This window comes from Mytilus edulis, chromosome 3 (assembly GCF_963676685.1).
Source record: "Mytilus edulis chromosome 3, xbMytEdul2.2, whole genome shotgun sequence".
In the NCBI taxonomy this organism is placed as follows: Eukaryota; Metazoa; Mollusca; class Bivalvia; order Mytilida; family Mytilidae; genus Mytilus; species Mytilus edulis.
Genome location: NC_092346.1, coordinates 84,861,157 through 84,986,916, shown reverse-complemented (window position 1 = coordinate 84,986,916; position 125,760 = coordinate 84,861,157). Strand labels below are relative to the sequence as shown.

Here is a 125,760-nt window from a genome sequence, read left to right as displayed (position 1 = left end):
ATCTGATACACAAATTCAATAATACTTTCAGATATTTGGATGATATTTTGCCTCTCAATAATGACGACCTCAGTATGTATACTAAAGAAATTTATCCTGTTGAACTTACTTTAAATAAAGCTAATACTAACAATGACCACTGCCCTTTCCTCGATCTTGATATCTATATCATTAACGGAAAGCTTAATACTAAAATTTATGATAAAAGAGTTGAATTTTCATTTCCTATCGTTAATTATCCTTTTTTAGATGGTGACGTTTCCTTGTCACCATCTGACGGTGTTTATATATCTCAACTTGTACGATTCGCTCGTGTATGTAACAACGTTTTAGATTTTAACGAGAAAAATTTATCTATTATTGAAAAATTATTACACCAGGGTTTTCGATATCATAAATTAGTCAATACATTTACTAAATTTTATCATCGGTATAAGGACATCATTCGTAAATATAGCTCAACATGCAGACTTCTTATACGTTCAGGTATTTCACATCCAATCTTTTATGGAAATATTCTTTATAAAGCACAACAATGTCAGTATTCACCTCAGAAGGTAACAAAAACTTTAAATAGACTTATTAAGAAGGGATATACTAGTAGTTACGATACTGTTGTCAGGTCATTAAAGATTGCATATTTTGACGTTAATATTGATTCACTTATATATATAGGGTCTTTGCATCGGAACTAAACACATTTATTTAAAAACCAGTTGTTGGCATGACACGGGTTATGTTCTTCTCATATATGTTATGATGGTATGATACTAAACCCCTAACGGGAAGGATTATGCCTGCTATTCATATGATGAAGACAAAATCTTTCAATCGGTTTAATTGAAGTCTGGAGCTGGCATGTCAGTTAACTGCTAGTAGTCTGTTGTTATTTATGTATTATTGTCATTTTATTTATTTTATTTGGTTACATCTTCTGACATCAGACTCGGACTTCTCTTGAACTGAATTTTAATGTGCGTATTGTTATGCGTTTACTTTTCTACATTAGCTAGATGTATAGGGGGAGGGTTGAGATCTCACAAACATGTTTAACTCCGCCACATTTTTGCGCCTGTCCCAAGTCAGGAGCCTCTGGCCTGTGTTAGTCTTGTATTATTTTTAATTTTAGTTTCTTAGTGTACAATTTGGAGTTTAGTATGGTGTTCATTATAACTGAACTAGTATATATATTTGTTTAGGGGCCAGCTGAAGGACACCTCCGGTTGCGGGAATTTCTCGCTGCATTGAAGACCTGTTTGTGACCTTCTGCTGTTGTCTGTTCTATGGTCGGGTTGTTGTCTCTTTGATGCATTCCCCATTTCATTCTCAATTTTATCACACGTTACTAAGATTATAAATAACGTCAGCAACAAGAATCTATACTTAAAACTATTGTGTATTATTCATGAAGCTGAAACGGAATATATATCAACAAGGTCTTGGTACCTTCCGATGAAGAGGACGAGACGGTCTTTGACATACCCCTTGTTCATCAACTTTCTGTTCAGACACTGGTTACGTTTCACAAAGTCTGAGTAGCAGTTGCAAGCTCTTTAATACCGAATAAGTTTTGAAATGTATATCCCGTAAGCAGGTGAAGTTGATATATTGCTACTAAATTGGTGGAAATTAATAAATTGAAAAAACAAATCGTACCGTTTGTCATAGATGCTTGTATTGAGATGACCGTGTATGTCAAATTCGAGGTATAAGTCTAAAGATGGACCAGAGGAAGCCGTGTCTGTTATTTATATGATTTTTAGTTCTGGGGGATACATCAATTGAAACCAATAAGAAAAGTTTGGATTGGTAATGGAAAGAACATCATCATATCATCAATATATCTGAATGTAAATTAAATGACAAGGCTTCTTTGGTCTTCTTGTTTTTGACAAATTTCTGAAGGAATTCCGAATCATATGAAAATAAGAAGAGGTCAGAAGGGAGAGGCACACAGTTCGAACCCATAGGAATGGGGTTTTTTTCAATTTCGCATGATGAATGATGGTATACGGGGTCTGAAGAGCGTTTTGAAAGAACTAATGTCAGCAAAAGATCGAGATTTAAAATTATCCAGAAGTTCTTTAGAGTATTTAAGAATCCATATATGGTTAATACCGCTACGCAAGTAAACATTTTTACTGTATTTCCAAAAACCCTCTTTCACTGCGGACAGAATTTTCGTCAATCAAATGAACAATTCTTTAGTCGAACATGCAGATGAGCCTTGCAATTACCGTTGTTTGTACGAAATTTTGTGAAGCTTAGGTATCCAATATAAAAAACAAGGTTAATTTCGGTGAAGGGGATTACAGGAAAGCACACAATTATATACTGAGCCAAAAAAGTTTTGCAACAAATTTATAATTTTAATAGTTACAAAACGGAATTATGACATGTCAGAAGCAACATGCATGTTTATCACTCACATTCACAAGGAATTTCTTTGTATGGAGCGTAGTAGGGTCAAAATGCGGACTTGAGTATACTGCTATTAAAAATCAATTTCTCGTCCATGCTCCACGTGCATCAATGAAGGATTGTCAAGCACTTCAGTAGCTGTCCTTAGTCAATGCACTACTCTTGTGACCGGACTAAACTTGTCACGTGTTGACGTAAATCGAAGGAAGCGCTCCTTCCTTGGCGTTAGTTTTTTTTGGGGGTCTACCAGATCTCGACCTATCCTGTGCAGTTGCAATTTGTCGACTTCTGTTTGCTAGTCTCTAAACTGTTGACTTTTGAACATTAAATCGAATTCCGAATCATATGAAAATAAGAAGAGGTCAACAGGGAGAGGCACACAGTTCGTACCTATAGGAATGTTTTTTCTCCAATTTCACATAATGAATGATGGTATACAGGGTTGAAGAGCGTTTTGATAAAAATAATTTCAGAAAAAAGTTTAAGATTTAAGATTATCCAGAAGTTCTTTGGTGTATTTGAGAATCCACATATGGTTAATACCACTACGCAAGTAAACATTTTTACAGTATTTCCAAAAACCGTCTTTCACTGCGGACAGAATTTTCGTCAATTAAATGAACAATTCTTTAGTCGAACATGCAGATGAGCCTTGAAATTATCGTTGTTTGTACGAGATTTTGTGAAGCTGGTATCCAATATAAACAAGGTTAGCACTCCGATGTGTTGTTCCAAGTAATGTTCATTGAAGCCATGAAGGACTTAATATGATTCGCTCAAATCACATCTTTGTCAAATGATACTTTTTTGGATGGGGGATTACCTGGGTGCTATTTTTTTCCTAATTATTTTACAAAACATTCGTTGTAGTAAGAATTACATACAAAGCCAATATTATTTGAATCTTTATCCACAGGAACAACAACATACTTATAGTGAAGAGTTGTTAGACATTTAGAGTACAGGGAGACAATAATTCAATGGCAGTACATTTCTGAAGATTTTGTTTGGATTAAGGATTTTGTTTTAAAAAAATCAATATAAACATATTCTATTGTAAAACTTAGTTCATTCAAGTATATAAAACGTATTCAACTTAAAAAAATGAATTCACTAAGAATGACATTAAACGCTTTCACATGACTGTAAGTATATACCGACTGGGTCAAAAAACATATATTGCTGTGGAATAATAGATTTCGGAATTTTTTTTCGGGCGAAAGACTTCGAATAGAAAACTCAGTAGGCTTCTGATTTTTTTCTGTGTGTTATCAATATGCAGCACAACATATAATATAAAAAATAACAAGCTTCTAATGCATATTGAAAAATTATGATTAACAATATGAATATACACGTACACGTATATTTCAAATAACACTATGTATGTCGTAGTTTTAACAGACAGTTAAACAAATGTTTAATTGTGGTTTTGATATAACACGGTGTTGTCACTTTGAAATCTTAAAGAGTTACTTTTCTTTTTGTTCTCGACTAACCGAGTTTTTCACTGCATATTACATCAGTATGTGTATAATTAAACTCATCATAGATTTATTTCCGCCTCATCATAAATCGACAAAGAATCAATAAACACTCGACGTATGACTAATACTCATATGCTGTGTCATAACCATAAAGAAATATAAAAAAACTTCCTTAAACTGCAAGATAAATAGGGATTAAAAGATTAAAGAGTGGATTAGAAATATATTCGTTCAACGGTACGTTTCAATGAGTTTTATAAATGACCGGGGATTTTCAATAATGAACTTTCTATAAATATAATTTTATAATGAATCCTGAGGAAAACGAAACAAAACGTGGCAAATAAATGATTATGTAAGTAACATTTTCAAAATGTCTAATTGTTGTAAATATCTACAAATATGTCAAGATTTTTTATTGTTTACTAATCCTCCTTTCCGTTTTAATCTTTTAATTAGCAGTATGCTGGTTTTTTTATAATGTGAATGAAAAGGCAAATGAAGGATATGTGTGTTAATATATACATAATATAGGAATACACGGGAAAATAACAAGTTAGAGATATTTAAAGAAAAGGGCCGTTTGCTATATTACGGAGTAGGGAGAGGGTAGCAACAATCTATGCCCTCTGGGCATTGTGTTTCAAACTGCCATGTTTGCATATTTTAGATAGGAGTGAGCTGCTCGGATGCAAATTATCGCGTCCCGATCATAGTTACACATTTTAACATCTTTAATTTAAAATTTAAATTAAAAAATATGAAACAGTTAAAACGTTAATTTCGATCCAGGTGGTCTAACAATCAATTCTTGGCTTGAATTTAGGACTGCCAAAAGGGCCAAGTAAGCTTTTCTCATCACTTGGCGTCTGTCGTCGTCGTCGTAATCATTTAACTTATACAACAATCTACTCGACACCTGAAAGTTACTTAAATGAAAAGAATGTCAACATTGAAAGTGAAACAAAAGTGAATCATTTGATTTACTGATTCGATCCACAAAAAGTCATTCTTATACAGATAAAAACGAGGATTAACACATATTTTTAATCTATAATATGAAATTAAACAGACATAGAAAAATCCAATTACACGCTTTCACTTTCTTTGTATATCTATATTTATGTTTTTATCGCTTATATGACCATCGGAGGTATTCAGAGGTCAACTCGATAGATATTTAGATGGCGTCAAGACTAACATACACATGAAACGAAGCTACATATTAACGAGCCTATGCCCTGTTAATAGTTTATTTAAGACTTTATAATTTGGATAAATGTTTTACATGGTTATACATCAAATATGAGAATTTGAGTTAAATCGGTTTTGATAGCTAGTGCTCCTTTAACTGGTCATCATAGTGAATTATATTCTAGTCCACATTGTTAGATAGTGTCCATTGTTGTAAAAGTACGTAGCACTAGGTGACCGACACAGGCTCTTTGGAGCCTCATGTAAGTTTTGTTGAAGGTGATTCCAGGAAAGCACACATTTATCACTGTGTTATTTTCGTTTAAAAAAATAATTCATCAAGTAAATGTTTGACATATTTTTCTTTTCAGAAATGAATGCACCAACCGATACAAAGTTAGACTCCGGGATTAGTGTGTCTTTTGACAGTTTATGCCAGTATGATTCAGAAAGCACAAATTCCATACTTCAAAATACTTGTCTATCAGGTTCACTCGACTATAAAACACAGAACTGCGGAAATGTTTGGAGATCCGACGATTGTGCTTCTGAGGTAGCGGTTCACTTTAAAGACCATATTCCACTGGAACTCCAATTAACAGATAGAAATGAAACTTTACATTTACAAAACCAAAACTACATGAACACATCGAAAGAGTGTACACAAATGAAGACAATTGTTACAAACAAGGTCAATAGCAAATGTATGACGGTCACTCAGGTCAGTGGTGTAAATTCTGATCTTGCACCAGATGTAGTCATATATCAGCGCCATCAAAAAGTTCTTGCATTCGGAAAACGATTTCATGTTAGTATTATCTACAAAGATAATGAAAAAGTGTCCAGTCATGTAAGTAATCTTGTTAATGATCTAGATAGTCTGGGTTTTCTTTGCTATTACAAATGCCGAGATTTTATTCCCGGTCAAAGGTATCCAAAAACAATAGTTCAATCTTTTGAGCAAAGTATGAAGATTCTAATAATTCTAACAGAGGCATTTCTGGAAAGCGATAAATGCCAATATGAATTGGATTTAGCTTTAGAGGAATGCTTCAGTCGAGGCGAGGATGGAGATCGTAACGTAATTATTCCATGTCGATTAGAACAATGTAAAGTTCCAAGAACTTTAAAACCATTTCAAGTTTTAGATATTTTTGGGGATAAGGATTCCTGGTGGAACCATCTTATTAATTCAATTGAGCAAAGTTCAGATTATATCATAAAGAAAAAATCGCAAGATGAAACAGAAATTTCAGAATTAGAAGTAGTTGGTACAAAATTTCTTACCAAACTTAGAAAATCTAAAATGGATGAAGTTGTGTACTTCTTAGCTAAACCAGTTGCATATGACCTATTTCATTTCTTAAACCAATGCAATGATTTTAGATTCTTTTTTTCTGCAATGAGAACATTAGGAATAGAAATTAAAGATAGTACAGTGCTTGTTTCTATGAAAACTTTAAAAGATTTTGTCAGTCGTCCTTATTATATAGCACATATGTTTAAGGAAAATATGCAAAAACAAAAGAAAAAAGTATCAAAAGTTGGCCTGATTGTGTATGCCATGGAAGATTTAATGCTGCGTAAAAATTCTGATGAAGTTAAACAATTTAACGAAATTGTTCGAACAGCGTTAAATGCAAACGAAACTTATGATCACTTCGGAAGAGGTGTTGTTTATTCCATTGAAGGAATTCCAAAATCACGAGCAATTCGAAATGAATGTAGAATGCTAATTCACGACGCGGTGGTTGAACCACCAGTTACAAAACCAAAATATCCACAGTTTGACACTTACGAAGCCAGACTTCAGACATTTAGATATTATCCTTCATCTGCTAAACCTACAAAAGAAGAATTTGCCGACGCTGGATACTTTTGTGCAGACGACGGAGTCGTTTTTCGATGTTTCTATTGCAATGCCGCAGATTGGGATTTTAAACCTGACGAGGAACCATGGGTTCGCCATGCTAAATATTACTATCATTGTCCATTCGTGTTGTCAACAAAGGGACAGGAATTCGTTAATCGCTGTCGTTTTGATGGAACTATCCGCCAAAGTATGTATAATCCAGATTTTGAAAAACTGCACTCGAGAATAAAGTCGTACATTAATTGGGATATTGCTAATTCTCCTAACCCAAAACTACTGGCTGAAGCAGGATTTTACTTTACTCACATTGAAGACAAGGTCGCATGCCACATGTGTGGACATGGACTGCGTAATTGGCAGAAAGCAGACGATCCATGGTATAAACACGCGCTTTGGTCACCTAACTGTAAATTTCTAAAAAATAATAAGACGAAAGATTATATTGAAGCAGCAAAGAAAGACAGAAAACAATTATATTTGGAGAACGATAGATGTTTGCTCACATATACCCTGAGAAAACGAGAAGTTACCAAAATAGGTAATGGTGATTTCTAAAACAGTGTTGTGTATAAAATAAGTTTCAGTAGTCTTTTACCTTCTAATTACAACATTTGTCGCAAAGGTGGATCATTAAATGAGATAATAGAATTAGGTAAACTCATTCCCCTTGGACTCGTAAGCAGAAAATACGGCATGCCTGTTTAATGCTCTACAAAATGACGTCTGATTTGTCTTTTATTTGAAAGATATTCATTTCTTCAAGGTTCATATTGTGTTCATGTTTTTAATGCTAGAAATATTATTCTGTTATCTAAGTGCTGTTTTTTTAAATTCTTGTATTTTATGATTTTATTTTTAAAGAAAACGATACTACTTTGAAGTTCCCTCTGTGTGTTTATTGGGGATTTACTGGGGTACCAATTTTCGTGGATTACAGAAAACTTTCCTTTTCGTGGATATGTGATTTCGTGATTTTGCCAACGTCTGCATGCAACCTAATAGAAAAATATTCATTCGTTGAACATTTAAATTCGTTGTTCACTTCTTCCAATGAAAACAACGAAAATTGGTATCCAACGAATTATAATGAATTCACAGTATTTCTTTAACAATAATTGACGTTATGGAACTTTTCACACAAAAGAAATGAAGCAGAAAAAATGACAAGAAAAAACCTTCAGACGATAAAAGAAACAAATGCAATAAATTTGTCAATATTTTGACTGGTGGGCTTGGAGACATCATTTGAGATGCATATCTGCTATAAAATAACGGTTGGTAAAAGAGGCAAACTTGTTTAGCCTGGAACAGCAAAATGTATTTTAATTGAAACAAACATTTTAATTCTGTCGATAAAAGGCATAGCTTAGGCGCCAAGATACGAAAACAAACATACAATATCCAAATACACTGTATAACAAAGCATTATCTTTGCAAATTAGAAAATGTGTATCGTAATATCAGATTCAAGAAGATAAATGTTATTCTGTTGACTCTTGTTGTTTCGAATAGTAGATAATTTTCGCTAATTATATACATGGTTATTTTGCAAAATCTAGCTCAGTACTATTTTTTTTATTGTTTATTCTTCACCCTTCTAACACAGATTCAAAGTCACTTATTATTTCTCCTGTTTCTGATCGAATTTGATATTGAAGAAGTTTTAGATTTACGTTCATCAGCAATCACAATTTACAAATCGATTTCCAAAACTCTGTAGAAATTTGATCGCCTAAGTGCTGAAGCCTATTTTTATGTTCTTATTGTTATTTTCCTTTCGTTTTACGATTAAGTTTGTCAAAATCGTTTAGTGATTGCATATATCGAATAAGGAGCTTATATTTCCAGTCGATTTAAATCGCTTTCTTTCGTTATAGCACATGTTTTGTTTCATCGTTCTTGCAATTCCTTTGAACAATAAAGTTACAGCAAACACTTGTTCGTTTTTATGGCCTATTAGATAGTTTCGGTTTCTTGACGGGTTGACAAAATATCTATTTGCATTTTTCATATGAATAGACCCTTTGGAGTTACTTAATAACCGTTCCTATTTGATACACCATTAACATTTTCTCTTATATGTATACACTAAACACCTTCCATATGCAGTATGCATCCATTTTGATATATATACATTTTTTTCATTCGGTATTGCGACACTGAATACATATTTTACTTGTGGTAAGTTACATTCACAAAAACATAGAATACCACTTTGAGTTTTGATTTTAACCACATACTATCTGTAATTGATTGTTTAACATTTCAACCATAGCCGGAACATCACATCCAACTCTCTTGGAAGTTACATGAATATTTTTATCTCTGTTTCTCTAAAGCCTTGTACAGTATTTTTCTTTTTCATTGTTTTTGGTATTTCCTTTTTTTACATTGACTTTTTAAAAAAACATAGCGTTCACAGCATGACATCAGAAGTTTCAATTGTTATTTTGACGTATTTAATACCCTTTAATGTTCAAAACACAAAGAGTCAATTCCTAATATCCGCGTCCACTGGTGTTTCATCAGTCTACAATGACTGGTGTCCACTCTTTTTCTCGTTACTTCTAGTATAATTGCACCCCTTCTGATTATTTTCGTTTACAGAAACACGAAAGGGCATTACTCGTCAACACTGTCATGCATAATAACTACCGTTTTCTTTCCGGGATTCACTTGTCAGTTGATCTTTGATATAAAGTTGCTTACAATCTCGAATATAAAAAAGGGAGATGTGGTATGTGTCTTGTACTTTTTCATCAATTTCTGTTTCTAATCTTTTCTTTTTCTAAAGAGATTTTGTAGGAAGATATCACAGTCCCTGGACGGCTTAATTTCGTTTTTTGTAGCTTTAGCAACAATTACATCGTGCATGTCATTCACGAATGCTAGCAGAACCACGATTTTTTTGTCACCCTAAAGACTGTCGTCTTTATTTTGTGTTGATGTCAACTATTCTGACTATATTTTAGATAATTATTTAGCAAATCGTTTTTCTAAATTTTCAATACGTTTAAACAATGTGTCATTGCATGAAGGACTTAAACTCTGGAGATCCGTTACACGTATTATACCTTTTCTAACGGTCATTTGTTTCTGAATCAGCCTCTTTTCAATTTCCACAAGACCAGAATCTCTCAATTTATTTTCAGTATAGGCGCACAGTTTATGAATGTGCTGTCAATGTATTAATGTGTTTAACCTTTTTTCTCTGCACCGATCCACTTTAAATTCCTACAAAGTTGACATATCAACTGGTCTGTGAGTGTCGTTTTCTTCAGTTGAATATATGAACGAGAAATACTCTTAGACTTGCAAGTTAAATAGTTTTTTATTTGCATTAAATTGTGTTTAAACACTAATTTAGTTCTTCGGACTCGTTATACACATCTCATTTGATGTTTTACATACGTGTATGTTCACTATTTATAAGCTTTCGTTGACATTACCTGATTTTAACGATCATCATAACGAGAATTTGATATGATGTGTCTGTGTATTAACTAACAAGATCTTATTCTAATGATATCCAAATGGTCGTCTTATCTGTAAACTTAGTTTGTGTGTTCAGACTCTCCTTATTGTGATACTTGCAATACGTCTTGTTTTGTCTCGCGTATGTTCACACTGTATCGATTTCATTAACTGGGGTTTTGCTTCTTACAAAATATCTTCAATATAGTTTTCAGGAAGGACAACTGTAATTGACACTTAAATTTTACTTTGATCGAAACGATAAGTCTGTGCCTCAACTTACTAGCGACACGTTCTTAGATCTTTGGATGCCTGAACTGTTATTGTACCGAATGTGACATTTTGACCGAGTGTGAATTCGAATGGCAAATGACGCTTGCATAATAGGAGATGTTTATCTCCATGACATATATATGTGGTTTCTTATTTTTAAGTGAAAAACCGATGGATTTGCGGGATTTGAATATCTGTTATGAACTGCTGTTAAATGTGACAAATCTTTTGATTGGCCATGAACACACTTTCAAAATATTGGATAGAGTACGTTCTTTCGACTTTCATTACTGAAATAAAGTGAAGACAAAATACACTTATCAATAAAAGACACCAAGAAATATAACAACATATATGTAAATCCGTTTTAACCTTTTAAATATAATATTACCTTTCTTTCTGAAAATATTTGAGCATAACCTTGTCTTTGAATGGTTCCAAAACGGTCATGACAAAATACAGAACTTTAAGACAAATTCAAAAAGAGGAAGTCCATGACAACTGACTAAGCCAAATTCCACAAATATAGTAAGGAATAGGGAGTTTGTTTTATACTGCTTTATGCTTCCTTAGTTTTAAGTCTGTATTGCTAAATGTTTCGTGTCTGTTATTTTTCTGACACTCAACGTTTCATGATAACAAAACTGAAATTAAACATATATCAAACAATACAACAAATAACATTAACTTTAAAGTAAAATGTTAAATTTAAAGAAAATAGCAGCAAATATGTGTATACAATTGCTAGTATCAATTGTGAAATTCTAGAGATTTGAACAAAAAACAATGGAACATCTGTTAGATCGATGAAAGGATACAATACATCTATATTTGACCAGCAAGAAAAAAACCCAGGTAAGAGTATTAAATCCACGCACGATACATGTATAAATAAAACATTAGTTAAACTCATGTGCTCCGAAAGACCAACAGTTCATCTTCCTTTAAAACACCAGTTGTGTAAACATTTGACAATCTATAGATGAGTGTTACTTTTAATAAATAACGCATCTTTATGTGTTGATTCCAGATCTTTAATTGTTTCTAAAACTCACAATGCATTTGAACTCGGGAAGACTAAGATTTTGACATAACATTGTTAACATAACTGTTGACTGTTGAAAACTTTAACGTTATATCTTTCAGTAATCTTTTGTGTTCGTGTTGCTTCCTAATTGATGTCTTTTATTGTTCATATAAATCTAATAAAAATATGTCTTCATATTTCATAGAACATATCATAGATATGCAATGCTAGTGTTTTGCCTTTGAACATTCAATTGTCATAAGCCGCAATTGGAAACATACAGAAAAAAGCTTCTATGATATATATATAAAATAATTAAATAATGTAAGCAAGCTATCACTGGTGTGTTGTACCAGAATAACAAAGTATTACATAAGTTAGATCGGATTCTTCACGTTGATAACAATTACTCCACTGACACAGCTATCTCAGTGAAGGTCCCTGTTTCATTAGTACCAGAAGTTCAGGGATTTCTTCAGGTAGATAAACTACATATTGTAAGTCATTTAAAACATCAATAGATAAATAATGCAATCATATCATAAACACGTTTTCATTTCATCTGGTGTTATTATTTTCGGATTCTTCTTCACAAATGTGACACATGTACATTGTTACTCTCCAAGAAAAGTATAACAAATAATTTTCAAATACGAAAAAGGTAAATAAAAGCATTTCGCTTTTGTTTTCTGTCACAATGAACTTCAATACATAATTGGTACAAAACAAACCAATCTACAGACTTCGGACATACGAAATGAATAAAGTAATATATGCAAAACAACATCATCAAAATCTTTTAAAACAATCGTAATGTTGTTTTGTAAAGAACTTTATTTGAATATGTTCTTTTTTCCCCAATGCGTAAATGCATTTACATTTGTACCGATAAAAATATTGAACATTGAATCGATAAATCCTGGATGCTTCTTGCAAAAAAGTTTGGTACTAATGAAAAAAGTTGGACACTTCTCGATAAAAATCTGGACTTTTATGAAATAAACCCAGACATGCAAAAACAAAAATATTCACAAATGTACCGACTCAGGTTACTACAAGTATTTGTAAATAGCGTCTGTAAATATAAAGAAACATAGATTCTACGAATGCTTTCTTTGATTTTTGCATTCATTATGTGTTAACTTTTATAAGAGAAAAAAAAATCATATAAAATGTTAATTTTACATTGTTAACATATATTCTTCCTTACGATATATGGGTCATATATACTTATTTGAAGCTCAAGTTTCATGTCTTATCAGGAAAGAAGTTTGTTTGTTAATTTTACATCATATATACGTGAAAAAACCTGGTCACACTAGAAAAAAACTATCAATACCTTAAAACAAACACGAACTAAACAGACACTACACCGCTAGGTTTAAAACCCCCTTTGATTGAATAAAAAATGTAGAGACAATTAACCCAGTGTTTGTTTCACTTCATTATAATTTATTTCAATGTTTTTGATATACTCTAAAAATAACAGTATCTCAAAAATAACAGTATCTCCCCTTAATGTGTGTACTATAACGTTCTGATTTTAGTTATAGATATTCAAACAATAAACGCCTGAAGATAAGACCAAAACTGCAATTTTTACAGATTTTGAACAAGTGAGGAAAAAACTAAATTCTGTTGGAAGTAAAACTTATGTTTTGTCTTTCGGGTATTTTTTTTATTTTATTTTTTATTACACAGCATTCTTGCGCTTTTAAATTTGACAAAAGAAAAACGAAATCATTGTAATTTTTATCAAACTGCCTTCAACAACAATATAAAGATGCAAATAAATGGAAAAGTGAATATTTTTTTTTACTAAACAATGAAATAGACGAGCTTGCGTATTCCCTTTACAGTAGTAGGTTGTGACAACTTTCACCCTATGACTGAAACTTATACTGGGAAATTGGTGTTATCCTTAATATTCATTCAATCAGATGAATAAAGACCAAAGAATAAATAATGAATGAAAGGTGGTGTGTTTAAATGCCAAGCACAAATAACTCCCATACCCACATAGAATACATACAACTGTAAAATGAAAGAAATATGTTTAAACATCGAACAAAAAACATTTCTATTGACTAAACGATTCTTAAAATAAAAACCCTAAATTATCTATCAGACCATTGACTCTAATGAGGCACTTTACTAGACGAGTTTGACCGGACATCGTGTCATATAGTTAATAAAATATGTTCAATTAGTATAAAAATGGAAGAAACTGAGTATAAAGATGAGAGTTGTTAGGAAATGTCGATCATCAAAGGATCATCTCCATTCATCATAGTTGTACTGTCTTTCCTGTAGATAACTAAACGACCTGCATATACCGCACGACATACATTGTGTAACTGTCCATTTAAAAACATCTAGTTCAACATTTTAAGCTATCATAGGTTAAATGATCACAAATATTTTTCTTACTTCAAAAATTTTAAATCGAAGCAATCTTTCAAAAAACGACAAAAAACTATTAATGAAGCCGCATATTGATTTTTTTTAGAAGTATTTAATTGTTAAAAAATTCAACGATTCCTTCTAGTAACTACACCATTTTAAAATGAAACAATGCTAGTTGATGATTATCACCAAAAGACATTTTCTTAAATTATCACAAGGTCATTATTCATTGATTAATTAATTTTTAAAAATATTGCTATCGAAGGAGCTCAATTCGTAAAAGATGAAGCAATCATTTAATTTGTGAAAAGACATTAAGGTATTCCATACATATTGTATCTACATATACATTTACACAATTAGTAGCATAAGATAAAAGATATATTGTCTTGATAATGTACTTGCTTACTACAAATGGATAATTGTTATGTAAGAAGTTACGAGAAGACTATATTTAAAACTTATAATTACCTGCAATTATTAATTTTTATATACTAGAACACTAAAACTGTATAAGGCAGGAATATGACAGTTATTATCTATTCTTCTGATGTGTTTGGGCGTTTGCTTTTGCCATTTGATTGTGGACGTTCCATCCTCGGATTTCGGTATTTTTGTTGCACGTTCTTTACTTTTTACCTCAGACAGTTGAGTTCTTCCTGTTCTAAAGATATGACCATTAACTCAACTCCGTCAGTCATCCTGTCTGACACGGTAAGAAAGGAGGCGGATTGTATGTTTATGCCAACTCAACTTGACTATATATGTGGGAGATGAAAGCCATGGGATAATATCAACACACATTATTATTTACCAGAAGTCCGTTTGGATAAAACTTACAGACTAAATAATACACAACAACGCGCTTCCAAACAAATACTGTTCCTGGTGAGATATAATAAAAATACTCCGAATAATTGAGTCCGTAAGATCTCATTCAATCTTGCCACTAGTAGGTATTTAAAAAACATTGATGTTAGTCCCTAAATATTACATATACCGTTTCATATTTTAATGCTTATATTGCATGCATGTTTTAATCATATTTCACCAGGAATGGTAAATGTTTTCTCTTCAACCAAATAGTACCAAACATACTTTTTTTCCATTTGAGTTATGAGTTGTTTATTTTTTTAAATTAATGCTTACAGCGTATTAGCAGTAAACCGATTCTTCCGAAGCCATTGCTCAGTGTTATATCAAAATCTTCTTGAACAACAGGGGTATATATACCTTGACCATCATTGGTATACATTGACTATCAGAAGTACACCGATATCTCCTCCAGGACCATCAGTGGTATTAAAGAAGCAAATTAACTATCAGTGGTTTACCATAATCTACACCAAAATCTCTTTGAACATTAGTTGTTTACCACTATCTGCAAGACTCTCTGTGGAATACCATAATCTCCGGGACTCCAGGGATAAGACCAAATCTCCTTGACCATTGGTGGGTTAACCTTATTTACATAACCATCATTACTTAACTTGAAACATACCGAAACACATTAGAAGATTACCTTGTTATACTGACACTATATGGTTTAAGAATCCCACTCAGACGAAATTAATTCATATGTCGCTTTCATCGGTGACAAATATTGTTTCCATCCGCTATTTAAACATTTTTCTTTAATTGCTTCCAAAGGGAAGGCATTAAGATGGATTTCTCAATAAAACTGGTTACTTTTACGTCATAAATAATTCTATTTCTAGAAAATCTAAATGTTAATTGTAAGATAAGAATTAAACGGTGAAATGTTACTTTATATCTTGTTTTTTCCTTCCTTATGCGACAATGAAAGCAAATGTCAGTTCGTATTTTATAGCAGTCTTCCTTGACAAAGTGTAGGTTCTTTAAAATCAACAAAAGTATCTCAAAACCCCCAGATCTATAAATATTTCTAGCGTCGTACGGAATTAAGTACACTTTAAATATAATTTAATATAACACAATACTCTGCTAAAAATTAATCGGCCAATTTTCTACAAAAAAATATATGACGCAAACATTTGCACTTTTCGTCATTAATCTTTATGAGGACGCTCAATGACGAATATTTGAAAGCCATGTATATATTAGATCCGAAGCAGCTGAAGAGCTTTTAGACCAAGAATAATTGCCAAAATCCATATAATTTTAACTTTGTCTGAGGGGGTTATTAGTTTCTTAATCATTTTAAAATGTTTAATCGGAATATGTTGGAGAGTTTCATTTTAATAAATGATGTCATTACCGAAGTACTGACTTTTGAGGTGATGAAACCCTAGAAGGCTGATAGTCCACCAGCTATGACATCGAACTAGTACTGTATAAATGAACTAAGCACTTAGTGATTTTTATGCGTCTGGAACACTTCTTTTTATTTACCATTGGGAAGGATTTCAAGGAACCGAAACAACTGAAAAGCTATTTGACCAATGAAAATGAATCTCGAATTCTGGTTGAATAGGGAGATATACCATTGCACCTGTATCCCAAATATATATCTATTCAAATCAGAAAGATGATGTATGATTGCCAATGGAACAACTCAACCAAAATCTAAATAACTCAGACGTGAGCAACCTTTTATCACTTAAATCACAAGAAGACTCGGATGCTAAACAGTTTTCCTTTGGGTTTTTTTTAGTAAAAGACTAAAAGACTAAGGAAGTTTGACCAAATGTTTAATGTTTCAAAGGAAAAGGGTGACCCCTGCTTTTTAACTTTGTACTTGTTGTGGCTTTCAAACTTAGCGTCACTGATTAGTTTTGTGTGAACGTAACGCACGTTAGGCGTATTAAAATTTTAACCTAGTACCTTTTGTTGGCTATAATTCATTTGTTTCTCTGACCTATATTTTCTCCAATTTATTTGTATCGTAGTCCTGTCATGTAATGTTGTCATTTTAATGTTATATTTAACATCGCCATTAAAGCGGGAGATTTTGCATGCCACAAAACCAGGTTCAACCCACCATTTTTATTTTAAAATGCCCGGTACCAGGTCAGGGAAATGGCCATTGTTATATTATAGTTCGTTTCTGTGTGTGTTACATTTTAATGTTGTGTTTCTGTTGTGTCGTAGTACTCTTATATTTGATGCGTTTCCCTCAGTTTTAGTTTGTAACCCGGATTTGTTTTTCTCTATCGATTTATGAATTTCGAACAGCGTTATACTACTGATGCCTTTATTTAATAATTGTATATTTTTTCTAAATCATAGATATCGTCTGATTGTTTTTATTCAGATATTATACCTATGATGTTTATTAAAACAATAGACAATTTACTCCTACCGCCAGATTAGTAAATATTTGGGTTATTCGTTCTAACAAATTATTACATAAAATCTATTGAATAATGAGGTAAACTTTCATCTTTCTTGCATGCAGTTGTATCTTTGTATTTGATATTATATACCTGATAACATTATGTATATGTTGTGTACAGGATGTAAGTTTGTACACATTATAATTTTAACGGTTTTTTTTGTCCAAGTTTTAAATTTTTTGATACACACCTTGTTGCACCAGGTGTTAAAAGTTTATCTTCTAAAATGTATCGGTTTAATGTCTTAATTTCAAATCAATATACTTCAACCTAACATTAAGTGCTAGGCTCCTTGTCCTAAAACAGTAAATAAGGATACCTGAATGATTTAACTTCTTATATTATTTTTCTCCTTATACCAAAATCATATCCATAAAAAAGTCTGTTTGTGTTCATATAATGTGTTTGTATCAATGCTCAGTTTTAGACTGTACCTTGCAGTTGTGAAAATATGAAAGAAATTTGCAAAACAAAAGACCGTATGCTTGCATTATTCATTTGTGTTAAGCGGTAAATAAAACACTGACAACTTGTACAAAATATATGTACAAACTATAATTTGTACAGCATTACAACTTGTACACACCAAATATATAAAAATAAGAAAATTTGGTATAAGACGATTAGACGAAATCCATCAGATTTAGTGGATGAATGCCACTATAGGCAGCCGTACAGTCTACATTAATGTGAAAGATCCATACTGCAGGGTCTGTTATAAAAGGCAAATACACGATATGAGATCACTAACGGCTTAATTTATACCAAGATAATTTACGAAAAACAAATGAGAAAGACACAAACCAACGATAACCACTGATATATATTCTTCTTACTTGGGACAGACACATTCACAATAAAGGGTTTAATGACTGTAAATGAAATCTTTACACTAAATCCATTATTTATGTGTCTGTTCCAAGTGAGGAGCCTGTAGTTCAGTCGTTGTTGTTGGTTGTGTCAAATTTTTTTTTCGAAAATTGTTTTGTTATAAATTAGGCCGTTAGTTTTCTCAATTGAATTCCTTCCTAATGTTAGACCCTTTTATGTGGTTTTTCATTGTTGACGGTCATACGGTTGCCTATAAATGCGTCCGTCAACTTCATATTGACTTTGATTGGTAGATGTCTAAGTGGCAATCGCACTTCCTTATTCTTATATTAAACATGTTTGTGATACTTAAATTTCCCCTTAACATGGGACAGTGGTGTAAAGCCCACCATAAAAAAACAGTAAAAATCAGTAACCATCGGATTTACTCTAAATAACGATACGAGACACTAAAACAGTTAACATAAAACAATAGATAAAAAAGTACTAAAATAAGAATACTCTAAGGTACTGACAGCGAGTTCAAGGCCAAATTCAACTAAAAAATACAAAAATACGTAAGCTAAGTTAAATGAAAGGTAGATCAGAAACAAATCAATTATTTGTTCGGATACTTTCATGCAATTACATGAGATTGAATATGATAACCATTGACAAATACTGCCAAATACTTTGCAAGTTACACCAGTAGTATCATTTTACATGGAAGATGGAGATCAAACAAACACTAATAAAGAAATTGGAACAATAGAAAGATACATGCCTGTATTAATTGACTGCTTCAGAAATAAGTGATGAAGCACATACACTATCATTATTTCTACATTAAGCTGGGTTTGATGTGCAAAACAAATTATGACACTTTAGAAAACAATAGTGCAGATGTTGAAACCGCCACTACAAATCTAGATAAATAGCTCAAATCAAGAAGCATGTCCTGTTTGAAAGACTTATGTCAAAAAGGCAACTCGAGAAGAAGGAGAGCCTAAAGATACACATGTGTCTCGTCGAAAACTATAATACCTAGTGATATCATGGGCAGTAAAAATGTAGGCATACGAGCAGTAAGGTTTAAAAACTCAGCAACAACATAGAAATGGTTAATGCAGTGATTAGCCAACTTTTGACAGAGGGAATATCACTTCGAAGAAGTTGTTAAAATGATGTGACAAAACTGCATATTTTACATCAGATTGTACAATAACAATGATAAATAAAGGCAACAGTAGTATACCGCTGTTCAAAACTCATAAATCCATGGAAAAAAAAACAAAATCGGGGTAACAAACTAAAACTGAGGGAAACGCAATAAATATAAGAGGAGAACAACGACACAACATTAAAATGTAACACACACAGAAACGGACTAATCATTAGACAAAATTCTATGAGAATAACAAATATAACATCAAAACCAAATATATTTGGGATAGATAATTACCGTGACACGTCTTATAGTAATGTGAATTTACACTCAAAAATAAGAGAAATCAAACAAAAAAGATAAGAAATATCACAAATGTCGGAATATTTCAAGAACATGTGAAAACGCAAAATACACAGACCGATTGCAAACCGCAAACGGGTTAATAGAGATTGTTTCATATAAAAACTAAATAAAATAATAATCGGTATTTCATTAAATAAGATTTATGCGAAATTGCTCATTGATTTAGGTGCAGTTTGCAAATTTGTGCATTCAAATGTATAAAAATACATGAGTGTCAAATGTAAAGCCTTGAAGTTAAAACCAAGTGCAAAAAGGACAGATCCATTTACATAAAATAAATAAAGGCGACAGTAGTATACCGATGTTAAAATCTCTAACATCAATTAAAAAGAGAAAATAATACAAACAATAAAAGAACAGAGCTCAATTGTCCTCCCGAGTAGCACATTTATTGATATGTTGAATTGAACGGACACCCGGTGTTTTCATTTCCCTCGCAACGCGTCCGTGTATTCCAAAAGGAAGAGAACACAGATTGTATATGCGTCTCCATATATATATACATGCATCACTTGCCATATCCCGTTAGATATTAAACCTTCGTTTGAGGGAATTATTTGGTAATCAGATCAGAAAGTTTTGGTAGAAATATTGTTGATGAAAGGAGACCGCTACAACATTAAAATATTACATGTTGGTTTAGAGATAAATGTTGTAATTTCATCTGAAATTTGCAAATTGTTTTAAATGGAAAGTTAATGTTAAAAACAGTAACAACATAGAAAAAAGGAAGTTGAATTTAATAAAAAATACTCTCCAGTTGAGAAACGGTTCAGATGCTATGAATTTTCTACGTTTGCCGAATAACTGTGGTTGCCAGCTCCATTTAGGGAAAAGGGGGAAATATTACCCTAGATGTCGATCTGTGAGAACTGAATTACAAATTACAATTAATAGTATTTTACCCAAAACAACAAGAATCGTTGTACCGAATAATTATAATATTAAGAATACGGATCCTACGACGACTGTCGCATGTAGAACATCGAGCGATAGTGAAAACGATGTTAAACTGAGGGTGGAAATATGATGGCCTGAAATGCACAAACTGTTGAGACCTTTTGCAAACAACGTCATTCTCGTCAGTAAGTTCGTGCACCAGAATGCATTATACTATAACTGCATCCCAAGTGGTGGATTTGGAAGACGAAATTGGAAATTGTCGACAGTCATCCGTAATGCTTATAAAGACGGGACGGACTGAAAATAGAATCTGATGTAAATAGGAAAATTTAAAAAGCTTAAATACAGAAGCGAATGTCTTGAAGACCATTAAAGTCGACAAAGAGACACTTTAACCATATAAAAAAAAGCATAATATACAAAAATACCGATATTCGAGGAAAATTCTTAACAAGCAAATTGCAAAATGAATACCTCAAACACATCAAATAAATGAAAAACAACTGTCATATTCCTTACTTGGTACAGACATTTTGTATGTAGAAAATGGTTGATTAAACCTGGTTTTATAGCTAGCTAAACCTCTTACTTATATGACAGTCACATAAAGTTCGATTATATTGACACCGATGTGTGATAAAAACAAACAGACATACTAGGTATAAATGTAAAAAATAGTGGTACAGCAGTCAACATTTGGGTATCAAATTAATTACCATAAAACAAACAAATATGTCAACAAAGAAATCAAAAAGGCATAACGACAAAGCACATTAGCAATACGAAAGACAATAATACAAAATTTTACCACAGTACAATCACACAATGACGGGATGTATAAGTACCGAGCCACGTCAATTGAATATCACCAAACATAGCTTTTAATTTCTGAGTCATTTGGTCTCTTGTGGGGAGTTGACTTATTGCAATCCTACCACATCTTATTTTGTTTATAAACTATTAAAAGTATAAATTACAAAGACAAATAGAAAATACTATAGACCGTTATTAAGATGATAAACAAAGTCAGAACCCAGAATCTACACTTCAAAACTATCGTGTATTATTTGTGAAGTTCTTGGTATCTTCCGATGAAATTTTTTTGGAAAAAGGAGGAGAAGATCTTTGACATACCCCTGGTTCATCAACTTTCTGCTCAGACACTGGTGACATTTGCAAAGTCTGAGTATCAGCTGCAAGCTCTTAAATACAAATTGAATGTATATGCAGATAGTTATTAATATTAATAAACATCATTGATGTAACATACTTACGCCATGTTTTAACCAGAACCGTACGTGATTAAAGGGACGAAAGGAAATGTAGTTAATGCTAGAAACGTAATTAATCACAATGTAACACAGAGTAAATAGCCAAATCCTAGTGAACCGGGCTTTATTCACATCATGAAAGATCAAGAAACTGGTTTATTACATGCGAATTCGAGACCGAAACTAAGTGCAAGTAAACCAAACGATCTGGACGATTATGTTTGCGATTGATAAACAACTTTATCAAGTTCTTTGCATGTTCTCATTAGTTTTAATTCGTTTACAAATTTTTCAAAAAGTGATTCGGTTTTACTTGATAAAATTTCATTAAACGTAAGGAGGGTATGTTGCGTATGTAAATAGGCAAGTAATTCCTAGTGACAGATAATCAAGTATGTAAACTCTACAAAAAATGGAACTGATAAAAATACTGAAATCCAAGGGAAAGTTCCATAACAAAACTGACAAAACCAAATGTAGGAATATAATATCAAATGGAACGAACGGAAACAAATGTCCAAATGAGAAACACATAATGTAAGCAATAGTGTTGGACATGATGCTATTTAATGTATTTGACTGAACGTAGACATTTGTCTTATCTAAAGGGTAGACACCCAGAAGACATTTCAAAAAGTTGTAAAAACTTTGGAGTTATTAAAAAGTTTTGTAAAACTGTATTTCTCTACTTTGTGAATAAAATGAATCAAACTTCGTACCCCAAATTTTTTATGTGTGAGACCTACCTCAGCCTCGAAAAGAGCCCGCAACATATCCAAGCTGGAGATATGGACAGAGTAATTCAAGAAAAATATGAAAAGAAGATGTTGTATGATTGCCGATGAGATATCTCTCCAAAAATGACCCGGAAATTAACAACTACATTTATAGGATACAATAGGCTACCGCCCACCTTTCACAATTGCCCATATTGCTATTGAGTCGAGGTAAAACTATTTTTGTGTCCGCACTTATAAACCCCTAAATTATGTAAAAAATGGGACTCATTTTATATACCGGTTGATTTTATGTTTAGTTTATTAGAATTACAGTTGAAACAAGTCATATTTTATTTCATCAGTGGGAGCTTTACGATTAAGCAACTTTATTCCTTCATTTCTTAGCTGATATATATACCAATCAACATGTTTATCAAATCGATAGATTGAAAAGATCAAGACAATTAACTGACTACCATTAAAGCACGTAGAGAAATCTGGCAGAGATTAATTCACTTCCGGAAACTTAATTTGACTTAATTACTCTTTAACTGTACAATGATGAACAGTTCATTTTTATTCATGCATTGAATATAGACATAATAATTAATTGCATCCATGCACTCATAATCTTATCTTTATGTCGAAGCAGGTAGCAGTAAGAGAAAGTTTCTTGTTACGATACGAGTTATTGAGAGGGACAGTTTTTATTGTATTTATTCGTGTTAAAAGTATTCCGCTAATTTATCTGTCAAAATAAATAAACGTAAATACTAACGTTTTAAATACACCAGTTTTTATCATGGATCATACAACCTGGATTAGTCCTAGCATGTGACTATAATTACAATTTCTCTATAGCAATTGGTTATTTGGAGAAATATAAACGATCTTTAACACGTCACAGAACAATTGCTTTAATGGTTTATTCTGACAATCATATTGCTGCTCTATCTTTGTATTCATGGACTTAATAGAAAAGCTTATACATGTAAAAGGATGTTCTTTGATAAAACAATGTGATCGCACATCTGTCATGTTAATTTCTTTTTTGAAATGTAAAATTTGTTTTCATTTGTGATATTTCAAGACAGCATTTTGAAAATGGGAAATAAAACGCCCGGAAAAACGAAAGTTGGAAAGGAAAACTTGAATATGTATTTGACACCAAGACAGCGTTTACTTGTGCAAGCGAATCTTGATGATTTAAAGGATGATCTGTCTGATCTAGGATTGGTAGTTTTTGTGAGGTTAGTTTCTATCAATTACTTATTAATATGCACTTTCATCTAACAACCTGTTTCTTCTGTTTTTTTAATGAAATGAAACCGCGTAAAAAATAATAACGAAATGATGACCAGAAATCAACTTGTAAAGATTGAAAATGGTAAACAAACAATTTAAACAACTTCTGAAACTAAAATTTAAAAAAAAAAACAGTTTAAGATATTTTTGGATGATATTTTAGCTCTCAATAATATATTCAGTTTGTACATATAAGAGATTTATCTTGTTGAACTTACTTAAAATAAAGCTTATACAAAAAAACTAGAGGCTCTAAAGAGCCTGTGTCGCTCACCTTGGTCTATGTGCATATTAAACAAAGGACACAAATGGTTTCATGACAAAATTGTATTTTGGTGATGGTGATGTGTTTGAAGTTCTTACTTTACTGAACGATTTTGCTTCTTACAATTATATCTATAATGAACTTTGCCCATTAGTAACAGAGAACTATATTTGGTAAAAATTTACATATATTTACCAAATTAATGAAAATTGTTAAAAATTGACTATAAAGGGCAATAACTCCTTAAGGGGTCAATTGACCATTTAGGTCATGTTGACTTATTTGTAGATCTTACTTTGCTGAACATTATTGCTGTTTACAGTTTATCGCTATCTATAATAGTATTCAAGATAACCAAAAACGGCAAAATTTCTTTAAAAATTACCAATTGGAGGGCAGCAACCCAACAACCAGTTGTCCAATTCATCTGAAAAATTCAGGGCAGATAGATATTGACTTGATTAACAATTTAACTTCTTGTCAGATTTGCTCTAGATGCTTTGAATTCATAGTTATAAGCCAAAAACTGCATTTTACCCCTATGTTCTATTTTTAGCCGTGGCGGCCATCTTGGTTGAATGGCCAGGTCATCGGACACATTTTTCAAACTAGATACCCCAAAGATGATTGTGGCCTAGTAGTTTCAGTGGAGATTTTGTAAAAGATTACTTAGATTTATGAAAAATGGTTAAAGATTGACTATAAAGGGCAATAACTCCTAAAGGGGTCAACTGACCATTTTGGTCATGTTGACTTATTTGTAGATCTTACTTTGCTGAACATTATTGCTGTTTACAATTTATCTCTATCTATAATAATATTCAAGATAATAACCAAAAACAGCAAAATTTCCTCAAAATTACCAATTCAGGGGCAGCAACCCAACAACCGATTGACCGATTCATCTGAAAATTTCAGGGCAGATAGATCTTGACCTGATAAACATTTTTATCCCATGTCAGATTTCCTCAAAATGCTTTGGTTTTTGAGTTATAAGCCAAAAACTGCATTTTACCCCTATGTTCTATTTTTAGCGGTGGCGGCCATCTTGGTTGGTTGACCAGGTCACGCCACACATTTTTTAAACTAGATACCCCAAAGATGATTGTGGCCAAGTTTGGATTAATTTGGTCCAGTAGTTTCAGAGGAGAAGATTTTTGTAAAAGATTAATTTAATTTATGAAAAATGGTTAAAATTGACTATAAAGGGCAATAACTCCTAAACGGGTCAACTGACCATTTTGGTCATGTTGACTTATTTGTAGATCTTACTTTGATGAACATTATTGCTGTTTACAGTTTATCTCTATCTATAATAATATTCAAGATAATAACCAAAAACAGCAAAATTTCCTCAAAATTACCAATTCAGGGGCAGCAACCCAACAACCGATTGACTGATTCATCTGAAAATTTCAGGGCAGATAGATCTTGACCTGATAAACATTTTTATCCCGTCAGATTTCCTCAAAATGCTTTGGTTTTTGAGTTATAAGCCAAAAACTGCATTTTACCCCTTTGTTCTATTTTTAGCCGTGGCGGCCATCTTGGTTGGTTGACCAGGTCACGCCACACATTTTTTAAACTAGATACCCCAAAGATGATTGTGGCCAAGTTTGGATTAATTTGGCCCAGTAGTTTCAGAGGAGAAGATTTTTGTAAAAGATTACTTTAATTAACGAAAAATGGTTAAAAATTGACTATAAAGGGCAATAACTCCTAAACGGGTCAACTGACCATTTTGGTATTGTTGACTTATTTGTAGATCTTACTTTGATGAACATTATTGCTGTTTACAGTTTATCTCTATCTATAATAATATTCAAGATAATAACCAAAAACAGCAAAATTTCCTCAAAATTACCAATTCAGGGGCAGCAACCCAACAACCGATTGACCGATTCATCTGAAAATTTCAGGGCAGATAGATCTTGACCTGATAAACATTTTTACCCCATGCCAGATTTGCTCTAAATGCTTTGGTTTTTGAGTTATAAGCCAAAAACTGCATTTTACCCCTATGTTCTATTTTTAGCCGTGGCGGCCATCTTGGTTGGTTGACCGGGTCACGCCACACATTTTTTAAACTAGATACCCCAATGATGATTGTGGCCAAGTTTGGTTTGATTTGGCCCAGTAGTTTCAGAGGAGAAGATTTTTGTAAAAGTTAACGACGACGGACGACGACGACGACGACGGACGACGGACGACGGACGACGACGGACGACGGACGCCAAGTGATGAGAAAAGCTCACTTGGCCCTTCGGGCCAGGTGAGCTAAAAAGGACACAGTCTATTCCTGGGTTGTAGTATATTTATCTTTTACGGGAAGCGTAACACTAAAATGTACGATAAAATAGATGATTTTTTCATTTCTTATTGTAAATTATCCGTTTTTAGATTGTGATGTAACCTTGCCTCCATCGTATGGTGTTTTATAGCTTAATCGAATTACTTGTGTATGTATTCATTCATAGGGTTTTTGCATTGTCTTCAAAAACCAGTCATTGACATAATACGGGTTATGTTCTTCTCGTAAAATGTATGCTGGCATGATACTACTTCACTAACGGGAGGGATTGTGGTTGATTCTTTCAATCAGATTATCTATAGTATGGAGCAAGGAATTGTATATTTAAATATACAATTCCTTGTATGGAGCTAACATGTTAGTAGTTCTTTGACACATTCCTTTCTTCCATTCTGTACTCATAATACTCAAACCATTGACAAATATATCCGGTCGAAACTATTTCAGATAGTTGCATTTGATCTTGTCTCATTAAAATCAGTTTTGCAGATACGCTACAGAAAGGCGTTAGCATTTGTGAAATTTACGTTTTTTGTTAAATCCAAAACTGAAATGACAAAAATACGCTTCGGGCATTTCTATAAAGTAACTTAGATTACCAATTTCTAATTAACAGTTGTATAACAAATGAAAGCTGTGATAGTCAATATAATGTTCCTACTAATGTGTTGATTTATTTAGTTTAGGATAATTAGTTATCGTATTGCATACAACTTTTGACACTGGACATTAAGCAAACATCAATCAATCAATACAAAACAGTTAACATCTAATTATTAATAATTTTGCAGATATTATTGTTGTCGAGAGATCCTATAAATATTCAGTGTTTGCCTGATGAAAAACACATTAGGTTTCAAATGATATATCCAGTGGAAAATATTACCGAGATCGTCAGGATGAACAAAAATCACATGCTTAATTCATTTGTGAAGTTCTGAAAGATATGGAGAATAAAATGGTTAATTGAAATAGTTGGACCTCCTCAAAGCAATTGACACAAAGGATCTTTAAATATACGAATAAGTTGAGGTTACATATATTTAAGGGGTGTTATTTGCTGTTGAGCAGGAAATGATCACTAAGCACCCTTCAAGAGTAAAATGAGTTTAACCCCCTTTTCGTGTTGTTTGTATTGCTCAATTTTTCAGTTGTTTGTGTGTTATAGACGGCTACTTGTTTAATCGTCGATTTTGTTTTTGACCATTATTATTTTTCCACTCATGGTTCTAAAAGAGGGACGAAAGATACCAAAGGGACAGTCAAACTCATAAATCTAAAACAAACTGACAACGCCATGGCTAAAAATGAAAAAGACAAACATAAAACAATAGTACACATGACACAACATAGAAAACTAAAGAATAAACAACACGAACCCCACCAAAAACTAGGGGTGATCTCGGTGCTCCGGAAGGGTAAGCAGATCCTGCTCCACATGTGGCACCCGTCGTGTTGCTTATGTGATTACAAATCCGGTAAATAGTCTAATGCGGTAGGTCACATTCATGAAAGGGAAGGGGATTGTAGTTACGACGTAAGGAACATTTCCGATATCATTTGTGAAACGGTTGTTCCATAACGGTCAACCAACTCGTGATAGCGTCCGTAAAATTTACGAAGGGACGATTTCAACTTCACCATTTGGAACTCTTGGTTTAATAGCTTCCTTGTTAGCAGTAACCCTCTAGCAAGAAAATCATGATAGGAAATGCAAGCACGGGAATATCGTATCAATTGGGAGATATATACCCCGTATGCAGGTGCTGCAGGAATGTTGCTACTTAGAAATGGAAAGTTCATAATTGGAAAGCTGAAATCATCTCTTTTGTCGTAAAGTTTGGTTTTCAACCGACCCTTGTCTAATTGTCCAGACTTGGTATTGTCCCCTAACTTTTGTCGAGCATCAGCACGGCGAAACTTGCAATGGTACTACTTGTAGATTAAAATTTCAAATACGCGATTTTTTGTGTGTGCAATGTTTGTTATTAAACCCAAAAATTAAAATAAATTGTTATTAGAAATTCAAACTAAAACTTTAACTGCTTACAATTTCGAATGACTTTGCAGATATTTTAATATTTAGTTCTCATCTTCTGAATTAAGTGCCGACTTTTGTTATCATTTTCTGCAAAGTACATTTGACCCCTGTTTGCAATAACATGGTATTTTCTCGCTTTCCAGTTTGATCAGATTATTCTACTCATATACGCATTCTATAATAATGGTTTGCTTTTATAAATTGTTATATGGATGGAGAGTTGTCTCATTGGCACTCATACCACATCTTCCTATATCTATTCGCTTTGAAAATGTCTGTTTTTCATCAGATCATTTAACAGGTTTTCCAATTTATTATATTTTATGATAAATTGGAGTTTAAACTTGTGTATCGTTACTTTTGTCGACCAGTATATTAAAATCATCAGAAGAATATTCAATAAATGATGACAGTTTCTTAAGCTTTTACGCAATAACGTAAGTTATTACGTAGCTTTTATGATTTATCAAAATCAAAATTGAATTTGTTGATTTTTCCTTTATTGTTCGGCCCACGTTGAACGTCAATTGAAACGTCATATAGTGTTAATCTCTGTTCAACATACTGCAAGTCTATAATTTATTATTATTTTGGCTTCAGTTTATTTTTGCATATATATTTGTAGTAATATATTTCACATTTCACTATAATTGAAGAAAAGCTCATAAAATAGTTTCTTAAATGTTCTTCATGACTTTATATATTCGTTGTATTGTAGTTTTAGTTTGAGTTTGAACATCTTCCAGCAACTGTCAATATGGATTACATTATTATATACATACATATATATTAATTAATTGTTTGATGGGAGTGATTTGGTATTTATAGGAAACATATTTTTTGCGTACAATTTACAGTTATTATCAGTTTATTTTTCGGTCAATTCGCACTGCTTTTATGAAAGGATGTGTAATTATTTCGACGCAGTTTCAGATTACTTCTGATAGGATAAAAAATATTTGAAAAAAAACTTTGGATTAACCATCTTGTTTGCATTGTTGTCAAAAGTATTTGTTTTTGTTTTTCAGTTCCTTATCATCCTATAAATTGTAAAGTGTAAACATTGTTTTGTTTGCAAATGGTTTAGTTTGTAGGCAGGCAGATTAGTTATAGTTAAGGGTTGGTCCTTGTTTTTTGTAATCTTCTATTATTTGAAGTATCAAGTACCTGTATGTACGGATATGTATTCCTTGGACGAAGGAGTACAGTAAATAGAAACAATTTATTATCCACTTGTTGACCCAGCTCGATAAGGAGTAATGCGTTTCTTTTATTTTTTCGATGATGAAAACAGTTTACACTGCACATAAGTTGACGTTTGGCGTAAGTATCAATATAAAAAAAATATATTGAAAGAATATCTTCGAAATAAATTGCCGACTTTTGTCATCATCTTCTAGAAAATTGATTTGACCACTGTGTTCTATAACATGGTATTTTCTCACTTTCGAATTTGGTCAGATTATTTTACTCATAACGTTATATGCATTTGTCTTGCAAATGAATGTTTTTTATTGGACTATCTAACAGTTTAAACTTGTGTATCGTTACTTTTGTTGATCAGTATATTTAAAATCATAAGTAAAATAATCAATAAATGATGACAGTTGCTTAAGCTTTTAAGCCAGTTACGTAAGTTATTACGTGACTTTTATGATTTAGTAACACAAAAGTTAAATCTATTGGTTTTTTTTTCAACCTACGTTGAACGTCTTTTGAAACATCAGACAGGGTTAACTTCTGTTCAAGTCTATATACTATTATAATTTTTGACTTCAGTTTATTTATGCATATATATTTGTTGTAATATATTTCATATTTCACTATAATTACAGAAAAGCTAAAACAATTTCATAAATGTTACTCATGACTTTATGTATTCAATAAATTGTGTTTTAGTTTGATTTGATTATTTTTAACCAACTGCCAATATGGTTTACATTATTATTTACATACACATACATATTGATTAATTTTTTTATGGGAGTGATTTTGTGTTTATAGGAAACATATTTTCTGCGTACAATTTACAGTTATTATCAATTTATTTTTCGGTCTTTTCTCTCAGCTTTTATGAAAGGGTATGCTATTCTTTCGACGCAGTTTCAGACATCTTCTAATAGGATAAAAAAATATTTGAAATAAATCTTTGATTAACCAGCTTGTTTGCATTGTTGTCAAAGGTATTTTGTTTTTTTTTCAGTTCCTTGTCATCCTATCAATCGTAAAGTGCAAATATCGTCTTGTTTGCAAATGCTTTAATTGGTAGGCAGGCAGATTAGTTATAGTTAAGGGTTGGTCCTTGTTTTTGTAGATATTTTATTATTTGAAATATCAAGTACCTGTATGCACGGATTACATTCCTTGGAAGAAGGAGTACAGTAAATAGAAACAATTTATTATCGACTTGTCAACACAGTTCAAGAATAATGCGTTTCTTTTATTATTTTCGACAATGTTAGACTGGCTAACAGTGTTGACAGTAAACATAAAACATTTGATGAACTAATCAGAGTGTGCACACCATTTACTGGCATAAAATGTTTACCTGTATTTTTAATTCTCACATCACAAAATATTTGAAATTACAAGCAACAAATGATTGTTGCATCATAAGTTATTTAGGGTGGGGGTTAGGTCAGTAATAGTTTAGTCCAAGATAATTGGACTTTTCCTTTCACGTTTTATGAGGATTTAGTGCACAAAATTGCTATAGTGGCCAGACTGACATTGTATGCGATACTTGTAATAGAAAATCACATGTAATGAAAGAGATCATTACTTGTATATTTTGAGCTTTGCAATGAATGTTTTACGGAAGAACCATAAACCTGTTCTTGTTAGCGATGTGACATTTAGTTACTAAGATCACCCGATTTATTATATAAAATACTTTCAAGCAAATGTTTATTCAAAGACCAACTGCATTGTAGCATTATATATTAGTATTTACTGATGTCAATTTTTGATTTTGCAGTATCATATTGATTAGTCTGACAATCCGTTGTCGAAATAGGTATATTAGTAACTATAACAACATATTTATATCAGTATAGTATTCAAAATAGATAATTCCGATTCCATTACCAAGGCTGAATTTGTTCTGAATGAAAATACTATTTGAATAAATAAAAAACAAAAACATCTATGGTTGTGCTTATTATTCCATATAGAACTTACTTAGATGTAACACAATGCATAATCATGATTATTATGGTGTCCATTTTAAGTTTAGAGGACGTCATTGAATGGCGTTCTGAATTTATTTATTGTCTGAGATAATCGCGATTGTCATTGGATATACCGATAACGATAGTCGTTCGCATGGAAGTAAAGAATAATTATGTTGTCTGGATTGGTTTGGACACTTGGACTGTACTGGACTGAGTTGTAGACTAGATATAGAAGAACGCCGACACGTCCGGTTAGAATGGGGATGTCCAATCAAATGCCTCATGTAAAGAGAGTGAGAACTCTTGTCACAACTCTTTATTGACCTTTTGCAAGGCAACATTTTTCTCCCTGTCCAATAAACCCTTATTTTTTTATTTGCAGTAAAAATGTTCCCCACCTTAATCCCGGACGGCCTCTTTCACGAAACATGTCTATTTTAACTATCATTAATTTGTTCTTGTCCAGAACATTCTTGAAATAATTGCAACCAACAATCAACAATCTATACAACTGATTTTAACTGTAGCAGGTGAGGGGAGGATTGAGCGTCCACAAACATGTCTAACCAAGTCATTTATTTATGTCTTGTAGTAGGTTGTTAGGATGCTAGTAAAAGCAGTTGTTTGTTGTTGGTTATTGTCTGTCACAGCTGTTTCTGTTTATTGTTTTCATTTCAATTGCTTCATATTTTGTGATTCCGATGCTTTTTTAAAACAGCTTACCGTGATATGTTGGATTTTACTCATTGTTCGACCGTACGGGAACCAGCATTGGTGTATAGTTGTCTCACTGGAAATCATACCACATCTCCTGATTTTTATATTTTTATTTCATGCTTAGTATTTGAAATCTACAACATGTTTAATTATGATAAAGTTTAAGATAAAAAAAATTATTCGTGTTTGTATAAATGAAAGACATCAATACATGACAAAACAACATTAATTTTACTAAAATATATTCAATGTATTATACTTTTATTTGTTTTATTAATGACTTTACAGTGTGTCTGAGGACATTTTTCGTTTTTCAGATTGAATTATGAAATGCAAATACTTTTAATAATATTTTTATTTGATTATTGCACGACGTCATCAAAGAGAAGTTAGGTCAATATGAATAAAGGAAGATGTTGGCTGGTATATCTAACAGTCAATGGATATGTTCCTGATGTTGGTTAATACGTCAAATAGTTAGAAACCCAACAACACAATATATAATTTTGAACATTGATAAAATCGCAGCTTGTGTTTACAAAACGAACCTTTGTCCATCTCTTAGATACGGAAAAAATATTGGTGCCTGGCTGTCTCCTCATATTTTCTGTTCTTAGAAGAGAAAATAATGTTGATGCCGCTGAGATACGTGGTTGCCTCTATTCATTTAATGTACCTAACGGGGTTTTTAACTACCCTGACTGGCTGTTAATCCCTCTCATGGTCGGCTCCAGGGACTTGTTGCGTCTTTCACCATCTTAGATTTTGAAATAACAGATAACGATCGATCTAGATCTTTAATGAAATGCGCAAATTTCAAACGAATTATGTAATTTGTGTGTAAGACTTTTCATGTTCATATAGAAAATTATGTTTTTTTTTAAATATTTACGGCTGTATTTTTTCAAAAAAACAGAATAGTTTTGTTTTATTCATTTTTTTCTCTAAACATTCCCAAAAAAAGGAGGTAAATCTAAATAAAGTTATTTTTCCAATAAAATGTGTTTTAAATTTACATATTTGAGTATGTAGCACGAAAATAAGTCCGGTGATCCCATGTTTTGCCTTTTATTTTATCTGAAAACATATTTATTAGAGAGATTTTTATTTGGTTTTCCGTGTATAATCTGACAATTTTGCGCAAGTGCAGTAATAAAAAAAATACTTTTTTAATATTTTTTGAATAAAAAAAAAGTATGACATGGACTACATTATGTCAAACTATTGAAAAATATCTATAGTTTACAATTTAAACCCCAAATCTATCTTAATCAATCATAATGTAGAAAATGTGATACAATTGCCAATGAGACAACTGACTATGAAAGGATACCGTACGGCCTTAACCAACATAAATTAATACTTTTCATAGTACACGAATATAAAATTAAGCATACATATAATTTCAAAGATTTTTCTATTTTTGTTTTGTACTTTCTTTAACATCTAAAAAAAGCTTCTGACATTATCTTAGGTTGACATATCCTTGCATTTGATAGATATTTCAAAGAAAGAAAATGAGTAACTTTTACGGCAATATATCAATCTTATGTAACTTTCGAGACAATCGGTTATACATTTATATTCTAGACACCATTTAACTTTTACTTTTACTAAATCTTGACTTACAGACTAAACAAAACGTGTTATTTGTGTCGTATATCATATACATAAACAGAAAGCGGAATGTTCATTATTATATGATATCTTTACGATATTTTCAGAGACTATAAAAAAAAACCACGGAGAATATCCACTGATGGACAGAAGCTTTTTAGATTGCACAAAACGGAATACAAACCGATCACAAGCAAAACTACTTTAGAACTTACTCTTACAATAAATTTCTCTTCACTCCGTAGAACTAGGTACAATAAATATTAGTGTAATAAAACATGGCATTAATGATTCTTCATCTTGCTATCTTAAAAGAAGATGAAACTAGCATATCAATATTATTACGAGATAAATATCGTTTGTATTCTTTGTAATGACTGAAAATCTGGTTGAAATTAATGAAGGGTTATAAACTTTCCTCCGCTCTACTGCTATTGATAATGTAGTTCAATCATATAAAACGCTTCATATGTTTTGAAATTATTGTCAATATAGTAAACAAGAAAAATATTATTGTTCAATATTTCTGCATGTTGCATTACAATTTACCAGTATTTTAATTTTCATTATACATTGTACTTCTCGAATTTCCGTTAAGCTTTTTTGATCTCTTCAATATTTGAAATCTTTCATAATAAAATGAATCTATCGACAAATATGAAAATTATTTGACTAAGGAAGATTTTACCTCCGACGTTTTTTGCTATTTTTATAAGGTTAATAGAACATCTATTGATCTTATTTATCTTAGTCTTTTTATTTTCCAAACTAAGTGTGTCATTTATTTTTATTTTTACTGTATTAAAGTTTTGTACACATCTTTACTTTGGTATTGGAAATGATTGTATTTTTACACTGTTCATAAATGGCGTTTGTGTATAAAACTACTCTACATACAGCGACTAATATTAAAGGATCAGACAAGGAAGACCTATGGGCTGTGATACGGTTTTAAAAATAGTATTGTGTTTTAAATTTGTACCGTATAGGCTGTGATACTGCTATAAAGAATTGTGTTTTACTTTGTACCGGGGCTCCGATGTACTTCTAGTTAAAAACGAGAAATGATCAAGTACTTTTAAAGTATTGTCAGCCCTTTTAAGGAATCAATTGTCAGTCAATACTCATCACCTTTATATTTATCATCAACATTTATAAAGATGTGACGTACCTTTTGTAATCTTTGCTAAATTTGTTTAAGGCATGTCTCAAAAGAAAATGGTTAAATACTTTTAATCTTTAAGACCAAAATGATTATTTCATAAAGTTTATTGTAGTGGTGAGTAGATCTTGTTTTTACGCATTGCAAAATAAATCTAAAAAAGAGCTGAATGATATTAATTTGATGAAAGTGAGATCCTATGCTTTTAAGTTTTATATGCCATCTATGGTATTTTACTATGTACTCTATGTTTGAAATTATGTTGCTTTCATGACTTCTGTATGTTAATATACGTTTTGTCAAGCAGTTTCAATTTGAAAAGCTCGCTAGAGCTTGTGTATATGTAGTTTATTGGCGTCAATATTTCTATAACTTGCAATTTTACACAAAAGCCAGTTATGAGATCGGTTGAAAAAAAATCGACTGGCATTGAACATCGATTTTTTATGAATCAAAACATATAATGTATTTATACCTGATCAGCAACCCATAAAGACCCCACGTGTCAATATTTGTCACCATTTCTATTATAAACTATTTACTTCTGATCTTCTGATCTTAAGAACAACCTGTATCGTCATGATCTCTAAAAAAAAATAATTTCTATGAACTGTCGCTTCTCCCAAATCTTCTAATAAAAAGAGTTTAATCAAGTCTTAAAACTCCAACACTATCATTGACTATCTTATCAGCCCAGTAGTCAACACTTCGGTGCTGACATGAATATCAATAATGTGGTCATTTTTATAAATTTCCTGTATACAAAACTTTGAACTTTTTGAAAAACTAAGGATTTTCTTATCCCAGGCATAGATTACCTTAGCCGTATTTGGCACAACGTTTTGGAATTTTGGATCCTCAATGCTCTTCAACTTTGTACTTGTTTGGGTTTATAAATATTTTTGATTTGAGCGTCACTGATGAGTCTTATGTAGACGAATGCGCGTCTTGCGTACTAAATTTTAACCCTGGTACCTTTGATAACTATTTACACCACTGAGTAGATGCCACTGCTGGTGGACGTTTCGTCCCCGAGGGTATCACCAGCCCAGTAGTCAACACTTCGGTGCTGACATGAATATCAATAATGTGGTCATTTTTATAAATTTCCTGTATACAAAACTTTGAACTTTTTGAAAAACTAAGAATTTTCTTATCCCAGGCATAGATTACCTTAGCCGTATTTGGCACAACTTTTTGGAATTTTGGATCCTCAATGCTCTTCAACTTTGTACTTGTTTGGGTTTATAAATATTTTTGATTTGAGCGTCACTGATGAGTCTTATGTAGACGAAACGCGCGTCTGGCGTACTAAATTATAACCCTGGTACCTTTCATAACTATTATCATTAAGGAGTACAATAGTGTAAAATTGACACCCTGCAATTGTGCAAACTTTTCTTTAAAATGAAATATTATAAAAGTACAACAATAGCTAAATGTTTTTACACAATACATGCCACCCAAGTGTATAAGCATTTGTAAATAAATCTAACAGAGATTACCACAGATCTGCTGCTGCCATTAATATATTCAATTAGAGAAAGACAAATTATCCAATTAGATCAACATTAATCCCTTACGGATGTACTCATGTCAGGTTTGCGAATATTTATCAAATTTTCGTACTCCTTTGTTTATTTCTCTACGATACAGGGTAACATATTTTGTCCTATATCATCCACTTTCCTTTTCTTAAAAGACTTCACCAGTACACAAAAAGGTCATTACCAACTTTAAGCAGATTCAAGTTGTTTTCTTATGAATTGAGACCCAAATACCACCAATGCTAAATTATTTCAAAGGTATATGTCCGAGTCAGCTTGTTCTCTGTTTCTTCTCTTCTGACTTATATTATCAATTTTTAATGCTTTTTTATATTTTTTATTCTATCTTAGTATAGCATTAAGGAGAAATACATGATATTTAAACAAACAACCCGATTATTTCATAGATTTCCAACTGGAAAGCCGCCGTATAAAAACCCACATTTCATAGATTTTGGGGTTTTTAACTACATGTACAAGGGGACACAGAAACATTATTTTGTCAATAAAGAGGGACGAAAGATACCCGAGGGACAGTCAAATGCATAAACCGAAAATAAACTGACAACGCCATGGCTAAAAATGAAAAGGACAAACAGAACATGACACAACATAGAAATTAACGAATAAACAACACGAACCCAAACAAAAACTACGGGTGATCTCAGGTGCTCCGGAAGGGTAAGCAGACCTTGCTCCACATGTGTCAACCGTCGTGTTGCTTAACAAATTTGGTAAATAGTCTAATTCGGTAGGTCACATTTATGAAAGGGAAGGGGATTGTAGTTACGACGTAAGGAACATATCCGATATCATTTGTGAAACGGTTATTCCATAACGGTCAACCAACTCGTGATGGCGTCCGTAAAAATTACGAACAGATGATTTTAACTTTACCTATTTGGAACTCTTGATTTAATAGCTTCCTTGTGAGCAATAACCCTCTCAAGAAAATCATGATGGGAAATGCAAGCACGGGAATATCGTATAAATTGGGAGATATATACACCGTATGCAGGTGTTGCTACTTAAAAATGGAAAGTTCAAATTTGGAAAGCTGAAATCATCTCCTTTTTCGTAAAGTTTTGTTTTCAATCGACCCTCATTGTCAATTTCTAGATTGAAAAAGATAGCATTGTTTTGAAACATAACTTTAAGTTGAGCATAAGTTGTTATTTTTGGCTATGTACTTTTTAGATGTTTACAATTTTGGCTCAACATATTTTAAGTAATTAGACGAAGAATAGCAAACAACAAACAATCTTTCAACATTTGAACTCTCGAATCGATTTCATTATAATAACAAGTAAATTACAAGTGTTTATTTTTTCTATTAAAATAGTTTTACCATGTTTTACACTTTACCATTAAAACTAAATAAAAGTGATGAAACAGGTTTTCCAACATTCTGTAAAACAGATGTTGACATATATTTCCTCTAAAGATATATGTACCACTCAATGAGAGCAGAATACAAGTCAAATGTACAAACAAATTATATAATACTGATTATAACAAATGCAGATTGAAACCATGCAGACATCTGATAAAACAATGAAGTCTGCAAAACTGAATTAACTTCAATCTGTAAAGGATAGAAAACATAAGTTCGACATTACTGACGGAAAGATATAAACGTTGATGCGATCTTGTAAATTAAGTTAGGAAAAACAAATCAAACCTTTTTTCGAACACCAATTTCATTAAATACTGCAATTATTATGACGATTTTTTTTAATCTAAATTCTCCGTTAACGTTAGTTAAAATAATTAGACCCGTTAGTTTATTAGAATTCAATTATCTTTGATAATCAAATTATTAAGGTGTGAAGACTCGGCAATTGAAAAATTCTTGAAAGCGTAGCTTTTCACGCACAGATTTTACTTTTTGAACTTGAAAAAAAAACATTACGGTAGAGGTAATAAATAAAGAAAGGTAACACGATAGTAATATTTTGGTTGGAAAATTAATTTCATTCTATACTTTGTCACGTAATGACAAATCTATCACATGTCACAACGAGTCTTTATCAATTGAAAATTGCCATCGTGAATGCCTGTTCTTACATATACACAAAGACAAACGTCAAACTGTCGGTACGTCCTGTGGTGTATATGTTTTAAAGAAGCTTATGTTCAGTTAAAAGGGGAGATGACACGAAAAAACGGGGGAGATAAAAAAAAAACAAAAAAAAACCACAATACAGAAAAGTAAATATTTAGCAACACACATACAGGGAATGAACTAAGGTGCTCAAGTACATGGGTTAAATGTATTTGTCTCTATTAAGCTAGATTCACACTGCCGATCAGACCAATTCGACCAATCCCGATCAAGACAGTTAAAGATTTTTCAACTCTGTATGGCTATATACAACCATTAATGATGTGAAATTGAAAAATCGTCTTAAAGAAATAATCCACAATGCATTTCAGCATAAAAATGGTAGCATACACTATAAATTTATTACTTTGGGATACCATACCGCATATTTTGTAAAAAGTAAACAAAAAGGAAAAACATGCTACACAGATTAACACGTGATCAGTATGCTTGAGTTTCTTATGACAACATCTGTTAAATTTGGCACATTGTCGGCATTCCTATGGGAACATCCTGTCATTTTCTATGATAACTTTTGTATTCTTATTTTATTTTTTTTTTCATTTTGCGAATGTGATTTGTCTATATGCCTTTTGGGGTTTCGTTGATACATATGACGTAGCTCTATACTTATAAATCCCGTCATAGTTTTATTGTGCTATTGTAAAGTTAATATTCTTGTCTTTCATTTTTGCTAATGTATTTTGTTACCTTTTTGTTTGTTGTTATAGTGATTAAGATTATATAACACAATGTTGACTGCTGTGCCCCTTTTTTTGACATTTTCACCTATTATATCTGTTTGTTCTTTTCACACATCGTTCTCAATATAATGGAATTTGCTGGGACTATCATATACGTGAGAGGTTTAGCTAGCTATAAAACCAGGGTAAATCCACCATTGCCTTCATAAAAAAAATGCCTGTACCAAGTCAGGAATATGACAGTTGTTGTCTATTCGTTTGATGTGTGTGCTAGAGCTTTATATTTTGTCAGTTGATTAAGGAAATTCCGTTTTGATTTTTCCTCGAAGTTCAGTATTTTTGTGACTTTACTTTTTCTATGCTTGATTGGATGAGAACTGCAGTAATCATATTATCTGTACTACATAAATGTTATTCTTGTTTCATAAATAGAATAGAATGTTAGTCCTCAAAGATGATGTTATCTATTAGGCAAACGAGTTTAATAATGTTTCTTAAGACATTTTGGTTGAATTAAATTGTCAACACGTGGACTCAGAGGAAAAAAGCGTTTTGAAAGTAACCAATCGCTCGAAACAGAAGTAGGATAGCACGAGATGATATATGCGTATGTGCTTGCTCAGGGTTATCTGCACACACTCTTTCAAATTATTATTTGTAAAATAAAGTACCCCATTTGTAGTTGATGTGGTTTGTTTTGTTCCTTTAAGTATGATGATGAAAGCAAATGTTGGATAGCATTTTGAATGCATTCACAGCTTGTCTAGATTTAAATCAACATTTAATGTTGGCATGTCTCTGGGTAATTTTCAGATTTACACGTTACTGTTGTTTAAACTTTAAATCTGTTTATAGTTTGAGACCTAGGTTATCTAGCTATTAGTTGTTGTATCATTGTTTTGTTTGTATGCTGTCTCATCGACGCATACCTCACAATCTGTTTATTCATCAGAAAAATCAGGCGAAAGAAGATAGGACGATGAAGTTGCTACAAATACAAATATCAGATATACAAAACAGTTTCTTGTCTGTTACAAGTTATTAAAAGAAGAAAAAAAAATGGAGAAAAAATTAGTAACTCAACAACCAATCTCCCCTTTATCACAAAAAAATATCATTGTTGATTGTTTGATAATAATATCTTTTTAGTCTTTCAATCTGATAAAGTGTTGCGTTTACTTTTGAGAAAAAAAAACAACTAAAAGACTAACATTTACTTCACCCTTTAGTCTCAATAGATACCAGTATGTTATAGAAAATAAAGAATGAAACAACTCATTTATTATATCAAAAGGCAATAAGAAAATTAAATTTCCATAATTGATTACCCCAAAGAATAGATGTTTAATATACCCCTTTAATGCTGTTTAACCTGAACATGAAAATCAACGAGGGAGATATTTTCATTCAACAACTCAGTTTTGCTCGGTATGCATTTGTCTCAAGACAAATACATATGTTTCAAATAAACAAAATGCTTTTTCTTATAATCTATAGAAAATTTCCTTCGCAGTCTATAAAAGAACATCTTCTTTTGCCATTATTATTTCTATCACTTTAAAACTATTCTACATAAAAGGGAGATGTTCCATGATTGAAAAAAATACCACTACTAGTAGAAAGAAGTATAAGATACAAACAGCAAGTGGATGCCAAAATTTGAATCCAGCGGTTTTAAATGAGCTGGTAACGTTAACCACAAAAGTTCTATCCTCAAAAGTCTGTTGAAAACAATCATAAAAGATGCCAGGCTTATAATTTCGTACGACAGACACGCGTTTCGTCTACTTAAGACTTCTAGTGACGCTCGAATAAGTCAGTTAATAGGCAAAATAAAGTCCAATAAATTTAAAAGCAAGGAGGACCTAAAATTTCAAAAGGTTTTGCCGAATACAGGTAAGGTTAATAAAAGCTAGTGTAAAGCTACGTATACGTTGATTATGTACTCCTAGACTAGACTATCATTCAGTACAACTCATGTCATAAACTTTCTGAGAATGGCATGATCATGTGTAATTCCAGAATATAAGTATCCACCGGTTGCAAGAACAAAGGTGTTTAATAAGTGAAAAACAATTATTATTATATTTTAAATACAGTAACTACTATATAACCCCAAAAAAAGAGTAACTGGTTAGCAAGTAAAAAGATGATAAAATTTCAAATATTTGTATGACTTTATAATTGTTTGCTACAAAACGTATCATGATACTTCAATACCATATGTACCTGTTAAATCTTTCAAACGCATACACATAAAACATGTCAAGTAGACTACTGAAGTTAATGTTAATTATACGGAAGTTTACTGTCTTACATTTTAAAATACATTATAATGCCAAACTGCAGTTCCAGATTTTTTTCAATGTTTTTTCACATGCAAATTCTATTTCTATACTTAATCAAATCTTGTAATTATCAACATTTGTAGCCCTTACCAATAAACTTTATGTGAAGGCATGGTTAAGGGTCGCGTGACAGGAAAACATAACAAATCTTGTCGTAATTTTCTCGCTGTTGTTGGTAATTTATTCTGTATAACAAATAATTCGAAGAAACGCAAGGAAAGGAATATGTCAAAAGCAGTCATTCTGACGACGGAACATAAACAATGTAAGAAATTCAGAAGTAAACACATCAGCTTTTATAGACTTAATATGAATATGACTGATTCTGCAATATACAATGTTGGGTTATTACTTTATCATTTCTAAGTTTAATAATAGGAAAATGCATTATCCCTATTTGCTCTTGGGCGAACACATGAAATTTAACAGATGTTGGATTTAATGAACATCGTAGTCTATGTCACTCAATTGGATTTGGCAATGTTTAATGGATGACATAATAATTATATAACACTCTAAAAATGCTCAAAGATTGTTTTAGTTAATCTGAAACACTGGTTTCAACATAAGTTTGTAAAATGTATTTCGATGTCAAATATATGCTGTGAATTAATTGTATTGAGTATCGTGTACTTGATGTAAATGGAAAGCATTTCTGTCAAATCTTGAAAGCTTATTTGTTCGTTGTACAACTCTTTGATAAAGTATGGAATGCGTTTATTTAACAAAACAAATACTTCAGAACATGTTCTGTTATTGTATCAGATAGAAAGACAAACAACACTAGAAATCTGGTGCTGTTGTTTGGTAGAAGCATATGAAGGCTGAAAAGAACACTTCACACACATTAACACTGAACGTAGAGACCGCCATTGCAAATCACAAGTCTCTCAATATGTCTTCTCACTTAACGACAAGAAACTTTAATATTTATTTTTTTATATCTGTACACAGCAAATATTTAACAACACACAGTTGTTATTTGCTGACTTTAAAGTGCTCTTACTATATCTTTATGGGAAAGAAACTCATAAATAAAACCAGGATTGAAATTTTGTATTTGCAGCAGATGCATTGCCATTAAAGCGGGAGGTTTGGCATGCCACAAAACCAGGTTCAACCCACCATTTTTTTTTCTTCAAATGTCATGTACCAAGTCAGGATTATGGTCATTGGTATATCATAGTTCGTTTCTTTGTATGCTACATTTTAATGTTGTGTTTCTGTTGTGTCGTAATTTACCTCTTATATTTGATGCGTTTCTCTCAGTTTTAGTTTGTAACCCGGATTTGTTTTTTTTTTTCTCAGTCGATTTATGAATTTCGAACAGCGGTATACTACTGTTGCCTTTATTCATGCAACACTGACGCTTAAATAAAAAAAAAAAAAAAGGCAAAATAAATATTTATGTCCAATTTTGTGACAAAGAAAGTAGAATAATGCCTTTTTAAGCTACTTTAATATCCTTTTAAGTGTAATTTTCTTACGCATCATAAAATTCCTACACTGTACACATGCATATGGATATTTGCAGAGTATGAATATTTGGTAAATTGATCTATCATATGATTTTTTTCTCAATAAGCAAAAAAAAAAAAAAATCTGTTTTATGAGTGTATGAAAATTAAATACATATGTTTCGGTGAAATTCAGTATTTAATAATACTATAATATCTCAGTTTTGAATCCATACAAACTTTATTAATTCGACAAATATTCGTTGGAGTTTAACTTAGGGAAATATATAGGAAATAAAAGCGATTTCAAAGCGAACGTAAAATATTTTTGGCCTTTTAACGTTGTGTGAGTTTTTATTATTCACAGAAATAATTTCTATTGCGTGCAAACGATACATTAAAACTGTTACAGTAGTACATGTAGCAGTAGAGTATTGTTAATGTCGGTCATTTCCTCCGAGATGTTATCATTAGTTGGCATTGGCTATAGTACATTATCGTGTATTTTGGCCGACCATCTTGAACACATGCTAGCAGCTTTTGACAGCTTGCTTTCAAAATTGCCATTCATTTAAAATAAGTTGACAGTCATATACAATTGCACTGCTGGTGTTGTTTAAAAGTCGACAATAGTCATCAGCTAATAGTCGAGATAGTTGATGATATTGAATCATGACTCAAACGTATTCTCAAAGGAACAAAAATAATAATGACATTTATTTTATTTAATAAATTGAATATAACACTCAAATACCAAGCTTATATCAATTATATAAACAAAACCGGCATTTTGTGTGTAGGGGTGGTGGCTACGGTATGGGGATGGTTCACACTATGCACAAAGCAGCATACAAGAACACGAATAAGCATTATAATGGGACACATAATTCAACTGAGTACACTAAATATTTACATTATCTGTTTTTGAACAGGATACTCGAATGTCATTCGCTAGGCGTTGTTAAAATCGGCAATTTTGATAAACACGTGTGATGTGAGGTTTGCTGCAAAACATATACCCTTATCTTACACATAAACCTTAAATATGTGTCAAAATAAGGAGTCTATAGGAATAAATAACATCAACGGTCAACATACTATGTTCCTACCCACAGCATGCCATCGTCCGAAAACGCGTACATTTTTAGTTTTTATTCTTATATCAAAATCGAAATTATTTTTGTTTCATTTTTATTTTGGATTTTACAAGACGAAAAACAAATGAACACAAAAGTACACAAACCTTCAATGCAATTCTATTAGTGTAGGATGTGGAGCTTCACATAAAAGATGAATTTCCCTATATCTTTCTGATTTGCTTTCTTGGCAAACAACATTCACGGATACATACCAACATGTGGTCCGTTATCTTCTTCCGCAAAAATATGCAGTTGTATTTAAAACTCTATAGAGTCTCATGACAATAAATGAAGGAACTGCTGTTAAGATTAAGATCCGATTTACATTTGTAGTGTGTACTGTTAAGATATGATCTTATATGTTAGGGTGCGCTAAAGTCTGTATTTTTGCTAACATTTGAAGTACTGCAACTTAATACTCGGCACAGATAATTGGGGATAAATATTCACTCACACGATTGTTTATTGTGGGCTTTATTATATTAATCTGAATTTAAAATTTTAAACAACATTCAGTATAATAAATTAATAAACATAGCTTAGAATGAAATAGAGCGGATTGGTACCCCTCGAAAAGACATTTTCTTTCGCAGCAGTGGACAATATTTTTTCGGGTAACAAACTGCGTTATCAACCTCACAGCTATGTGTTATTAATATGTTATTCAAACTTTCAAAACAACAAAATATTGTGAGGGAAAAGGTACAATATCTCGACTGATAGAAACGTTATCCTAATCTGATAGTATTTATATTCCGGCATTAATGAGTTCCAAATACATGTATAAATCATATGTTTTGCTTATAAATTTTAGTTCAAAAACTCTATTTTATGCTTATTTGACGTTACAAGTTTCACATGTTTTTGCCGTTTCATACTCTATAGATTTAATTTTGATAACTTTACTAGTAATGAGGATTTCAATGACTAACATTCATCATTTAATCATAAAAAACCTTCCTATTCAAAAGATATTTTAAACACGGTTGTGTAAAACTATTTTTAAAGCGCATTTTACAGTTGCCTTCATTTTTGTGCACGCGGTCGTACTCAATTGTCTGAATCAGAGAAAAATTACGAAATCCTACTCAAAATATTTCTCGTTAATTCTTAGAGCAGGAAAAAATAGTAACACCTTTAGAGATTTGGATGATATATCGGTTTTCAATGATGCTGACTTCAGTGTGTACACTAAAGAGTGTTATCTTGGTGAACTGACTTTTTATAAGGCAATTACTAAGAACGAACTGAACCTTTTCCTAGATTTTGATATTTATTCCTTGAACGGGAGGCTTAAGCCAAAATTTATGATAAAAGAGATGATTTTTTATTTTCTACTGATATTTATCCATTAATTTTTAGATGTTGACGTTACCGTCATTATCTTATGGTGTTCATGTATCTCGATTCGCTTGTGAATGTAACAACGCATTTGATGTTAATGAAAGAAATATCTGGATATCTGAAAATATATAACACCAGGGTTTTCGATAAATAAACTAGTCAAAACGTTTAATTAATTTCATCATTGGTACAAAGACATCATTTGTAAATACAAATCAACATGCAGACATCTAATATACGCTCAGGTATTTCATATCATATTTTTATGGTTATATTCTAAATATTCTAAATAAAGCACAAACCTGTCGTCATTCAGCTAAGAACCTAACCAAATCTTTAAATATACTTATTCAGAAGGAATATACTAACGATACTGTTGTCAGGTCATATTAATATTGATTCACTTATAGGATTAATTCATCAGAAATAAACACATTTACTCTAAAACCAGTTGTTCGCATGATACGGATTATGATCTTCTCATAGTTTATATAGTTTATGACGGTATGATACTAAACCCCTAAAGGGAGGGATTGTTCTTGATTTTCATATAATGAAGACATAATCTTTTAATCAGTTGAATTGAGGTTTTGAGCTGCATGTCTGTAACTTCTAGTTATTTTTCTTAGTTTCTTTTGTTACCTATTCTGACATCGGACTCATATTTCTTTTCAGCTGAGTTTTACTATGCGTGTTGATTTGTACTCGTTAATTCTACATTGGATGGAGGTAAAGGGGAGGGTTGAGATCTCACAACATGTTTAACCCCGCCGCATTTTTGCGTCTGTCCTAAGTCAGGAGTCTCTTGCCAATGTTTGTCTTGAACGTTTTTTAAACTTTAGTTCATTTATGTGTTTTAGAAATTAGTATGACGTCCATCTTTACCGAGCTAGTGCCCATTATTGTTTATCTGTCAGCGGATACCTCTGTGTTGAAAGCCCATCGGTGGCATTGGCTGTTTTTGCTCTTTTAGTCGGAATGTTGTCTCTTTGACACATTCCCCGTTTCCATTCTCAATTTTATTGTTAAAGATTCCTGTTAGTAAACCGTTCACAATATATCTTAATCAGCTTTTGTTGTATTGCTGTTTAAATTGCCGCATTAAAACTAACTTATTTGATTTTGATCAGACTAACGTGTTGCAAGAACAATTATTAGATAACCGAATTAGTTAGTTTTTTTTAAATGTCAGATACTATCATGTGAAAATCAGAGGTTTTTTTTACTAGATTTATCAATAATTTTGTCGATCTTTAATCTATGATTCAACAATAATGACTTATTATCTTCTTATTTTTGAAGTGCATCTTTTCCAAATATTTAATAGCTATTTTTGTGAAAAACAGAGTTAAGTATTTATAATAGCTATTTTTTCGATAGTAGTGTGAATAATTGGCTATTTATTGAAGAAAACAAAAAATGTTCGACTTTTGCATTTAAAGGTACATTATGTTCGTGTTATAGTGATATACATTAGAAATTGTACACGTTTAAATTCTTGTCCCTCACCGATATAAGCACATAGTAATTAGCTTTGTACCTCGTGGCAAAACAATTTTTGTAAAATAGTTTCAGGTATACAAAAGATCAATTCCTCAAAAGAATCAATATTTTGTCTAATAAAACTATCCTAATTTCAGTTGTTATGTTTATATACAGACTTTTGTACTTTTAAAACCTCAAGTACAGCTTAAAAATACAAGTGTACCAGATGTTGGTACTTTGGAATCACGGAAACGAAAGTATAATAAGAATATAAGAATAAGAATATCAATTATGCCAATCAAGGGCCCTTGATGGGCAGCATGACATGTACACATAAAACAATACAGCATAATTTGAAACAGATTTTTTTTTATACATCGAAATGATACATTAAAAAGTTCAGACAGATTTTATTAGCTCCATTCTATATAAATCATGTACATCTAATTCCAGGCATGACCAGAACCATAGAATCATTACAATTATCATAGTTATTACATAGTCATTAATTTACATTTCGTCTAACATCTAGACATGTAATAATAAGTATAAGAAAGCCGTTTCCAACTGTTAGATTGAATTTGTGTTACAAATATATAATAAACAGGTTTTGAAAACTTGTCAAAGAATTTGTTATTTTGATTCACTACACACAATAAACAGTTCGCCATCTATTCACACAATTTTTTTACTGGAATCAATGATAATCAAAATGTTGTTTTTGATATAATAATACCTGCAATCTGATCTGATTGTAAGTTACGTAATGTCTTGCTTGTTAACTTACAAGTTAATAATCATTTGGTATGTTTCCGAAAAAATGAACAGAAATTATTGAAGAAGTATTTCAGTGGAAGCTGGAAATCAATGGTCATATCTAAGCGATGACGTGTTTTATTCAAATACACTGGATCCATATTACTTACAGTAATTGTACAACTGTGCAGATGTTATTATCTGAAAAGTTGATCTGGTCTGACTTTCGTACATATTTTTACCAGAAAATGTACACTTAGTCAAACTTGTACGGTATAACAGCAGCAAACATGTAAATATTTTACTAAGATGTTTTGACCCCGGTCCTTCTAACAGTTACTATAACAGAAATCGATTGAAACACATTTTTCTACAGTTTAAAATTGAGAAAGGAAATGAGGATTGTGTCGAAGAGACAACAACCCGACCAAAGAGCATTGGGACAGGCGCAAAAATGTTGCGGTGTTAAACATGTTTTGTAAGATCTAAACCCTCCTTCTATACCTCTAGCCAATGTAGAATAAACAAACAAACAGCAATACGCACAGTAAAACTCAGTTTAGAAAAAAGGCAAAATGACAATGATTCATAAATTAACATAGTACTACTAGCAGTTACTGACATTCCACCTCCAGACCTCAATTAAACTGATTTAAAGATTATATCTTCATTCCCTCCCGTTATGGGTTAAGTATCATATCATCAAAAAATATACTCCAACAACTGTTCGTATATATAATTGGCGCTGAAAATTATCTACTTTTTGTGTTCCGACTGGAAGTTTACTGTATCTTTTTCTTCGTCATTACATTTGGGCGCTTTTGTAAATACGATCACGACTGTCTTCATATTGATAAAATAATAAAGTGTTAAGCTAGATTACAATCAATTTCTTTCGCGTTCAATAAAACAGTTATTGTTATGACCAAATGTTCTTGTCTTTTATTGTTGGTAATATGATATGTCCAATAGTTTAGACTAAATACCCTCCTCATTGTAGATGTTAATCGTGTGTATACAATTATTTCCGAACATTTACAAAATATGATTTTAGAATCTATTACCTGAAAGAAAATAGTATTGATGTATGATTTGTTTCGAAATTTCTTAAATTAGTGGTAATTAGTAAATTCGTAAATAACGATTCCCTCTTGCTTTATGGAGCTCGTGACTAATTATCCTTTGATCTACAGCTACCTTAATTTCACCATCTCAAAACAAAGTTATAGCTGATGATTTTAATCAGCACAACAATAGTATTCAAAGAATATGGGACCAAAGTGAAAGAACAGTTTATTATATTGTTAGATTTAATTTCGAAATAAAATGCAAATTTAAAACTTTTTGAAACTTTCTGTAGTCAATTTTCACAAAAACTTCATATGTTAGCAGCAGTTTCTTTGGGACATTTAAGTCGATGATAACCATAATGTCTACAATTAACAAATGGAATATGCAACTCGCCTAACACGGAATATGATAATTATTCATCTGTTTTAGGATATGGATAACTTATCTTCATTAACAAGAATTGATATGACTATAATAATTATAAACAACAGTAACTACTAAATCATGCATTGTTACTACAATTTTCTGCTTCAAACAATCTTATCATAATGACATTGTCTTGCACAGCCGAGTTCCTTTGTAATTTAGTGCATATACACATGTATACGTTATATAGGCTTCTTGTTTTCGTATCTTCTACGAAATTAGTGAAATTTTAACGCAAACAATTGTTAATACATAATGGTAATTTGCAAATGCCTTGGCCCCTCACTTTCGCTGATGGAGACAAAGGATTGTCACTGTTAAGTAAATGAGAATTTATGAATTGGGATAGAAAATCTTCTAGTGTCTCAACTTTAAGCATGTTTCCCTTGTAAAACTGACTATATTTAATTATTATGGTGTTAACGAATAGACATTTTATTAACTAAGAACTAAGTAAACAATTAATTCGGTAAGATACAGAGGCAGGACCAATTTACATATAGTCAATATCTAAAATTGTAAATCCAATCGAAAGTTAAGATTAAGGCAGTGAGGTCGTTGATACAAATCAGAATTAGGAAACTGAATGGGTCTATCAATGCCCATGCTACGTCAATTTTTAAAGACCCAAATGTTGCCAAACACTTATCCTACCTTCATGACAAATATGTTGACGTCCCCTCAAATAAAGCCCCAAACAACATCGTTTTTGTGTGTAAAACTCATTACATTAACTGCTTGATAAACGAATTAGGTATTGACAATTCACTTGGAAACTCAACATATACCCTCACGACACTTACCAAAGAGGAAATCCTTGATAATCATAGGTCTGTTCTATGTTCCTTTTGGGATTTCAACCAAAGATGAAGGACTGGATCTTCCATCACTGTATTGGATACCTAAACTACATAAGTGTCTTTACAAACAACGGTATATTGCTGGGTCTTCCAAGTGCTCCACGAAACCTCTTTCTAAATTATTAACATCTATTTTATCAGCAATCAAAGACGGGCTTCAAAGATATTGTGAAACTGCCTGTTCTAGAGGTGGCGTGAATCAGATGTGGATACTTAAAAATTCCAAAGATCTTTTAGAGTACATACAATCTAACTCTCTTTCATCTTGTAATAGTATTAAAACATTTGACTTTTCTACACTTTACACAAGTATTCCACATTCCAAATTAAAAGAAAATTGAAAGAGTTGGTATTGCTTTGTTTCATAAAAAAGAATGGCCAACATAGATACAAATATCTTGTCTTAGGGAGGGACAAATCTTACTTTGTAAAGGACCACTCTGATTCAAACAAAAAATTCTCTGAAACTGACATTATCAAGATGCTTGATTTCTTGATTGACAACATATTTGTTACGTTCGGAGGACGTGTTTTTCAACAGACTGTCGGCATTCCAATGGGAACAAATTGTGCCCCTCTTCTTGCCGACTTGTTTCTTTATTATTATGAGGCTGACTTCATACAGGAACTTCTTAGGAAGAAAGATAAGAAGTTAGCAATATCCTTTAACTCTACTTTCCGCTATATAGATGATGTTCTTTCACTAAATAATTCAAAATTTGGTGACTATGTTGAACGCATTTATCCCATCGAACTAGAGATAAAGGATACTACAGATACAGTTAAGTCTGCCTCATATCTTGACTTACATCTAGAAATTGACAATGAGGGTCGGTTGAAAACAAAACTTTACGACAAAAGAATGGATTTCAGCTTTCCAATTGGGAACTTTCCATTTCTAAGTAGCAACATTCCAGCAGCACCTGCATACGGTTTATATATCTCCCAATTGATACGATATTCCCGTGCCTGCATTTCCTATCATGATGTCCTTGATAGAGAGTTGCTGCTCACAACGAAGCTATTAAACCAAGAGTTCCAAATGGTGAAGTTGAAATCATCACTTCGTAAATTTTACGGACGCCATCACGAGTTGGTTGACCGTTATGGAATAACCGTTGCGCAAATCATATCGGATATGTTCCTAACGTCGTAACTACAAACCCCTTCCCTTTCATGAATGTGACCTACCGAATTAGACTATTTACCGGGTTTGTAATCACATAAGCAACACGACGGGTGCCACATGTGGAGCAGGATCTGCTTACTCTACCGGAGCACCTGAGATCACCCCTAGTTTTGAGTGGGGTTCAGTTGTTTATTCTTTAGTTTTCTATGTTATTTCATGTGTACTATTGTTTGTCTGTTTGTCTTTTTCATTTTAAGCCATGGCGTTGTCAGTTTATTTTCGATTTATTAGTTTGACTGTCCCTCTGGTGTCTTTCGTCCCTCTTTTGAATATATCAAAACTTTAATATCATTGACTAAATGTTGTTCACATGGCTGCTTATTGCATTTGAAGGCATGTTTTTTTGAACACGAAGATTTTACATGTCTTTTTGTGTAAAATTTTGCTTCGAAAGACATTGATAACCATTCATTGGTTCATTGATTAAAATTAGTAGCCGAACGACAAAATATAGTTTTACTTGCAAAACACTTTTGGTTCTGGTTTTAAAATTGCAGGGTGTCTGGCGTAAATACAACATGTTATCCTGGTATCTATGATGAGTTTATTTACAACCACTGGGTCGATGCCACTGCTGATGGAGTTTTAATTCCCCGAGGGTATCACCAGCCCAGTAGTCAGCACTTCTGGGCTGACATGAATTATCATTGATATGGTCATATTTATAAATTAACTGTTTTTGAAATACTAAGGCTTTTCTACCTCATGAATAGATTACCTCAGTTGTATTTGGCAAAACTTTTAGGAATTTTGGACATCAATGCTCTTCAACTTCGTACTTTATTTGGCCTTTTCAACTCTTTTGGATTCGAGCTGTAACACAATTGTGTTTCATATCAAAGTGTAATTAAACATAGAATAACTGAAACAAATACATTTACCCTTTAGACACTTAATAACCATGTATACGAATATTATAGACATATACCCTGCAGCCAATAAATGACCATGGCTTCTGTGAAATAACATGTATCCTTCAGAGGTTAATTGCATAGTTTGACAATTAACCACAGACTAGTATTATTCAACATCCAGACTACTACGTAACCGGCCTACAGCTATGGGCCATGTTTATGGACCACTGGACTATATAAGATCCAGCTTTGGACTTGAAGGGAGGACAGATTGGTACCGGAGATTCCGCCAAGGTCTCCCCCTCGTGGGTAGGCTGGAACTCATGCGCTTAATATCCGAAGTACTCCATCAGGACTGAACAGTTATACCACTATACGATCACGTGCTCGTGTGAGATATTGAACATTCTAACATTTGAACATTAGAATCTTTCTTGACTTTGTAATTACATAATAAAGTATTTAATCATTACTGGTCAGATTAGATGAAGCGTTCGTCTGTAATGCCCTCTTATCACGTCGTAACGAGAGGGCGTCACAGACGAATTTTTAGAAATTTATACTGAGGGGTCACCAAAGGTTTTCAACGCCTTAATCAAATATTTAGAAACACTAGCACAGGAATGAACCTTGTGTTTCACTAACATTGACGGGCGTGTTAACTATTTTACATATTTTTTTTTTAAACATTCAAAGTTACAATGTATGTGTTGGTTATTATCTATTTCGGACGTCATAGCGATTTAACAATTGCGGAAGTCTATTTTTTTCTCTTGGTATCTTTTCACTTTTATTTTGTCTGTTTAAGACCAAAGTCATGATCAACTTTCAATAGTTCTGCAAGTGCAAAACATACACAAAATTTACGTTATTACGATCTTTTCGTACTTGAACGATATTTGACTGCAAAAAGCTATTTGCACTAAGCCTTGTGAAATATGAATTAATTTTATGAAATATGTTAAATGTATAGTTTAGTGCATAGCGGAAACTGGAACTTTTCTGCTACCTTCCACAAATGTAAAAAAAAAACTTGGCAAAAGAAACGTATTCATGTTATGCACCGACTATTCTTCCTTTTCATGAATGTGGGTGTGTGTTGTCTTATTCTTTCTCATGCAAATACATGCATGAACATTATCTTTTTTTTATCTATCTAAATCCCTACTGCAAGACCTCTGAGAGATTGGGTGAGGGTGAAATCATTGTGATCAATAGGCAATGACATCCAAGTTAAAGGTAATGAAAGATTCAGTGTTATAAACAACATAAGTATTACCGTGTTGTCCACACCGAAGCAGGAATACCTCTCATACTATAAGAACAAATGAAATATAAATGCATTAATCTTGTTGAATTCGTTTCTTCTGCTACCGAAATTTTAGAATGGTCGATTGGTGTCAGTTTGTATTTTATATTTTCAATACTTTTCAAGCACAAATATAATGTACTATACAAATTACTGACTTCAGCTTTTCTTGTTCGTAACGGAATAATCCAGTACTGGTACTCTTTGTTATAAGCTATCATAAGGTTATAGTCATCGTTCTCAGGTAGATCTTGTTATAGGCTATCGTAAGGTTATATTCATCGTTCTCAGGTAGATCTTGTTATAGGCTATCGTAAGGTTATAGTCATCGTTCTCAGGTAGATCTTGTTATAGGCTATCATAAGGTTATAGTCATCGTTCTCAGGTAGATCTTGTTATAGGCTATCATAAGGTTATAGTCATCGTTCTCAGGTAGATCTTGTTATAGGCTATCATAAGGTTATAGTCATCGTTCTCAAGTAGATCTTGTTATAGGCTATCATAAGGTTATAGTCATCGTTCTCAGGTAGATCTTGTTATAGGCTATCATAAGGTTATAGTCATCGTTCTCAGGTAGATCTTGTTATAGGCTATCGTAAGGTTATAGTCATCGTTCTCAGGTAGACCTTGTTATAGGCTATCGTAAGGTTATAGTCATCGTTCTCAGGTAGATCTTGTTATAGGCTATCATAACGTTATAGTCATCGTTCTCATGTAGATCTTGTTATAGGCTATCATAAGGTTATAGTCATCGTTCTCAAGTAGATCTTGTTATAGGCTATCATAAGGTTATATTCATCGTTCTCATGTAGATCTTTGTTATAAGCTATCATAAGGTTATATTCATCGTTCTCATGTAGATCTTGTTATAGGCTATCATAAGGTTATATTCATCGTTCTCAGGTAGATCTTGTTATAGGCTATCGTAAGGTTATAGTCATCGTTCTCAGGTAGATCTTTGTTATAAGCTATCATAAGGTTATATTCATCGTTCTCAGGTAGATCTTGTTATAGGCTATCATAAGGTTATATTCATCGTTCTCAGGTAGACCTTGTTATAGGCTATCGTAAGGTTATAGTCATCGTTCTCAGGTAGATCTTTGTTATAAGCTATCATAAGGTTATATTCATCGTTCTCAGGTAGACCTTGTTATAGGCTATCGTAAGGTTATATTCATCGTTCTCAGGTAGACCTTGTTATAGGCTATCGTAAGGTTATAGTCATAATTCTCAGGTAGACCTTGTTATAAGCTATCATAAGGTTATATTCATCGTTCTCAGGTAGACCTTGTTATAGGCTATCGTAAGGTTATAGTCATCGTTCTCAGGTAGATCTTGTTATAGGCTATCATAAGGTTATAGTCATCGTTCTCAGGTAGATCTTGTTATAGGCTATCATAAGGTTATATTCATCGTTCTCAGGTAGATCTTGTTATAGGCTATCATAAGGTTATATTCATCGTTCTCAGGTAGATCTTGTTATAGGCTATCGTAAGGTTATATTCATCGTTCTCAGGTAGATCTTGTTATAGGCTATCATAAGGTTATATTCATCGTTCTCAGGTAGATCTTTGTTATAGGCTATCATAAGGTTATATTCATCGTTCTCAGGTAGATCTTGTTATAGGCTATCACAAGGTTATATTCATCGTTCTCATGTAGATCTTGTTATAGGCTATCGTAAGGTTATATGCATCGTTCTCAGGTAGACCTTGTTATAGGCTATCGTAAGGTTATAGTCATCGTTCTCAGTTAGATCTTGTTATAGGCTATCATAAGGTTATAGTCATCGTTCTCAGGTAGATCTTGTTATAGGCTATCATAAGGTTATATTCATCGTTCTCAGGTAGATCTTGTTATAGGCTATCATAAGGTTATATTCATCGTTCTCAGGTAGATCTTGTGATAGGCTATCATAAGGTTATATTCATCGTTCTCAGGTAGATCTTTGTTATAAGCTATCATAAGGTTATATTCATCGTTCTCAGGTAGATCTTGTTATAGGCTATCATAAGGTTATATTCATCGTTCTCAGGTAGATCTTGTTATAGGCTATCATAAGGTTATAGTCATCGTTCTCAGGTAGATCTTGTTATAGGCTATCATAAGGTTATATTCATCGTTCTCAGGTAGATCTTGTTATAGGCTATCATAAGGTTATATTCATCGTTCTCAGGTAGATCTTTGTTATAGGCTATCATAAGGTTATATTCATCGTTCTCAGGTAGATCTTGTTATAGGCTATCATAAGGTTATATTCATCGTTCTCAGGTAGATCTTGTTATAGGCTATCATAAGGTTATAGTCATCGTTCTCAGGTAAATCTTGTTATAGGCTATCATTAGGTTATAGTCATCGTTCTCAGGTAGACCTTGTTATAGGCTATCATTAGGTTATAGTCATCGTTCTCAGGTAGACCTTGTTATAGGCTATCATTAGGTTATAGTCATCGTTCTCAGGTAGACCTTGTTATAGGCTATCATAAGGTTATATTCATCGTTCTCAGGTAGATCTTTGTTATAAGCTATCATAAGGTTATATTCATCGTTCTCAGGTAGATCTTGTTATAGGCTATCATAAGGTTATATTCATCGTTCTCATGTAGATCATTTTTATAGGCTATCGTAAGGTTATAGTCATCGTTCTCAGGTAGATCTTGTTATAGGCTATCATAAGGTTATATTCATCGTTCTCAGGTAGATCTTGTTATAGGCTATCATAAGGTTATATTCATCGTTCTCAGGTAGATCTTGTTATAGGCTATCATAAGGTTATATTCATCGTTCTCAGGTAGATCTTGTTATAGGCTATCATAAGGTTATATTCATCGTTCTCATGTAGATCTTGTTATAGGCTATCATAAGGTTATATTCATCGTTCTCAGGTAGATCTTTGTTATAAGCTATCATAAGGTTATATTCATCGTTCTCAGGTAGATCTTGTTATAGGCTATCATAAGGTTATATTCATCGTTCTCAGGTAGATCTTGTTATAGGCTATCGTAAGGTTATATTCATCGTTCTCAGGTAGATCTTGTTATAGGCTATCGTAAGGTTGTATTCATCGTTCTCATGTAGATCTTGATATAGGCTATCGTAAGGTTATATTCATCGTTCTCAGGTAGATCTTGTTATAGGCTATCGTAAGGTTATATTCATCGTTCTCAGGTAGATCTTGTTATAGGCTATCGTAAGGTTATATTCATCGTTCTCAGGTAGATCTTGTTATAGGCTATCGTAAGGTTATATTCATCGTTCTCAGGTAGATCTTGTGATAGGCTTTCGTAAGGTTATATTCATCGTTCTCAGGTAGATCTTGTTATAGGCTATCGTAAGGTTATATTCATCGTTCTCAGGTAGATCTTGTTATAGGCTATCGTAAGGGCATATACATCGTTCTCAGGTAGATCTTGTTATAGGCTATCGTAAGGTTATATTCATCGTTCTCAGGTAGATCTTGTTATAGGCTATCGTAAGGTTATATTCATCGTTCTCAGGTAGATCTTGTTATAGGCTATCGTAAGGTTATATTCATCGTTCTCAGGTAGATCTTGAGACCGATTAAAGATTAACCATTTAGTCGGGTTAGACTTTTGTCTTAATATAAATGAACCTTGCCATTAGCATGTAACATAGTTTGTTTATATATTTACAGGTTTTTCGAAGTTCAACCGAAGTTGAAGGTACTGTTTCCAAAGATTGTCCGGATAAATGACCAAAATGAACTGGAACTTGGGACAGATATAGAAATGCTAAGAAAACATGCTTCAATTGTAATGCACAGTTTAGCTGCAGCTATTGAAAGTCTAGACGAATCAGAGGCCTTGAATTCCGTCCTTCTAGAAGTGGGCCGTCAGCATGTAAAGCGTAATGTTAAATCCAAAATTATATTGGTAAGTCTATAACAAACAATAAGCTCATTCTCGCTATAATGTGATAAAGGAGCATGCAGACAGCAGGACCAAGTCAACATTGTAATTAAGAAATAAACTAAACACAAATATCATAACAAACCAGTATGAAATTTCGACAGGAACAATATAAGTCAGTCCTTACTGTGAAAAAAACTCTGGAAATTGTTTGGTAAGTAATCATATGTTATTTGAAAATGTTTTAATTAATTCGCCCAAACGTAGTGACTTTTTAACAGGAAAGTTGCGCGCAAACGTATTTGCGTTTTGTTACGCGAACGTGTTAAATTATTAGTACTGCAACCAGAGTTCATTTTTTAAAACTTTAATGGTCCGGAAGAACACACACCTAAATTATATATCGCTGGAAAGAGGAAAACGTGTACAATAAGAAAAGTTGGGTCGTAAAAATCCAGAGTGGTCACAATTTTGTGAAATTGAGGTCAAAGGTCAGACCTAAAAATATCAATATTTCAACCACAAGGACAAAAAGGAGAAATATTCTGATATTTATTCAATAGAATGCTACAAAAACGATTCAATCATAAGCATATGCTATAAACGATGTTAAAACGACAAATTTGACTACTTATATGAAGAGCTGCCATTACAAAATGGCGTTGATTTGGAACCTTCTGATTGTTTTCCATTTAAGACATAGCAAAAGAAGAAGTGGCCTTGACCTTTTCACATCCATAAACTTTCATATTGTGTATAGTATTTCACTATAGTATATTACAAAATTATTTTCTAAAGTTTAAAACACCACTTTATCAAATTATTTCAATATTTTTTCTATCTTTGAAAAAAACAAAATTCAAGCGCTGAAACAGTGTTTTTAATTTTGCATCTTAAAGGTTGTGTATTTTGTAAAAATTAGTATCTAGTTATAGATAAATACATATTGTGTTTTTGCAAAGTCTGGACAGAGCAGTTATAACACAAAATATACTATAGTCACCCGAGGCGAATGCGAGGTTTAAAAAAAAATTGAGTTTTAACAAAGTCAGTTTGGTGCATGAACATTTTTTTAGTGGGATAATCCTGGTAAAAATAACTCATTAATTTTTTAAGGGAAGGATGAAAAATTATACAATGCAATGCCAATTTTCTAATGTTCTAATTCAGAATCAGTCATGATCCTTATATAACTTTTAAAAGCGACACACAATAGCTCAAGTATTCATAAAATAGGGACACGAATCAATCTCTTAGTCATCATATGCGGATTCAGTACGCGTAAAAAAAAAGGTATAGAGAATTAATAAATAAAAGAATTAAAAGATGATAAAGAAAAACAAAAACAAAAATACCAAAAAACAAAAAAAAAACAAAAAACAAATATAAAAAAAAAAAGATTAAGTCTGATGTCTGCTAATTTTGTATAGTTACTAATCCACCAAATTATCCTGTAAAGCCTCTTGGTAAATGCACCAAGCTTGATTAAACTTGTCAAAACATTTATTTTTAATTGATATCTTCTTCTCCAAAATATAATGATGCTTTATTTTTTCAATCAATGCTGTTAAACTTAATTCTCCTTTAAAATATCGTGTATTATATATATATTGTTTAATCCAGAGAAAAATATTGTTTTGAGGGTCACCTTTGTACATTCGTGATAAATTTCCAAACAAAAAAATATCCTGTGTAAATGGTATACTTATACCATTTTGGAGAAACCACATTTCAGTTTGCTCAATTAATTGTTGTACATAATAACAGTCCCATAGTATATGTTCAATTGATTCAAGTTCAGTCTTCCAAAAAGTACAATATGGGTTTTGCACTATCCCAATTTTGTTTAAAAACGTATTTGTTGCCAGAATTTTATGATTAATTCTATACTGAAGCCATTGTAGCTTAGTATTTTTTGTAATAGCAAATGGTAGTTGAAAAATCTTTTTCCAGTTTTGATTTTCTAAAACTAAAATTGCTTCCCATCTTTTTACTCCTGTAGGAACAGTGTTGTTTTTGTTTAGCACCAAATACATATCTTTAGATCCCTTTTTGCTTTTGAGAATGGTCTTTATAACCGATGGTATGAAAGGAGATACTAATTTATAATCTCCCCTATTAATTTTTTTGGAAGTCTTAGATAGCATAGAAATTATGCTATTATATTTCATAATGTCTATATCCATCTGAAAACACTCCTGAAATTGATAAAAATTTAGAAAGGTACCATTCTCCCCAACAATATCATTTACATGTCGAATACCCTTACTATGCCAGTCTTTGAAAAACAGTGGTTTGTTGTCAATTTGGAATAGGTTATTCATCCAAACTGGACTGGAAAGAAAATATTCCCAGTCGTGCAAATTCATTTCTTTTTCAATTACCATTTGCCAAGCACCCAGTACATCTTTCCAAAATTTATTCTTAATGCGTTGCTGTAGCTGCTTTACATAGCTATTACCACAACTAAAGAATCTATCTTTATCAACATATGACAAAAATATATTTCGCCATTTACAATCATTTTTACAAATTCTTCTTATCCAAGTACATTTCAAAGCATTTATAAAAGCATGTAAATAAGTACTTGGTTATGCATGGATAAATGATTACTCACATTAATAAGCACAACTTAAAAGACTGTCAACACGTTTAGAGGACTCAGTTTTGCGTAGTTTTCTATTTTTTTTAAAGGTTTTTCTTATACACAAAAACCCTGTTTTCATATCCAAACTACAAGGAAGAAACTGAGCGCGAGATCGTATAAAAGTGTCAGGTTGTGAGGATACATGTCGATCAGTTTGATCACATATATGGATTTCTGTTGTTTCTAATTTAAAGTTCCCCAAGGGTGACTTGGGAAACGAAATATGGTCACTTGGTCTTCCCCCGACAGGCAGTAAAACGAAGTGGGGCGTCCGTTTGGCTGTGCGGGATGTATCAAGTTCGCAGTCACTTCCGGTCAGAATGGGGACGTTAAATCCGATGCCTCGTGTAAAGGGAGTGTCACGTTCTTTGCACGTTAAAAACCCTTGCATCAACTCTTTGAGGGGTCCGTAGGTGGCTTGTTGCAATGGACAATTTCTGTCCCTATCCAATATACCATCATTTTCCATTGGCAGTCTAAATTTTCCCGATCATCATCCCGAATGGCCTCTATTATGACAAAACCTACCTATTGTTTTTATTGTTAACTTTTTCTCATCCTGAACATGCATGAAATATTTGTCACTGGACGTTAAGCAATCAACAACCAATCAATCAATCTAATCTAAAGATGCACCAAGTTTGCCTTCTGGTGCAAGTCTCATAACATCACTGATGATTCGCCCACGGAAATCAGAATATCAAGAGAAGTTAGTTTTAGCATCACCTTGTCACACACCAAATCTCTGCGAAACTTCAATAGTACTTTTCCCCCGACCACTTGCATGTATATTAATTGCTCTGAGGTTAAACATTGACATACAATGTATTTTCACACAATGTCAACTATAGTCATTATCCGGAAAAACCTCTTATCCGAAGGATTTGGTTAACTTTTATATAAAGTCAAAATTTTATTAACAAAAATATAACTTTTTTACAGAAAATACACGAAAGATCTACTATATATATTCAAATCACTCAAAAATAAATTAACTTCTCCTACAAAATCTACTTAATCGCATCGAAACTATCAAATTGATTGTGAAGGAAAAAATAAATGGTGGAGCTGATTGACGGATAGGAAATTTCCGTAATTAAAAAAGGTACAAATGATGTTTTTATTTTTGAGTTTTTGACAAAATTGTTTGGAATTTGCCCAAAATAATTTGCATGCAGTATCGCAATAATATGTTTTGTCCTCTCAAATGTCAAATACTGTTTTTGAATCATATGTTTTCTCGTTTTCAAAGAAAAACGCGTTAAATTTCTATCTAAAAAATCAGCCAACTTTAAGTTTGAAAGTTTTACTTGGAGATGGTATTATATTTATGTCTTCATCATTCCGATGATCCTTGATGATATGTGCATAGAAAATATTTACGAAAATAGCGGGAAATTTAACCAAAAAATATATTTTTGGATTTCAAGGTAACTACCCAAAACCGTAAATTGAGGGGTACCCCCATTAAAGGGATAAAATAAAAAAATGTGACCATAGAAACTTTTTACGACCCGATGGAAATTAAAATATAGATATTATTCTATCATTTAAAACAATTCCCAGCCGTGTGTTATTCCGGACCATTAAACTCGTTAACTAAGCGTCTTTTTCGATGTCAGTTGCAGTACTATATCCACGTCATAGAAAAAAATAACGCAAACATAACGCGACGTAGATAGCACGTATGAGACTCCATGTGAATCAAGTTATACATTGGTGTTTTTTTTAAAGACGTTAAACAACAGAATCATTTTTTTACCGTAACCTTATACGAAATCATATCCTAGAGACTATAGTAGGTAATCCATTTTCGTGATTCAATTTTTGTTAACCCATACTATTGTTTATGATACATTTAAACTAATCACTTTTTTTTTTGAAAATGAAACAAATTATGTATAAATAGTGTTTCTTAATACAAAATAAATTATTTCATCGTTGTATACATCAAGTAAAGTTAGTTCAAATATATATATACCAAAAAAAAGATGTGGTATGATTTCCAATGAGACAACCTTCCATAAGAGACCAAATGACACAAAAAGTAACAACTATAGGTCAGCGTCAATGTTTGTTTTTTGTTGTTGCAATATTTCATTTCATTTCTCAAGCCATGAAACGTATTTTATAATAGCGTTTATATGATTGAATAGAGAGCAGTGAACTTGTTTATGGTATTTTATTCTTTTTAGAAACACGCAGTTGTGACTATGTCATCTTTTTATTTCAGCGTCTATGGCCTGCTCTCAGTTATGGTCTTGAGTCATATTTGAAAGAAAAGTACACAAAAGAATCGTCGACAGCTTGGAAAAAAGTGTTCTTCTATATAGTGAAGCAAATGAAACTTGGGATGATGGCATCAGATAGTGAAGAAGAGGCTACTACATCATCGTACTGAAATATCCTTGAAACATATTTGAACAAATCTTAATGTGCTACTACATCGTAATGAATTATTCCTGAATTATAATGGAAAACAAACTTATAGTGCAAACACATATGCGCAAGAGTAATATATATGTTCATATCAATACGCAAGCAAACTTCAAATGCATTTTTATCTTTTTGTCATGACTTGTTATATATTTTCTTCTTTTTTGTCGCCATTGTTGTAACAACAAAATACGATTGAACCCACTTCCTATTCGGAACAATAAAAAATAATTATAGATTTATTACTATCATTCATAGGAAGTTTTCAAGAAGACCAATCACATTGCGCAAAATCGACAATTCTGTAGATATTAGTACACGAATTTTAGTGACAACATTTCCAACTGAGTATGCCCCTCTTAGTACAAAAAATAATATACTCAAGACTGCCATCTTAGTTCAAAAATTGATATGGTAACTCTTCAAACTCCAGACAAACATTATTATTCTAACTCTTCGAACTCCAGAATACCTTCAAAGTAGTTCAAATATTGATAGTGTTACTCTCCAAATTCCAGACTTTCATCTTAGTACAAAAAAACACTAAATTATAACTCTTCAATTCCAGACTATCTTCTAACAATATAAGTTAATACATGTATATTAACTTTTCAAACTCCTGACTACATTTCTTAGTATTATCATTGATATTGCCATTTTTTAAACACCAGACTTTCCTCGAAGAATAAACATTGGTATATTGATATTGTAATTCTTCACACTTCGGACTTACTCCTTACTAGTAAAATTGATATCAAAGTTAGACTAGCTTTATGTCCTGTATATATATAATAGACAAAGCAACAAACGGCAACCAGTGAATTAAAGGCTCTGACTTGGGACAGGCACATACATTTAGAATGTGGCGGGGTTTAACACGATAGAGGGATCCAAACCTCCCATGACCTGGGACAGTGATGTAAAAGTACAACATCAGAACAAACTATAAAAATCAGTTTAAAAAGGATTAACTCATCAGGTGGATACAAATAAAAACAAATCTCATAACAACACAGATTGGACTGGACGGGTACTTGTGCATCCCAACAATAAGAAGACAATAAGTACATATCTGAGATTACTCGCAGTTACTTACAGATATTCTAGATCCAATAATAACTAAAAAAAATAATTCTAGCAGATTTCAATGGGAAAATTCAAAATTTTCTTTCAGGACATTCAGATATTTACCGATATCTGACTCAAAAACATACATAAAGTCTCATTGGCAATCATATATACCACATATTCTTTTTATACACAATACTATACATGGCAAACTATCTAATATGATGTATCAGCTCGAAACTAACATTGAAAAGACAACCGACTGTAAAGGTTGATACAAAGCATACAACTAAAATCTTACCAAGAATTTTCAGTGTAATAATGTAATAAAATGATTAACCTTGAATTGTTTGCATTTTTGTCAAAGGGTCAAAGTAAATACTTTGTCAAAGTTTTATGAAAATTAAACGAGCCAAATTAATTTTAGTGAAGGTGTTGGGTACCACCTTAAGACAATAACATCATAATTTTTAACGTTTATTCACATACCGCTAGTCTGAAAATTAATTATATGAGAAAAGTAAAATAACAAAAAAACGAACTACGAGGAATCCGGACGTCCTTAATCAAATGGCAAAATGTTAAGCTCAAACACAGCTGTCATATTCCTGACTTGGTACAGCCATTTCTGTCTTGTGTAGAACATGGTGGATTAAACCTGGTTTTATAGCTAGCTTAACCTCTCACTTGTATGACAGTCGCACTAATTCTAATTATATTGACAACGATATTTGAACAAAACAAACATTTCTAATAAAATTAAGCTATATTCTTTTCAATGAAAAAATAAACCTGGATTTCCCCAAAAATGGAAACAACTAAAAATTATTAAACTATGACTTACACTATGTGGAAATTAATATAATGAAAGACACATGTTTGTTCATAAAGCTCATCAAATATTAACGTTTTACACATCACAGGCTTTCAACTTTCATGACTAGAGACTTCCTGAAGGGCATTTTCTAGAACTATGTTGGTACAATTGATGGCATGGTGGACTGATATACAGTCAAGAAGATGTGGTGTGAATTCAAATGAGAGAACTCTCCACCAGAGACTTAATAACATGGAATGTAACAAGTTTAGTTCACCGTAAAGCTTTCGCCATCGAACAAAACCCATACTACAAATGCAGATGTTGGGTTGTTATTTATTTGCTCTTTTAAGGAATGCATGTGGCTCCTTTCAAGTATTCAAATATTCATACAAAAAGGCATGTACATTTTATTTCTAAGCATTCCTGGTGAAGATTAACCAAGAACAGAGCTTTGAACACACCAAACCTATAAGGAGTTCACATTAGCATCGATGACTGCTAGTCCCCGATTGCTTATTTAGCCCAGAAGTCAGTACTTCGGTACTAACATGATTTATAACACAAGTTTCATAAAAGTTCCGTTGTTTATCAATTAACAAAAAAAAATTCATCAGTCTAAGACGACCTATGGAGGATTTGGCTTATATGTTTAAGTACCCATAAGTATCTATAAGTGTTTGGCTTAACAATCGTTGAATTAATCGTTCCTAGTAAAGGTTGAATCAGATAAGATCTCTGCCGACAATATCTGCTTTGAAGATGACGACGAATATTTTACAGTTGTCTTAATCGCAATCCCGTCTTCTTTCCCTCGAATGTGACATCACATAATGTGTGCTTCATAGGCACATTCGGATATTGATAAATAACTCGATTGATTAACGTCCAGTTGCGAATGTTACATGTATTTTAAGAACAAAAACAGTTTAACAATAGTATTACGACCAGAGTTGAATGATTGTTTCAGTATAAAGTCCAATAGCAATTATATGATACATATTCTGAACCACAACAATTAATATTATACTAGTAGTTAAGTTATACAAGATTGGACTACATTGACGAATAGAAAGAGTAATATGTTGGAAACAGACCACGTCCGGACCCCCATAAAAGACTTGTTCCAGGGGTTTCATAACGAGAAAAGAACGTCACACAATAGTTTAATGAGTCATCAGATTTAAAGCCCTGATTTCGACCGAATGTGGCTATGTATTTATACATCACACAGAGTCAAACTAGTGTACCTACTTTAACAAGGGTTAACTATTCGGAAGAAGAACACGGATGACATTTTTTTCTATACTAATTTTTTATTTTATTTCTAATTCGTAGCTTATGCCCCTTTAACCATGTAGAAAGTGGGAATAATTTTCTAGGAATACATTTGATTCAGGGATTATCGCTCTTTGGGTATAACTGCATGGTGAAGCGATAGCAATAGCTAATTAATTTTTGGTGATGTACCCTTTTATACTTGTTGCGAAAGCAAATTTACAGATCTAACATTGTTGGGTTGATGTTTAGACGAGTTGTATATATATATATATATATAGATTTTTTATAGTGTCTCAATTTGAATATATTGACATGAATCATTTGACATCGTGCTATTACCGAAGAAGGATATCTGTTATCCGAAATATCTAATATTTGTTCATTTTATAGTTATTTAATGGTGATGTTGTACCTTTTTGACTTGTTATATATTATCTTTTGTAGTGTACAGAATCATATTACATGATCCATCGCCCTGTAAGATTAATCGTTGACTATTTATTCAGTTATTTTTTTTGATATATCTGTAAATTTGCTTACGCAAATTGTTTGTTCTTCCCTCGCCGGGATTCGAACCCATGCTACTGAGATATCGTGACACCAAATTGCCTGCACTGCAGCCGTCCCGCTATACTAGACCACACGACCACCTGGGCTTCATAATTCTAACATTTACTAATATTAAGCACAACCAGGCTGAAGCTAGCGAACAATAGCTAGCGAACAATAAGCCAGCAAACAATCAGGCGATATATCGAGAAACAAAACCAAAAAAACAGAATAAGACAACAACGGCCATTAAATAAAAAAATATTTAAAAAGGCAGAAAATCCGTCCAAATATTGCAATTTCAACTCAATTTTGAGATGGTTTTTATTCCATACAAAAATAATAATAAATCAAGTCAAATCTCTTTTTAGCACATTGTAAAATTTTGGAAAGTATGTACAAAGTCATGACTTTTTCTAGTGAAACTTTTAAACGTCTGTACTTTACTTTGTATATGAGATAGGATTTCATTTTAGACTTCCTTGGTGACAGAAGGACAAACAGACCCATTTCGAGTTTGTCCGTCACTGAAAAAAACTCGTCAATTATGTGCTCCTTTATGACGTCATTTACCAGATAGACGGGATCGCCTGTATCCCTGCACTATAAACGTTCATCAATCGTCTTAGTGATCGTCATTGTGCAGGATAAACAAGAAATAATATTTGTTTTGTAGGTTCTTTAACACAATTCCTTAATGAGAGCAGTGCTGAAAGACAATTGTGAGAATTCAATTTGCCAAATAATTCGTGCAATATAGCTTTACAGTTTTCCAACCACTCGCTCAACATTGGAACGAAAGCGACGACGCCCCCAAACGCACGAATGATGTTCACTTAGTTTTTGACGGAAATGCATCGAACTCGAAAGTTATCTATTATTCTTAGAATACATCAAAACATTTACAAATATTTATCAAAACAAAGTGTGAATTATGAAGCAGAGAAAAATAAAGGTGCTGATTGACTGATTGTTGTTTGCTTGCGTTTAGTGGCAATTATTAGAATGTTCGATACCACAAAACGAATTTCCCTATAAAGTATTGGTTTCATCGGATAAGGTTGTGTTTGGTTGTAAAGTAGATATGAGTATTTTCATCGCCTCAAGGACATTCTTATGTCTTTATAACCTGATAAATTAAGGCGACTACAGTGCAATAATGTTAAAATAAAACAATGAAGAAAAGACGAATCAAAGTCCGTATAGTGTAAGCGTCCCATGCTATACATGAAACTCTTTCCATGCGACGAATCTTATTCTTTTCTGGCGAATTATGTAATAACCCAAAAGATGTCAGTTAACCTTATCACGCTAATAATGTTTCAAATCTTTTGGAAATACACGAAAAGAAGATATTCATGTGTGTGCTGTTTACGAAACCCCATGTTTTCAAACGTTTTTAAATGTTAACAGAGCTGAAAAAAATCATATAATGAATTACAATGAAAAAAGATTTACTTTAGAATATGTTTCTTCTACATTTAAACAGTCATGTGTATTCCCAATGAAATCATGTGTAAATAAAAACACTTATATACCTCAAAACTGACCACCTTTAATTTATCCCTTTCAGATGAAATGCGACGGTGAATTTCATAAAGACTTTGGCAGATGATGCATAGTCTTTCAATGTTGGAAAATGTTTGAGTTATCACGGCCTACTTCTTAAATCTCTGCAAGCAGTAACATTCAACAGTGGGTTAATTATTATTTGTTAGATACCAAGGTTTCGGCTACGTTTGAACCACGAATTTAGATGTCCAATTATGTTTAGATTTTTTATGAATGGTGAATTTTGTAAAAGCACGATATTAAATATCCACAAAATCTAATTTGTCCTTAATCCACGGAAATTGGTATCCACGAAAATTAATGAATCCCCAGTAGATATAACTGATGTGTTGTTCTATGCTTTGGATGACTCCGTGTTGTTCTATGCTTTGGATGACTCCGTTTTGTGTTGTTCTAGGCTTTGGATGACTCCGTGTTGTTCTATGCTTTGGATGACTCCGTTTTGTGTTGCTCTATGCTTTGGATGACTCCGTTTTGTGTTGTTCTATGCTTTGGATGACCCCGTTTTGTGTTGTTCTATGCTTTGGATGTTTCCGTTTTTATGTACATTTCAATCCGTACAATAATTCAGGCATTTTGTAAAATGCCTTTCAATTTTTCCAGGCCTGAAAAAAATGTAAAAAAAAAAATAATCAGTATATAAATTGCCTAAATCTTGAAGGCATTTTAGTAAATGCCTAAAGTTTTCAGGCGTTTTACAATATGTCTAAATTAAGAACATGCCTATAAAATTCATAAAAAGCTCTTCAAGCGGACAACATTACGAAATAAGTATAATAACTATGTTTATATCCATACTGCCGGTGGGTATCCAGGATTTTGAACAGGGGGCTGGCAAGTAAACATTAAGAGTCAGAATTATAACACGATTCATAAAGGTTACGTCATTTTATGTTTGTATGATTTTTAGGGGGAAGGGAAGTTTAACTAGATCATTTTCGAAAACCTTTTTTTAGGGTTTCAGTAATTGTTACTGTATTATTTTTACATTACACCATGTGAAACCTTACTTGGACGTGTAGCAAAAATGACCATCCGTTCTAATGGTCACGACTGTAAATGGAAAAAATAAACATACAATAGCGAAAACAAACCAAAAAACTGAATCATCAGACCTAAGAGGATAAATGTCACGCGATTGAGTTAATTTTGAAATAGCTGTACTCTTTCTAATAATTTAAACGTTCGAAACTTAAATGATTGATATCCGTTTAAAGATTTTGACTTTATTTGTAAGGTATATTGGTCAAGTCGGATATGTTTTCCACAAATATGTTCAGTGGTATCTTTGTATTCACATTACACGTCTAGATCCATTGAACTATTAAAATTTAAAAAAAAACTTAACCTTTGCTGCAAATTAATCAATCCACTGATAGAATAATAAAAATATAACCAAACAATATTTGAAAGATGACACTGAAATATATTACATGTACAGAAAAACCTATTGCCATAATTAGATACATAACTCTTTAAAAAAGAGCAGACTCAATATTTCGTTTGAAGTAGTTTATTCAAGTTTTACTTGTATATGCTGAAAATGAAAATGAATACGAATTAATTAATTTTTTTTAGTTTGAATTAAATTGTCAAATGGAGAGCAAGGATATTTGATATAAAAGACATGAGTAAAAGACACTGTACTGTACAAAACATGATAGACAATATGACAATGATTGTTGTCGATTTTCCATTTTTTTCTTTTTTTCCCTTCTTTTTCTATTTGTTTATGATATAATTTGAATAAGAAAAGTGTGTGTTTAGAGATGGGAAGACATCATTTTAATAAGAAATTATAGAGGCATAACTATCACAATTTAACATCACGTCGATAAACACAAAACAATTAAATATGACCTGCATGACTTATTTTCCGGAAAGGTCCGCCTTATTGACAACTTTCCCGGACACATTATCCGTCGATGACGAAGGTAAAGCAATGTAAATATATATACTGGGTTTGTAAGTAAACTAAACGAATTCATAATTTTGAAAATGAATACAAAGAGTACCAAAGAGTTTTATACGGCCTACTGGCTTGTTTTCTGTGTTTTTTTGTTATACCAACAATCAGCAAGTAAGTGTTTAAAAAAATAAAAACGACATAAAAAAAAACATCTAAATTTAGCCAAAAATTATAATGACAAAATGAAATCAAATGATTATATATAATTATTATTTTTTTTTGTCTTGATGGGAGTTGTTATTTTTGCTAACCAAGAGGACAAAACGAATAATATAAAATGAAACTTGTATGATGGTATATAGTAAACTTGGTTTTTGGTTTTTTGGATTGTTCTTTTTGTTTTTGTATTGCCCTGGGGTAGGGGGATGGGGTCTCACTGGTATCTTTATATTGTTTGAAGTATTTCATAATCAACAAGTCCTATTGTACGGGCGCAGGACATTTTAGCGAAAAATTTTGAACTACTAGGGGACATTTGAGCGCCGCCATTTTAGCGCCGGATTAACCCGTTCACCTGTATGTTCGATAGCCTATTTTGGCGAAAACTGACCTACCAGTTGAATAATACTCACTAAGCTTTGGGCAGAAGATCAGTGTAACTCAAAGCAAACTAATAATGGACCTGAGTCGTTCCATGCCCATTATAGTGATCAATTTTATAGTTGTCACCCAGCTATTTACTTTTTTTATATACTATTATCAAATTGCAAACAGCAACTTATATAAAAATACGAAATATAGACAAATATGCACCACAATCTAGACAAGATAAAAAGAAAGAACAGTTCCTAATGCAATTCAACAGTTTTGTACATGGGGTATATCCGGAGCCTATTATGTACGTTTTCTAGAATATATATTCCAGGTTAGAACGAACTTTTATCATTTGATTAAATCTTTTAGACATTTAGTGCTGTATTTTGATAGACATCAAATATGTTATATTGTGCTGTCTTGAGTCTACTAAAGTTTTTATTTATTATATATCATAATGGGTTAAAAATATTCTCTAAAATGGGCATTGACAATTTTGATTTTCGCTAAAATGGGTTAAAAATCAGACGCTAACATGGGTTCTACTTTTTTCGCTCAAATGTCCTATCAATGCGCTAAAATGTCCTCCGCCATATATGCGAGATAAATGACAGTGTAGTCTAGCTGTAAGATTTTTCGAAAAATTGTGATTAGTTTTGTTCGTTACGGAAAGTCAGACTTTTTTAAATGTGCAGGTCTCTTGATTCTAATGAAGTAATTTGGGAAATAGCCATGGTTAATACGAGGATAAATTACATGTTCATAAAAAATTGAAGGCTGGTCAACTTTAATTTCTTCATGTTGAAACTTTCAATAAATGATTAAGATATTTCAATTCGCGTATTTCAAAATACATGCAGAATAAAATCTAACATAACCTTAATACATCTTGTAAAAACATACCAGTATCAACCGTCTTCCGCCACATTACATTTTTTTCTAGCCCACCGTTTGGGTATTGTGCAATTAAATAACATATTTTTATTTTAGACCTGGCTCTAGCTTTAAACAGATCCGTGAGGTCAGAGAGTGCTGATGCAAATTTACAACAAGGTTAGCTGTTCATGTTTTTAAGAATATTAAAATTAAGCACTCGACAAAAAAGAGAGAAAATTATAAAAATGATACCATATGCACCAGTCGGAGAAAATCAGCCAACAATGTGGCCGCATAAAAATGACGAAAATATAAACAGAAGTCCACAAAAACTTCGGGGTGAACTCAGGGTGCTCTTTTCCACATTGTAACTCTTATTTAAATATTTTGATTAGTCATACCAGACCAAAGAGCGTTTTATACAACAATGGATTGGTAAGTGTCCCTCGTCTAACCCTAACACAATTACTAAATCCATGAACGATTGGTGCATGCAAATTAACTGACCCTAAAATACGACCAAGGGGCAAAGGTGAGAAAGACTTTAATCGTTAAAAACAACATATCAAACACTTAAAAAAAACAAAAAACGGCATAAATCGCGGAATACCGATTATAAAAATTCATTTATTCATTAAAATGTTGTAACAAAATACAAAATGATTTCTAATTAAACAAATGTAAAACAAACCTTTAAAATATAAAAAGTCAAAATCAAAAAAGAATTAGAATAAGAATACGAATTTTATTAATAAAAAATGTATCAATATCATATGAATACCTTCAGCAACAAAGATATATAACATGACACAGCTTCTCCATAGCAGCTACATTTTGATAATACACATATCTTTTTTTTTAATCAATAGGTGATCAGTGCCCTAAATGGGAAGTTTATGATGGCGTGGATTGTGTTTGTGCAGATGACAGCACAGCAAGGTGCTCTGACGAAGGAGGTATGGTGTGCGACAATAAAGGCAAACAATACAAATCGCCGTGTTATTTTTCCCTGAAAATATGCCAACAAAAGATTGAACCTGAAACTAATATTGTTTCCTGTGGTAGGATATATTTTTCTAATTTCTATTTCATTTTATTCATAATTTTTTTTTGCTTGTGACAATCTCAATCTTCCATATATAAATACATTTACAAACTTGTTTTCTAAAAAGTGAAAAAGACAGAAAAGGGGTTAGGTGTACCGCGAGTATATTAAAAACATATCGTTGAAATTTCGTCGAGGTCAGATATCACACTTGAGGGAAAAGATAATCCGGAAAACAAAACAAGATTTTTTCGAATTTTAACTTGGGAAGGAGATATTGATTTTATGAAAAATTAAAAGTCTTACCCGATAACCAACAATCGTATTTTATTCAGGTGGTTGCAAGATGTTACGGCTGACAGGAGGCAAAGACTTTCCGTCTGACACAACTCTCGCTAAATTTGAAAGGATAGGAAAGGATACAGGACTGACAACTAAATATCGTTCTCTTTCTGGGGATGACATCCAAGTATTTTATTCAAGTGATCTGGGCGCATGGGCAATAGGTACGTTTAACGCCAGTTAAGGTTGTTTCCTCATAGAAGTAACACCACTAACAGCTTCAGAATATTTATAAAAAAAAGTTGAACTTTAAGAGAACAAGTAGCTGGCAAATTCAAAAGTCTCGTAAACTGTTTAAGAATATTTTGTTACTTCCAAGCTTTTTTTTTCGAAATGTATCATATATGTATGTACTGTATTATTCTGGAGCGTTAAACCTAACCGAAAAATTATATTAGCATACGGTATAATTTAACAAAACGTTGAACTCATAACAGGACAATATATAGTGTGTAAACTTTAACGAAATTAATAGCATATAAGCTACAATTACCATAACAAATTTAAAATACTTATGTATCGTTAAAGAAAAAAAATAGATCTAAGGAATTTTTTTTTAAATATTTGCTTTAAGTGGCAAAATGGTAACTGTTAAGAACAGTTTGGGATGTTCTGCTTTTAAGTGTATTTAAAATATATTTAAAGGTAAAACGAATGAAACTGGCAATAGTGTAGCAATGGTACAAATGTTAAACGGTTCTTACCCAGAAGAGGGAAACCCCGGAATGTTAATACCACGACAACACGGAACAAGTATAACGTGGGAGTCAGATTTAACTTATCGTTTGGAGTGTGTTACAGGTATTTTAATATATCAGTGATGTATTGTGGATTTAATTGCTGACTGGTAAATTGGCATATAAAAAAAAATATTTGACCGCCTACTTAGTACAGAATATCCTACTCGGAGTTTTTCGTAAAATAACTTTTGAGAAACTGCATTTCATTCTTAATTTATTATACGTAGAAAAACGCTTCATACGCACCAAATTAAAAACGACTATTTTTATTTTCTACTTCTTATGATATTCATGTACGGTATGTTATTCAATCCAGATATACTGTGAAAAACTTTAAATAAGAAATGCAAGTTAAAAAAGCGTACAAGTCTTTCCGTAAATTTGATCAATATCAACACTTTTACTAGAACTACTTTTACTGAACAATAGATCGATGGATGACCGAAATTAAAGATTTCGCTGAATACCACAAGGTCTCAATATGTGTTTGTCGCAAGAAGTTAATCTACCCCTGAATATCACAAGGTTCTCAATAAGTGTTGGTCTCCGGAAGTTAAGCTACCCTGAACACCACAAAGTTTCAATTTGTGTTGGTCTCCTGAAGTTAAAGCTACATCTGAACATCATAAGGTTCTCAATATGTGTTGGTCTTCACAGTAATGCTCAAATACAAATATATGTGTTTAAATGACTGGTGCTCTTGATACTTACAGGGCATTGTTATATATGTTACAGTAAATAGGTGAAATTAGGAATTACATGTAATCACTAAAATTTAGATGATGGAATTGTCAAACTCCATTTACAAGGGTACAACAAAATTGTGTCGAATAAAATTGAAAATGGAAATGTGACAAAGAGACAACAACAACCCTACCAAAGAGTTAAAAAAAAAAAAACAGCCACTGGCCACCAATGGGTTGGTGTTTTAAATTTTATAATAGTACCTTTTACAGAATCAGAAAACAATTATATCATCGGCATACTTAAATAAATACAATTCCTGTACATCATAAGGCGATTTACCATTGCTTAAAAATTCCCTTTCAAAATCATTCACACACAATGCAAATCCTGTTTTGTATTTTGTCTCTCTTGAAGAAATATTTGAAGTGATCAAGAATTCCTAATGAATATTAATCCAGAAAAGTGCTTCGGACACCCGAGATTTATAAAGTGAAAAAAAAAATGTTTTCTTTCACTTTTTTATAAATCAAATCAAATCAAATCAAATATTTTATTATAGTCTCACCTCTCTACATGTACAATACAAACATGAATACAATATATACAACATGTTTTAATTAAAAGTACAAAACAATCTTAAAAACATTCGAGAGCCACTCTCAAAAGAGTTATGAGAGACTTTTACATAAAAAGGACAGCTCGATAAAAATACAAAACATTTTTTATCTATATAAAACATTCTTCCTTTGAATTAAAATATCATGGCAGATTTTGGCAGAATAAAAGCACAAATTTTCATTTGTAAATAAAAATATAAATTTTTCATCATCATTTAAAGGGGCACTAGCTACGATATATATATAAAAAAAAAATAAAGTATGATTTTTTTTAGATCAATCATTAATCAAATTGGAATAATGAAATAATAATTTGCTTTTAGCAATCAATTTCCTTTAATTTTGTTGAAATAAGCGATTAAACATAATTTTTGACTGATTCACTTGCAAGTGAAAACGTCATCATCATTCTAACCGGTATTCATGTGAACTTCAAGTTAACCCCTAGCTAGAGATTGACAACGCATGCATTGTACGTGTACTGGTTATTTAAAGAAAAAGAATGTCAACAATGAAAGTGGAACTACGGTAAATCATTTGATTACTAATTCGATGTACATAAAATCATTCTTATATGGTTAAAAACAATGAGAAACATCTATTTTTAATCTATAAAATCAAATCAAACAGACCTATAAAAATGCAATTGCACGTGTTGGTTTAATCTATTCGTATCTTTGTTTTTGTTTACATCGCTTATATGGTCATCTGAGGTCAAATCGATAGTTAATTAGATGGCGTCTGGACTAAAATACACACGAAACGAACCTATATATTATCTACCCCATGCTCTGTAAACTGTTTATTTTAGACTTTTGATAGTTTGGATAAATGTTTTACATTGTTATAAACCAAATATGAGAATTTGAGTCAAATCGGTTACAATGAATTTGACAGCTAGTGCCCCTTTAAGTCTAAAAAATCAATATTAAAAGAAACTGCTCTAGTAAAAACCTCTTGTCTTGCATGTGAATATAAAGGGGCATTTGAGTAAAACATGTTTCTCATCTTCAATGAGTTTCTGTTGCATACATGAATTATTCAATCATTAAAACAAAATCTATTTTCACTTAAAACCCCTTCATATCTGCCTGTTTCAATTCTTATTGGCGCCACACCACATCGAAATTTAGCAAAGGCGCTTTTATATTTTCCTGGCATATGAACACTTAAATAATGTTCTTTATAATATTCTTGTTTAAATAATCTATATGTACGCAGTTTACTGCGCTCATTTGTGTTTAAATCATTACACCATTTTCTCTTGTACATATCAAAAACATTACTTTCAATATTCTCAATATCATTTTTACTAAAAGTACAGTTTATATTACAAAAATTTTCAATATTAAGTTCTCTAAATTTACTATGAACTCTAAAATTCCAGTTTTTAATTTTACTGTTACATATTCTATTTGCCCATAAAAACACTTTTTTTATTAAGTCTGGTATCATTCATTTACCCTTTATAAGGGTTATTGAATTATGTCAAAGATATTAAAACAAAAATATCAAGTTAGTAAATAGCTGTAAAAATGACAAAATAAATCAGTGATTACCTGTAATCACTAAACCAATTCGTAAATACATGTAATTACTAAATTGACTAGTAATTACAGGTATTTACTGAATTGGTTAGTAATTACATGTAATTCCTGATTTCATCTATTTACTGTAACATATACATACTTTGTATATAAAACCTATGTTATTTGTTGTATTCATTGAAGTGATTTTGTATTTTCATCATTTACAGAGGAAGAACATGGATTACGTAAAAAAAGATTTATTTTGTGAGTTTTCTATGAACTTTTAAAACTTCAATATTGTGATGCTACATTTCAATTTAGAAGTCCATTTAATCCGTCCTTCGAATATTACGTGTTACAATTATAACAAATATAACGAATGCAGTCTTTTATATACTCTCTGTTAAACAAGTGTAATGGATTTCGCCTATTATTTTCTTTCTGCAACATATATTTCCCTGGCTGTATAATTATAACGTTTTTCGGCCCATTACTTTCTGCCTGACAGATAAAATGGGGCATTATATGAATGTAAGTAATAGTGACCGTCATAATAATTCACAACAGTCGACGCACATTATTAAAATGTAACCACTTCAGTACTTTAGCAAGAACATTTAATTTATAAGGAACAGAAACATCATTCAGAAACTGTAAATTTCGAGTACCAATGTATTGTCGTTGACTTAACTTATTTGAGTTTAAACCCCTCTAAGCATATTATATTATATTTTTTTTATATTTCAGTACTCTTATTTTTACCATTACTGTAGTTACAGCTGTTACAACTACCACTCTAAAAGTTGTACAAGCCACAAAAGGGTGTTTATATTATCCACAGGTTTGTAAAATGAGGTTAGTGTTATTAAAGAACTTATATTGCGTTATAGACCATTTGTTCATTGTATGTAGCCTTGTATTTTGTTTATGGTTCAATGGTTGTCGTATGTTGATGTGGTATATAATATATGTCTTTTCGTTCAATGGTTGTCGTATGTTGATGTGGTATATAATATAAGTCTTTTCGTTCAATGGTTGTCGTATGTTGATGTGGTATATAATATATGTCTTTTCGTTCAATGGTTGTCGTATGTTGATGTGGTATATAATATAAGTCTTTTCGTTCAATGGTTGTCGTATGTTGATGTGGTATATGATATATGTGTTTTCGTTCAATGGTTGTCGTATGTTGATGTGGTATATGATATATGTCTTTTCGTTCAATGGTTGTCGTATGTTGATGTGGTATATGATATATGTCTTTTCGTTCAATGGTTGTCGTATGTTGATGTGGTATATGATATATGTCTTTTCGTTCAATGGTTGTCGTATGTTGATGTGGTATATGATATATGTCTTTTCGTTCAATGGTTGTCGTATGTTGATGTGGTATATGATATATGTCTTTTCGTTCAATGGTTGTCGTATGTTGATGTGGTATATGATATATGTCTTTTCGTTCAATGGTTGTCGTATGTTGATGTGGTATATGATATATGTCTTTTCGTTCAATGGTTGTCGTATGTTGATGTGGTATATGATATATGTCTTTTCGTTCAATGGTTGTCGTATGTTGATGTGGTATATGATATATGTCTTTTCGTTCAATGGTTGTCGTATGTTGATGTGGTATATGATATATGTCTTTTCGTTCAATGGTTGTCGTATGTTGATGTGGTATATGATATATGTCTTTTCGTTCAATGGTTGTCGTATGTTGATGTGGTATATGATATATGTCTTTTCGTTCAATGGTTGTCGTATGTTGATGTGGTATATGATATATGTCTTTTCGTTCAATGGTTGTCGTATGTTGATGTGGTATATGATATATGTCTTTTCGTTCAATGGTTGTCGTATGTTGATGTGGTATATGATATATGTCTTTTCGTTCAATGGTTGTCGTATGTTGATGTGGTATATGATATATGTCTTTTCGTTCAATGGTTGTCGTATGTTGATGTGGTATATGATATATGTCTTTTCGTTCAATGGTTGTCGTATGTTGATGTGGTATATGATATATGTCTTTTCGTTCAATGGTTGTCGTATGTTGATGTGGTATATGATATATGTCTTTTCGTTCAATGGTTGTCGTATGTTGATGTGGTATATGATATATGTCTTTTCGTTCAATGGTTGTCGTATGTTGATGTGGTATATAATATATGTCTTTTCGTTCAATGGTTGTCGTATGTTGATGTGGTATATAATATATATCTTTTCGTTCAATGGTTGTCGTGTGTTGATGTGGTATATGTGTGTTTTGCGTTTCGCTTTTTTTTATAGTGACTAGACCGTTAGTTTTCGAGTTTGAATTGTTTTACACTATTCAATGTCAATGTCCTTTATAGCTTTGTGTTCTATGTGAGCCAATGTTCCGTGTTGAAGGCCGTATTTGATCTATATTTTTTTTCCTTTTTACACATTGTGACTTGGATGGAGAATTGTCTCATTTTCAGTTATACCACATTTTATTATTTCTAATTAGTAATTTAAACTCAATCAGTAGTTGTATTTTTTATGCCCCATTTATGAGCATTATGTTTTTGGTTCTGTGCGTCCTCTAGTAAGTCCGTTGGTTCGTCTGTCCCCATTTAAAGTAAAGTTTCTCAGGTTAAAAAATTTCAGGTTAAAGTTTTTGATCAATGTAGTTTTTGATGAAGTTGAAGTCCGACAACATGAAACTTAGTAAACATGTTCCCTATGATATGACCCTTATAATTATAATGCAAAATTATAGTTTTGGCCTCAATTTCACGGTCCACTGAAAATAGAAAATAATAGTGCGAGTGAGGCATCCGTGTAATATGGACACATTCCTGTTTTGTAATGATCATGGTGTACTGCGTACACACAAAAAATATAGGACGGCATAATAATTAAGACTACCAGCTCCGTAGTTTTTTGCCTTTGTACAAGTTATGAACAAGTTGTGCAGAATAACAGGCATGACATTATATCAGCAGGTAAAGTACTTTCAACTTACTTTAAGCATCTTCGAGTATTCTTTGATACAATAATGTTTATTAATGGTTTCTGTACGTTATACTAGTATTTTATATACTATGCTTTTATTATACAGATTTATGCATGTTATATACTATGCTTTTATTATACAGATTTATACATGTTATATACTATATGCTTTTATTATACAGATTTATACATGTTATATAATATATGCTTTTATTATACAGATTTATACATGTAGTAATTTTTTTGTTTTTTTAGAGACGAAATAAAGAAGCATCTTCTGCCTGAAGTGACTGGAAAAAGAAATAGTTTCCTGTCAAAATATGGTAAGCCAAGTCAGTTTGAGGCTGCAGCCAGCAAAATCCATGACCAAGTTACTGATATTAAGGACAAAATTCTGACCATAAAAGAACTGGATACCGCAATTGATAAGAATTTAATAGATTTAGTAAACCTGTATAGTTCTATTAAGGATGACTTTACTTATATTAACGCAGACATATTATCTGATTACAATGAATGGGTGAAAAACACTATATCTGCAGCGGCTTTACAGGTCAATCTCCTTCCTATAGAAGTATTGATGACATTGCCAGTATTGGTAGCAACAAGTGCTACTACCTTAGCACTAGCCGCATCAGGTATTGGTGCTGTCCTAGCTGTTGGGTTTGCCATTGTTGATGTTGTTTCTAGTGTAAAGGAAGAGGCACGTGTACGGGATCAATTACAAGAAAAGAAAAATACACTTATCAAGTCAAGAAAACAATTAAATTCTGCATTTAGAAGTATGAAGACTTTTCAGAAAAAGTTCTGCCAGTATGTTGTGAAATTTCTATATGATCTGTCAAGTAAGGGCAAACAATATGAACCAAAATTGCTATCACTTTATAAGTTTGTCTCTAAAACTTACGGGCATTCTAAATATAGATGTCATTATAACCACATAATAGAAAAATCAAACCGCAACACTCTTGAGCGCCTTTCAAATAATTATCTGCAGCCATTGATAACGGTTTTGTCCAATAGCATTGATAAATTAAAACTGAAAATACAAGAAATAAAGGAAGCTAATGTTTTTTTGAAAGAAATAAAAAACAAAATCATAAAGAAATCAGAGAAACCATCAGACATATTTAAGTTTATAAAAATGTATAAACCAAAACTAACAAAACAAATGTACAGCAACTTATTTGATCTTCTAAAATTCATTTCCAAATCAGTTCTTCCTAATCGCAACTGTTATTGGGGTCATGACCTTAACTTAATTCGTAAAGGGGTCACTTCGGCTCACAACTACATAAAAAGCCCCATTTGCGATAGCCAAGAGATTGTATATCTGACTAATGAAATAAGAAATCGAGTGGAAACTAATATTCCTGTGTGTAGAATTGCCCGCCAAGTAACCGGAACTGTTTTCAGAAGTAGGTTTACTGTTATACGATACATAGCGGATCACATTTTACCTAATAAGGATTGTTATTGGGGATATGATCTCAGCAGCATCCGAGGCACACCAGATGAAGCTGAAATAAACAATGCCAAGATTGACGCTGCATTTATTACAACAATGACAAATCTTAAAACGAGTAATGTACCCATGTCACTGATTAAACCAATACTGAAAGGACAATTTGGAATCATCACATCAAAATGGCAAACTTTTATTTTATATCACATATGGTCTAATAAATACATAACAAATGATACATGTCCCGAGGGTCCATGCACATCAACATGTTTTCCATCTTTACCACAATTCGATACATGTTGAATTTCTTATATTGCGCTATGGACGTATGTATCTTTATACAATATGAAAATAACCACCTTATATCGATCTCATTATATGAAACTTGAAATATTTATTTGTTTTATTTACACATTCTTTTTTGAAAATTTTATTGTAATAAATATTTTTTTACATTTGTTACTTGTTTTATGTTTTTACTTTTGAATGACTCGTTGCCCTTAGTATAGCTTTGTGATATGCATGTTTAAGTCAGTGCTCGTAGTACAATGTTATGACTCGGTACCCGTTGTTTCTTATTATGTGTTAAAATTATGACTCAGTACCCGTAGCACACTGTTGTGTTATAAGTTTTGACTCGGTGCTCGTTCACACTTCTGGTGCTGATGATTTCCATGTTTTGAGAGTGCAATAAACATATATATATATATATCCAATTAAGAAAATTTTTAGAAGATTATCACACAATTGGATGGAACATTCGTGCGGATTTCCGGTCTACAAATATTCATTGGTTTTACCATATTACACACAAAAATAGTTCAGCAAAGTATAAGGCTTGCACTATTTGGATCACAAAAAACAGACACTGATAATATAAATAGATGGCAAACAATACAATTTTGAATCCCAAGTGTCCACAACAACAGCAAACAATTACTTGGAAAACAGGACGACTCTTATTATAGATGATATCATTATGAAATCAAATTTAATTATACAATGTGTAAACGCTCACCCTTGAAGTGCAGTGACAATTCTTGAAGTCTTATTATATTCAAAAGTATCCTGGAACTGGGCAGCTGGGAATAAAAAAATCGACATGCATAGATTTTATGAGCAAGACAAAGTAGAACAAAGAGTCAAAGTTAATTGCAAAATTAGGGAGCTCAACAACAATTACATATCTAACTCTCAGAAAGTCAGCTCAGATTCAACTCTCATACAGAAAAGATGATAAGATAAGATAAGATAAGATAAGATAAGAAAACTTTATTTTGATTCGGCATGAGTACAAATAAGCAACACAAGCTCTAAGGAGCTTTTGACCGAATATAAAAACATATAAATAACATAAAAACAGTGCATTTTGACATATAAAACAACCTGTAATACAAAGTTGAATCTCACATACATAGCATGCAATAAAAATAATCAACAAATTTAGAATGAAGTAAAAACATGCTTGACCAGAGCAACCAAAAGCAGCATAAATAATAAAACAGTTTAAGAATTATCTGCAAGCAGAACAGTGACATTCCCAACCGTTCCAGGACTGAACAAGACTTTTAAAATGTGAAAAACTGTTTTCAGTCCTGAAATGGTTTGGAAGACTGTTCCATAAAGTAGCAGCAGCAAATTTGAACGATTTTTTTACCGTAACGGGTTGACTTTACCTGTGGAATTTCAAGAATATTTACATACCTGAAAGAATATTTAGATTTTTTGACATTCACCAAATTTTGTAAGCACACAGGAGCGATGTTGTTTATAATTTTAAAAGTTTCTAGAGCCATTGTTCTTATCCGTCTGATCTGCAAGGAAGGCACCTTAGCTTTAAGTAAGAGGTCCTCGTAGGAGCTGGTAAAATCCTCATAAACAAAACGGAGTGCTCTTTCCTGCACCTTTTCTAGTTTTTTGGAATTTTTCTCAGTGCAAAAATGCCATGCCAAAGGGCAAAAATTAAAATTACTAAGAATAAAAGTATGAAATATAGTAAGGTTACTAAGTCTATCCAAAAATGAGCCTAAACGTTTTAAAACATTTAATTGCTGTGATGCCTTCCTACAGATTGAGCTGACATGAACATCAAAATTTAGCTGGTAGTCTATTTCAATGCCTAATAACTTTACTGTTTTTTCACATGTGAGGTTCGAATTTTGAATATGTATAGATGGGTTCTTTTCAAAGGTCTTTTTGCCAACAGCCAAAATTTGAAATTTGTCAGGATTTGCTTGCATTTTATTTACCCTGAACCACTCAATAAGTATTTTTGAATCAGATTCCAAAGTTGAAATTAATAAATCGAAATCACTAAAATTTAGATGATGGAATTGTCAAACTCCATTTACAAGGGTACAACAAAATTGTGTCGAATAAAATTGAAAATGGAAATGTGACAAAGAGACAACAACAACCCTACCAAAGAGTTAAAAAAAAAAAACAGCCACTGGCCACCAATGGGTTGGTGTTTTAAATTTTATAATAGTACCTTTTACAGAATCAGAAAACAATTATATCATCGGCATACTTAAATAAATACAATTCCTGTACATCATAAGGCGATTTACCATTGCTTAAAAATTCCCTTTCAAAATCATTCACACACAATGCAAATCCTGTTTTGTATTTTGTCTCTCTTGAAGAAATATTTGAAGTGATCAAGAATTCCTAATGAATATTAATCCAGAAAAGTGCTTCGGACACCCGAGATTTATAAAGTGAAAAAAAAAATGTTTTCTTTCACTTTTTTATAAATCAAATCAAATCAAATCAAATATTTTATTATAGTCTCACCTCTCTACATGTACAATACAAACATGAATACAATATATACAACATGTTTTAATTAAAAGTACAAAACAATCTTAAAAACATTCGAGAGCCACTCTCAAAAGAGTTATGAGAGACTTTTACATAAAAAGGACAGCTCGATAAAAATACAAAACATTTTTTATCTATATAAAACATTCTTCCTTTGAATTAAAATATCATGGCAGATTTTGGCAGAATAAAAACACAAATTTTCATTTGTAAATAAAAATATAAATTTTTCATCATCATTTAAAGGGGCACTAGCTACGATATATATATAAAAAAAAAATAAAGTATGATTTTTTTTAGATCAATCATTAATCAAATTGGAATAATGAAATTATAATTTGCTTTTAGCAATCAATTTCCTTTAATTTTGTTGAAATAAGCGATTAAACATAATTTTTGACTGATTCACTTGCAAGTGAAAACGTCATCATCATTCTAACCGGTATTCATGTGAACTTCAAGTTAACCCCTAGCTAGAGATTGACAACGCATGCATTGTACGTGTACTGGTTATTTAAAGAAAAAGAATGTCAACAATGAAAGTGGAACTACGGTAAATCATTTGATTACTAATTCGATGTACATAAAATCATTCTTATATGGTTAAAAACAATGAGAAACATCTATTTTTAATCTATAAAATCAAATCAAACAGACCTATAAAAATGCAATTGAACGTGTTGGTTTAATCTATTCGTATCTTTGTTTTTGTTTACATCGCTTATATGGTCATCTGAGGTCAAATCGATAGTTAATTAGATGGCGTCTGGACTAAAATACACACGAAACGAACCTATATATTATCTACCCCATGCTCTGTAAACTGTTTATTTTAGACTTTTGATAGTTTGGATAAATGTTTTACATTGTTATAAACCAAATATGAGAATTTGAGTCAAATCGGTTACAATGAATTTGACAGCTAGTGCCCCTTTAAGTCTAAAAAATCAATATTAAAAGAAACTGCTCTAGTAAAAACCTCTTGTCTTGCATGTGAATATAAAGGGGCATTTGAGTAAAACATGTTTCTCATCTTCAATGAGTTTCTGTTGCATACATGAATTATTCAATCATTAAAACAAAATCTATTTTCACTTAAAACCCCTTCATATCTGCCTGTTTCAATTCTTATTGGCGCCACACCACATCGAAATTTAGCAAAGGCGCTTTTATATTTTCCTGGCATATGAACACTTAAATAATGTTCTTTATAATATTCTTGTTTAAATAATCTATATGTACGCAGTTTACTGCGCTCATTTGTGTTTAAATCATTACACCATTTTCTCTTGTACATATCAAAAACATTACTTTCAATATTCTCAATATCATTTTTACTAAAAGTACAGTTTATATTACAAAAATTTTCAATATTAAGTTCTCTAAATTTACTATGAACTCTAAAATTCCAGTTTTTAATTTTACTGTTACATATTCTATTTGCCCATAAAAACACTTTTTTATTAAGTCTGGTATCATTCATTTACCCTTTATAAGGGTTATTGAATTATGTCAAAGATATTAAAACAAAAATATCAAGTTAGTAAATAGCTGTAAAAATGACAAAATAAATCAGTGATTACCTGTAATCACTAAACCAATCAGTAAATACATGTAATTACTAAATTGACTAGTAATTACAGGTATTTACTGAATTGGTTAGTAATTACATGTAATTCCTGATTTCATCTATTTACTGTAACATATACATACTTTGTATATAAAACCTATGTTATTTGTTGTATTCATTGAAGTGATTTTGTATTTTCATCATTTACAGAGGAAGAACATGGATTACGTAAAAAAAGATTTATTTTGTGAGTTTTCTATGAACTTTTAAAACTTCAATATTGTGATGCTACATTTCAATTTAGAAGTCCATTTAATCCGTCCTTCGAATATTACGTGTTACAATTATAACAAATATAACGAATGCAGTCTTTTATATACTCTCTGTTAAACAAGTGTAATGGATTTCGCCTATTATTTTCTTTCTGCAACATATATTTCCCTGGCTGTATAATTATAACGTTTTTCGGCCCATTACTTTCTGCCTGACAGATAAAATGGGGCATTATATGAATGTATGTAATAGTGACCGTCATAATAATTCACAACAGTCGACGCACATTATTAAAATGTAACCACTTCAGTACTTTAGCAAGAACATTTAATTTATAAGGAACAGAAACATCATTCAGAAACTGTAAATTTCGAGTACCAATGTATTGTCGTTGACTTAACTTATTTGAGTTTAAACCCCTCTAAGCATATTATATTATATTTTTTTTATATTTCAGTACTCTTATTTTTACCATTACTGTAGTTACAGCTGTTACAACTACCACTCTAAAAGTTGTACAAGCCACAAAAGGGTGTTTATATTATCCACAGGTTTGTAAAATGAGGTTAGTGTTATTAAAGAACTTATATTGCGTTATAGACCATTTGTTCATTGTATGTAGCCTTGTATTTTGTTTATGGTTCAATGGTTGTCGTATGTTGATGTGGTATATAATATATGTCTTTTCGTTCAATGGTTGTCGTATGTTGATGTGGTATATAATATATGTCTTTTCGTTCAATGGTTGTCGTATGTTGATGTGGTATATAATATATGTCTTTTCGTTCAATGGTTGTCGTATGTTGATGTGGTATATAATATAAGTCTTTTCGTTCAATGGTTGTCGTATGTTGATGTGGTATATAATATATGTCTTTTCGTTCAATGGTTGTCGTATGTTGATGTGGTATATAATATAAGTCTTTTCGTTCAATGGTTGTCGTATGTTGATGTGGTATATGATATATGTGTTTTCGTTCAATGGTTGTCGTATGTTGATGTGGTATATGATATATGTCTTTTCGTTCAATGGTTGTCGTATGTTGATGTGGTATATGATATATGTCTTTTCGTTCAATGGTTGTCGTATGTTGATGTGGTATATGATATATGTCTTTTCGTTCAATGGTTGTCGTATGTTGATGTGGTATATGATATATGTCTTTTCGTTCAATGGTTGTCGTATGTTGATGTGGTATATGATATATGTCTTTTCGTTCAATGGTTGTCGTATGTTGATGTGGTATATGATATATGTCTTTTCGTTCAATGGTTGTCGTATGTTGATGTGGTATATGATATATGTCTTTTCGTTCAATGGTTGTCGTATGTTGATGTGGTATATGATATATGTCTTTTCGTTCAATGGTTGTCGTATGTTGATGTGGTATATGATATATGTCTTTTCGTTCAATGGTTGTCGTATGTTGATGTGGTATATGATATATGTCTTTTCGTTCAATGGTTGTCGTATGTTGATGTGGTATATGATATATGTCTTTTCGTTCAATGGTTGTCGTATGTTGATGTGGTATATGATATATGTCTTTTCGTTCAATGGTTGTCGTATGTTGATGTGGTATATGATATATGTCTTTTCGTTCAATGGTTGTCGTATGTTGATGTGGTATATGATATATGTCTTTTCGTTCAATGGTTGTCGTATGTTGATGTGGTATATAATATAAGTCTTTTCGTTCAATGGTTGTCGTATGTTGATGTGGTATATAATATATGTCTTTTCGTTCAATGGTTGTCGTATGTTGATGTGGTATATAATATATATCTTTTCGTTCAATGGTTGTCGTGTGTTGATGTGGTATATGTGTGTTTTGCGTTTCGCTTTTTTTTATAGTGACTAGACCGTTAGTTTTCGAGTTTGAATTGTTTTACACTATTCAATGTCAATGTCCTTTATAGCTTTGTGTTCTATGTGAGCCAATGTTCCGTGTTGAAGGCCGTATTTGATCTATATTTTTTTTCCTTTTTACACATTGTGACTTGGATGGAGAATTGTCTCATTTTCAGTTATACCACATTTTATTATTTCTAATTAGTAATTTAAACTCAATCAGTAGTTGTATTTTTTATGCCCCATTTATGAGCATTATGTTTTTGGTTCTGTGCGTCCTCTAGTAAGTCCGTTGGTTCGTCTGTCCCCATTTAAAGTAAAGTTTCTCAGGTTAAAAAATTTCAGGTTAAAGTTTTTGATCAATGTAGTTTTTGATGAAGTTGAAGTCCGACAACATGAAACTTAGTAAACATGTTCCCTATGATATGACCCTTATAATTATAATGCAAAATTATAGTTTTGGCCTCAATTTCACGGTCCACTGAAAATAGAAAATAATAGTGCGAGTGAGGCATCCGTGTAATATGGACACATTCCTGTTTTGTAATGATCATGGTGTACTGCGTACACACAAAAAATATAGGACGGCATAATAATTAAGACTACCAGCTCCGTAGTTTTTTGCCTTTGTACAAGTTATGAACAAGTTGTGCAGAATAACAGGCATGACATTATATCAGCAGGTAAAGTACTTTCAACTTACTTTAAGCATCTTCGAGTATTCTTTGATACAATAATGTTTATTAATGGTTTCTGTACGTTATACTAGTATTTTATATACTATGCTTTTATTATACAGATTTATGCATGTTATATACTATGCTTTTATTATACAGATTTATACATGTTATATACTATATGCTTTTATTATACAGATTTATACATGTTATATAATATATGCTTTTATTATACAGATTTATACATGTAGTAATTTTTTTGTTTTTTTAGAGACGAAATAAAAAAGCATCTTCTGCCTGAAGTGACTGGAAAAAGAAATAGTTTCCTGTCAAAATATGGTAAGCCAAGTCAGTTTGAGGCTGCAGCCAGCAAAATCCATGACCAAGTTACTGATATTAAGGACAAAATTCTGACCATAAAAGAACTGGATACCGCAATTGATAAGAATTTAATAGATTTAGTAAACCTGTATAGTTCTATTAAGGATGACTTTACTTATATTAACGCAGACATATCTGATTACAATGAATGGGTGAAAAACACTATATCTGCAGCGGCTTTACAGGTCAATCTCCTTCCTATAGAAGTATTGATGACATTGCCAGTATTGGTAGCAACAAGTGCTACTACCTTAGCACTAGCCGCATCAGGTATTGGTGCTGTCCTAGCTGTTGGGTTTGCCATTGTTGATGTTGTTTCTAGTGTAAAGGAAGAGGCACGTGTACGGGATCAATTACAAGAAAAGAAAAATACACTTATCAAGTCAAGAAAACAATTAAATTCTGCATTTAGAAGTATGAAGACTTTTCAGAAAAAGTTCTGCCAGTATGTTGTGAAATTTCTATATGATCTGTCAAGTAAGGGCAAACAATATGAACCAAAATTGCTATCACTTTATAAGTTTGTCTCTAAAACTTACGGGCATTCTAAATATAGATGTCATTATAACCACATAATAGAAAAATCAAACCGCAACACTCTTGAGCGCCTTTCAAATAATTATCTGCAGCCATTGATAACGGTTTTGTCCAATAGCATTGATAAATTAAAACTGAAAATACAAGAAATAAAGGAAGCTAATGTTTTTTTGAAAGAAATAAAAAACAAAATCATAAAGAAATCAGAGAAACCATCAGACATATTTAAGTTTATAAAAATGTATAAACCAAAACTAACAAAACAAATGTACAGCAACTTATTTGATCTTCTAAAATTCATTTCCAAATCAGTTCTTCCTAATCGCAACTGTTATTGGGGTCATGACCTTAACTTAATTCGTAAAGGGGTCACTTCGGCTCACAACTACATAAAAAGCCCCATTTGCGATAGCCAAGAGATTGTATATCTGACTAATGAAATAAGAAATCGAGTGGAAACTAATATTCCTGTGTGTAGAATTGCCCGCCAAGTAACCGGAACTGTTTTCAGAAGTAGGTTTACTGTTATACGATACATAGCGGATCACATTTTACCTAATAAGGATTGTTATTGGGGATATGATCTCAGCAGCATCCGAGGCACACCAGATGAAGCTGAAATAAACAATGCCAAGATTGACGCTGCATTTATTACAACAATGACAAATCTTAAAACGAGTAATGTACCCATGTCACTGATTAAACCAATACTGAAAGGACAATTTGGAATCATCACATCAAAATGGCAAACTTTTATTTTATATCACATATGGTCTAATAAATACATAACAAATGATACATGTCCCGAGGGTCCATGCACATCAACATGTTTTCCATCTTTACCACAATTCGATACATGTTGAATTTCTTATATTGCGCTATGGACGTATGTATCTTTATACAATATGAAAATAACCACCTTATATCGATCTCATTATATGAAACTTGAAATATTTATTTGTTTTATTTACACATTCTTTTTTGAAAATTTTATTGTAATAAATATTTATTTACATTTGTTACTTGTTTTATGTTTTTACTTTTGAATGACTCGTTGCCCTTAGTATAGCTTTGTGATATGCATGTTTAAGTCAGTGCTCGTAGTACAATGTTATGACTCGGTACCCGTTGTTTCTTATTATGTGTTAAAATTATGACTCAGTACCCGTAGCACACTGTTGTGTTATAAGTTTTGACTCGGTGCTCGTTCACACTTCTGGTGCTGATGATTTCCATGTTTTGAGAGTGCAATAAACATATATATATATATATCCAATTAAGAAAATTTTTAGAAGATTATCACACAATTGGATGGAACATTCGTGCGGATTTCCGGTCTACAAATATTCATTGGTTTTACCATATTACACACAAAAATAGTTCAGCAAAGTATAAGGCTTGCACTATTTGGATCACAAAAAACAGACACTGATAATATAAATAGATGGCAAACAATACAATTTTGAATCCCAAGTGTCCACAACAACAGCAAACAATTACTTGGAAAACAGGACGACTCTTATTATAGATGATATCATTATGAAATCAAATTTAATTATACAATGTGTAAACGCTCACCCTTGAAGTGCAGTGACAATTCTTGAAGTCTTATTATATTCAAAAGTATCCTGGAACTGGGCAGCTGGGAATAAAAAAATCGACATGCATAGATTTTATGAGCAAGACAAAGTAGAACAAAGAGTCAAAGTTAATTGCAAAATTAGGGAGCTCAACAACAATTACATATCTAACTCTCAGAAAGTCAGCTCAGATTCAACTCTCATACAGAAAAGATGATAAGATAAGATAAGATAAGATAAGAAAACTTTATTTTGATTCGGCATGAGTACAAATAAGCAACACAAGCTCTAAGGAGCTTTTGACCGAATATAAAAACATATAAATAACATAAAAACAGTGCATTTTGACATATAAAACAACCTGTAATACAAAGTTGAATCTCACATACATAGCATGCAATAAAAATAATCAACAAATTTAGAATGAAGTAAAAACATGCTTGACCAGAGCAACCAAAAGCAGCATAAATAATAAAACAGTTTAAGAATTATCTGCAAGCAGAACAGTGACATTCCCAACCGTTCCAGGACTGAACAAGACTTTTAAAATGTGAAAAACTGTTTTCAGTCCTGAAATGGTTTGGAAGACTGTTCCATAAAGTAGCAGCAGCAAATTTGAACGATTTTTTTACCGTAACGGGTTGACTTTACCTGTGGAATTTCAAGAATATTTACATACCTGAAAGAATATTTAGATTTTTTGACATTCACCAAATTTTGTAAGCACACAGGAGCGATGTTGTTTATAATTTTAAAAGTTTCTAGAGCCATTGTTCTTATCCGTCTGATCTGCAAGGAAGGCACCTTAGCTTTAAGTAAGAGGTCCTCGTAGGAGCTGGTAAAATCCTCATAAACAAAACGGAGTGCTCTTTCCTGCACCTTTTCTAGTTTTTTGGAATTTTTCTCAGTGCAAAAATGCCATGCCAAAGGGCAAAAATTAAAATTACTAAGAATAAAAGTATGAAATATAGTAAGGTTACTAAGTCTATCCAAAAATGAGCCTAAACGTTTTAAAACATTTAATTGCTGTGATGCCTTCCTACAGATTGAGCTGACATGAACATCAAAATTTAGCTGGTAGTCTATTTCAATGCCTAATAACTTTACTGTTTTTTCACATGTGAGGTTCGAATTTTGAATATGTATAGATGGGTTCTTTTCAAAGGTCTTTTTGCCAACAGCCAAAATTTGAAATTTGTCAGGATTTGCTTGCATTTTATTTACCCTGAACCACTCAATAAGTATTTTTGAATCAGATTCCAAAGTTGAAATTAATAAATCGAAATCTGGAGTACAAAAAGATAAAGTATTGTCATCTGCATAGTTATATAAACTACCATTTTTAACAAAAAGAAAAATATCATTTATAAATATATTAAACAACAATGGCCCTAGTATCGAACCCTGTGGTACGCCTTTATGGATGTCAGCCCAACCACTCAGAACATTGTTGACTTTAATTTGCTGATCGCCACCAAGTGGCAAGACGGATGCAACATAGATTTGAACCGATGGTACGATGATTGCCTTTTTAAAAAATTCTGGTTAAGAATGATTGAACAAGAAGTTTTGAATCCTTCTTGGGTACTTTTAACTAGAGGTCATAGATCTATGTAAATCATCATACAGTAAGCGAGGGTATCACCAAACTATACTGCAGATAACGTAATAAACAACCACTGATGATGCTATCACATTTCAATCTGAACATGAAAGAAGAGTTATTAGTGCAAACACATTCAAGGTTAACTGAAGGACAAAAACTTCCTTATTGAGCAATGAAAATATCTTACTCTCTAAACATACAAGTGAGTTACCCACAATTCACTATATGATTTGCCATACTTATGTAAATAATTAGTTCATGACTACTAGAAGTATACAAATAATTAGTAGAAAAACAACTGCAATACATAACACAAAGGTATAAGATGACTCTATATTAAAGGGAATGATAAATTCAGAGCTCAAAGCTGAAAATATTGGCCTTCAATCCACCTTTCTTATGCAAGAAACTTAAAAAGCATAAATGGAAAACCAAATTAGAATTCCTTACAGAAAAATAATAGTCATTGAAGATACTCGTTCTGTATCCAATAAAGCAGATACCAACTCACAAGAAAAAAGTGCTGCCACCATAAATGTGTATCAGAAACATACAATTTATAATTAATAACTTTGCGTGACAGAATGAAGCTCAAACAGACCAACCTGCTGGAGACTTAATGCCTGTAAAGTCAACAATCACTAATAATACAACAACAAACAGTACTCAGTAATATTGATGAAACCAATACAACGGGATATATAGTATATATATGTACAAACCTAGAACACAGATACACTTTAAGTTATTCTGTGGCTATTCCTCCGGTAATGCATGCTACATATAAGCCTCCTTAATATAATGTCTCGCATCACAATCACTTATATCTCAATATTATACACCAGGCTCTAGAGCATTTTCATTTGAACAATTCAAAATGTGTCCACTTTATGTCCTTCAAATTCACAAGACAGAACGAAACATGTTCATGTCTGTCCAGTTACAAGGATACTAGTATACAGACCACCTACCAAAACACTTGGACCAATACTATGCAACTGTAGGGACCAACATTTGGTTCAACAAAAAAGATAATAATAGTGTAATTAGTGTTTAAAATGGCGTTCAGTACTACCCTATAAAATCAAAATCAAGCTTTTAACTGTGAAAGTATTAAGGTAGATTCATGGCATACCGCCATCTTGGATTGTACAATCGCAGGACACAATACACCTTATCGCTATTTAGTCCAATCCGGGAAAACAGTCATTTATACAACTTTCTGTTTGGGTCAGGCCGCCGAAAATAGAGGTCATCAGTAGTGAGCTGAGGGAGGAAAAAACTGTAGAAAGCGATCATCAAGAAACTTTGATAGAATATGATCCACTTTTTCGAAATTAAAATTGAAGTGAAAAAATATTTTGTTTGAAGTATTTACGGTAGTTTGAACAGGTCTCATTATAAAGTATCATGCATGGTGAATTGTTTAAACAGAGTCCCAGATAGCTTCAACTGGATGAAAAAGTTGTGCAATTTTAGAACTTATCCGGAATGGAATACATAGCGATTAGGTGTATCCGTCTAGTTCTTTGCATATTTTTGCATATTTAGAGGCAGGTTTGCAATTAATTACTTAGGCTGTTTGTTAAAATTAAGAAAACTTAGTGATTTATTGCATTATCCCAAATGTTAAAACAAATACTAAATATTTGTGTTTTTAGAAGCAATTTTTCAACTTAGCGGTTTAAGGAGAAATACCTCTTTTAGTTAAAAAAAATATACTGGATTGATAGGGAATTATTTTTTTGAACTTGTAGCAAGAAAACAAGTTCGGTGACACCATTGCATCTTTTTTTTTATTTTCTTAAAACATATGATTAAACCTATCTTCTCATATTTTATTTCAAAATTACATTTCATAGTTTTCTTTTTATGCACAAAAATGTGTTTTTTCATGAACAATCTAAGCAAATATGGGCAAATTTTGAGGGACCCGTAGCTTGGAAAAAAAAGCACAGTTACCCATAATAATTGTTATATTTTTGAAAAAAGCAAAGTATAAAAAATTCTATCTAAGGAAATGTATACCTATTCTATCTTAAGACATGTGATCCATTATTTTCCGATGTTTAAGCTACGTGATTGTAACGATGTTGAAAAAGCGGTCGATTCCCACTACCCACTACCACCTACCATGTATCCCCCTAAAAATTACGAGTGTTTGCCAAGACTTTTTTTAATATTTTCAGTAGACGAAATTATTTCTTAACTTCAAATAATTTGATATCATTTTATGTAATTTAGTAATGTCATGTGAAATATATTTGAATAAAAAGTAAAAATATAAAAAATACCAAAACTTCAAGGAATATTCAAAATGGAAAGTCGTTTATCAAAGAGCGAAATCAAAAGCTCAAACACATCAAACAAACGGAAAGCAACAGTCTGATTTGGTACTGGCATTTCCTTCCGTATATGACTTGGTGGATTAAACTTGGTATCATAGTTAGCTAAACCTCTCACTGGTATGACAGTCACAAAGAATTCCATTATTATTGACAGCACTTTTAATTTCAATCAAAGACATGTATACACATATTCACATGTATGTCTCTGTTTCAATTAAAAGGCACGTGATTTGAAAGTTCTTACTTTTTTACAGATTGTTTACAATATTAACAAAAATTAGTGCATTCTTGAGAAATTTAAGAAACTTTTCAGATCATATGTACTTATTCCCTTTGAAAACAATTATCATATATAAAAATACATTTACCCATGTCTGCGCAAGGCAAAAAGCTTTTGGTGTCTTAGCAGGACATATCATTTTGTAGTCCTTTTTTACAAAGCTTATATCATTCAAATTTCAACCAAATGAAATCATGCGTAAATGAATTCAAAATATAACCGATCTGCCCATTATGTGCATTAAAGATCAATTTGATTATTTAAAAGCCGGATTCGTATACCGCATAAAATATTATCACACTTAATATTCTTGGGACAGGAGTAAAACCAAGAATAGCCTGATCAAATTCACAAAGACATCATCTATAACGAAGTCAATAAATCAATCAATAAAATGTATTAGGGAGTTAGAAAGTCAGACTGTTTCTTAATTTCAAATGTAAGAATGTTCTCAAAGTGTCTCTAAATTTAACTGGTTACAAGTTTAATATCAATTTTGCACTATAACCTGAAATATATTCTAATGTTGTCGAATTTTCCCGTGCTAGTCCGAAGCTAGATCCATAAAAGTTGTGGACATTATTATAAAACGTCTACAGGGGTTCTTGAACTTGTGTCAATTATGCTAAATTTGAATACAATACACCTTGGTAAATATTGTTCTCTCACAAATTGTGTTACACCTCAATTTGTTTACGTCAATTTTACAATGACTGGAAATCTTTAGTTACAAACATTCAATGAGTAATGTTTTCTTCCAATCTAAGGAAAACATCTTTAAAAGCACTTTTATTTGTGGTTTAATTTCCAACTTTTAATGACCTTTTACGTCAAATAGATGTCAAACGGATATTTATTTGGTGTGGTCATTTGTCATAACAGATATTTATCAAGGATATAGTTATATTTACAATTATCATTTCCCTATAAATATGAAACAAAATCTTTTAACATTTATTTTTAACTTAATAATTTCTACACAAAGGTAAGAACACTAGTGTATACTTTAATTAGTTAAAACTATTTTGAAGGTTATAAAAAAGGACGTTCAAAAGATTTTATAACAATTTGATCCGTATAGATGATTGAAATACTTTCACTTCAATTTTTATGCCCCACCTACGATAGTAGAGGGGCATTATGTTTTCTGGTCTGTGCGTCCGTTCGTCCGTCTGTTCGTCCGTTCGTTCGTCCGTCTGTCCCGCTTCAGGTTAAAGTTTTTGGTCAAGGTAGTTTTTGATGAAGTTGAAGTCCAATCAACTTGAAACTTAGTATACATGTGCCCTATGATATGATCTTTCTAATTTAAATGCCAAATTAGAGTTTTGACCCCAATTTCACGGTTCACTGAACATAGAAAATGATAGTGCAAATTTCAGGTTTAAGTTTTTGGTCAAGGTAGTTTTTGATAAAGTAGAAGTCCAATTAACTTGAAACTTAGTATACATGTTCCCTTTGATAAGATCATTCTAATTTTAATGCCAAATTAGAGAATTTATTCTAATTTCACGGTCCACTAAACATAGAAAATGATAGTGCGAGTGGGGCATCCGTGTACTGTGGACACATTCTTGTTGATCAATGTTATTATTAGTATGATTATTTGTTTTATTTATTGCTGTTTTAGACTTTGGAATGTGGATTCAAGTAGTGTGGTTACTATGTATCAGTATTGCTTGCAGTGGTAATGTATTTTTTCTTATCAATTTTATATAGGACAGGTTGTAATTATTTATATAAATACTTCGTATATTTCTGTATTTTATGTTCTTTACATTACGCTCATCTGTATAGTAAATCTGTATAGTAAATTCGAATAATCGTTGTTGTAATATTTCACTTTATTTGTTTGTTGTCAATTCAAATGATTTAAAAAAAAATTTTAATGTGCATTATAATGAGTGAATTAGATGTAGGCTTCTCCTCGGAGCTTCTGTATGGCAATATAAATAGATGTACTATATTTTCTTTTTTTGGTTTAATTGCCAAAATCTAAACTTTTAGCTGGAAAATTATAAAACTTGTACTAAAATATCTTTTTAGACTATATGTATATTGTATAATGTATTGAATTTCTTTTTATCAACAGCAAATGTTTTACCAAAGAAAGTTACTGACGTGAGGATTGGTGATAGCCAAGGTAGGTGACAGGAAACATTTTAAGTACCAGAAACTGGCATGACTGGTATTGGATGGCATATCGTAACGCGTGATAAACAATGATTTATAACCAGGAATAAATAAAAACATGACGGATTTCGTAACGATATATAAATATGACAGAAATATGGAAAACATAAGACTGTGTGCTTGCATCATCCATTTGTGTTAAGTGGTTCATAAATCATCAGTGAAAACTTGTACAAAATATCTGTACAAATTATAATTTGTACAACAATACAACTTGTACACAAGATATAATACTATGCAACTTAGTATTTATTTTTTAAGCATAAAGTATATGTTGATAATATTTTTGAGTTAACATATCTGTAGAATCAAAGAGACCAAATAACACAATATCATTAAAATATGCAGTATTAATCATACAGTCTTCAACCATAGATATTTATTTTCAATATATTCCAAATCATTAAATTGCAAATATTATAGAAAATGAATTAATCCTAAATAAATTATGCTACAAATGTGTTTGTCACTAAATTTCTGAGTCGAAGGATTCAATCATTCTTTCACCATAATTAAAAGAAATCTTCAAGAATTAAAAAACTTTTTTAGAAATCGCTTTCACTTCCAAATATAATATAATAATATAAACTGTTCATAACGTTTCAGATAACGAAATCCTATTATCTTAGATGCTCATAAAAATTAACAAGATTGGTATTGGCAGGAAATGGCCACAGCATTTATTAACAGATATGATATATGTACTGTTATATGAAATTCAATTTGTGATATGATATATGTACTATTATATGAAATGCAATTTGTGATACATGTAGATATATGAACTAAAATTAACTGATAAAAATGCATATGTGTCTTTGAAAATGTTATATGATGATCGCCGAATATGTTTGAGGTGGCAGACCATATATGAAAAGGGGAAGTTCAAGATAAGCTATTAACCCTGGAAATCAGAGGCTAATGCTATCATACGATTACAATAAGTCTGTAAACTGCAAATATGTTATCTAAGCGCAGCGAAATCTGCCATAAATCAAGCGACCAACCCTGGATATCAGAAGTTATCGCTACCAACGCAAAGTTTAATAAAAATCAGGAAAAAAAAACAACAAACTAATAAATTTCTTTCCAAGTTATCCATTCAATTTCTATATGCATGCACGTCCACTCCTCGTCCAGGATTAATCTTTTTTCTTGAAAGACCGTCTGGTCATTAGAACTTTTGTACATCTTTCCACATAGAGTGATGATTTAATTGATGTAGTCTAGACAATACAATTCTGAAATAAACAAACAAAACCAAACAGCAGTATCTTCCGTAGGAATTGCGTTCTACTAATAAATTTAAGGGAGGGTGGGCGGGTTTTAGAAGATAAATCTATGGCTAAAAAATGCGTCTGCTTTTCCTAAATGTCGTCGTCAAAAAGGAGGATTATGGGTAAATCAATCACTTGCAAAGATCGATAATCCAACTAGAAACCAAATACTATTACTTGACGATGTAGTATAACGACGGACAGTGGTATGAGCACTACCGATAACTGATTTAAATTTTAGATTTTAAATCCTATTATCTTAGATGCTCATAAAAATTAACAAGATTGGTATTGGCAGGAAATGGCCACAGCATTTATTAACAGATATGATATATGTACTGTTATATGAAATTCAATTTGTGATATGATATATGTACTATTATATGAAATGCAATTTGTGATACATGTAGATATATGAACTAAAATTAACTGATAAAAATGCATATGTGTCTTTGAAAATGTTATATGATGATCGCCGAATATGTTTGAGGTGGCAGACCATATATGAAAAGGGGAAGTTCAAGATAAGCTATTAACCCTGGAAATCAGAGGCTAATGCTATCATACGATTACAATAAGTCTGTAAACTGCAAATATGTTATCTAAGCGCAGCGAAATCTGCCAAATTGGCGGTGCTGCGACAATTTTAGCCTATAGTTAAAATTTTCACAGAACCGTCAACCGCCAATAAAATTGGGGGGAGCTGCGCATAGCTGTGCCATTTCAAGCAAAATTTGATTAAAATAATTTTCTAATAAATGAATATGCCATTATATGATATAAATTGTAAATTAACAAGCAACTATTTGTATTATTTCTAAAACAGCCCAATAATGTCGATATTTCGTTTAACTGTTCACTAAGAACATATATAGGCAACTAAAAACTGTCAAATAGATATAGGAAGATGTGGTGTGAGTGCCAATGTGACAACTATCCATCCTAACAACAATTTAAAAAAAAAAACGTAAACCATTATAGGTAAATGTAGGCCCCAAACACGGAGCCCTTGCCCACACCGAACAACAAGCTATAAATTGCCCCAAAATTACTAGTGCAAAACCATTCAAACGGGAAAACCAACGGTCTAATCTATATATATATATATATATAATGTAATGTTTGAAGACCGTCATTGCAGTCTTGGCAATAAAACTCGAGACCAAATCAAGTTGTAACAGGCAAATCAATATATAACCTTGATATAAATTGAACTAGCTAATGATGAAAGTAACCTAGTTTGATATTTTAAATATATCATTTCCCAATGTGCACTGTAATATAGCTGTGAGGATCTTCCAATCTTCGCATTAGAATATTCTTCACCTTAGAGATAGTTAGCCATCGGTAAAAACAAACCTACCATCAAATTTTCACTTCCGACCTTTCAAAGCCAAATTACCTCCTCCCGGTCGTTGTCTTGCTTCCAAAATCATTCTTAATATTGACGACCTAACAATCCAAACCCTTATAGGAGAATCGGCAACATACACACAATTAACTGGGAATTCGTATATGTAACGCAAATATGCACCCGCTTTCAAACGACCTAAATATTTTATTGGATAATCCATCACAACACAAGTTCTCTCCATATATAGATATATGAAGATGTGGTATGAGTGCCAATGAGACAAAAATCCATCCAAGTCACAATTTATAGAAGTAACCATTATAGGTCCATACCTATGTTGAATGAGTTCGACGAACAACGAGAATGTTTAATACATAAAACATGTAGAGATCATATTTGGAGTATTGTAGAAAATTGGTATTTAGTCAAACTAGCTAACCATCAAAAGACAAAATAGCGGTCCACCTACTACAAGTCTATCTGGCAAATAGCAAAGCAATAAAAGCCACTGGACAAACACATTTGTCTAATTGCTCAGGAAGAATGTGTATAGTTGTATATTATTTTGAACTGTTTTACCTTCAGACAATCTGTGATCAACTGATAACGTGCCTTGCTATAATTTGCGTGTAAATTTGAACTATATTTATTTATTCAACTTTCAATAATGATACACAATGTACAGTGCATCATAAGCTTATTTGGCTGGCAGTATTACTTGTATATATGAATGTAATTGTTTGTTATAATTCAGGTTGCACTTTAATATTAAGATACTCTATTCTATAGTTAACCCTCTACCAAACTGATCGGTCTTAGATGAAACCAAATGAGTTTCTACATATTTCTTGTAAATTTTTACATCAGTCTTGTTTAAAGCATGATTTGTAGACCATGTATTGCTCATATTTTGAACTGTCAACTCCCCAACCATACATAAAAAGACCACGACAAGCCCAGGAAAAACAGCCTGGAATATCATAGCTTTCGTATGCAGAACTTCATATACCTGATAATATTGACAAATTACGATGCAAAATCTCTCTTAAAAAGCCAACCTACTGTCCATCTGAAGCAACCCTGAACGCTCCAAACCAACGCTTACTGTAAATTTTTAGTAAAGTCTTCATAAACATTTAGCTTATTGTAAATGCTTAAGCCAGATCAAGCTGATCGATGTGTACGTATTGTTCAATTAGCAAATCCTAATTTAAAATATATGCAGTAAAAGCACAACGTCCTGCAAGGACATAAGCCATACATTGGCAAGACCAAAATCTTTCCCGAAACTGTTTAACAAATGTAAAGCCCGTGTAAACTTTTCGTACTATCTACTACCGAATTGTGTATTTGAAAGTCTATTCCAGTTTCGAAATGACCATATGAAAGTTATGTGTGGTATGATAAATGCTTCCGGTCCCAATGTACGGGATCGGATCACCCGAAAACGAGACAGACAATCTGCAGCTGCATTACTTGAGCCTGGAATATACAACGCTCAAATCTGAAATTAATTACCATTAATAACAATACTAGAGAACGAATCAACATCCTTACTAACTTTGATATTTGCTTGTTAATCATCAAATATAGTGCTTGGTTTTAATATAACTTAATAAATAATGATAAAAAAAAATGTTGCTAAATTGAGAGGTTAGAATTATCTTTTAACAAAAATTTTAATAAGATTAAAAGTATCCGATCCCAGTATAGCTCTTGATTGATTTTACATGATAGTAATACGAATATACGTTAAATTCAGTTGTGTTTATTGGAGTCCACCCTTTATCCAATAGATGATACATCAGTTTGGATTCGAAATCAATGCAATCCAACTTCTATACAAAATTAAACATAAGATTAACATAACAAAAATTCTCAATTTGATATCTCTTTAAGATCAATTGTAATAGCATTTGCTAAAAATTCACTTCATATTTTGTCCAGTATACGAGTTCGTATTGACGAGATACTGCAACGAGTTGCTTACACGTGCCTTAAATCTCGGTCTAAACAGAGGCCTAGTTTGCTTAAATCTTACATTTTTGCCTGCCTTCAGGAAAACAGTCTTGTATGGGACACTGAATCATAAGTGGGTGTTCCTCAAAGCAACTTAAACAAGAATGAGTATAAGCACATGAATGAACCCCGCATAAACCTTGGTAATTGAATGCGAAACATTTTAAGGACCCCATTCTTATTGCCATTACCAATACTAGACGGAGAATACATATTGAGTAGCCATAAGTCAGGGTCAACAACAGCCCAAACACCAGCTGGATCCTGTGACATTCTGAGACGAAATTTTTCATCGTACGACTTCCATCCTAGTGCGCACCACTTAGCGCCTAGCCATATACTATGTATGTACTTGAGTAAATCTTGAAAAACAGTCGAGTGACCAGTAGTACAAAATATACTAATATAGACTAAAAAAAAACGCATCTGTCCAGTTACCCAATGTACCTATTGTGTAAATTTCTGTTTTGTTGCTGTCTTGGTTGTATTCCGGGGGAGGGGGGTTACTGACTATCTTTTACGGTATAACTGTGCCGACAGCACTTTCTAAATCATACCCGTTCTAACCAGAAAACGTTGCAAAACATACCCTGTTCTAAACAGAAATATTGTAGAAAAAAATCACCTTCTAGACATGCTAAGAATGCGAAAATGTATACCCTGTTCTAGACACGCTTGTAAAATGTATACCTTAGTCTGGCCAGAGACCTTTATTTTCTAGACTAGTTCAGAAATATAAATCGTGTCACCAAACAGTTTATCAATGTAAGCAAAAAACATACGTGTTTCAATATCCAGTATCCAATCTGTTCTTTTTAATTCAATTGTTTAAAAATTAAACCTGTTCCCGACAGCAGTGCAATAAAAAGCAACCCTGTTCTAATCAGCAAGACATGAAAATAAGGGGCCTGTTTCTGTGTCACATTCTTACATATAAAAATAAAGGAAGACCCCCCTTTTTTGGGGGGTATCACAAGTCCTGTGAAATAACGACTTTCTAATTATCCACAGAAGAGGCCTCTGAATAAGCTAATGGTAAGGCCAGATCAACATATTCGCCTGAAATGATTTAACTTATCGACATTTCTTGCAAGCTCATCATTGTCCTTAATACTACACGGAGATGAATTTTGAAAAACTGGAAAATTACCTGATTATCATCAGCAGAACTAGAAGTAGCGGTCGTGAATACCGGAGCCATAGTAAGTCATAGACATAACCTCTGAACTGTGTAAAGTTGTTGCTACTGGACCCTCTATATATATGTTAACACTCGAATCTCCATCAATGTTTGAACGCAAAAAGTTTTCTTAGCCTATGTAGAACACATTGTCGCCTCTTCCTACCAGATACCTTGAGCATTTTAAACTGAAAAAGACATGCTATGATAAATTATGTAAATATGTATATGAACATATAAGTATTAAAACAATGCAAAAGAAACAAAAAAAAAAAAAAAAACAACGCATTTGCTGATTCTGCTGTGGCCGATCGTGTCTCAAAGCACGAGAACAAAAAAATGAATATAAGATTTGCCAATGCCAATGGCCCATCCATCGTAAAGCAAACAATATTTTATTTTGTATTCAATAATCCAGCCATCTCAACTTTTAACGGCGTCTCTAATCAACCAAAATAATGCTAAATTTAGATATATAAGATTGCTCTAAATTTGAACTAAATTCAAATTGTCAAAATTGCATATCGGAAATAAAATTTAGAAATAATTCGATGTAGTAGTAATCTATTTTCTTCTCGGAATGACGGCAAAACCTGACCATGCCGTCTTCAAAAAATCATAATTTGCCATGACCCTTCGACAATTGTATCCATCGAGTCAAAATAAACGACAATTAAATCATTGATAAATATTATTTGAAACAGTTTTAAAACAAATAAGGTTTTTAACAACTTATGTGTCAGATTGGTTCCGATTTTTTAGAAGATAAATCTATGGCTAAAAAATGCGTCTGCTTTTCCTAAATGTCGTCGTCAAAAAGGAGGATTATGGGTAAATCAATCACTTGCAAAGATCGATAATCCAACTAGAAACCAAATACTATTACTTGACGATGTAGTATAACGACGGACAGTGGTATGAGCACTACCGATAACTGATTTAAATTTTAGATTTTAAATCCTATTACATCGTTATAGAAGAGGATGGGGTGCCCTATTATGTGAGTATTACAATCAGATTTTTTCCATTATAGTGTTTATAAGTTGAAGACGTTTTTGCATTCCTACAAGTTATTTCAAATCAATAACTGCTTCCGGAACACCTGGGTTCTTCCTCCAGGATTTTTGTATGATCAGCAAGAAAAGGTCTTCAAATGGTTTGAGTTTTGTTGAAATCGCTGGTATACCTTTGATAGGAGTGAAGTTTCTTTGAATGACTGTTTACATTCTACTTTGATTTGTGCAAACACTAAAGATAATCATAAAGAGAAACTGTTAACAGAAAAATGATAAGCTATAACAGACAATAAAATGAGAGTTTTATCGTGAATTCTATTCTAGTCCATAATGATCATTGTAGGAGAGAATCTATTGTTGAAGATGCACATAAACCTATGTGAGCGACGCAGGCTCTTCAGAGTCTCTAATTACGTAAATTTAACATGTATATTTTTATTTTAGTTACAGGCACATCAATGTTGCTTAGAACAACAAGCCTAGGACTTGTGCTCGGAGCTGCAATATCAGGTAAATTCATTCATTATCGCCGAAATGGCATTTATCGCCTACATATTAGTGCTAAAAACTTGTATAATTATAGATTATCGTTGATAATCTCAACGCGATTGATTTTCTCGCTTGAGCCGGTACGGCGAAAGCGAGAAAAGCAATCGAGTTAAGATGACCAATTATAATCTGTTTATCGCTATTTTACATATGACTACGTTGTCAATTTCATGTCAATTTCAATAGCAACGCCACGTGTCTCCTGAGTCTCTAGCGATAATATTACATCTCAAGCGAGTAGCATGATACTAAAAATTATTACAAAGAAAAGAATCAGAGGAAAAATGTACAAAATAGCGATAAATATCAATAATTATTTAATGTATCACATAAAGAGCTTATTTATCAGAATAAATAGATGAAACTTGAAATTTGTCAATGAGACAGTAACCCAACGACACAAACAACAAACGTACCCTTCTATAGCTTTTTCATTTTCAATGCAATACATTACAAATACTAACGAAGCCATTTTTAATTGATTATTAACATTAAAAAAACAACATTAGACGTGTTCGGAGTAAATAACTAAAACCTGTTTAATTGACCTACCAAACATAAGTATATGTATAATAGGCGATGGAACATTTTACTTAATTGCTACAATTTATCTTTTACCAGAAAATAAATATGAACATAATATATGACCATAGACCATTTGTTTGAACAAAAACCTGCCCATCATACAGTAAATTATGAACGAAAGATGGTCGTTATTGGCTCTTTCCTTTCTTTGATGTGTATACATTCGTCGTTTTGAATAACTTTTTAGTTTATGTTGTTTTACTATTTTATATACATCATAACAAATGTCATCAGATTTTATACATCTAAATTCAATATTCCATATGTTTGATTCCAGATGGATGTATATACTATAAAAGTATCTGCACCAACAGAGACGAAATCAAACGTCTTGACAATATAATAAATGGTATGGTTAGTCAATATGAACAGGAGTATGTACTCGCCAAGAAGAACTACTTCGATTTGAAAACAGCAACAACAAATAACGCTTATATATCATATTATATAAACCATACTATTCAGATTGTTGAATCTCTGCAAGATATCGAGGAATCTCTGGTAGCACAACTTGAATTTAAGTTACCAGCCTCGTCGTCAATCAATAATCTTACATTTGAGCTATACCTAAATAGCGTAATGGGACAAATTGAATACAGACTTGCCGACCTCAGCCAAATGTTGGCAACTCATAAACAAAACGCTCTTATAGGCATAGCAGTTCGTTATCTAGTGGAAGCAGCCGTCAGTAAGTTTACAAAATCATTTCAAAATGCATACAACATGGTTAGTAACGAAGACATTCTTGCAACAACACAAGCATCTTTATGGGACCGAATGGGGAACAGTGAAATTGACGTGGCGACAAAGAGAGGAACTATTCAGAAATTAAAACTTGTGCCAAAAGCTTTTAAACAAATGGCAAAGAACTTTGGGCAGAATGTACGTGATTTTGGAGCAAGCATAAAAAAATGGAAAAGAATTAATAACTGGAAAGGTTTTAAAGGTAAACTTGCCCATACCTTCAGAAAGCCCATTGCAAAGATGAATAGCGTAAAACAGTTCATAACAAATCCAGCTGTAAGGACAAAATTTGTAAAAAATTACAAGCTTTCATGGTCACAAGGTATAATGACCGGAATAGGTATGCTTGGGGATGGCATTATGCAATATGTCACAGTCAAGGAATGGAGCAAAGTTGCCACTGAAATGGAAAAGGCACGTGAAAGCTATCAAAAGTACCATGATAACTTGAAAAGCAACTTAACCCAACTTCGCGAAGAAAAAGAGGAAACAGCTAAGATATGGAACCAAACGATTGATATTTTCAAGAATATCACCTTACCGTTTAAAGCTTTGATGATAAATGCGTCACAAAACAGTAACTTTTCTGACGTTGTAGGACTAGCAAAACTTCCCGTAGATACAAATGGTCCATTGTTTACCATTGACTTTGATAAACTGGTTCAAACTTCACTAGCCTCAAACCAGCTTACCGTCATAGATTTTCTGAAAGACGTAGACAATAATATGACTGTTATTGAAGACGAGATGAGGGCCCGTCTGGTATTGTATAACAATACGCTATCTAAATCTGAAAACAGTGAACCTGTTTCAGACATTTTTGATGATATTAAAAGCATTTTGCAATTCAGTTCATCACAGACTATGAAAAACTTTGGCAATCAGTTGACCCCAAAAGATTTGGTATGCACCGTATCTATTTTACGTTCTGATATATCAGAGTACGATTATTTCCCTTTAGACTCATTCCGTCCTCGATGTGAGGTAAATTATACAGCATTTCAAGACCTTTCGTCTTACGCATTGTTGCAGAGGAAATCTAGACTAATGCGACAAATTGTCATTAAATCTGTGAATGGAAATACAGAGGAGTCTCTTACGGGACTTTTAGATGCTGTCCATAATGCGTATCTTGGTGTAAGCGATTCAGATGTTGCAGCATTTGGAAGTTCAGTTACTGATAGAGACGTCATATGTGTAATATCGGAAGAATATCCATCCAAACAGAAATACGATTTTATAAACTTAGAACCCTTCCGATCTGACTGTTCTCTTGTTACATCAACTGATTACAGTAAGTTGATTGCCGACGCTATGAAACTGAGGGAGCTTGCTTCAGGAATACAAAATAGTTTAAAAACCTGTAAGGATTACTCTTTTTGTCCTTGTTTGACGCAAGTGGCAAGTCAAAACCAAGTTACAGTGGCAGATGTGGAACAAATTTTAAATCAGCTTGATCCAAACTGGGAACCAAACCAAGCTGCTTCATTCTGTAGCCCTACCGGATGTGACTGCAAACATCTTTAAAAGTACACACACTATTCAATTTGTTCTCTTGAATGGTTATTGTTTCAACACCATTATCAAAATAAAATCTTTATTTTTATATTGTTAAATGCGTATATAACTATAGATATAAAAAAAAAAGAAGATGTGATATGATTGCCAATGAGACACCTCTCCACAATAGACCAAAATGACACAGAATTTAACAACTATTGGCCATCGTACGGCCTTCAACAATGAGCAAAGCCCTATAGAATGAGAATAAAGTTAGAAACTTGTTCTACATGCAATTCGTATCATTAATATGTGATAAGGATGAGATCTTGACAAACTATAAGTCAATCGTGGCCTCATTAAATAACACGTCTGATGACTCGACTTGTTTGTATTCGATACTCAAACTTCACAAAGCTCCGAACAGACAACGGTACATAGTCATCCTATCTGCATGTTCTAATAAGGACTCGTTGTGATAAATTCTTAACACCTTTTACACAATCATACCACATGAAAAACTCGAACCCGTATACAAAGATGTTCAACATTTCTAGTAACAAACGCTACATATCATTGTGTTTGGTACAATTCGGTATATTTTGTAAACATGCTACACAGAAGAAAAAGTTATCAGTATACTGGAGTTTTTCATTGACAACATATATTTGAATTTGGTGGTTAACATTTTCAGCAGGCTGTCAGCAATTCTATTAGAACCAACTGATCACATCTCCTTGTCGACTATTTCGTATTTTCATATGTGTTGGAGTTCCTTCAGACACTTACGAAAAACAAGAAGATAAACGAAACTAGATCATTTAATTTCACACACATGTATATTGATAATGTTCTTCCCATTTACAATCCAACCTTTTCTGCCATGCATTACTGCTTGGATCGCTCCTGTTCTAGAGATTAATAAGATATTCAAGGGCTAGCAGCTGTTACGCATACTTTGGAACGCGTTACCGGTGTCTGAGCAAAACAATAATGAGGCAGGATTTTGTCCAGAACGTCCCGTCCTTTTAATAATTTCTGTACTGTTATGTTCCTTTTGTTGACATGACTTTTGATGTGACTCGGTATTTGCATCCAACTCGATTTTTTTCACTTTTGGCGTTCCTGGTGCAATTTGATCCAGAGAGGCAGGTAGGACACATGAGGTTTTTATAGTCTTGTTTTCGTGTTACTTAATTTGTACTTTATTGGTAAATTGTATACATCTTGTCATTAAGTTTTACTGTATGTATTATTTGTATATAGAATTTAGAAGATGTGGTATGAGACAACTCTATCTCGAAGTCTCAATGTGTAAAAAGTAAACAATTAATGGTTAAAGTACGGCGTTCAACACGGAGCATTGGCTCACATCAAATAACAAGCTATAAATGGCCCCAAAATGATTAGTGTAAAACAATTCAAACAGGAAAACCAACGGTGTAATCAATATAAAAAACGAGAAACGAGAAGCACTAATGAACCACACCAATAAACGGCAACCACTGAACACCAGGTTCCTGACTTATTACAGGCGCAAAAAAATGCATCGGGTTTAAAATTTTAAACAGCCGACAACCTTCAACCTAACCTAACCTGAAATAATAATTTACATTACAATACAAAAAGATGCACTATAAAATATCTATTGAAATGGGGCAACTCTATTTAAAAGACATATACACGAAAACACGATAAAATATACACTGAATGAATAAATTTGATCTATGACATAACATGAATTCAATATTGAAAAATAGGAGGGGAGATGTAGAACAATATCAAAAAGAAAATTATAACCTTGGACAAAATAGCAATAAATAAAATAACGCATAGTCAGGTAATTATAATGATTTTGTTGGAAAGAGTGCATGTAGTAAGATTATATTTTTTACAAAATTTTGGTTTTGACTTTTAAGTAAATTGAGTTGTATATCTTTGATGTACATTTACATAGTTTTCTCTGCTGGAACCCAATTACGTCTGTCAATGTCGCTCTGAAACTTTTGTCTATTAAATGAATCTGTCAACTACTGTCATGCAAGAAGGAGGTTGAGGTAGCTATGAACCAGGTTTAACCAACTATTTTCTCCGGAATCAAGTCAGAACTTTGACGCTTGTTTTTCATTCGTTTCGTTGGTTAATATAGAAAGGCTATAATAATTAGAGAATTAAGTGATGCATTATTTAATAGGATGGTAAAAAAAACCACCAAATATAGATATTCATATTTGACAAAATCATCTTAAACAGTTGTGCCAGAAAATGAATGGAAAGCAATTGTGTCACATTTCTTTTTTTCTTCACCATATGGTTAATTTGAAGGTGTATCTATCACCCTGGCTTGGAAATGTTTGACTTGCTCCTAAAAAGACAAAGATATATATGTAAATAATGTTGCATTACATATGACAATGATTATTACTGATCCGTATTCCTCAGGTATTATTATAATTGTTCTTCTAACAAAAATTATTATCATTATCTAATCATGAAAACAAAAGTCTTTGAAATGAAATTAAAGCTAAAGTATATAGCAACTACTTTCTGTAACCTAAATATGCATACAGGGCTATCAATATTCTGTAATGAGACGGTTTTTATATTTTCTAAATTATTTGTTTGAGTCTTCCATTTGATAAATTCTTTTTATACTAAGTACTACATTGAAGAAACTAAAGAAAAAGAGGCGACAAGGCTTCTGCTGAAGACATTTTAAGAAAAAAAAGCATCAATGATTGGTTACTTGGTGTGTTGCCATTGCTTATAATCTATCTAGTATTTTAACATTATAACTTGAAATATTTCTTTTTTGATAAATCAAAATAATAAATAAAATTTGGCAATTAACTAAAGAAAGTTTATATTCGACAGTACAATCACTGTTGCCATGAAATGAGTCCTGAGTTGCAACATTTGAAATTATAAAAAAAAATAGAATTACCATACTGCAATGGATTGCCGTCGGTTCCCGATATTTGCCAGTACTGTCTGTTGTCAGTTGACGCTGTCATTAGGTTGAAAGAAGTGATATATTGACCCCATGTTGTAGTTTTGCTTTTGAAACTTTTGGCGAGAAAAAAGAAGAAAAATCAAGTATCGACTGATGATAATACATAATTCATAGTAATATTCTTGCCAAACAGCAAAGTAAACTTTAAACATTAAGACGTACAAGTGTATGATGCATTCACAAAATTGAATAAATCATCCAAATGTATACAAGAAACTTCAAATATTGTAGTTATATACATGTTCACACACAGATAGGAAATTTTTACTAACTTTATATTATTAATGTAACGTTTATCATGTGATTTTCATTGACTGTTTTATTTAACAAATGGAAAACAAATGTATATTCCAGGCATCGTATCCACAATGTGAACATTCGCAGGATACTTAAATGATAATAATTATCATTTATTGATAATAATGATTTTGATGCTTGTAAATGAGACAACGTAGAAAAAAAAGTATCAAAAAAATTACATTACGCGATAAAACGTACCTAAATGTCTGATCTGTATTGTTAAGATTAACAAGAGCATCAACCAAAGTTTGTCCTTGTTGTAGAGGAGCTGACCAAGTGTGCTCGTAATCAATGGCGGTTATGTTATTGAATACAGTTATTCCAATAAGAAAGGTTGGCGTCGAAGGAGTTGTAGTTCCTAAAACAAAAGATAAAGGTTCGAAAATTTTACAATTATGTTTTTTTTATCAATTTACCATGAACTCAGAGTTCGTACCTGTCTAATTATATTATGAAGGGTAAATCGTTAACTGTACAGCTTGATAATGTCGTTATTTATTTTTATAATGTCTATGTCAAATAAAAACTAATGTGTTCAAAGCATTAATGATGCAGACGGGTTATTTAATAAATATAAACACATTTATTACATTAGATATAATTAGTTATCAAAGGTACCAACCAGGCTTATGATTTAATACGCCAGACGCGCGTTCTGTACGCTCAGATCAAAATAGTTATACATCCAAAGAAGTACAAAGTTGAAGAGCATTGAGGACCCAAAATTTCAAATACGGCGAAGGTAATCATTGCCTGGGATAAGAAAATCCTTAGTATTTCGAAAAATTCATAATTTTGTAAACAGGAAACTTATAAAAATGACCATATAATTGGTATTCATGTCAACTCAAAAGTGCTGAATACTGGGCTGGTGATACCCTCGGGGACGAAACGTCCACCAGCAGTGGCATCGACCCAGTGGTGTAAATAGTTATCAAATAACGTTTCAAGTTACATGAAACTAGGAAATGAATTTACACGTTTCATCAGACATATGCAAAGAAAGACAATCCAAATTTCAATCCGTAAAGGCAACACAATTGCCGCATTAAGTGACTTTGAAAATGTTCTATTTTGAATTCCATACATTCGTTCACTATCATGACAAAAAAATGAAAATGACATTCGTGCTTGGATATTGAACTAGAAAGAAATGTAATAGAAAAACTATTAATTATTGCAGCAATATATCGAATGTTCTGGTTGCCTTCTTTTTTCTCTCAATATGGCATATAGGGCAATTATAACGTCGTATCTTTAAGGGTACAAAATCAAATATACGAACATTTCAACCGACAGATAAGTGTAAAAGTAGAATAAAGAAAATTTCCTCATATTTGTTTTCTAATGAGAAGATTAAATGTCAAAAGTGAATGAAATGCTTAATTAACGAAATTAACAAGTAATTTTATCACAAATGATTTACCTTGTTCTGTTGTTGGACAATGCCATGATCCAATATCTAGAAGAGATTTTCTTGCTATCGCTGGCAACACTGATAGCAGTAGAGACGTGAACGGAACCTTGCTTCGTTCTACAATATATAGAAAAATATCTTTACTAAAAAAGATATGTATTTTTCAAATAGATCAGAATGTGTGTAAAATTTCTATTTGTGTAAAAACATGTTTATACATCAAAGTGACATCACAAGTGACCTTTTTGCTCTAAAGTTTCAAAATTAAAACAACTGGTTCGTTCATCAATACATAATTTGGAAAGGCTTAACTAAGTCTACTTTTTCTTAATTCATTGGCCAAACAATGGCTTATCATATCTCCTCCATTGCCAATTGTTTTTTCTTCATTGGAGTAATTTCTTTGTTTAATAAACCATATGTTGTAATTGACAGGGAATTATCTATATCAATAGTTATAAAATATAGTAACATTACCTATTGAATTAATCATGTAATCTATTCCAGTCTTAGCCTGTCGTCTTAATGTCCTATTTCCACTTGCAAATATTGCCTTAACATTACAAAGTAATAACAATACAATTAGTATATGATAATAAAAGGCGATTTCAAGAATAATTCAACGTATTGAGTCAAAACCGTCGCAAAATTATTAATTATTTCAAGAATAATTCAACGTATTGAGCCAAAACCGTCGCCAAATTATTAATGATTTCAAGAATAATTCAACGTATTGAGTCAAATCCGTCGCCAAATTATTAATTATTTCAAGAATAATTCAACGTATTGAGTCAAAACCGTCGCCAAATTATTATTTTTTTCAAGAATAATTCAACGTATTGAGTCAAAATCGTCGCCAAATTATTAATTATTTCAAGAATAATTCAACGTATTGAGTCGTAACCGTCGACAAATTATCAATTATTTCAAGAATAATTCAACGTATTGAGTCAAAACCGTCGCCAAATTATTAATTATTTCAAGAATAATTCAACGTATTGAGTCAAAACCGTCGCCAAATTATTAATTATTTCAAGAATAATTCAACGTATTGAGTCAAAATCGTCGCCAAATTATTAATTATTTCAAGAATAATTCAACGTATTGAATCAAAACCGTCGACAAATTATTAATTATTTCAAGAATAATTCAACGTATTGAGTCAAAACCGTCGCCAAATTATTAATTATTTCAAAAACTATTCAACGTATTGAGTCAAAACCGTCGCCAAATCATTAATTATTTCAAGAATAATTCAACGTATTGAGTCAAAACCGTCGCCAAATTATTATTTTTTCAAGAATAATTCAACGTATTGAGTCAAAATCGTCGCCACATTATTAATTATTTCAAGAATAATTCAACGTATTGAGTCAAAACCGTCGCCAAATTATTTATTATTTCAAGAATAATTCAATGCATTGAGTCAAAACCGTCACCAAATTATTAATTATTTCAAAAATAATACAACGTATGGTATTGAGTCAAAACCGTCGCCTAATTATGAATCGGTATTATACTGATTCAAATCTCGTGCCAAAACGAGAATAACACACTTGCTATAGTATACCTTAAAAGCTACAAAATCCAATATTTGAACATTTCAAACGACAGATAAGTGTAAAAGTAGATTAAGAAAATTTTCTCATTATATACCCATCAATGAGTTATGTATATATAATAAGATGCGGTGTGATTACCAATGAGACAACAATACTCAAATTGACGAAGATGTTAGCAACTATATGTCGCCGTATGAGTATCCAATTAAAAGCCAAATGATTATTTGGTGAACAAACTGATTTTCACTAAAAAACCTGTATTTTCTAACAGTTTCTAACAATGTTCATGATTTTAAGGATCTGGTTAATTTATGACTATGAGAAACAAAATGTAAATGGGAGGAAGTCAGTAAACGTTTTGCCAACAAGCAGATTATATTGGTGTTAAATCTTAGACTAGTTTGATACCTGCACAGCTAGAGCAGTTGAGTACTCATTTCCAAAGGTTCCATTTTCATTCTTGGCGTGGAGAATAAAATTGAACGCGGCGTCTTCTGCATTCTTGTATGTTGAATTACCAACACAATGATAGGCCATGTAAACTAAAGAAGCTTCATCTGAAAAGTTGTAATCAAAGTACTTAAATTTATCATTTTGTTCACCCAGAATACACATTAAGTATGTAGGCTACTGTGTTTCCACAAATAAACATGCATTTAATGAGAATGCTATAAATAGGCAGTATGTAAATGACGAAACTAAAAAGGACGAACAAAATGAGGTTTATGTCCTTGTTTTTTTTTTAAATAAAAGCCAAGGAAAAGATTTCCTGAATAATTCTCTTTTCATTTTAATCGTTTAACATTGAATTCCAAAGAGTATGAAAACATAACAAGGATTTTATAAAATTTTGAATAATGGTCTAAATGCTATAAAATTATGAAAAGAAAAGTAGGAGTTATCGATCAAATATTTTAGTGGCACTACATGGATAAAATTAGAGGATTGCAAAAAGACAAAACTAGTAGCAGCGAATATCCTCAAATAATAGACTCTAGTTTACATCTTATCTTTACTTGATCTTTTTTCTACTGTGTTGACATGAATTATCACAGATATTGTCATGATTATAAATACTGTGTACAAAACTTTGTACTTTTGAAATACGAAGGGTTTTCTACCTCAGGAAAAGATTATCTTAGCTGTATTTGGCATACTTTTAGGATTTTTCGTCCTCGATACTCCTCATCTTCATATGTTATTTGGCATTCATTTTTTTATTAGTTTCGAGTATCACTGATGAGTCTTTTGTAGACGAAACGCGCGTCTGTCGCAAATCCAAAATTTCAATCGAGGTATTTATGATGATTTTTTTTTTGCTATCAAGATCACCTTTTTATAAATATGAACCACTGACTTAAATGACATTTTTTCTTTTTTTTCTTTCTTTTTCTCTATTTGTTGTATTTCTTGTTAGCATGCATGGAAATCATAATTAAGTAAATATTCATGTTTTGTTGCGATACTTAAGTTAATGGATATTCGTTATTATTCAAAGAAACCCAAAACTTCAACTATCATATAGTTCAATAAAAGAAAATGGTTGCAACGGACGACCATGACAGGATCAAAATGATTCAAAGTTTGAAATCTCAGTACTTTGCAATTCATATTGTACAACTATTTTCAATTAAAATGACAACATTCGATATAACGGATCGGAACAACTTACCAACACCAAATGTGTAATATCCTGGGGTTGTTGAAATGGCGTCTAAGTTGTGAGTATCAATAGGTTCACCAGCTTTACACAAAGCTATGAGAATCAACGAATAGGCAAATTTATTACTGTCAAGGTAGCTTGATGAATCTGTAAGATGGCTCTTGAGTTTGTCTATCAGGTCATGGTCATAAAAATCTCTTGGTTCCTGACAAGTCGCTTTCATTCCTAAGACATAATATGCAAGCTTGCCACGTCCCCACTCCATACTGGTCAAAGAATTGTCTCTACAGAAAAAGAGCTTATATTATACAAAAATCTCAAAAATTGTCATAATATAGGCCATTTTAAATTGAGAAAGAAATCGAGAATGTGTCATAGAGACAAAAACCCGGTCATTAACAGAGCTTGAAAATCCCGTACCCGGAGGAGTGCTTCAGCTGGCCCCTAAACAAAATGTGTACTATATATAGCTAGGTCAGTGAAAATGTAAGTAATACTTAACTCCAAAAACATTTAAATGAACTAAAATTTAAAAAAAACATACAAGACTTACAAAGGGCAGAGTCTCCTGACATATGAACATCGTATACAAAGAAAATGATGTAGCTTAATTTAGATTTTTATAATTCTAGTCGATGCAGTTAAGATTCGTTTTGTATTACTCCTTGGAATCCGTATACTAGCAATGGGTCATGACCCACTGTTTGACAGTAGACGCGAAGATGAGGTTGGGCGGATGTCAGGCTACACATATAAATTTAAAAAGGAAAATGATATCTATAAAAACAAAGTTTACTTGGATAAAGCGGATAACAGATCTATATTCATCTGTTTTACACTGATGTATAAAAACGCCTTGGTCTTCTTGAATACTCTGTACTTTGCTAAATGAAGTGCAATTATTGCTTCGGCTTGTACACGTTCTCCCCAGGACCAATCTTCATCTCTTTTCTTTAACAGTTGATTTACGCCGTCTTTAACCGCACAGCGTCGTCCTTCAAATATACACATGGAAAAAAGTATTGCAACACCTTGATTTTTTAAAACTTGAAAAATCAGCCTCTAATTTTGGATGGAATATGATAAAATATTTGTAAAATAATATTGAAACGTAGTTTATGATAACATTGGGATTCAAACAAACAAAAAATGTTTGAAAAAAAAATAAATTATCTAACCACAATTTTAATAACAAAATGAAGTGTTTTTTGTACAAAAAAATGCATTTTACAACTTTTACTGTAGTCGGACTTTACAATGTCTGACATTTCAAAAAAAATCTTAAGATGATTGTTCACATCATGGTCGATCGTTATACGCCAAAGAATTAGTACTTTGTGCGCAGCCTCCACTCAAACGGATAACCGCCTCTCTACGTCATCTGATTCCTGTCATAAATCGACTTATTTGTTGCTAAGGCAGCAGTAACCATTTATGATGAAAGGCATTGATTATTTCATGACGTGTTTGAACTGGGGTGTCCTTCCGCGCACTTTACGCCCAATAGTGTCCCATATAATAATAATAATAATAATAATAATAATAATAATATCTTTATTTAGAGAGAGTAACTCATTTGGATTACACCAATTTTCAATAAGGCTCTCTTAATACAATAATAATTACATTACAAATAAACAATGCATCAATAATAATGGTAAATAAAGATTATGTACAATTTAAAATACAATAAACAATTATGATATGGCATTACAGTAAAAATATGATGGTAATGTTAAAAGTACATAGATTTGTATTTATGTTTAAATTCGGATACTGTATTTGATTTTTTTATTGAATTAGGAAGAGCATTCCACACTTTTGGTCCATTGTACGAGAAACTAGACTTATACAACTCTGTATTTGGTTTTGGAATAATAAAATTATCTGAGGATGAAAATCTCGTATTATATTTTTGGTTTGCAGAAGCTGATATAATAAGACTGGACATATATTCTGGAGCTAAGCCATGTTTTGCCTTATACATTAGTAATGATTTGTGATAAAGTATTCTTTGTGTGATTGGCACAATGTTACATTCGTGAAATAATTCTCTTGAAGGTTTGGTGTAATCATGTTCGTCTAAAATTATTCTTGCTGCCCTTTTTTGCAGTTTTAGTAAACTATCTAATAGAAAGTTATTACAGTTTCCCCATATTGAACAACAATAATCTAAGTGAGGTAAAACGTAAGCGTTATAGTACATTTGTCTAGCTTTATGATTTAGATATTTCTTTATCCTTTTTAGTAAAGCTAAAGAAGAGTTAACTTTTTTGATTATATAATCGATATGAGAAGACCAAGATAGAGATGCATCAATAAAAACATATATATATATATATATATATATATTTATATATGCTCGATATGGTTCAAACCCGGGCTACGATCCGGCCAAGAAAGATGAACTGAATTCCATTGGAACAATAGATCTTCCTCCACGATGCTTATTTCCCATTTTGGCGAGCTCCGCACTACATTGGATACTGGCAACTGTATGTCTGTTCGTAAGCAATGGTCCCCGAAATGGTCTGATCGCACGATAACCAGTTGCGATTACTCGATCTCGAACAGTTCTTGTTAAAAGGCTCATGTATGCCCACCACTCTCGTTTTAGGATTGGATTGTGTGCAATGGGTTTCCTTCTGACCAACCTTCATTATGCTTGATTTTCCCTAGCAGATGGTATAGGGGGTCTTCTTGACCTTGGAAGGTCTTTAACATCGTTTATTGCCTGAATTTTATTTTCAAAACGACTTACAGTGGGATGGTGATGACCAACAATACGTGCGGTTGTCACAGCGACATTCCTGCTTCTCTCATACTGATTATCTGCCATATTGCTGCAGTTAAGACTTGTGGAGGACCCATTACAAAGTGTCAATCACATAACTTTATAAAGTTGGTTATTAAAAGTGTTGAAAACAATGAAGATAAAAACATCTGTTTTGCTGTTTACGGGTACAGTAGCTGCATGTGCAGATAAGAACTTATCGAATCAATATTTATTGATTAAACTCAGGTGATATTCAAATAATGTTTAAATAGTTCTATTTTAACAAATTATATCACAAAAAAATAAAGAGTGTTTTTTTAATTTCAATTTCAATTTGGTGTTGCAATACTTTTTTCCATGTGTATATATTCCAGTCACATTTTTAGCTGATTTTTCTAAAATGCTGATATAAAGATAACTTGTATTTGGTGGTGACTTGTTTCCAATTATTAATCGATTAAAACACTACATTCATATTTCATTGAAGACGAATGTATCGAGTAAACACACTACATATATATTTCATTGAACACAAATGTATCGTGTAAACAAACTACATTTATACTTTATCAAACACGAATGTATCGAGTAAACACACTACATGTATACTTTATTGAACATGGATGTATCAAGTTCCCACACTACATTTACATCTCATTGAACATAAACGTGTCAAGTGAAAACACTACAATTATACTTAATTGAAAACGACCAGATAACACATTTCAACAGATTATCCAGTAAAAAAAAAGCGTTTATATTGATTTAATGCCCTTGATTGATGATTTAATTTCTTTAAAATCTTTACATAATTGCATGTACGTAGTAGACTAATAAGGATAGATTTGAAACGCTGAGGTTTTTTAAATATTAAAAACAAAACCATCAATTTAAATGGTTATTTTATTTTTTGTCATTTCGTACTCACTTTCTCCAAAAGTTGTCCTTTCGCTGCAACCATCAACTGGAATGGCTAAAATATAAAATAAGTAAATGATAATACCGATAGAACAAGTTCAAAATAATTTTAGAATTTTTTGTTGTTTGTCTCGTGTATAATTAGTGGCTGTCTGTTACCTTTTGGAACCCAAATTACATTGTGTTTAATAATGACACATACAAATGTATATCAACCCTTTAAAAAAAAAGACAAACAAATCTAATAGTGACAGTAAACGACAGATTGAAACAGACCAATATTCAGATAATATGTCAAAGATAATTTGAAGTATTTTAAAATTATAAAAGCACATTGAGATAATAAATACCTTGTCTGCGATCTCTGAAAGCAGAATGCACTTCTCCCAAAACACCAGCTACTAAAATTATTGAACCCAGAAGCTGAAAAAATCAGACTGATTATTTATACATATTTTTTAATTAACACATGTTTTTAAAATGATGGAAAGTTATAAATACTACGGTGCCCCTTTACAGTCTAAAGTATATATTTTCGATTTCCAGAGATTAAATCTGGTGCGCCCCAGTATGAAATCAATCGTGCGCACGACTTTTAAAAATTTAGTTCACAGCTTCAAAAACAATTTAATATTGGTTCACACGTCTTTCAAAAACTGTTGCTCTATATATTCAAAAAATTGTGTGCACTTCTTTGAAAGTCTTGCACATAAGTTCTAAAATGTCTTGCTCACGTAAGAGAATTCCAAAAAGGTTCTTTGCCTTTTTTTCATAGTAAATATTTTAAGATTTCAGTATCGTATACAATAGTATAAAACGATGAAAACTCCATTTTGATTTTGTCAAAAATGATTTCACAACAAAAGTTTATACGTACCTTTGTGAACAGCATGATGATTTATATGCAAGGGAACGGTTACAATGCGTCTTCTTAAAAACAATAATTGGATAAGTATAGATATGTTATATGTACATAACATCCTGTTTATCTTTTAAGTTTATGTTTAACCTTGTTATATTTCCTGTGATGCAGCCATCTATCTACGCTTTGTCTGAAATAAAGGACATAACTTGGTCGGATATAGGGTCCATAAAAATCGCATTCAAAGTTTCGGATGTACATAACGTTTTTTTTTTTATATATTTTCTAGTGCTGCTGGGAGACTTAAACTCCTGGAGGGTATCATCAGCTAGTCAGTGTTGCAGTAATGACATGTTTTATAATATACATAATAGTTCCTTCAATCGTCCTATATAAATTTAAACTAAGAAACTAAGGTTCAAACTCCATCAGAAAAGTATACCCTGCAAAACGTTTGCTTTTGGTTTTATGTTCCGTTTTGGTCTTCACGTGTTTTGTATCTTATATAGCCTTGTCTTTCAAATGTTGGCTTGGAAAGTTAATGATGAAGGTAACATCAGAAAAGCGCTCCGGAGGAATATAATTTCTAAAGATTTGTTATTATTTTAATTTATTTTTATAGTTTTGACTGTACTGCCATGACGTTGTCAGTTTATTTTTCGAACTATGAGTTTGAATGTCCTTCTGGTATCCTTTGTCTCTCTTTTAGACCCTTGTTTTCTATCTTATATACGATTTTTGTTATGTATTTGTCTTCTCAAGCTTACTCATAAGCACTCGAAGAGCTAGCTTAAATATGAACTTAATTATGGAAGGTGTATGTTAACTGAGTACAAGTTATAAATTTGTGATATACATTAACATGCTCACTAACGTTTAGCCTATGCTTACTTGCTTACTTGCTTAATCCTGTTGCCCCTTGGTGGAGCATAGGCCACTAACGATATTTCTCCACCTTGTTCTATTTTTTACTAGCCTCTCCAGATTATGCCATTTGTACCCTTCTTTCTCCATCTCGGCTGCAAAATTCCTTCTCCAGGTGTATCTTGGTCTGCCTCTGCCACGCTTTCCTTGTGGGTTCCACTGTGAGGCTTGCCTTGTAATATTCGTATTTGGCTTACTCAGAGTGTATCCTATCCATCGCCATTTTGTCTCTTTCAACTGGGGATTGATTGATCTTTTCCCAAAGATCTTTGTTTAATATATTCTCAGGTCATCTGATGTCGATTAAGACATGAAGTTGATGAAGCAGGTTTTTTGTTGTTTTCCAAGTGTCAGCTCTATGGTTTTTACGTTTGAATTGAACAAGGGTATTTTGGTCTTGAGAGAGATGTTTCTTGCTTTCAAAATTGATCCCATCATGTTAAATGCAGTTCTAGCTTTGCCAATTCTAATCTGAATTGAACTCTTGTGATTGTTCGAGAATGATACGTAAGGTTTGCTATTTGGTCTGCATATGACCTGTTTTGTCTAAATCCAGCTTGGTTGTCCCGAAGCTTTTCATCTTTTGCATTTTTGAGTCGGTTTAACATAACTGATAGTAGCATTACTCCTCTATAATTGTCACAAACGCTTAAACTGCCCTTCTTTGAAAGCTTTACAATGTTTCCTTCTTTCCATTCTAGATGGACCTCTTCTTCTTCCCAGATCTTTCCAAACAGCTCATTGTGTTGATGTTTCAATGTCTGCTTCAGTGCTTCTGCAGGTATGTAGTCAGAACCTGGAGCTATTTGGTCTGCACATGACCTGTTTTGTCTAAATCCTGCTTGGTTGTCCTGAAGCTTTTCATCTTTTGCATTTTTGCGTCAGTTTAACATAACTGATAGTAGCATTATTCCTCTATAATTGTCCCAAACGCTTAAACTGCCCTTCTTTGAAAGCTTTACAATGTTTCCTTCTTTCCATTCTAGATGGACCTCTTCTTCCCAGATCTTTCCAAACAGCTCATTGTGTTGATGTTTCAATGTCTGCTTCAGTGCTTCTGCAGGTATGTAGTCAGAACCTGGAGCTTTGTTGTTCTTCAGCATTTTTATGGCTTTTTATTTCTCGTGTTGATGGTCTTTTACAGTCCACGGCCAAAAGCTATTTAGAGGGTGGAATGCCAGCTTTATTTACAGGTGGGTCCTGGTTTAGCACATTATTGAAATGCTCAACTCATCTTTTCATTTGCTCTACATGTGTTTTGAGTGTTTTCTCTTCTTTGCATTTGGCTGGTCTACTTCCTTTCTGGTATTTCACCGTTAGCAGTGTAAAGTTGCCATACAGAGCTTTGCTGTTGTTTGCTCTGTCTGCTTCTTCTGCTTCTGCTATCAGTTTGTCTACAAATGCCCCCTAATTCTCCGTGCACTGTTCCTGGCATCCTTGTAAGCTATAGTATACTTTCTTGAGGCTGATTGTTTTGCTAATCTTGTTTTGCTATTGTTCGGGATATTTTTTATATTTTTCCTTTCTTCTACGTTTACAAGTGTTTCTGGTGTTATCCATTCCTGACGTTTCCTATTTATGGAACCAACTGATGTTTCGCAAGCTTTCGTGAAAGCTTTTTTAATCTCTTGCCATTGATCTTCTATTGAATCTATTTCCTCTGTTCATTCTGAAATGTTGAGAAGCGATTTTTTAACTCTATTTGGAATTATGATTTTTTTTTTTTTTTTTTCCAACATAGATATGTTAAACATTTCCTGTTGATTCAATATTTAGGTGTTTCTTTAGCTATAATTTTACTTTTGCTACAATAAGGTGGTGGTCGGTGGCAGCTTCGGCTCCTCTTTAAACTCGGACATCTTGTAAACTTTTCCTAAACTTCTTGGAGATGCAGATATGATCTATTTGATTTTTAGTGTTTTTATCTGGAGATACCAATGTTGCTAGATGACCAGATTGTGATTTGCACAAAAGTTGGCAAAAAGCTCTCCTTTTTTATGCATTTCTCCTAGCCCATGTCTTCCCATCACTAACCGGTGTTGTCACTTCCTACCTTAGCATTAAGGTCTCCCTTTAAGATGGTGATATATTTGGAGCTACATTTCTTCAAGCAATCGATATAATCCTTCCTTGATGTCGTCATCTTCGCTATTTGTAGGACCATAGCATTGGATGATGTTTCATGATATCCTTTAATGTGTTGTCTAAAATTTTGCAATGATGATTCTGGCACTTTTTGGATCCCTGCCAATTAATGTTTTCTGAGCTTATTTTGACAGCATAATGGCAACTCGTTCAGAATGTTGGGCGTTCTCCTCCATATGTCCAGATTATATCATCACTTCTCCTGATGTTAATTTTAAATGTTCTGCATCATTCCATCTTGCTTCTGCTATTACTAGTATACCTATTTCATATGCTTTCATTTCATTGGCGATGGTTTGCGCTTTTCCTGGAATGTACATAGATCTCAAATTCCATGTTTTATTTTTTTTGCGAATTTAGAGTTCAGAAGTCTCAGTTATTTGGATTGCTTTCGGTTTTGGCCATCCAACGTCATTCTCCTTCCATGTAAAGGTCTTCGTTCTCTTTCATCCAAGGTTCGTTAATTTTCGTTTCGTGTTTCTGTAATCCGCTTTAACCTCTAACCGGGGGTGGGTTAGCCTACATAACGGTTCCAGGTGGTTTTGTAAAGGCATCTGTAATGCAGCCTTCCCCATACGAGTCACTGTCCGGTGGGGCATTGTTTGCCCTCCTACTCCCTTTGCCGTTGTCGCTTGAACGCAATTTTCTGCAGGGGCAGTGATCTCCCACCATGTGTCCAATAGCTGGAGTGGTTGTCTTAAAAGGACTAACGGTTACCACCAACCGGGAGTTTTCCCTCTCCTAGACAGGCTACCTTCCTAGGCTCATTAGACCCACCTTCCCGTCGCCCTTGTAGTTTTGTCTGAGGCCTTTCGGTGCTTAGTATCCATCTGTTACCACGTCGAGGTACTACATAGGACCTGATGTGGAGAGGCTATGTACTGGCAGGGAGAGACTGACTAACTGTTCACCTTTTCACATTTCTGTTAGCCAGCGGTGACAAGCACACAGACACAAAACACAGCACTCTAGACGCATCACACAACATTGAACAGACCATATACAATTGATATTATATATAATGAGACTGCTCATTTTTGAAAGAAATATGATGTTTTGATCCTGTTGAGATGGTATGGAGCAGTTTTTGTTACCCTGCGATTGACGTAGAATACCAAAAACAAAAGTGGTACTTTATTTAGTCTTTGTTTTTACATACATAAACCAATAATCAATTAGGGATATTTATATTTGCATCAAATCATTAACTATTTTTAGATTTCGTTTAAATATAGTTTATTCTTTTCCTTTATATTTTCGTAGAGTCAAATATTGATATCTACTTGAAATTGAAGCATTAAGTATTTCACACTTTGTTTCATCAATATTTATCTTAATCATTTCGACCACTGAGAGACCGATAAATCCACACTGATAATCAAACGACAATGAACATTAATATATGAGCAGGCATATCATAGTAACATATGACATGGTTCCGTCGTCTACATTTTGTATAACTGTGAAATATAATATCAGAAATTAATATTCCTAAACAATTCTCCTGACCATAGTGCATGTTATTTTGTACATATTTGTCAAGTATTATCTCTTCAGCAGTTTTAACAGGAAAATATAACCACACATCCGATCGTACTATGTCACAGCGTCAGGGGTATTTCCAAACTTTTTCCTGTGCAGTTGGATTAATTTTGCCATATACGTTTCTCTATTATTTCATTAACGTCTGTTTTAAATAACTCTGGCTTACTAATTAAAAAATCGAATAAAGAAAAAATCTTCACCTACTCTAATACGATTCTTCCTGCTTGTAATTACACTGTATGTTTTACGATATATATGTATAAAATACAAGCTTCTCATCGAAATACGATATATTCTATTTACATACAGACTGTACATGGTGTTTAATGAAGCCTTTTCTTGAAGCTAATTAATAAATTCCTGGGTAAGTAAATTGAATTTTTTATAAGACGAAAGATCTTGTTTGCTGAAAATTATTTATCACGAGAAAAGGTTTCCTGAAAACTTAATTGTCAATGACAATAGTTTACACCACTGGTTAATCTATTTGAGATAGTATAAAACTCATTTCCTATCCGGATTTATCAATGGTTTGACTGTAATCTATTATTTGGCCTATTTCAGAGGACTTGTAATCAAGTTTGAGAAGATAATTAAAAACCTATCCTATGTTTAATTCCATTTACTGTTATGGCACACATATAGTCTTTCATATAATAGATTGTGCATGCATTATAACTGTCTATCGAAGGAGTTTTAGAACGAGAACATAAGTTACGAGATATATTAGGACATGCTTTAGGATGGATTTAAAACTGTCTTGGGACAAATATGAGCATGCATGCACATCGATGCTCTCTTAGGATTATCTTGAAAATGATGTCCGCTGTCTTAAGTGTCGGAGCATAAATAAAGAAAAACAAAGAAAGATAACTATATATTAGGATAAAAAAATCTGTAGAAGTAATGAATATGATAATACTAGTTCTTAAATAATGATAAAATCATAACAAACATATTAACTGTATAACAAAAATACCGAACTGCAAGTCAAAAGGGTAAGCTCATAAAAATGACGAAATCAAAATGGAAATTATAATAACATTGAACGAATAAAACTTATATAACAAGTGTACATGTAGTCTTTTACAAAACAGCAAAACAAAAAGATATTAATGCTTTTTCTATGAAAAAATTAACCACTGTAAGTAAAAATTGTAAAACAGTGAAAATAATTAATCATTTTTGAATGAGTGAATGAAGTCTCAAAGTTTTATACATAACAAATTGAAAAGTCAAATATCGTGCATCTTTCATATAAATACAGAGTTTTTAAACTATTTCAGTACTGCTAAAAACATACCAGTACATAAGAACAAAATTAGGAATCTCTTGAAAGCATTAACCTTTACTTTTCAGTAAAATTTCCAATATTCCAATAAT

At 32.2% G+C, this 125,760-nt stretch overlaps 6 protein-coding genes across 9 annotated transcripts; 5 read left to right on the top strand and 1 right to left on the bottom strand.

Moving 5' to 3' along the window:
- Nucleotides 1–3,998: 3,998 nt before the first annotated feature.
- Nucleotides 3,999–8,005, top strand: LOC139517652 (uncharacterized). 2 transcript variants are annotated; one of them, XM_071308930.1, is made up of 2 exons: nt 3,999–4,145; nt 5,474–8,005. In XM_071308930.1, exon 2 carries the CDS (start codon nt 5,476–5,478, stop codon nt 7,528–7,530), a length of 2,055 nt encoding a protein of 684 aa, XP_071165031.1. In that variant the 5' UTR covers nt 3,999–4,145; nt 5,474–5,475; the 3' UTR covers nt 7,531–8,005. The 2 variants fall into 2 exon arrangements, with proteins under 2 accessions (XP_071165031.1, XP_071165030.1); XM_071308929.1 differs by having other exon boundaries at nt 3,999–4,263.
- Nucleotides 8,006–23,146: 15,141 nt separating this feature from the next.
- Nucleotides 23,147–63,080, top strand: LOC139517651 (cytoglobin-1-like). Its single transcript, XM_071308928.1, has 3 exons — nt 23,147–23,956; nt 57,545–57,782; nt 62,639–63,080. The coding sequence occupies exons 1-3, from the start codon at nt 23,811–23,813 to the stop codon at nt 62,804–62,806; spliced, it is 552 nt and encodes a 183-aa protein (XP_071165029.1). The 5' UTR covers nt 23,147–23,810; the 3' UTR covers nt 62,807–63,080.
- Nucleotides 63,081–71,142: 8,062 nt separating this feature from the next.
- On the top strand, nt 71,143–81,301 carry LOC139515465 (uncharacterized). The gene is made up of 8 exons (XM_071305037.1): nt 71,143–71,146; nt 71,622–71,684; nt 72,377–72,568; nt 72,888–73,058; nt 73,540–73,695; nt 76,695–76,731; nt 77,215–77,322; nt 79,702–81,301. The coding sequence occupies exons 1-8, from the start codon at nt 71,143–71,145 to the stop codon at nt 81,212–81,214; spliced, it is 2,244 nt and encodes a 747-aa protein (XP_071161138.1). The 3' UTR covers nt 81,215–81,301.
- Nucleotides 81,302–82,672: 1,371 nt separating this feature from the next.
- On the top strand, nt 82,673–89,974 carry LOC139515464 (uncharacterized). The gene is made up of 3 exons (XM_071305036.1): nt 82,673–82,764; nt 86,035–86,142; nt 88,378–89,974. The coding sequence occupies exons 1-3, from the start codon at nt 82,673–82,675 to the stop codon at nt 89,885–89,887; spliced, it is 1,710 nt and encodes a 569-aa protein (XP_071161137.1). The 3' UTR covers nt 89,888–89,974.
- Nucleotides 89,975–95,794: 5,820 nt separating this feature from the next.
- On the top strand, nt 95,795–107,368 carry LOC139514588 (uncharacterized). Its single transcript, XM_071303992.1, has 6 exons — nt 95,795–95,823; nt 96,466–96,522; nt 96,928–96,978; nt 103,809–103,858; nt 104,319–104,384; nt 105,286–107,368. Exons 5-6 carry the CDS (start codon nt 104,333–104,335, stop codon nt 107,277–107,279), a joined length of 2,046 nt encoding a protein of 681 aa, XP_071160093.1. The 5' UTR covers nt 95,795–95,823; nt 96,466–96,522; nt 96,928–96,978; nt 103,809–103,858; nt 104,319–104,332; the 3' UTR covers nt 107,280–107,368.
- Nucleotides 107,369–109,423: 2,055 nt separating this feature from the next.
- On the bottom strand, nt 109,424–124,623 carry LOC139514587 (transcobalamin-2-like). 3 transcript variants are annotated; one of them, XM_071303991.1, is made up of 12 exons: nt 124,582–124,623; nt 119,779–119,953; nt 119,252–119,324; nt 118,912–118,956; nt 116,004–116,202; nt 115,217–115,491; nt 113,953–114,101; nt 112,460–112,535; nt 111,992–112,099; nt 110,764–110,923; nt 110,197–110,318; nt 109,424–109,617 (listed from the first exon to the last, which is right to left on the bottom strand). In XM_071303991.1, exons 2-12 carry the CDS (start codon nt 119,791–119,793, stop codon nt 109,556–109,558), a joined length of 1,284 nt encoding a protein of 427 aa, XP_071160092.1. In that variant the 5' UTR covers nt 119,794–119,953; nt 124,582–124,623; the 3' UTR covers nt 109,424–109,555. The 3 variants fall into 3 exon arrangements, with proteins under 3 accessions (XP_071160092.1, XP_071160089.1, XP_071160091.1); XM_071303988.1 differs by lacking the exon at nt 124,582–124,623 and adding an exon at nt 120,655–123,132; XM_071303990.1 differs by lacking the exon at nt 124,582–124,623 and adding an exon at nt 120,663–121,292.
- Nucleotides 124,624–125,760: the final 1,137 nt, after the last annotated feature.

What these genes read in the sequence shown, in the direction of transcription:
- LOC139517652 (XM_071308930.1), top strand. Translation starts at nt 5,476, where the DNA reads ATGAATGCACCAACCGATACAAAGTTAGACTCCGGGATTAGTGTGTCT.
- LOC139517651 (XM_071308928.1), top strand. Translation starts at nt 23,811, where the DNA reads ATGGGAAATAAAACGCCCGGAAAAACGAAAGTTGGAAAGGAAAACTTG. An exon ending in GGATTGGTAGTTTTTGTGAG is followed by an intron (nt 23,957 to 57,544) that starts GTTAGTTTCTAT and finishes ATATATTTACAG; the next exon opens with GTTTTTCGAAGTTCAACCGA. An exon ending in TTAAATCCAAAATTATATTG is followed by an intron (nt 57,783 to 62,638) that starts GTAAGTCTATAA and finishes TTTTTATTTCAG; the next exon opens with CGTCTATGGCCTGCTCTCAG.
- LOC139515465 (XM_071305037.1), top strand. An exon ending in AACTAATATTGTTTCCTGTG is followed by an intron (nt 72,569 to 72,887) that starts GTAGGATATATT and finishes TATTTTATTCAG; the next exon opens with GTGGTTGCAAGATGTTACGG. An exon ending in CCACAGGTTTGTAAAATGAG is followed by an intron (nt 77,323 to 79,701) that starts GTTAGTGTTATT and finishes TTGTTTTTTTAG; the next exon opens with AGACGAAATAAAGAAGCATC.
- LOC139515464 (XM_071305036.1), top strand. Translation starts at nt 82,673, where the DNA reads ATGTTGTTTATAATTTTAAAAGTTTCTAGAGCCATTGTTCTTATCCGT. An exon ending in GCTTTAAGTAAGAGGTCCTC is followed by an intron (nt 82,765 to 86,034) that starts GTAGGAGCTGGT and finishes TTTATATTTCAG; the next exon opens with TACTCTTATTTTTACCATTA. An exon ending in CCACAGGTTTGTAAAATGAG is followed by an intron (nt 86,143 to 88,377) that starts GTTAGTGTTATT and finishes TTGTTTTTTTAG; the next exon opens with AGACGAAATAAAAAAGCATC.
- LOC139514588 (XM_071303992.1), top strand. Translation starts at nt 104,333, where the DNA reads ATGTTGCTTAGAACAACAAGCCTAGGACTTGTGCTCGGAGCTGCAATA. An exon ending in GCTCGGAGCTGCAATATCAG is followed by an intron (nt 104,385 to 105,285) that starts GTAAATTCATTC and finishes GTTTGATTCCAG; the next exon opens with ATGGATGTATATACTATAAA.
- LOC139514587 (XM_071303991.1), bottom strand. An exon ending in AAGGACAACTTTTGGAGAAA is followed by an intron (nt 116,203 to 118,911) that starts GTGAGTACGAAA and finishes GTATATTTGAAG; the next exon opens with GACGACGCTGTGCGGTTAAA. An exon ending in TTGTCCAACAACAGAACAAG is followed by an intron (nt 110,924 to 111,991) that starts GTAAATCATTTG and finishes CTTTTGTTTTAG; the next exon opens with GAACTACAACTCCTTCGACG.